General features: G+C 42.7%; 3 protein-coding genes across 9 annotated transcripts; 1 reads left to right on the forward strand and 2 right to left on the reverse strand.

Annotated features, from left to right (window-relative positions):
• The first annotated feature begins 2,143 nt into the window (after positions 1-2,143).
• Positions 2,144-9,945, forward strand: hsd17b8 (hydroxysteroid (17-beta) dehydrogenase 8). The gene is made up of 9 exons (XM_074613693.1): positions 2,144-2,456; positions 3,771-3,973; positions 4,107-4,223; positions 6,522-6,617; positions 7,713-7,798; positions 7,899-7,983; positions 9,190-9,232; positions 9,582-9,656; positions 9,735-9,945. Exons 1-9 carry the CDS (start codon positions 2,411-2,413, stop codon positions 9,752-9,754), a joined length of 771 nt encoding a protein of 256 aa, XP_074469794.1. The 5' UTR covers positions 2,144-2,410; the 3' UTR covers positions 9,755-9,945.
• Positions 9,946-16,031: 6,086 nt separating this feature from the next.
• On the reverse strand, positions 16,032-76,731 carry col11a2 (collagen, type XI, alpha 2). 3 transcript variants are annotated; one of them, XM_074613400.1, is made up of 65 exons: positions 76,238-76,731; positions 60,330-60,491; positions 57,570-57,780; positions 57,201-57,363; positions 56,706-56,828; positions 50,215-51,444; positions 48,842-48,955; positions 46,564-46,779; positions 44,850-44,903; positions 43,895-43,936; positions 43,518-43,580; positions 43,286-43,360; positions 41,408-41,494; positions 41,067-41,123; positions 40,735-40,788; positions 40,527-40,580; positions 40,338-40,391; positions 39,817-39,870; positions 37,707-37,760; positions 37,541-37,585; positions 37,384-37,437; positions 36,102-36,146; positions 35,883-35,936; positions 35,675-35,719; positions 34,341-34,394; positions 34,180-34,224; positions 33,943-33,996; positions 32,463-32,507; positions 32,287-32,340; positions 31,984-32,091; positions 31,159-31,212; positions 30,984-31,037; positions 30,388-30,432; positions 29,406-29,459; positions 28,991-29,035; positions 28,817-28,870; positions 28,603-28,656; positions 28,254-28,307; positions 27,899-28,096; positions 27,016-27,069; positions 26,716-26,823; positions 26,495-26,602; positions 26,349-26,402; positions 26,173-26,226; positions 25,831-25,938; positions 25,372-25,425; positions 25,229-25,282; positions 25,042-25,095; positions 24,862-24,915; positions 24,656-24,763; positions 24,453-24,506; positions 24,096-24,149; positions 23,953-24,006; positions 23,045-23,098; positions 20,680-20,787; positions 20,513-20,566; positions 20,210-20,371; positions 20,034-20,087; positions 19,853-19,888; positions 19,706-19,759; positions 19,349-19,628; positions 18,407-18,519; positions 17,707-17,775; positions 17,299-17,535; positions 16,032-16,312 (listed from the first exon to the last, which is right to left on the reverse strand). In XM_074613400.1, exons 1-65 carry the CDS (start codon positions 76,353-76,355, stop codon positions 16,166-16,168), a joined length of 6,540 nt encoding a protein of 2,179 aa, XP_074469501.1. In that variant the 5' UTR covers positions 76,356-76,731; the 3' UTR covers positions 16,032-16,165. The 3 variants fall into 3 exon arrangements, with proteins under 3 accessions (XP_074469501.1, XP_074469502.1, XP_074469503.1); XM_074613401.1 differs by lacking the exon at positions 48,842-48,955; XM_074613402.1 differs by lacking the exon at positions 50,215-51,444 and having other exon boundaries at positions 76,238-76,730.
• Positions 76,732-100,979: 24,248 nt separating this feature from the next.
• Positions 100,980-134,084, reverse strand: rxrba (retinoid x receptor, beta a). 5 transcript variants are annotated; one of them, XM_074614379.1, is made up of 14 exons: positions 134,067-134,083; positions 133,873-133,968; positions 130,908-131,056; positions 128,530-128,765; positions 126,065-126,218; positions 125,711-125,890; positions 123,299-123,319; positions 119,713-119,873; positions 119,371-119,500; positions 118,129-118,261; positions 112,647-112,682; positions 109,797-109,888; positions 108,755-108,860; positions 100,980-107,285 (listed from the first exon to the last, which is right to left on the reverse strand). In XM_074614379.1, the coding sequence occupies exons 3-14, from the start codon at positions 130,921-130,923 to the stop codon at positions 107,138-107,140; spliced, it is 1,413 nt and encodes a 470-aa protein (XP_074470480.1). In that variant the 5' UTR covers positions 130,924-131,056; positions 133,873-133,968; positions 134,067-134,083; the 3' UTR covers positions 100,980-107,137. The 5 variants fall into 5 exon arrangements, with proteins under 5 accessions (XP_074470480.1, XP_074470481.1, XP_074470482.1 ...); XM_074614380.1 differs by lacking the exon at positions 123,299-123,319; XM_074614381.1 differs by lacking the exon at positions 112,647-112,682.
• Positions 134,085-144,179: the final 10,095 nt, after the last annotated feature.

Raw genomic sequence — 144,179 nt, forward strand, 5'->3', positions numbered from 1 at the left:
TATATATATATATATATATATATATTTATATATAGGGTACAACTAAAAAAAAAAATACTTTACCCTAAAATATATATATATATATATATATATATCTCCATTTATTCACAATATATATATGTATATTGTGAATAAATGGAGATATATATATATATATATATATATATATATAGGGTACAACTAAAAAAATAAATACTTTACCCTATATATATATATATATATATATATATATATTTATATATCCATTTATTCACAATATATATATATATATATACATATATATATATAGATTTGAGAACCAGAAATATTATATTTATATATTATACTTTTTGGTAGCCTTCTTCCTATCCAGGGAATTTGTACCTTGGTTGCAGGGTAAGAAAGTAATCAGTTGATAAGTATGCTCTACACAACTGCTGTCTAGTTGAAAGCTCTTATCTTGAAAGTGTTTACCGGAAGTGATCGTATCTGTCTTTAAACTACTTCCGGTGTGCACTGTAAAAATAAAAGCAGAGACGGATGTAGTTACGGACTGTGTCCACCGGAGGGCGGTGTTTACCTGTGATTGTATTATACAGGATTATAAACGCTGTTTTTAACTATAAACTCTGATAAAGCCTCTAAATCAAACACAAGACTTCTGGTAAACACATTCATTATGGAGATTAAAAATGAAAAAAACTCTATCTAACAAAAGGATAAAAAAAAAATATGTTTATGAATGAATGATTTTATTTCGAACATAAAAAGAAATAAAAACAGATACAAAATAATAACAAACAAAACAAGAGTAATAGTGTCCGAAAAGGAGTAGGTAGAAATAAAACTTATTAACTATATTTCCCTATACCCCTTTTTCACTTCTCCTCTAATGACTCATATATCATAGAATGATAATATAATATAATATATTATAATATAATGTAATATGATATAATATAATATAATATGATATCATATAATATAATATAATATAATATAATATATAATATAATATAATATATAATATAATATGATATAATATAATATGATATAATATGATATAATATAATATAATATAATATAATATAATATATAAACTATCCCAGATTTATTTACATCTCAAATTAAATATATGAACAGCACCCCAAGTTTATTTACAACCCACATATCCATCTGGAGTTAAAAAGTAGATATAAACCAACCCTTAACGCAGTCCTTATCACAACTCTTCCTCAACCATATTCCTCCCAAAAATATCTTTGTTGCATAGCTTTTTAAAGTGATTTCTATTTGTGCTCCGCTTCAACCCATCACCTAACCCTTTCCACACATCCACCCCACAGACTGAAATACACACACATATATATATATATATATAATACTCTTCTTTCTTGTACGAACACAATGCTTTTGAAAATGAAATGATATCATGTATTTTTGTTTATAGCTTATATTGTATATTGGTAGAATTTTTTTTTTTTTAATTCTTATTTTATTCTAACGTTTTTATCTATTCTTTTGTTACTAACCTGCTTATTTGCATCAACAAAACCAAAGCAGATTCCTAGTGTATACCTCTTACACCTGGCAATAAACACCATTCTGATTCTGATTCTGAATCTGAATAGTAGTAAAATAATAATAGTTAGGATAAATCGTTAGTCCTGTGCGCCCTCTTGTGGCCACAACGAGTAACAGCAACAGCCCTCTACTGCACTGTTATACGGTGACCAGGGGGATGAGCACAACACAACTGTCTTTAACAAAATATGTATTCATATGTTTGTCAATCAATACGCCGGTTTTCTCTGTTTCACATCCATTTAGTTATTAATAAAGCATTATTAAACAGAGACAGGGAAAGAGAAGCAATGGGAGGAAGAGAGGAAAGGACGGTGGTTTCACAGAGTTCAGAGGAAAGTGGAAGAACAGGAGAGATGAGATGCAATATTTTACAAAAGAAACTAAATGAGTGTTATAAAACATTATTTCAGTATCTTAGACAAACTAGTATGATTGGAAAAATATGAAGTTGTTTGTTTTCTTTTTCTTTTCTTTATTTTTGGGGATATAGTGATAATGATCCCCACTCCAGACCACTTGGTGGCGGTAATGCACCAAATCGTTGTTTGCCAACCGTCAATAAACCTCAAAGAAGAAGAAGCAGAGCTGTGACCCTTGTTTCTGATTGTCTGTCACACAGCTGTTTATGGTTTCATGTTACATCATGTTTTAATGCGTCTAAATAGATAAATACGTCACAGACATTATACCGGAGGCTGTTTGTAATCAATATCATGTTTTACTTTTGGAGAAGTGTTAGTTAGTCAGCTCACCTTCAGGTGAGACTAGCTCAGTTTGTTTGCACACCTCACAAACAAAGTGAGGTTAATCCAGAGCTCACATTACCTAAAGGTTACAACCCAGCATGGCTGCTTCCACAAGGCTCATATCAAGGTTGGCTCTGGTCACTGGTACGTTTCTATCTCACCATGCATCAGTCAGCAGGTTTCTCTCTGCAGGATGTTTTTAACCTTTTATCAGTTCAGTCTGTTTAAACCAACTAATGCTGACGTCATCTGAGCACAGCTGCTTCCTAAATGTCCTCTTGAGTGACCTTGTGGAAGTTGTGGTTCAGAACTATGTTTTATTTATGACTTGTAACTAGTTAGGGAGCTTTTTGGGTTTAGCTTTGGCAAGTTGAACCCCTTTGTGTCACGTTTGTGCAATGTAAATACTGTAAATCTACTGTTATGGATATGTGCAATAACATATGCTGATCACCCTGTGCAATAATTATATAATTATCTGACGGACACTTTGTGCAATAATCTGTCAAAACTGTCATCTCATCAATATACATATTGTATTTTTATATTTTATATTGTATTATCTTTTCATTAGCACCTATGGGATTGTCACAATCTAATTTTGCACACTAATCCACACCAAAACAACCAAGATAAAAGCTCATTGAATTAGAAACAAATAAAAGATAAATAAAATACAAGGAAATAAAAATAAAAATAAATAAAAATTAGTAAAAAGTAAAATAAACACTATAATGATGATGATAAATAAAATAAGTATTACAAATAAAAAACATAAAATTATAAAACACTTCATAAAACCCAAACTTAATAGATAGGTTTTTAGTTTGTTTAAAAAAATCTATATTTTCATCTCCTCTCAGCTCCTCTGGAAGGTTGTTCCAGCGGCCGGGAGCGTAATGGTTGAAAAATGATCCATTCAGTTATCAGAATCTAACAGACATGTACAGTATATTCCATAAATATCTATGACATGGTGTTATGTACTGTGTGGAGTTACAGTTTGTTGTTTTTAATTGAACTACCACAGGGTTTTTCATTGTTGCAGGTTTTCTTTTTTTAATATTGGCATGAATGTCATTTTCTGGCAAACATTCTGCTCACTGTTTATGACTAAACATGAAAGATCAAAGGTTTCTGTTTATACTATAATACATGCAACACATTGCTACATAAATACATTTACTGTAAACACAAATGTGCATATCCTTTTTCTGTGGTTAATTGTGAATGAAGGTCTGAACCTCTGGGTTAATCAAATGGAGGTCAAAAATGACCTTGATTGACCTTCTTCCTATCAAATATATCCAGAGAGGAGCTCCTGGTGCACACAGTCTTCCCTCACAAACAATGAATCCCTCATAACGTCATGAAACAAGCTGCAGAGTTTTGTTCGGTGCATGCTGTCCGTCACACAGGCATCACTCTGACTTCATGCTGCTCTCTCTTCCCTCTCAGGAGGAGGCAGTGGAATCGGGCGGGCGGTGTGTCAGCGCCTCGCCTCCGAGGGCGCCTCCGTGGTGGTCGCCGACCTCAACGAGGAGTCGGCCAACGAGACCCTCGGGAGCCTCCCGAGTGGCCTGAGAGGACAGGGACACATGGCGGCGGTGGTGGATGTGTCGTCAAAAGAGAGCGTGAAGAAGCTGGTCACGAGTGTACAGGTGTGTGGTGCAGACAGGACATTAAAGTCATGACCCGCAACCTCGTCTGAGAAATGCATTCTTGTTAGAATGCTGCAGGGACTGTTGCACGTTTTCTTTTCTGCTAACAGTTGATGTCCTCTTCCTTCTGCAGACCCAGTACTTTCAGCCTCCCTCAGTGTGCGTGAACGCAGCAGGCATCACCCAGGACGACTTCCTGCTCAACATGTCGGAGGATCAGTTTGACAAAGTCATCCAGGTCAACCTGAAGGTATGCAGCCGTGACACCCCGGGGCCTGCACCGCCAAGCTGAGCTGACAGCTTATCCGGCTGTCTTTGGGCTCAACTCTGGTTTTTCCAGTTTCACAAAGTTAGCTTGCTTTTAACAGGGGTAACCTACGCTGCAGGGCAACTTCAACAGCCCGACTACTGACCTACAGGACTACCTACGCTGCAGGGCAACTTCAACAGCCCGACTACTGACCTACAGGACTGCCTACGCTGCAGGGCAACTTCAACAGCCCGACTACTGACCTACAGGACTACCTACGCTGCAGGGCAACTTCAACAGCCCGACTACTGACCTACAGGACTACCTACGCTGCAGGGCAACTTCAACAGCCCGACTACTGACCTACAGGACTGCCTACGCTGCAGGGCAACTTCAACAGCCCGACTACTGACCTACAGGACTACCTACGCTGCAGGGCAACTTCAACAGCCCGACTACTGACCTACAGGACTGCCTACGCTGCAGGGCAACTTCAACAGCCCGACTACTGACCTACAGGACTACCTACGCTGCAGGGCAACTTCAACAGCCCGACTACTGACCTACAGGACTACCTACGCTGCAGGGCAACTTCAACAGCCCGACTACTGACCTACAGGACTACCTACGCTGCAGGGCAACTTCAACAGCCCGACTACTGACCTACAGGACTGCCTATGCTGCAGGGCAACTTCAACAGCCCGACTACTGACCTACAGGACTGCCTATGCTGCAGGGCAACTTCAACAGCCTGACTACTGACCTACAGGACTACCTACGCTGCAGGGCAACTTCAACAGCCTGACTACTGACCTACAGGACTGCCTATGCTGCAGGGCAACTTCAACAGCCCGACTACTGACCTACAGGACTACCTATGCTGCAGGGCAACTTCAACAGCCTGACTACTGACCTACAGGACTACCTATGCTGCAGGGCAACTTCAACAGCCCAACTACTGACCTACAGGACTACCTATGCTGCAGGGCAACTTCAACAGCCTGACTACTGACCTACAGGACTACCTACGCTGCAGGGCAACTTCAACAGCCCGACTACTGACCTACAGGATCCAGACAGGAACTAAAGGCCTGCATTAAAAATAAAGGGACCATTAATAAAGAGCAACAGATATGGGTGTAGGTCAGTAGAATCAGCTGTTCCAGAGAGCTTTTATTGAGAAACACAGGCATCGTTTATGACACTAAATATAATGATGACGATTTAAGTTGCTGATTTTACGTTTCCTCCTGTCAGCCTTAATGCTTTTACTCTCTCATTCAATCACTGCAGCTCAGAAAAACTTTGTGATAAGAACTGGTAATGAATAGTATATTCTGTTGTCTTTTATTAGAAAAAAATCTGTTAATTATCTCCCATAATTATTAATGCAACATTTCAATCAGGCATGAGCTGCCTCTCCTCTCTGCTTTGGCAGCAGAAACAGGGTTACATTATTATTAGGGCTGTCAATCAATTAAAATAGTTAATCACGATTAATCCCACATTTTGTATCTGTTCTAAATGAACCTTAAAGGGAGATTAGTTAAGTATTTAATCCTCTTATCAACATGGGAGTGGGAAAATATGCTGCTTTATGCAAATGTCTGTACATATTTATTATTGTAAATCAATTAACAACACAAAACAATGACAGATATTGATCCAGAAACCCTCACAGGTACTGCATTTAGCATAAAACAATATGCTCCAATCATAACATGGCAAACTGCAGCCCAACAGGCAACAACAGCTGTCAGTGTGTCAGTGTGCTGACTTGACTATGACTTGCCCCAAACTGCATGTGATTATCATAAAGTGGGCATGTCTGTAAAGGGGAGACTCGTGGGTACCCATAGAACCCATTTACATTCACACATCTGGAGGTCAGAGGTCAAGGGACCCCTTTGAAAATGGACATGACAGTTTTTCCTCGCCAAAATTTAGCGTAAGTTTGGTTATTTAGCCTCCTTCCCGATAAGGCAGTACCACATGGTTGGTACCGATGGATTCATCAGGTTTTATAGTTTCATATGATGCCAGTATCTTCAATCTTGCTTCAAAACTGAACCCGCTACCACCTAAAAATCCCAAGTTGCGTTAAAAAAATTTGCGTTAACGCGTTATTATAGCGTTAACTTTCACAGCCCGAATTACTTTTAAACTTTTTTATGTGCATCATATTCATCATAATTTGTTCATCATCAGACAGCCCTTCATCTCTGTCTTTCTGTTACCAGAGAACAGAACAGAGTGAAGTGATTTATTCAGTCTTCTTTCCTCCTGCGTCTTTCCCAGGGTTCATTCTTGGTCATCCAGGCTGTCTCTCAGGCTCTAGTAGCTTGTGGAGCACCCAAAGGATCCATCGTTACTGTGGGCAGCATTGTGGGAAAGGTGAGATACCAGCAGGCTGTAATATTAATATTATATAACATTATATATATTAATAATATACAGTATATAATAAAGCTGAAGCTTCCCAGTTTCTATCCAGAAAGGCATTCCAATAAGTGTGATAGTGGGATTGTCCCGAAGTGTTAAATGTTAAAGTGAGCAGTACTTTCAGTCTGGACCTGTCTTTTATGGGACGTGTCCACAGGGAAGTTTTTTATCCTGAGGGATCACCTCGCTTCCCAGCGTTGGACGCTTGATGGGCTGCCACTAGACACTGGCTGCTGCTTCTAGCTTTTAAACCGGAAACTTTCTTCTCTTATGTCACGAACATAGTTCACCGAAATGTGCTTATGAAAACATTTTATGCGAGAAATAACGGTTAGTTTAAAAGTTTCTCGGGATGTTTCAGAGGCAGCGAGTCGTACCGCAAATCTTATGCACATCAGGGGCCAAAAATGAGCCTAGACCTCAACGTGATGCAAATGAGGAGCGGCCAACGTGACGCCCCCGTCTACCGAATTGTGCCGCCACGCCACCAAAAAGCACGACTGCTTACAAATGCCAAGTTCATAGTACATGACAAACTGCATGTGATTATCATAAAGTGGGCATGTCTGTAAAGGGGAGACTCGTGGGTACCCATAGAACCCATTTTCATTCACACATCTGGAGGTCAGAGGTCAAGGGATCCCTGTGAAAACGGCCATTCCAGTTTTTCCTCGCCAAAATGTAAGTTTGGAGCGTTATGTAAGCCTCCTTCCCGATAATCCAGTCTGACATGCTAGCTTTAAAACTGAGCCCAATACAACCTAAACATCTCAAGATGCGTTAAAGAAGTTAGTGGCGTTAAAATGAATTTGCGTTAACATGTTATGGCGTTAGCTTTGACCGCCCTCAAACTAAAACTCTAAAACACAATATGAATGCGTAGTTGGTTTGAAAGCAAACACATTCCAGGAGCTGGTCAATGAGCTGTTCAGTCGTCTGTGAAAGTGTCTGCTGGGAGATTTGAACTTTGGCTGTTGCATGAAAAACCTCCAGTGACACGTTACCTAACGCATTGTTTCCTCGTGTCCGTGTGGTTAATGTTTGTAGGTGGGAAACATCGGACAGGCAAATTACGCCGCCTCTAAAGCAGGAGTGGAGGGTTTAACCAGGTCCGCCGCCAAAGAGCTCAGCAGGTGAGACGAGTGTGATGCAACTCTATCACATCAGGACACGCAGAGCTGACTACATTTAAAGAAGAATCCTCAGTCATTTGCTTTTCTTCTTTTCCTCCAGGTTTGGGATTCGGTGTAATTGTGTGCTGCCGGGTTTCATATCGACTCCGATGACAGATAAAGTTCCAGAGAAGGTTATTAGCAAGGTACAGCACACACACGGGTACACACACATTTAGTAACGCTTCATCTATCAGGAGGGAAATCACCACTCAGGTCTAAACTGCCGTAGTAATATTCTTGTAATGTAAATTGCATTTTGTGCATTTCCAATAAGAGAAGCCATTTAAAGTTTAAAGTTCAAGACGTACCAAACAAGTTGGACATTGCTGGCTGTGAATTAACGTCATAATAAAATGTAAACTTCCCTTTAATACAGTAAACAGCTCTCGGCGATCTTTAAACCACAGCAAATAAAACTAAAACCTTCTGCATGACTAAATATTACCAGAGGCCTGTACTACCAAGCCAGATCAACATCCCCAGGGTATCTTCTCCTTAACTGGCTTCACTAGCCCTAACAAACGAGATCACGCTAAGCGGACATGGACGAGTCTACTCTCAGCAGAGCGGCACATTTTACAAACCAAGAGACACTTTAATATTAGACAAATACGAAGAAGTTAAACACATAATCAGACTAATAATAACACCGTTGAACAAATTGCAGATGTGTGAATGCGTAAATTAACAGACTTATTAATTTAATGCCCTTTAGCAACTATGAGGCGTGTATGAGTATTTCAGCCTTCTTTCAGCTGCATCCACAACTTCGGCGGTGTGAAACGGACTTGAGAGCAAGTAAAAAAACATAATTCAAAGTGGTAAGCACCCACTTTTTCTCTCTTACTTCACCACTCACTTCCCACTTCCCGACCTCGGGCTTCACCAGATATAACTTTGTTTTTTTTTTGGTGCTTCCGTGGAGTTTGTGTTGGAGTCTGATTTGTGGTGGGGGGCTGGTCGTTTGTTGGCGTTAGTGGACTCCATGAACGTTAGCTATGGTTGCACACTCTTAGCCGTGAAGCGTGCATGATGTCACACCTGTTAGATTTTTCCCAGAAAAACGGGTCCGGGTTCTTCACACTAAAAGTAGACTACAGGCTGGTAGAGGAAACCCAGAAAGTCGCTTAAGGTCTCATATTTTAAATTAGGTTACAACCTGTTGACACATTGGCAATAAAAAAACGATTAAAACACATTTATACATGTAACGATGTACATACAGTCCCTTTAATTATAATCTCCAATCAAATGAAACCACGGCAGACGGTCCTGACTCTCTGCTCTGCTCATCAGTAACAGTACCGTCCTCCGTCACTCTGTCCTGTGTCATGTGTTTTTGTGTTCAGATGACGTCCTTGGTGCCTCTGGGAAGAATGGGAGAGCCTGCAGGTCAGTGAAGCCTCGTGTTGATTTATCACTTTTGTACATATTTATAACGGAGAGGATGTGTGCTTTTCTAAACTCCCAACAACACCGGAGTCTGAACTTCTGAAACATTTCTCATGTGTGTCTCAGATTACTTATTGCTGCTGCTGCTACAGCGAAAACAGATTTTACTGGTGGACACAAAACACTTTGAATTGTTATTTAAAATCTCCCCACACCTGTGATCCTGTCATCTCCCTTTGGTTTTCTTCCTGTGCAGTGAAATTAAAGGACAGGGATATGGATTGTATCTAGTCTTCCATCCAAGACCCCATCACACTGTTGACTTGTCCTTCTGTCTGTCCCCCTCCAGAGGTCGCTGATGTCTGTGCCTTTCTAGCTTCAGATGACTCTCGATACATCACAGGAGCCAGCGTGGAAGTGACAGGTAAAGCATGATAAAACACACTTTTAATAATTACATGTCTTTCCATCGTGCTCTGAACTGTGTGTCCGTCTCTGTCAGGTGGACTTTTCATTGGATAAATGGGTTGTCCGTCACACTGTTGAAGACCAATGGGAGGCCAGTTCCTTCGTAGGTATTATTAAATGATTCTACTTGAGTCCGCTCTTCAGTCCTGATTACTGTAGATTATGTTTTATACATCTGGTTGTGAACATGTACTATACAGTGTAATGACACTTGTGTGCCAATAAACACCTGTTTGTAATATTTCTGTACAGAATGATGTATTTTAATTTGGAAGCTTAGAATTAAAACTGTTTTACTATTTTACTAAAGCCTTCAGGTGTCTGTGAAGCCCTACACCTCACGAGCACGCCATCTACAAACATTTTTATTTTTTAGATTTACGCTGACTCTCTGAACGCTGTCCCTCCACCACAGCCTCTTTATATGTTCCATATTCTCTGAGAGCCTTTATGAACTTTACGAGAAAAAAAAATCATATTACGAGAATAAAGTCATAACTTTACGAGAATAAAGTAATTTGCATCTGCCGGAGCCGCAGGTTGCTGACCCCTGGTCTAGGAGACAATAATTGTGCATTGTAAGAGAAGCGTGACATTTCTAACATAGTTACTGAATACCATACGGTTTATTTTCAGATGTGGAGGGAGGTCAGATGTGACCTCCGAGGACCGTGAGAGGTCATATCCACGATGGCCACCAGTCCACCGGGTCTAATGTTCAAACACATTTAATGTTGGAACCAAACAGTGAAGAAAAACATTTCCATTGAAGGTGTCATACAGATGCATTATCTGTAGACTTCTATGTTTTGTTGAGACCTACCAGTAAATAAATCCTGGATATGAACATGAAGCTGATGGTTCTGCCTTATCGATGATATAAACCAATCATCTGCTAAGAAAAATGATGTCATCGTAACACATCCTGAAACCCAACAAGCACACTGCAGTCCAACCACCAGGCGTCACATTCATAATGTTGGTCATCATTTTGGATTCAGATGAAAAGGTAGATATTTGTTTTATATAATGATGGTATGGTCGGACGTCTTCTCCTAACCACTTCTCCTTTGACCTCGATGGAAACGGCATGAGGTCGAGGAAGGATATGAAGGAGGATTCAGAAGGAGTTAGGAAAAGACAACAGCAGTGTTCAGATAATCTGACTGCTCTTTCACTAGGCTCTGTCATTATGATGCAACGGCGGCGGATGTTAGTGACGTCAGTCTGCCGTGGTGAAACTACAATGTCCTGAAGATGGACTACAAAAGGCGCTGCTCCCCTCTTGCGTTCTGCAACTGCTCTTTCAATGACACGCTGCTTCACCTGCGGTGTGTGAAAGAGAGACACCACAGGTCCTCCTGCTGCTGGAACACTATCAACATATACAAAAGGATTATTTTACCCTAAACTTAGACAACCGGTGAAACATATCACTTCATTACCAAGGATGGAACTGAAATAAACAAAGGAATATATGATAAATAATGAGTTAATTGTTGGAGTTATGGAGAAGGTGTAGGACCAGATACTTCTTCCAACTTCTTTTACGACAAAATCATAAAATAGTATGTCGAAAAATTTAGTGAAAAAAAGTCATAGTATAGTATGTCGAAGAATTTTATGAAAAAAGTCATAAAATAGTATGTCGAAATATTTAGTGAAAAAAAATCATAGTATAGTATGTCGAAGAATTTTATGAAAAAAGTCATAAAATAGTATGTCGAAATATTTAGTGAAAAAAAATCATAGTATAGTATGTCGAAGAATTTTATGAAAAAAGTCATAAAATAGTATGTCGAAAAATTTAATGAAAAAAAATCATACTACGGTATGTCGAAATATTTCATGAAAAAAAGTCATAAAATAGTATGTCGAAATATTTAGTGAAAAAAAGTCATAGTATAGAATGTCGAAAAAGTTTAGGAAAAAAAGTCATGGTATAGTATGTTAAAATATTTAGAGAAAAATAATCAGAAAATAGTATGTCAACAAATTTCATGAAAAAAAGTCATAAAATAGTATGTCGAAATATTGTATGAAAAAAAGTCAAACTATGGTATGTCAACAAATTTCACGAAAAAAAGTCTGTCGAAATATTTAGAGAAAAAAAGTCATAGCATAGAATGACGAAATATTTCATGAAAAAAGTCATAAAATAGTATGTCGAAATAATTAGAAAAAAAGTCATAGTATAGTATGTTAAAATATTTAGAGAAAAAAAGGCATAGTATAGTATGTTGAAAAATTTTATGAAAAAAAGTCATGGTATAGTATGTTAAAATATTTAGAGAAAAAAAATCATAAAATAGTATGTCGACAAATTTCATGAAAAAATTATATAATATATAACCCTAACCCTAACCTATATAAAATATAACCTTAACCCTAACCCTATATAATATATAACCCTAACCCAAACGCTATATAATATATAACCCTGACCCTATATAATATATAAACCTACCCCTGACCCTATATAATATATAACCCTAACCCTAACGCTATATAATATATAACCCTGACCCTATATAATATATAAACCTACCCCTAACCCTATATAATATATAACCCTAACCCTAACTCTATATAATATATAACCCTAACCCTACCCCTAACCCTATATAATATATAACCCTAACCCTAACTCTATATAATATATAAACCTAACCCTAACCCTGACCCTATATAATATATAACCCTAACCCTAACGCTATATAATATATAACCCTGACCCTAACGCTATATAATATATAACCCTAACCCTGACCCTATATAATATATAACCCTACCCCTAACCCTATATAATATATAACCCTAACCCTAACGCTATATAATATATAACCCTGACCCTATATAATATATAACCCTACCCCTAACCCTATATAATATATAACCCTAACCCTAACGCTATATAATATATAACCCTAACCCTATATAATATATAACCCTGACCCTATATAATATATAACCCTAACCCTAACGCTATATAATATATAACCCTACCCCTAACCCTATATAATATATAACCCTAACCCTGTATAACATATAACCGGAACCTATATAATATATAAACCTAACCCTAACTTATATAATATATAACCCTAACCCTAACAATATATAATATAGGGTTAGGGAATATATATAACCCTAACTCTATATAATATATAACCACAACCCTAATGGAAAACACAAAGTAAAATTGACTACACTTCCTGTTTTCCTGTTGCATAACCCCCCAGTGTTATCTGGTAAACCCTGGGAGGAGACACTGGTCTCACTCCACTGTCGGGCACCGGGCATCGATGGAACCCCGCTCTGCCGCAGCCAGAACCGGGAACTTAGCAACCAAGCCACCAATGCCACACTGAGGACTGTTCTCTTGGTATATTTGACTTGGTCATTAGGAGTTAGACCTGAAAACAGACTGTGTCACATAAGGCTCAAACCCACAACCTCCAGTATTCAAACGAGATATCTACACACTGAGCTATCTGACCAGATACACTCATGACTGTTCTCTTCGTATATTTGGCTTCGTCATTAGGAGTTAGACCTGAAAACAGACTGTGTCACATAAGGATCAAACTCACAACCTCCAGTGTTCCAACCAGGTATCGACCACACTGAGCTATTTCACAAGTCATAATACAGCGTGTTAAAAAAAGAATCCAAAAAAGTCAAAGAATAAAATGTTGAAAAAAAAGTCATACTATATATAGTATGTCGAAAAAAAATCATTGTATAGTATGTCCAAAAAAACAATTAAAAGTCACAGTATAATGTGTCAAAAAAATAAAACAAGTCATAGTATGTAGAAAAAATGTATGAAAAAAAATAATATTACGAGAATAAAGTCGTAGGTTTACGTGAAAAAAAACAAGAGTCAAGCAGCTCTTTTTAAAAGATTATATATTACAGAAACAATAATTTTTAAAAAATGTACTTACACACATTATAAAATAATACTTTTTTCTCTTTTCAGCACCATATGTTTTTTATGTTGAAACATTTGTCTTCAACACAATAAAAACAAAAATATTTGAGGTCATTCTCTCTGGAGAATCTCAAGGTCAGATTTTGAAGTATGTTTTGGCCATCCTGCCCCGTTTCCCTGCTATAGTAAATACAAAAAGAAAAAGACAAACAAACAGATAAAACCAGACCCCTAGTATGATATCACCCATAGCCACGTTATACTTATAAAACAATAATCATATTTTAGTCCCATGGTGGCTGACAGAGCTGTCTCCTCCCTCTCACAACCTTTCTCCTCCCCGCTGTGGTCTCACGACAGAAAATGAAAAGATCAGAGGATCAATATTATTTAGCACCTCAGAGTAGATCAAAGCTGATTCAGTATTCCCATGATGCATCACAAAGCCCAGCGAAGCCTGAAACCAACACACGCCAAGTCAAACAGCAGCAACGACAAAGAGATGTGACAGAACTGGAGAGTCACCATTTAATCATTACAGAGGAAGCAAAATTTAACAGCACAAGTACAGTTGTTTGAAAAACACTAAAAAAAAAAGAAAAAAAAAAGGGATATTACAATAAAATATGGCCACAGATTCTTTGGTTCTACAAAAAGGAGTTTGGACAGGGGCGGGAACAGAAGCACCATAACTCAGGCTGGCTAGTTTGAGTTTAACATGTGAGTCACTCGCGTTCACTTGACGTTTTTCAAGTGTCAGCTGCAGGAAATAAATACAAAATATACCACATTTGACTGGAATATTTGGTGGTCCGTGTATTTTTAATCTCAAAGCACCCTGTTTGTTTTAAATAAATACATTAGAATATCACTATTTCTGTACAAATGGAATGTAATGCACATTTTCCCCAGTAAAAAGCTTCATGAAATTGTAAAAGAGACTAAAGAAAATGGAAGGACACAAAGTGAATACTAAAACGTTTATGCTTTTGGTATAATTAGCACCTTGCCACACACAGTTTCTTTTCAGTAAAGCATGCATTTTTTATTCACTGCTGTATGAAAAAAAAAGGAGGGAACTTTGAATCTCATATACATATTTAAAACCTGATGTTTCGTGCTTGGATGCAAAATCAGAATGGATGGAAAAATCAAAGTACTCTAGAAAGTGACTCAGCAATACTGGACTGGTGTGTGTGTGTGTGTGGTATAGCGACCCTGGTAGCCTGATCCGTGATCTAAAGGAGAAGAATCAGCCCTTTTAAATAAAAAGGCACCAGTAACATGCAAGTATAATAGCGTCAAGTTCAGCACACTTTACAAAAAAAACAAATGGCTTTTAAATTCACTGATCTAGGATCTTTGAATCTCGCATGCATGCAGGAGGTTGGGTTAACAAATGAACAATTCAAAGAGAGTGTCTGCTGAGGGAAGACAATAAATCCTGCGTCACACTGGACTCCAATAACCTCGCTGCATGACACCAGACAGATTGTTTGAGCACATTTTCAGACTCTTTTAATAAAGGTGGTCATGAAGAGAATGTTACAAAAAGTAGAGATTCACTTGGCGGCAGCCTAAACATGACAAACAAAAGGACCCAGCTGAGAGCTCTGTGCTGAGAGCTCTGTGTTTTCAATGTGAGCAACATGACTGACGAGTCGCTGGACTTTCATTAAGTTCTTACAGAACTAGACGACCAGGAGAGTTAGCCCCCCTTTTGTCATCATTTTCCGGCCAGTTCGGTGTCGTTGGATTTGATTTTGAGTAGAAGATCTTCAAGTACAAAACAGATACAAATCTGAATCTGAATGACTAAAGGATCGTTCAAACCATCATAGATGCAGACGGCTACACAGGAGCCTCTCGCACCTCTTGTCGGTCAGAAAAGGGGCGACTGTCAACCACGTTGCTCGCAGTGTGAAATTAAAGAAAAGGAAATGTCCAAGTGTGACCCTTTTTGGGGGGAGGGTGAAGGGGGAGGTAGAGCAGGTGAGATGAGTGGAAAAAGAGAGAGAGTGAGACAGCAGGGAGGAGAGAAGAGTGAGAGGGGGATCAGGCTTGACCTCTTCACCAGGCCGGCCTCTTTCGCTGCTGGTAAAGAAAACACCGTTTGATTCCGAAGAACACTCTCTCCTGTGGTTTCGTTTTTCTTCTTCCTTTCTCTCGCGGTCGTAGCGCCCAAACGATGGTCTCCTCTCCGCAAGTTTTTTTTTTTTCTTTTAATTTCTCTCCTCTTTACTTTTTGTTTGACGTCCATTAATTGTCGGGAGGATGTTGCGTTCCCCAGGCACGTACTTGAGCGTGAGTGTTTGTCTCACAACAGCATCTGCGTATGTAAATGTGTGTGTGTGTGTGTGTGTGTGTGTGTGTGTTTCATATCATTTACAAGTTAATTTACAAATTACTGGGCGTGTATGTTGGCGTGTATATTATATATAAGTGTGTCTCTAAGTGCATGTGTGTGTGTGTGTTGAGTATTTGTTGTTCTTTGCATGATGATTTGTGGAAGTGTGTGTGTGTGTGTTTTAGCCTTGGAAACAGACAGGTCCCACATCAAAGCCAAACTGCTGGTTGCTCTCCCCAAAGTCTGACACCTTGATATCCAGCAGAGGAAGATGCTCCACCTGCGGCGTGTTGATCTCCAGGACTGTCCTGTCGAAGCCCTTACGATACTGCAGAGAGACGGACACACGTGTCATATTTACAGGTGGCATGATGAAATAACATCATTTTAATTATGTTCATATTTAAGACAGTTCACAACTGATGAGATGAGGTGGCCCGGTGCTTGAAGATCACAACGGATTATTATTTATCTTTCCCATTCAAAACAAGTGAAAACATATCTTCCTACATAAAAATAATACAAAAATAAAATAATAAAATACTGATATTTTCAAACGTAAACTAAAAAGCCATCTCTTTAGTCTGGCATTATGTAGTGTTTTATAATTTTATGGTTTTTATTTTTAATACTTATTTTATTTATCATCATCATTATAGTGTTTATTTTACTCTAATGTATTTAATCAACATTTTAATGCTGATCATTATGATCTCTTTTATTCTAATTTATTTTATTACAATTTTATTATTTTAATATAATCTGCTTATTTTGTGTAGTTTCATAATTTTGATTGTTATTTTATTTATCTTCTATTATCTTAAACACCCATCTCTTATTGCTTTCTTATTCAATTAACTTATCTTGGTTGTTTTGGTGCATTAGTCTCCAAATCAATTTTTAACACTCTGTATTTTTGTCGATTGTCTGTCCAGCACTTTGAATTGCATTTGACTTGTTTGAAAGGTGCTATATAAATATAGTTTGATTGATTGATTTGATTCTATTTGTATTTCAATACATAATATCCAATAGACAGTAGATCAAAAGAGTCTTAAGTTAAGCTGAATGCTTCATTACATCCTGTAAATGTCGACAACAACACTGGTAGAAATTGAAAAGGTAGTTTTCAGTCACGACAGCACAAAGTGCAGTGGTGTGGTTTCTCCTGTGAGTTCCAGCTTATTATTATTATTATTATTATTATTATTATTATTATTATTATTATTATTATTATTATCATCATCATTATAGTGCAGCATTATCAAAGATATACTGTTTTCCACAAAGACTCAATAAGGTGTGTAAACTCACAGAGCAGCCGTCGACCAAGGCCTTGATGTAAGGGTTGGTCTCGTAGCTCAGCATCTCGTCGTTGGCGCCCTGGAGGTGCAGCGCCCTGTCGTAGTTGTTCTTGGCGCTCTTGTCGGCCCAGGCCACCGAGCGGTGGCAGTGGTAAGTGAGGGTCTGGCGGGCCTGGACGCTCAGGAGACGCAGGAAGCCCAGCTGGACCACGCCAACGGGCTCACCGGTAGAGTCCACGTAGGAGAACTGGGAGGAGGAGGAGGAGGAGGAGAGGAGGCAGTAGGGAAGAAAAGGTGGAAGAGCAAAAGGAGTAGAAGGGATGATGAAAATGAGTCAGGAAGAGAACATAGATAGTAATTAAGTAACTAAGAACAAAAGTTTGCCCGCCAGTCTTCATGTCACTGAAGGGTTACTAACCTTACTCCCGGTGGCAAATTGACTGTACCAGGATCCTGGAGTCTCTTTGTTCCAGGAGCTCATCGCCACCTGCCACAAGAATCATCCACATCAAGTATTAGTTTGATATGTTTATTTTTGCACAAATAAATCAAATAACTAAGACCATTTTATTTATTTCTGAGAAAACAATATGCAGATGCAATTGGGAAATTAGTTTCTAGACAGCGGGCCTTCAGACACTGCAAACCTCCACCAACACTGACTAGTACTACCACTCTTTTACACCCAAATACATCATCCATTCTCTGTAACCGCTTATCCCATTCAGGGTCGCGGGAGGACTGGAGCCGATCCCAGCTGACATTGGGGTACACCCAAGGTACACAAAGGGTACACCCTGAACAGGTCGCCAGACTATCACAGGACTGACACATGGAGACTGACAGCTTGCATGACTGTGGGAGGAAGCCGGAGAACCTGGAGAAAACCCACACTAACACGTGGAGAACATGCAAACTCCACGCAGAAGGGCCTCAAGCCGGGTTTGAACCTGCAACCCTCTGTGAGGCAACAGTGCTAACCACCGTGGAAATGCATCATTCTTAAGCCCTTTCTTCTTAACTTCACAGTCAGACATCTAGGAGTTAGTGTTGGGGGGGATTTATGTTCAGAAGGATTTTAAGGAGAACTGACAGCGTTGCTGATTGAGTGGACTGACCGTGTTGATGCTCTTGCTGGGGTACAGGCACGTTTCAACTCCGCTGGTGAAGTTACAGAAGACCTTGAAGGAGTCTCTGGAGCAGCCCTGGTTGGGGTCAATCCAGTACTCTCCTGCAGAGGGCGACAGAGAGGCGAAGCAAGGTGGAAAACAAACGTTAAAACTTGTTGTGAATTATTCAATGAAAAAAAGAGTTGCTGTTGAGCATCATCCAGATGTTGAAACGACAATGATCACCACATCAACAACAGGACAGAGGGACCGGTCCTCTGAGCCGGCGGCAACTACATTTTTTGGTTAATTCTAAGGCTGTAAATCGATTAATCGAAAATTAATGACACATTTTGTATCTGTTCTAAATGAACCTTAAAGGGAGATTTGTCAAGTATTTAATACTCTTATCAACATGGGAGTGGGCAAATATACTGCTTTATGCAAACGCATGTTTATATTTATTATTGTAAATCAATTAACAACACAAAACAATAACAGATATTGATCCAGAAACCCTCACAGGTACTGCATTTAGCATAAAACAATATGCTCCAATCATAACATGGCAAACTGCAGCCCAACAGGCAACAACAGCTGTCAGTGTGTCAGTGTGCTGACTTGACTATGACTTGCCCCAAACTGCATGTGATGATCATAAAGTGGGCATGTCTGTAAAGGGGAGACTCGTGGGTACCCATAGAACCCATTTACATTCACTGATCTAGAGGTCAGAGGTCAAGGGACCCCTTTGAAAATGGCCATGACAGTTTTTCCTCGCAAAAAGCTTGGAGCGTTATTTAACCTCCTTCACGACAAGCTAGTCTGACATAGTTGGTACCGATGGATTCATCAGGTTTTGTAGTTTCATAGGATAGAAAGATTGATTGCGTTAAAGAAATTAGTGGCGTTAAAACGATAACTTTGGCAGCCCTGGTTAATTCCCCTTACCGTCTTTGAGCTCCGGCTGGCTGAGGTGCAGGTCTTGGCAGGTGCGGGCGGGGCTGTCCTGGGTGCCGAGAGGGAAACGCATGGTCTCGATCTCCTGTCGCAGTGAGTTGAGGGAGCCGAAGATCTCCTCCATGCCCTCGCTGCCCATCAGGAACTCAGTGCCGGCGGCATCAGACGCAGGCCTGTCGGTCTCGGGGAGCATCTGGCTGGCGTCGATGGAACGCTTGGACTTGGGACTCCTCTGGATGGGCAGGGGCTGAATGACCTCGCCTGGCGGGCCCTGGGAGAGCAAGTTTATTATGTTAATCAATCAACAGTGAGGTGCAACGACGTGAGTAATGCTAGTGAAGTACTTACTGGAGGTCCAGCAGGTCCTTGAACACCTTTTTCTCCCTTTGGACCAGAACCTCCCTAAATACACAGCATGGACAGGTTACTGCATCGGATCCAAGTTGATGCATTTCATTCATTGTTTTGGTTCCAAACACATTAAAGTATACTCACAGAAGAGCCTTTAGCGCCTTTGACACCTTGAGGACCCTGTAAAAGATAAGAGGCTTTAGTTTCATGATGAGTTTTACTGCTCTCTCTAATCCCTATAGTACTAGTACTTCATAACATCTTCAGAACTGAGGCGAGAGGAAGAGGAAAGGCAGATCGTGGGATAAACAGTTCAGGCACTCACAGGCAGACCAGGAGGACCAGCAGGGCCGAGGGGTCCGGTACCTCCGGACATTCCCTGTTAATGAAACACGACACACGTCCAATGTGAGAATAGTTTACATTATTATCAACATGAATGTGAATAATGGCGGTTGAGTTGTCCCTCTCTCAAGCAGATGTGAAGGAGGTCACACTTACATTCTCTCCTTTTGATCCAGTGGATCCATGAGGCCCGGACAGACCTCGGTCTCCCTTCTCTCCCTGCTCTCCTGGGGGTCCGATGAGACCGATAAGACCTGGGTGTCCCTTCTCTCCCTTGGAACCGGGGTCTCCACGCAGACCGAGCAAACCAGGAGGTCCCTGCAGGAGGAGGAGAAGAAGAAGAAGACAGTGAGGAGATGAAGAGAGAGAGGATGGGAGAGATGGAAGAGGAGAGTTGGAGGGTTGAATGAGAAGGAAGTCGGAAGAAAAGACTGCAGTTTGATGAAGTTGTGATCTTACAAGAGGTCCTGGTGGTCCTTTCTGTCCAGCAAGTCCTGGAGATCCTTGCTCACCCTGAAACACAGATAGAAAACACATTCAGTAGGTGTCCATCCAACATGCAAATATCATCCTGTCTATCAGTCGCATTAACAAATACATAAATAAATCTAAGTCTCTATACTGACCACTGATCCGGGGAGTCCTCTGAGGCCTTCTGTTCCTGGTTTTCCTGGTTGACCCTGGGGCCCGACGGGGCCGGTTTTTCCTGGGGGGCCGACAGCACCTGAGTCTCCCTGTAAATGATGACGACGAGAAACATGATTAAAAAATGTTTTTAAAAGTTATTCCACGCGTTACGTATCAGTATAAGGCAGGGGTCAGCAACCTGCGTCTCTTCAGCTCCTCTCCAGAGGCTCCAGGAGGAGTTTTAAACATGGAAATGAATAACTGTTTTTTGTTTACATTTTCATTCTTATTTATCATTGTTTTAGGTCTATGGTACGACGGTACGACAGAGTATTAGGGCCACATTGAGGAATATTTATTCTCGTAATATTCCGACTTTTTTTTGTCGTACATTTATGACTTTATTATCGTAATATTCCGACTTTTTTTTGTCGTACATTTATGACTTTATTTTCGTAATATTCCGACTTTTTTTCTCGTAAATGTATGAATTTATTTTGTAATATTACGACTTTTTTCTCGTAAAGTTATGACTTTATTGTCGAAATATTACGACTTTTTTTGTCGTAAAGTTATGACTTTATTATCGTAATATTCCGACTTTTTTTTGTCGTACATTTATGACTTTATTCTCGAAATATTACGACTTTTTTCTCGTAATATCATGAATATATTCTCATAAAGTTATGACTTTATTCTCGTTATATTATGACTTTTTTCTTGTAATATTACAACTTTTATTCTCGTAATATTCTGACTTTATTGTGTAAATCTCAGATGTGTTTTTCCCTCAATGTGGCCCTCATACTCCGTAGTACATTGTCTCTTTGGCCCTCACTGCATTAGACTTATATACTATATACTTAGACTCAGTGGCGGCTGGTGGATTTTTTTTTGGGTAGGGCCAATCAATTTCAACAAACATCCTAGTACGATTCAATGCAAAAAAAGGTATCAAAAACGCATTACTACTTTGCAGTTACATTTTTATCATTTATTTTTGAGTCTTGCAAGAGTAGCGCTACTAGTGCTTGGCTGTTCCATTGTCATGCCGTTAAAATGGGCTGTGAGAGAAGAGAAGTGGAGAGAAGCGAGAGACGAGAAGACAAGATCACGCGAGAACTGACATGAGCCCTGACGAGAACAGAGAGAGACACACGTGAACGTGCGCGCGCACACCATGGGCCAAATCAGTTTGGCCCTCCCGGAAGTCTTTTTTACGGCGCTGATTGGATGAATTGTATGTCATTCATGCTTGTAATCATATATCTTTAATCAGTGATTGGCTGTACTGCTTATGAGACCCGCCTTCCTTGGGCCAAATCCATTTGGCCCCAGAAAGTGCACGTGCAGCAGAGCAGCTGAGAGGTGCACTAGCAGAGAGTTCAAGGAGGAAAGCAGATATTTGGCGCAGTTATCCTATTTTACAAATATTACGGGTATATTCCATAGGTCAAAAACACACATATTGACAATTTTTAGAATTTTTAGAATTTTTATGATTAATAATTTTATAATTTTTTTTTTTTTTTTTTTTTTTTTTTTTTGGTGGCTCAAGGTGGGTGGGGCCAGGCCCCGTGGCCCTCTATTGGCCGGCCGCCACTGCTTAGACTATAAACTGTGTTACCTTCATCACAATGATCAAATGTTTTGCGGCTCCAGATTTTTTTTTTTTTTTTTGCCTAAAATGTCTCTTTTGATATTAAAGGTTGCTGACCCCTGGTATCAGATATGTATCACAATTGCCCAACGAGAAACATGAAAAGAGAAGTTACCTGCTAAAACTTCGGTTGCGTAAATAACAAAGAAGAAGAGAAATACATTCTCAGGTGGCTAATGTTCAGATTCAGACTTTATTGATCCCAAGAAGGGCAATTCAATTCACAGCTTACCCCATCACAAACACACACAGACAGCATCCAGACAAACGTCCGAAATGTTATAGAATAAAAGCAGAGTTAGTGATTCATTCTGGGTTCGGGGTCTGAAATGAAGCTTTTTCCTCACCTGCCACTCACTGAACATTTCTACCGGCCACTTCTGAAATCTATGTAGAACGCTGAGTCAGTGGTGACCTGGACTTTTACCTGCCATAGCCAACATTTACCATGTACTGTGTTTGGCAGGTGGCAGGTGCTAATTTCATTCCTGGCGTGTGTTCATTAATGGCCTATTGAAGGAGGCTGGTACGCGGGCGGACACGGGTCTTGGTGTATGATATGACGCATGACCCAGCCTCTTTCAATAGGCCTCCATTTAATGGAAATTCACCAGGAAGTGAGACAATGATCTGCTGTCTGTTTTCCATGAATTTAGACTTTAACAAGGAGCTGAAAAAAAGTAAAGAAAAGGCTCTGGACTCACCTTAGTTCCCTTCTCTCCCTGACGTCCCTCTGGTCCTCTTGTTCCAGCAGGGCCCTGGCAAATAAAACATATAATAGTGCATATCATTATATTCTCTAATCAAATGTCACAATGTCATCAAATCTACAACAAGAAAGACGTCATAGACTAGATTATTTGATGTCATTGAGCTGTATGTCAAATATATCACAACATCACTGTCTGCACTTATTATTGGATACCGACTGCAAACCTGCAGAACTACCAAGTACTTGTAGGTAAAAGAAAGAAGGTCCAAAGCACTCTTCTGGCAAGTTGTTAAAAAGCCTGTAATCAGATGGCTCTTTCATGGTGAAATTCTAAAAACATATACGTACTTGTAGGGAATCAGGGACTTGACTGACGTCAGTTGAGTGTGTGTTTGAGGCTTCAAGAGCTTGAAATGGTATAAATATGAATGGGAACAGCACTTTATGGTGACATAATCACGTTACCATGACGACGCCAAATGTTGGTTTTTATTTTACTGCCTTACGAGACGGTCAAAGAAATCTATTTACTTGTTGAGGGGCAGGAAAAACCTCCCTAAGAAGAGGGTGACTTTTGACGAGTGTATTGTCCTTTTTTTTATGGAATTTGCTAGAGAGCTTTATCCTGTGATGAAGTAACTGCTCTCGTTGATGGAGTTCAGATCTAGACGTAGACGGGGCAGTTTATGTCACTTGTAGGTAAAATATTTCTTCTCCTTTTAACTCTCAAAGCAAACAACAACAACTTGGTGAAACGCTACGTCACAATAAAACACACAAACATGTAACCAGTGACTCTGGAGGAAAGAAGCAGAACGGATGCATGATGGAGGAATGTGTTCTTATGTAAACCCTCCCTGGTAGGAACAGGTGCCTGTCAGCTGAGGATGGTGACCTTACCCTCTTTCCTAGGGGTCCAGGAGATCCGTTCTCACCAGGTGGTCCAGGGGAGCCCTGCGATATAGGAGGCAGAGAGGAGCAGATTGAGAACACCGAGGCGCTTCACAACACACAACTCACATATCTGCATTGATGCGACTTACAGATTCTCCCGCTTCACCGTCTTCTCCTCGCTCTCCCTTGGCGCCATCTTGACCCTGAAGTAAAGCAGATCAGGATTAGTGTTTTCAGTGTGCAGTGTGTAGGATTTAGCCGGATCTATCAGCAGACATTGAATATCTATGTTTTCTTTAATGTAAAATCACCTGAAACTAAGAATGGTTGTGTTTTTGTTAGCTTAGAATGAGCCCTTCATATCTACATAGGGACGGACAAGCTGAAGTGAAGTGAACTGCTGGCAGCTGTGTAGCCTCATACAACACAGCTTTAACAGAATCTATTATTGATATGGTGGGTAAATAAGATGCTGACATGTATTCTCCAACAAAAGGGGTACTCACTCTGGGTCCAAGCTCACCAGGGGGACCAGGATCACCAGGGAAACCAACTGGACCCTGAAGTTAGAGACAAACAAAACTCAGAGGTCAAACAGTACAGGTCGAAACGTCGTCTGAATTTATGCCAATAAAAAGTCTAAAGAAAAGAGTAATTGATCTGTGTGTCAGTGTCTTTGTGTGTGTGCATTTCATCGTGGGTGTCATACGGGGTTTCCTTTCGGTCCGTCATCTCCAGGTCCTCCCCGTCCTCCAGCAGGTCCAGCAGTTCCAGGTTGTCCGGATTCTCCCTTCTCTCCGCGCTCTCCACGAGGCCCCTGACAACCACGACAGCACACAGCTCTTTGTTAACTCACGGATGCTATTAACCAGTCGGTAAAAAGGCCTGATATCTCAACCCGCCTCAACTCTTTACCTTCTTTCCTGGCTCTCCTAGGATTCCAGGAGGTCCGCTCTCACCGGGCTCTCCCTGTGGAGCAAACAGAGTTTCGTTTAGTTCTCAGGACGAGTTATAAATGAACTCACTTTGTATTTCTTTGGACATCATTAAACTTATAGTGCTTCAATGTTAGGAAAAACATATTAATCTCTGCACCTTCTCTCCGAGAGCTCCAGGATTACCCAAACCACCAGGAGGACCTTGAGGACCCTGAAGAACACACACAATAACGATTAATTTGCTGTTTCAGTGTTTCAATAGAACAGTAACAGCTCGTTGCAGTGTAACCTCATGCACATTACATATTGCTGTCATCTTATAAATACGAGCTGTGAACACTCACATCGGCACCGTTGGGTCCAGCGGGGCCACGGGGTCCTGGGGGACCTGGAGGACCCTGGAAACATAAAGAGGCTCACACTTATTATCATCATTTATGATTTTATTGTGATAAAATAAGTCACTGAAGCAGTAATTATGACTCACCAGAGGTCCAACATCTCCCGTCTCTCCCTTCTCACCTGGTGGTCCTGGCAGTCCCTGGAGGACAGAGGGGAAAGTCACACAAAGAATTAGTTAAACTTAGCAGCTTAGCAGAAGAGTGTAGCGGAAAACTTCATCTACATATCCAACTAAAAGCAAAGAATCTCTGTCTGTGTGTCTGTGTGTCCTTCGCATATCTCCAAACCGTTCATCCGATCTACTTCACACCTGCTGGGTGTATTGCTGGGTACTCGAGGATGTGCAGTGTAGAAGTTGGTGCAATATTAATAAACTGTGAATAAAGAAGCGATAGCGCTCTGTGCAGCAGCGGAGGCGGGGCTCCGGGGCTCTGCAGACTCCATCGTGTTGTTCCCCCGACAACGCTGCAAACAGCAAAACCGGGAGCCGTGCAATGGACACTGATTTTAGTGACTCTCCATATGAAGTGAGTATTCATTATACCTGCAGTCCGATGGGTCCAGGGGCTCCTGGGAAACCTCTGGTTCCTTCGTCACCTTTAGATCCAAATGGCCCCTGCTGGCCCCTCGGTCCAAGCTCTCCATCAGCACCCTGCACCACAGAAGAAGAAAAACAGGAATAAAGACATAAGAGATAAAGAGATAACAATAAGTTAACTGGAAGCACTGTCTTCATCTAGAACATGATAGTAACTGAATGTTCAGTAATGTTCCACGTAGCGTTCGTATCGTTTTTTTTCTTCCATTTTTTGCTAAACAAGTATACAAGCAACTGGCTCTGCAGTCTGTCTAATTCAGTCTTCAAAGTGTTAAAGCTTGTACTTACAGCAGGACCAGGCTGACCGACAGGACCCATTGGCCCGGGTGGACCAGGAGGACCCTATATACCAACAAACAAAAAAACAAGCATTCAAACGATGAGCAAAACAGCGGCGATGCGATAAACAGAGGAAATGGCATTCATTTTCTTTCACACTTGATGGCTTGATGCACGTCACTCACATGCTCTCCTTTTCCTCCCTTGGCGCCCTTCTGACCGTGCTCTCCAACCTCACCCTGCATGCGACAAAGAAACATCACGTTACAGCAAAGACGATGAAACTTTTTTTTTTTAAAAAAAGGACGCATTGGTATGAAGAGTTACTGGCCTTGTCTCCGTCCTCTCCGGCAATTCCAGGTGATCCGGCAGGGCCAGGCAGACCCACGGCGCCCTGCACTCCATCGCGACCGGCCGGGCCGATCGGGCCTTTCTCACCCTTTACAGGCGCAAAAAGAACAAAAAGGAGAATTAATAGTTGAATCTTATTCCACATGTCGAGTCAAAATGCACTACTGCACGGTGGATAAAAACAAATCCCAGAATACTCACAGGAACTCCCTTCTCTCCAGCGGGTCCAGGAGGCCCCTGAGGGCCTGGTCGGCCAGGAGGTCCGACAGGGCCAGCGGTACCAGATTGCCCCCTCTCACCAGGAGACCCCTAGAAAGGTACAATATCATAAAGACAGCACCAATTACAGCAGGTACTTATTAAGTGAATACTTCATTCCTAAATTGGATGGACTGAGATATACTATATATTATTACCGACTGACACAATTTTATAAAAACGTTCCCTAAGTAGGCTTAGGATATTACGAAAATGTATATCTTTTTATGGTTTTAAACGTACGGCGGGTCCAGGAGGTCCAGCAGGTCCTTCACTTCCCTTCAGTCCTCCACCTCCCTGGAAGAAAAGACAAAAGAAAGGATTAATCACCTTCACCTCACTGCTGGACACATTTATCCAAAAGTCACTTTACTGCTATCAAATTGATCAATATAAGCCTGATGATCTCCATTCATTCATTCACTCATCTTCAACCTCTTATCTGGGGTCGGGTCGCCGGGGGCAACAGCTCCAGCAGGAGACCCCAAACTTCTCTTTCCCGGGCCACATTAACCAGCTCTGACTGGGGGATCCCGAGGCGTTCCCAGGCCAGTGTGGAGATATAATCTCTCCACCTAGTCCTGGGTCTTCCCCGTGGTCTCCTCCCAGCTGGTCGTGCCTGGAACACCTCCCTATGGAGGCGCCCAGGGGGCATCCGTGCTAGATGCCCAAACCATCTCAACTGGTTCCTTTCAATGCAAAAGAGTAGCGGCTCTACTCCGAGTCCCTCACGGATGACTGAGTTTCTGACCCTATCTCTAAGGGAGACGCCAGCCACCCTCCTGAGGAAACCCATTTCGGCCGCTTGTACCCGCAATCTCGTTCTTTCAGTCATGACCCAACACTCATGACCATAGGTGAGAGTAGGAACGAGGATTGACCGGTAGATCGAGAGCTTTGCCTTCCAGCTCAGCTCTCTTTTCGTCACAACGGTGCGGTAAAGCGAATGCAATACCGCCCCCCCGCTGCTCCGATTCTCCGATTCAATCTCACGTTCCATCATCCCCTCACTCACCAACAAGACCCCGAGGTACTTAAACTCCTTCACTTGGGGTAAGGACTCATTCCCTACCCGGAGTAGGCCGTAGTAGTTCCTGCTGACAATATTTCTCTTGGTCATACTCACAGGGGTTCCAGGCAGTCCTCTCTCTCCAGGGAAGCCTCTCAGTCCCGGGGGTCCGTCTTTACCGGGGCCTCCGGAGGGTCCGGGGTCTCCCTTGGTGCCCTCCTTCCCTGATGGACCAGAAAGTCCCTGCTCTCCAGGTGGACCTGGGGGTCCTGGGTGGCCGCGCTCGCCCCCTGGGCCGGTCTCTCCTGATGTACCCTGGGAGGAGGGAGGATGGAGATGGAGATGGAGAGGGCATCGAGGGGAAGAAGATGTTGGGAGAAAAGAAAAAGAAAAGGAAAGTTGTGTTGTCATGGAAACTGATTTTCTGTATCAGTGATGAGAAAACTCTGCTCCGTGATCGGGGAAAACTCACCTGAGGCCCAACGACTCCAGGAGGCCCAGGTGGACCCAGTTTACCTTGGAAACCCTGATGGAGAGAAATTCAGTTAACAAAGAAAACTAGAAACTCTAAAGAAAGCGTAAATAGGTACATCATTGAGATCGAACAAACTATACTTCTCTTTGAATCCATCCCACCTCTACACTTCGACATTATAAGAAACTATCTGCAACAGACATTTGAGACATCCTGCACGCTGTCTCACTGACTTTTCTGTCTGTTCGACCTTCATCAGGACCACGACTGGAATCAGTGTAAAAGTCTTATATGAATAAACAGGTGAATCATCTTTAAGAGTAGTAAATACATAAATACAACTTACAACTTCTCCTCTCTGTCCAGGGTGTCCGGGCAGCCCGTCTTTTCCTGGTGGTCCCTGTAAGGATCAATCATACAATCAATTCAATCTCCACCTTACGGGAGCATCAAACCCAAGACCACGTTGGAACAATGTCCTACAAGTCTCTGGAGTGATGCCACTTTGACGGTATCTACAATCGCTCTCTGAGAAACTGGTATCAAGATATTTTTCTTACAGGAGGTCCCTTTGGTCCGGGGAAACCGTTGGCTCCCTGAGGTCCGGGCAATCCCTGGTGAGAGAACAACATACGATATAATAAGAACATATAAGAATACCCAACAGAGAGGCACAGGTGTGAATGTAAAGCTCTGACAAAGTGTTACGCATGCAGGTGAAATGAAGCGCTCACCCTCTCTCCAGAAGGACCGTGAGGACCGTCGCTCCCCGACGTTCCCTAACAAAACAAAAGCACAGTAAATGAAGATTTGGATCACAAACTATTGTTCTTTAATCTCTTTTTGCTTCTTGAGACGGACTTCACTCCAGTTTAGAGACAGGTTATTTTTGAGGTAAAGATCTAAAGAAATACGTGAATGTATAGATAAAAACAGAAAACAGATGGCAGCCAGTGTTTCAGGCAAGACAGCAATGAATATATCACAATACTGGGTCTATAGTGAAGCTCTGGGTGTCAAATTCAAATTGTGAGATTATTGTTAACTATTAAATAAAAAAACAATAATAAACAATAATAATAATCATCATCATAGTGGCGTCTGCAAAGCAGCCTAAGTGGACACAGTTTCTCAGTTCAATCGACAAACCTTTGCTCCTGGTTTGCCGGTGGAGCCCCTCGGTCCTCTCTGTCCTCTGGGGCCCTGATGGACACAAACAAGAACAATTAGTGAGAAACAATGCAAAAGTGATGCTATCTGTGATTTACCTTGATGTTCCACGAGTTTTAAATTCATCCAGCCAACGCTTAAAGAGATGATTCTCAAAGTGGTGGACGCCCTGGGCTGCAAAATAACTTGCTATAAATGATCAAATGGTGCTGTATCATTAAAAAGGGCAGATGGGGACCATTTGTGCCAATAAAGCACAGTGAGTCCATTACTTAATAAGCTGTGGGCCAGTATAACTCTGATATGATTGTGACACACAGCGATAAGATAAGCACTTACTGAAAGTCAGCTTTCTGGATTTATTAGGACTATGCCAGTTCATGCTACTGTTCATTGTCTGAAAGCTTTTGAGATCAATTACTTGACTATAAATGTTGTCAAGTTCAAATGCAATTTGAATAAAATCACTTTCTGTTTAAAAGTATATACTGTAAGTGGTTAGTGTCAGAAATATTGACGTATCGACACGTATCGATACTGAATATTTGAAACTGTTTCAATACTAATTTTCCAAAGTATGGATACACGGGTACCAGCTGGGCGTTCTGCTCTCTCTTCTCTCAGCACGTTCACACACACTGCTATTTATCTTTTAATAAAAATAAAAAAATGTGCGCCCTTAAAAGTACTATATGTAACATTTTACATACATTATTCACTTTATATATCAACTGAGACATTCCTCCACTTTCTCAGTTGCCTATCACAGCCCGTGGACTGATTTCTACGTAACGGACTCGGGACTCTTTTGCAGAGAAAATCCAAAGAAGCCGTTGGTTGCTTCGTAACGTTGCAAACTACAAGCTAGTTAGTATCATCACCAAATAAAATATAGGATCATTACAGAACATTCTCTAAGGGATAATGCTGAAAGAATGAATGAATAAATGTGAAATGGTACCGTTGGTCCTCTTTGTCCTCTTGGTCCTGATTTGCCACCGAGACCCTGAAAAAAACAAACACAACAAAACAATAATTGCAGATTCAGTCAGACAGAAGTGAACCGTAAACTACTGACTGTATGACTTAATCTACAGGATTGATCAGTATAGATCAGGGGTCAGCAACCTTTACTATCAAAAGAGCCATTTTAGGCAAAAAAACAAAATCTGTCTGGAGCCGCAAAACATGTGATCATTGTGATGAAGGTAACACAGTTTATAGTCTATCAGTCTAATGCAGTGAGGGCCAAAGAGACAATGTACTACGGAGTATTAGGGCCACATTGAGGGAAAACACATCTGAGATTTACACAATAAAGTCAGAATATTATGAGAATAAAGTCATAACTTAACGAGAAAAAAAGAAAATAACACATAGAATTACTACTTTATAATATTATGACTTTATTCTCGAAATCTCAGATTTTTTTTTTTCCCTGAAAGTGGCCCTAATACTCCGTCGTACCGTCGTACCATAGACCTACAACGATGATAAATAAAATGATCACTAATAATTAAAAGCCTTAAAAAGCTGAATAGTCTGTCATCGGCTTACCCTCGTTCCCTTCTCGCCGTTTGAGCCGGGGAATCCTGGGAATCCAAGAGATCCCTAAAACAAAAAATCAACATCTCAACATCAGCACTGTTCCTCGCCGTACGTAGGCCCGCCAGTCACCAGGATGAACGAGTATGAAGACGACAGATCGCTGTATATGTGTGTTTTCTCTTACCTTGGGTCCCTGTCTTCCGGGATATCCAGGAAGTCCAGGCACACCGAGTTTACCCTGAAATCACACGATGACATCATTAATCATGATCCTTTAACTTGAATGGGTCACAACCATCGGTAACTTGTGTTTAAATATATTTGCAATATTATAAAATACTGTAAATTCCAAGTGTAAATGTCATGTTTCACTCAAGTGCACCTATGTTTACAACCACAAGAGGGCAGCACAGTGATATTTCCTGCCTGATGTATTGTCAAAGAGGAGGCCTTACACTGATTTTAAGAAAAATAGGAATATCTTGGTAAATTTGTGGGCATTTTGACAATGATATATCATCCGAGATTAAGGAAACATGCTGGGTTTTGATCAGTCTGATCCCGTCCGCGGCCCATTTCCAACATCCCGTTACCACATATGAAACAAACTGGTACGCAAACAGCCTTCTGCAGCCGTGGAAGCGAGCAAACCAACTGGATCGACAGAGTTAACGTTAACGCTAGATTCTACCCGACCTGAAAAGCCTCGCCACATCTCTCTGCGGTCTGCGTGCAGCTGGTTATCAAGTTCAGCGAGTATTTGAGACACACAGCCGGTGAAGTGATTCCGACTGCTGCTGACCAGAGGCTATAACGTCGTGTTTTGAAGGTAAACCTCAAATTGCTGATTGAATTTGGACTGCTGTTACCCGTTTTAAACGCTCGCTGTCGGTGCTACATGTTGTTCCTTTAAGTGAATAATACATAAAGCAGGAAATATCAGTAACCCATCTCGCCTGACTAAGAGCCGATCATGTAATCGTGTCCTGATTGATTGAACTGGTTGTACCTTCTCTCCAACTAGTCCAAGTGGTCCGAGCTCCCCGGGGGGTCCGACGCGACCCTTTGGCCCCTCTGGACCGTCCTCTCCTCTCGGCCCTGATACTCCGAGCTCACCCTGTCGGCAGGAGACAAAGCAAAACATCAGAATAACGCTAACACAATATATATATATATATATATATATACCCAGTTTCATATGTGGATATAAATAGATAGAGATAGACAGAAAAATGAGAACGAATAAGTCGATCAATCCTTCATTCATTCATCCATCAATCATTCTATTAATGATCTGATTAATGTATCTTACCCTCTCTCCCTTGACACCGAAATCTCCCTTAATTCCAGGGAAACCATCTTCTCCCTAGAAACACAAGCAAAACACATCCAGCACATATTCAGCAAAATACTATATCAACCTTTTTAACATATTAATGTACACTATGCCACTGTGTGGGTGAGTGGAAGTATCAGTGCATCACTTACCTTCTCTCCCTTGTGGCCCTTCAGTCCACGGATTCCTTGACCTCCCTGCAATTAAAGCATTGCATAATCAATACGCTGAGGAATTAGGGCTGTCAATCGATTAAATTATTTAATCTCGATTAATCGCATGACTGTCCAGAATTAATCGTGATTAATTGCAAACTAATTGCACATTTTTTATCTGTTCAAACTGTACGATGTATTATTTAATACTCTTATCAACATGGGAGTGGTCTTGCTTTATGCAAATGTGTAAGTATTATATGTATATTTATTATTGGAAATCAAATCAATCAAAGATTGCACGGTGGTGCAGTGGTTAGCACTGGCGCCTCACAGCTGGAGGGTTGCAGGTTCAAATCTGGCTTGGGGCACTTCTGTGTGGAGTTTGCATGTTCTCCCCGTGTTAGCGTGGGTTTTCTCCGGGTACTCCGGTTTCCTCCCACAGTCCAAAGACATGCAGGTTAGGTTAATTGTGGACTCTAAAATTGCCCGTAGGTGTGAATGTGAGCGTGAATGGTTGTCTGTCTCTATGTGTCAGCCCTGCGATGGACTGGCGACCTGTCCAGGGTGTACCCTGCCTTCGCCCAATGTCGGCTGGGATCGGCTCCAGCCCCCCCGCGACCCCTAACGGGATAAGCGGTTGCAGATGGATGGATGGATGGCAAATCAATCAAAGAGATTTCTAAATGTTGACCATAATTGCACTAATATCAAAAAATTACAGCGACTGTATTCTTAATTTATTTTAATGATTATCATTCATTTTTATTTATATTGTTAATCAAAGTCCTATTTAACTTTAGTTTTATTTAGTATTATTATTTATATAGGCTGTCAATCAATTATAATATATTTATTAATATATAGTTAATTGCATGATTGTCCATAATTAATCGCACATTTTTTATCTGTTCAAAATGAACCTTAAAGGGAGATTTGTCAAGTATTTAATACTCTTATCAACATGGGAGAGGGCAAATATGCTGCTTTATGCAAATGTATGTATATATTTATTATTGGAAATCAATTAACAACACAAAACAATGTGATGTGATGATCATAAAGTGGGCATGTCTGTAAAGGGGAGACTCGTGGGTACCCATAGAACCCATTTACATTCACACATCTGGAGGTCAGAGGTCAAGGGACCCCTTTGAAAATGGCCATGACAGTTTTTCCTCACCAAAATGTAGCTTAAGTTCGGAGCGTTATTTAACCTCCTTCATGACCAGCTAGTATGACCTGGTTGGTACCGATGGATTCATCAGGTTTTTTTTGTTTCTCGACGTAAACATTGCAAGTTGCATTAAAACTTGTACTTGTTAATACACTAAGAAGTTAATGCCGTTAAAACTAATTTGCGTTAACTCGTTATTACATGCAATACCAAATCCTAAAAACAGTAAACTGTGCAAAAGGATCTCACAATCAAAAAACCTGTTTGCATAAAACTAACTGAAATAATAACTGGACTCACCTTGATGCCACGAGGGCCAGGATAGCCGATGCCTCCCTGGGGACCGTTGGGACCCTGGAGAAGAACAAAGGATGAGTTAAGTTACGAAAGTAAATATGTTGGGTGTCATTTTTTACATGCACAACTACACAAAGACTGTACTGTAAATGTTTTTTATTTTATTCAAGCTCTTGGTGAACGGAGTTTGTTAGATGGAAGGCGCGTGGTGTGATGGGAATGTGTGTGATCGACACCCACCTGGTTTCCTTTGGTGCCAGAAGGCCCCTCCTTTCCTGGGTGACCCTGAGAAGGGAAAACAGACAGAGAGCTCAAGCCTCAGGAAGGACATCCAGTGGTGGTGGATTATTCTACTTAGTTCAGTTTTAATGATATAAAGACAAAGGAAGAGACAAACGTACAGGAGGGCCGTCGGCTCCGGGCATTCCTGGCAGACCTGGTTTTCCTGTTGGACCCTGGAGGAGGAGACAAGGTGGTCATGAGTGAGAGTCCAGAGAGTGGTAGTGTGGTACTGCACCTGAAACTGTGTAGCTACCAAGCTGACAAGTATTCACCCACTAACACCAACAAATGACTCACATAGATGAGGTAGCTAGAGACGGTTCTGATTCTCCCTCAACCGTACAAATCACTAAACGGTTGCACTGATCAGGGATCAGGGGGGCAGCGTTAATTAGTGAGCTTTAGAGGTGCAGGATCAGTATCAATCTTCTCACCTAACTATCTACAAGAAAGCAAATAAACACACTTCACAAAATGAATATTGCTTTAAAAGTCTACGAGAGAGACAGACAGCTATAAAGAGTAATCATCAAGCAACCCTCCTCGTCCTTTAATCAGGAGTGAAAGTAGGTCCGGTACTCCGTACCACTAAAAGATTCAGTGCCGTATACGCAGTACCGGGAAGGAGGGCTTCAACAACACTAAAGATGCACAAAGCTCGGAGTGGGAGGAGAACAATGTGAAGGGATGAAGGGATGAAGGTCGGGGTAGTAGAAGTAGTACCGGAAAGAACTTCAATCTACTTTCATACATATCATTTCATGCATATGTTACATCTAATCTAAAATTTTGAGTAAATCTGCATCTGTTCATAATTTCCAGACCATTTGAATAAAAAGATCATCATATAATTTATACTAAAAATATTACAAAAATACTTTAAATATACTTTTAAAATATATCACTTTTACTTTCTGGAGAAATATGACGTTGGATTATGGGCTATGAAATATGTGACTTTCTTATGTACCAGGAAGTAATAATAATAATATAACTTATTATATTATATATAGCGCCTTTCAGGAAACCCAAAGACGCTTAACATAGACATAAATAGACCGACAAACGGAACATAACAAGGAAGTGTAAATAAATATTCACAGCTGAAAAATACGTCTCTCCAAAACTGATATCCTACTGGTTTTAGTTTTTGTGATCTCTTTTACTGCATTATTTGTCACTCTAATATCATGTTATTCAATACAAGAAATACAACAAACTCAGAGTGCAGAATGCAACCGCTGCGATATTGGACATCCGAAACACCTCAAAGGGTTAAATCTGCTTGGACAGATTTTGTGGACATCCTGCTTTTCCTATTTCATGTTACTCCAGTGAGTCAAATCAACGAGTCCGTCCCGGTCATTCTGTTGTATAACTGTTGCTTGTTGAATATATTTCCCTGAACAAGTCCCCTTCCTGTATGTTGTAGTACATATTTTTGGTTTCTTACTTTCTCTCCCGGGGGTCCGAGGGCTCCCTGCGGTCCGGCCAATCCCTGCAAAGAAAAAAAATAGGAATAGATGAAAACACACTCTGAACATTACTTCTTCCATTTATTTTATGAGCATGTGCATGCACGCATTTGATCTTTAGCACACTTAGTGAAAGAAGTTAATATCACAAGTATGTGATGGTGGTGCAGCTGTCCTCTGTCTCACCTGAGTTCCTGGGGTTCCCTGCTGACCTGGAGGTCCTGGCTCTCCTTGGGGACCCTGAGAGATGGAGAGAAGATGAAGTGATGACAGATGAGAAAAATCATATTTTAGAATTACTCATAATAAAAAGTTTAGTGATACTGTTAACAGGTACTGATATGAATTGATTAAAAAGGGTAAGGTTACATGGTCACATGGTAGATAACAGATAATGACACTGACCAGGTTTCCTTTGGGACCGTGGGGCCCGTCATTCCCTCGCACACCCTGAGAAGAAAAGAGCATGATAATCTGAATGAAATCTACAGTATGTCAACAGTTCAAACACACTTACTAATAATAATAATAACTGGCTCATTAAGGTGAAGGCTTTTATCCAACGCACATTTGCAGTGGGAATTATCCTTAATCATAGATTTTGTGTGTCTTTAGATTTGTGGGAATGAACAGGCACTCAAACCCTGCTGCTTAAATTAAACCCATAAATGTCTGTTTACAGGTCTTGTGAAAAAAGTTGTATAAAAGGGGAGACACCCCAGGTGAACGTTAAAAACGTTAAACTTCCCCAGTTGATGGCTGAGCTGAAGGAGGCGAGATTGGAGCAAATGTGATTAAAAAAAGTTATTTTTATAAAACGGTCGGTATATCGTAACAGTAGTACATGAAACAGTTGCTCCTAACGGCATCTGCAAGATTTCACATACCGGAAGAAAACAAGCAGTCAGAGCTGATCTGAGGTCTGCTGTCCAGCTGCCAATCACTCTGAACTTCGACCAAACGGTCAAACTAGGCAGCACTGATCAAAAAACTTAGTTTTTAAAGTTATAATAGTAATATAGTATATATAGTAATCAGGACTATTAGAGTGTTCATACTGGGAAGCTGAGTTGCAGACGTCTCTTTCCCAATGTAAATCTATGGGAAAAAGTATTTTTGGGTCCAATGCACGGAAGTTGCAGTACCGCCGTTTGACCACTACGAAAGTCCGTATCGACGCTTTTCCTGGGGGCTTGAGCTACATTAGTGTTACTAGCATAACACTGTCAGCGGTCGAGTTGCATTGTGGGGAATGTAGGCACCAAGGAAGTAGAATATGTAGAATAAAAAAAGATGATGTCTCTGATTCTGCTGCATCGATTTTCATCCTTTTTAAGCTGTGATTCAGACAATGTTATCGGAGAACTGTACCGAGTCCTCTTAAGGGCAGACTTCAACCGCTGTAGCCAAACAACTCTAGTATACATAGAAATACATGAGTGTCAAATGGATACGTGGGACTTGAATCCTAAATCCTGGGTGATACCGGGCGTCTTGGTGTTGTTTTGAGGTAAGTGTGGGACCATTACATGTTCATTTTTAGGTTACTGGATATCCCCCTGCTCATATCAGATCACAGGGTTGTTGTTTCAGGAGGGCTGTGGGTGTTAACGGTGGCCACAGAGGGACAAAACAATGCAGCTAAAATGACAGCAACGAGATGCGGTTTAAAATAGTTTTTACTCACAGGAGGTCCGGAGATTCCAGGAGGACCTTTGGGTCCGAGCAAACCACGAGGTCCCTAAAAACACACACACACAAACACACACACACAAGCCTAGATCAGTCAGTCATCAAAATCACATAAATGACAGATTCAATCAGGATTCTAGAGGGGCACTCACTGGTTCACCTGGGAGACCCCTGGGTCCGATGTCTCCGTCGTCTCCCTGGAAACACACAGAAAGGACATGCGATGAGGACGGGAAGGTGGTGATTATTAACAGTTAACAGGAGTGACACAATGACAGATGTTACTGAGTAGTGCCTGGAATCATTTCATCTTCATACCCTCTCTCCGTCCTCTCCTTGAGGTCCTAAGGGTCCCATTACTCCTGAGTCACCCTGGGGGAATGAAACAAATCGAGGAGTGAGGAATCAGAAAAAGATTACACAAAGATTATAAAGATATTCAAGTATTTAACTTCTTATACATATTAAAGAACAATCAATAATGTTTTACTACAACTACCACTATTACTACTACCACTATTACTACTACTACCACTATTACCACTACCACTATTACTACTACCACTATTACTACTACTACCACTATTACTACCACTACCACTATTACTACTACCACTATTACTACCACTACCACTATTACTACTACCACTATTACTACTACTACCACTATTACTACCACTACCACTATTACTACTACCACTATTACTACTACTACCACTATTACTACTACTACCACTATTACTACTACTACCACTATTACTACTACTACCACTATTACTACTACTACCACTATTACTACTACCACTATTACTACCACTACCACTATTACTACTACCACTATTACTACTACTACCACTATTACTACCACTACCACTATTACTACTACCACTATTACTACTACTACCACTATTACTACTACCACTATTACTACTACTACCACTATTACTACTACTACCACTATTACTACTACTACCACTATTACTACTACTACCACTATTACTACTACTACCACTATTACTACTACCACTATTACTACTACTACCACTATTACTACTACTACCACTATTACTACTACTACCACTATTACTACTACTACCACTATTACTACTACTACCACTATTACTACTACTACCACTATTACTACTACTACTGCTATTACTACAACTACCACTATTACTACTACTACCACTATTACTACCACTACCACTATTACTACTACCACTATTACTACCACTACCACTATTACTACCACTACCACTATTACTACTACCACTATTACTACCACTACCACTATTACTACTACTGCTATTACTACAACTACCACTATTACTACCACTACCACTATTACTACTACTACCACTATTACTACTACTACCAACAGGCGACGGAGAAAACTATAGATCTAAGACGAAACTGACAGAAGGCAGGACTCTGAGAAAAAGTCTGTCTGCTACTTCAGCACCACGGACAGCGCCGTGGAGTTATCAATACACAGTTAGGCTGCTGATATTTCAGTCACGGTCAGGGCCATAGATTCTAACTTGCACAGAAGTCAAAGATCAATGAGTCAGGAAGACTAAATGGTAAATGGACTGTGTTTATATTGCGTCTTTCTACCCTACCGGACAGAGTGCTGTATAATCTGCCTCTCATTCACCCATTCACACACATTGACACGCAGATGGCGGCAGAGCTGCCGTGCAAGGCATGGGCGCAACTTGAGGTTCAGATGGATAGATCGTAACTTTATTGATCCTGAGGGAAATTCAAGTTTACAGCATCACCGTTCCATAGTGCAAAACATGTTAGTAAAAAGGCACAAGTAAGTAGCACAAAGTATAAAAGATATACCAGATATAAAAATACCAGGAGATGAAGAAAACTGTAAAGAAATTAATAAACTGAGATACAGGACTATTATTCACTAAATGTGAATATAGTGCAAAAAGTGATATAGTGCTGGATAATAAAATATAGGAGATGTAGAGTCCAGAGGATTAAGAGATGTCAAATATGGAATATAATAATAAGGAGCTGAGGTAGAGTTTTTTAAAAATAGATTAAAGTGCAGAATAAAGCTGTACATTGTTTGTAGAATACAGTAAAACAAGTCTAAAAGTCTGTAGTGTCTCACTCAACACTTCTACATGCAGACAGGAGGAGCCAGGGATCGAAACTTGTGATTAAAGGATGACCCTCTCTACCTCCTGAGCCAAAGCCGTCCCTACCTAGACTAAACTAACATATTCCACGACACAACCCCTCTGCCCCTCCACTCTCGCTGCTACTAGGGGATGGAGAGGCAGGTTAACAAGGAGCATGCATTGGGGTCATTGCATCCCCCTTCATCCCCTACACAAACTGCCTACTGACTGCTACTAGTAATAAGTGATTGTGGTATTTTGATCATAATTAGTTTTAGACTCACCCTGTGTCCTTTGTCCCCAGGCAAACCAGGAAGACCATCAAAACCGCGGTCACCCTGAGAGAGACAAACACACACACGTCAGATATTAATGCTGCATTGCAATAGATGTAAGAATGCATCATAAGTGGAGTTGAATTAATAGTGAGTTTGAACGTTTTGCACAAACAGTAGCTGTGGTTTCGGGACGCCAGAGACAGTATTGGATGTTAAAGTGCACTTTATTGTCCCAGCGAGACCAAGTACAAGCTGGCTTAATCATATTCCCGTGTAGCCTACCAGGTTATACATTTATCGTTTCATCACAAAATAAATTGAACTACAAGCACCTAAAGACTCTGGAGGGATAAAGGTTTAATCTTGAGGTAGCATCACAGTTACTGCCTGTATGAATCGGCACTTAAATGATCTATTCCAGGACTTTCAAAATGTCAAAGTCAGCTAGAAACAAAGAGAGATAATCACAAGCCAACAGAGTTCATGTTGACGATGTCTATAAAGGAATGACACCAGAGAGAGGTTACCTTAGATCCAAGCTCGCCTGGCATCCCGCGGGCACCATCAGCACCGGCACGGCCCTGTTAGGAGACAAGCAGAGGAACAACGTGTTATATGAGACACGGTTGAACCACTTTGACAACTCTAACCATGTTTTGTTTTTGACAGGGCATGCTCGGCATAGACAAGGCAAGCCGGACGTTTCTCATACTCACTCTTCTTCCTGATTTGCCGGGTTGTCCCATCATGCCCTGGGGTCCCCTGGAGCCCTGGAAAATGAATAAGATATCACATTTTTTGTCATAGATCTGAGCTGAGTATAAGTACAGTAATAAACACGATACTTTACTGTAAAAGGAAGAGGACATGCAAACTTATAAAATGATTTGATTTTGATGTTTGGTCAGAGTTCAGTGTTTTTACCTGAGGACCGGGGTCTCCACCTTCTCCCTTCAGACCATTACTACCTGGATTTCCCTGAAATGGACACAATCACAATCATCATCATCATCATCATCATCATCATCATCATCACCAAAACTATCATATTCTCCCCTTAATAATAAAAAAGAAAAATGCAATTACGAGACGAAAACAAACAAAAGAATATCTGATATACGAGAGATCCATTATGAGATTAAAATCCTTGCATACTGTAGGTTTTGTATTGTGTAGAATCAACAAGATTGTTTTGCAATGACAGCAACAAACTCTTGATATGAACAGGTGATGGTCCAAATGAGCGCAGTACATACCAGGGGTCCGTGGCGTCCGGTGAATCCCATTGGTCCAGGAGGTCCTTTCAGAGCCATCTGGAGAAAACAACATCTCCAAAATCAACGATCAAGGAGGCACATGGCTGCTTGTAATGTTGGTGATGTGTGAAGAAAGTTACTTTCACACATTATAAATCTCCCTGGATGAAAACATCAGCTAAATGTCTAAAATCACTTCAATAAGGGAAGGGTCTTTTTTTTTTTTTTTAATCAATAGAAAAGAAAGGCTAACGTCTACCAAATCATATGTGCATATAATCCTCCACTGATATGATGCTGGAGGCAAACAGTGGACATGTGAAGTGAAAGTGATGACTGACCCTGGCCTGAGACAGGATAGCCGCTGCCTGAGCTTCCTGTGCAGAAACGGACGGACCCTTATCTCCTCCACTCTGACCGAAACGGAACTGCAGAAAGAAGAGAAAATACATCTGTTAGTGCTTCATGAACGGTCGGGGGAAACTGTTGGACGCTGCAGAACAATTACTTGAACTAATAAACAAACAAATCAAAATACGACGGTGAGTTTATGGATTGTGGCTGTCGAGGTTCCTCGCTGATCACCGCGACAGTTATTTGGTCTTTGAGTGGCCAAAATATTTAAAGAAAAGCCAGCATCAAACCATTATAACAGGTATTTATACTGAACATACAGAACATGGGCTAATGTTAAAAACCTTCAAGGAGAGGTAAACATGCACATTCTCAAAATTGTTTGTGGTGCTGGGATTAGATCCCTCCAATATGTACGTCTTCAAATAAAAAATGACACACTTTTCTCTGCTTTATTAGTCAACGTCTCGGTCAACAAGGACCTTCATCGGGACATTCAGTCATCATCATCTTCATCAGTCATTTTTTATTTGAAGACGTACATATTGGAGGGGATCTACTCCCAGCGACACAAAACAATTTGAGAATGTGCATGTTTACCTCTCCTTGAAGGTTTTACCTGGGATCCTCAACCCTGCAACGTAGCACACAAATCCCCATGTTGGAGCAAACACATAGACTATATAAAACATGGACGTAGTCTCTGTGACGTCACCCATAGGTTTCTGAAGGGTGGTTACTAATATCATTTAAACGGTTGAGTTCTATAAAAACTCACCCCCGTATCGTGAACTGTTTTTGTACCAGGCTGTAAACATGTTTATAGCATTTTAACATTGCCGACAGCAAAGCCTAACTTTACCTTTAATGTCATCAGACAAAGAGAAAAGCTCTCCCCTCATTAAGAAATGCTCCTAAATCAATACCAGAGTACTTCCTTGTTTTTTGAATGAGGCGGTTCAGTTGAAGTCGTGTGTGTTTGACCAAACAGCGAGAGACATCCCCGCAAACTCCACCCGAAAGTTGCGGTACTTTCAAAAGGGACTACCAACCTGACCAGGGCCTTTATGAAGGGTAAAAAGGTCCCAGGAACTTAATTTAGACCCTGGTCTCTGCAGTCAAACATAAAGAGTTCCAGGGGGAAAGTGTGGTCGAGACGGGGTCTATGGGGATTGACTCACTATTGGAAGCCAGCCTCAAGTGGCCATTCAAAGAACTGAAGTTTTTGGCACTTCATTTCTAATGGTACGTGTCCACAGCCTCCGTGCTTTCCACGCCTTCCATTCATTGTCTAAGTAAGCAGCCGCGCAATGCATTCTGGTAGCGTGGCGTCGCGATTCGAGAGACTAGGCGTCACGACGCCCGCTCCTCATTTGCATAAAGTTGCTCGTCTACTTTATGCAAATCACGGGCGTCCGACGCGACTCGCCGCCTCTCAAAACTCCCGAGGATCTTTTAAAATAAACGTTGTTGATCCAAATTAAAGACCGATTCATCAACTGCATGGATTATTTCTCGCCTCAAATGTTTTCAGAAACACATTTCAGTGAACTATTTACGTGAAATAAGAGAAGAAAGTTTCCAAACGAGCCTCCAGACTGGTTCCGGTTTGAAAGCTGGGAGCAGCAGCCAACGGCCGGAAAGCGTTCGTCCAATCAGGTGGGGACAGCCGAGTCTAGCGACACGCCCACCAAGCGTCCGATGTTGGGTAGCGTCGCGTCCACTCGCGATAAAAAACGCCCCTGTGGACACGTACTGTAAGCACTACGCGGAGGTCGACGCTTGAGCCAAACATCACTCACATTTATGGTCCATCCAGACGGCATCCATTTCTAATAAAGGATCAGAAGTTAAGGGTGACTCACAGGCAGCATGACGGAGGTTCCAGGAGGTCCAGGGATACCGTCAGCTCCAGGAAGACCAGCCTTACCGGGAACGCCCTGCGGGATGGAGAGAGTGAGGGAGGGGTGAGCTGGCAGGTTCCAGGAGAGAGTGGAAGTGAAATATGCTTCTTGTGCAAGGACCAATAATGTCTCAGATTCAGCGCTGATGTCTCAAACGAACCTGCACTTCTTCAGATAAAGTGAAAAAACTCACCCTCTCGCCGGAGTCACCGACGGAGCCGGGAGGTCCAGAGGAGCCGGGGGGGCCGGTAGGACCCTGAAAGAGGCGGGAAAGGCTGCTTAAGTGTTCTGATTACAGACTCAATAAGGTGCAGTTTGATTACGGTGTTGCGTAGGAATATCCTTAACATAAAATAATGTTAATTGTCACAACCTTACAATAGAGAAGTGAACTGGCTAAGGTGCTACCTAAGACTGGCAATAAGCTAATTACACCACTACCAAAAAGAATCCATAGCTAAGAGAATACTAATGTAGAAGAGCAAAGTACAGGATCATTAATGTAACATTTAGAGGTCAGTAACTCGTCTTTCGGACAGAAAACAAAGGGAAGAACCATCATTTACTTACAGATGGTCCCTCGGGTCCTGGAGGTCCTTCAATCAGCATACCCTGCAGGAGTCAAAATAAAGTTAAACGTGTTACGCAGGAGGAAAGAAACCTGACTAAAGGAACCAACATTGCAAATACCTGTCATCACTCCATTAATCATACTGGGATTCATGTTGTTTGTTTGTAATACACCTTAACTAGTACAACCCGTTACTGGAGAGATCTGTATGTTATTTCATCATTTTGGGACTGAAATGGATGAATGGAAACATGTAAAGCCTTTTATACGAGGACAGAAGCTTATCATTTAGTCTTTGGATGGTTGCTGCCATTTGAACTACAAGCTATCTGAAGCTATAGGGAGTTTATTAAGTACCCCACATTGGAAATGAACAGCTGATCAGCTAATGGATCAACTGAAACAAAGATGGACCAATGTAGGTATAACCAGCTGCAGATGATGTCCTGTGACTTAATAGAATAGAAACAGAATTAAGATTGTTAATCATCTGAACACAAACGGACTTAAAGCAAAGGATGCTGTCAGAAATCTTGGTGTTTTAATCGACAGAGATCTCAGCTTCAATAACCATGTGAACGCGATAAACCAAATCAGCTTTTTACCACCTTAAAAACATAGAGAAACTAAGAGGTCTTATGTTAAAGCATGACCTGGAAAAAACATATCCATGCCTTTATCTCGAGCAGAGTGGATTACTGCAATGATCTATTCACGGGCCTGCTACCTAAACAGACCATCAAACAGCTTCAGATGCAAAATGCAGCTGCTAGAGCTCTTCTGATCGCATCACTGCAGTACTGAAGTCCCTACGCTGGCTTCGTACGCTTTGAGATCTAAAAGCAAGATTGTGACTGGAAGGTTGCTGGTGCAAACCCCTGGAGCTTGTGGGAGAAGTGACGGGTTAAATACACCTGCTCAGGTAAAGCTGCTTAAAGACAGTTAGTAACTCACAGGCTCCAGGACAGCGGGGTCTCCTTTCTCTCCTTTCTCTCCTCTGATGGCAGCCTGAGGAAAACACACATGTAGCCAACAACACAGCGTAGTCAGTACAGAGGTGCTCTCTCTCTCACACCATCATAGAGTGCTGATCTGGCTGCATGCGTTTAGACAACAGCTGTACACAAAGACACATTATATGAAACACTATTACGCTATAAGAAACAGAATGATGAAATGAAAACCTGCTTTGCTTGTGATAAAAGCTTTCGTCCAAAAATACCGATGATTCAACGGTTCTCCAAACTGCTGGTCCGTTACTTGTAGAATCATCTGGGCTCAAGCAGCTCTAAATGAAGCCATACACTGCGATAAATGACACTTCCAAATGTCTCTTTATGCGGTGTATGTGATAGTTCAGGTATAATTAGGATCCCCCAATAGCTTCTACCGTGGTGATAGCTATTCTTCCCGGGGTCCTGAGTTTCTCACTATACGCTGTATAGAATAAAAACCCATTTCAACCACTGATGTGGGGACTACGTCTTGGTCTATTTGAAATGCATTCAAATACGGGTGTCTCTGTGATTGATTGAGCTTGCCTGAATAGATGTTAACTTGGTGGCCAATTTAGAATTTTCTTACGCCACACTTTAGGTGGGAAACTGAAAGGTACGGAGCCCCCTAGACCCCTAGGAGAACATCTTTATTAAGTCGTGCCCTCAAGTTAGTATCTCGAGCTGCTTCATAGAGCACTTCATAGACAGTTCACGCATTGCTGACGTACGGAGCCCCCTAGATGATGTACTTCTGTAAAGTGTGAAAGATATTGACAGATTCAAACTTCCTGGATCAATAACTCAGAACAGAAACGTTGTTAAAACACCAACGAGGGCTCTTTCTAACCGTAGTGAGGTAGACAACGAGCTACAACCTCATTTTAATCACAACGAGCCTTTAATCCTCCGAGCTGGACACATTACATTATATATGTTTATATATATATTAATAACATGTGCAGCCGGCTGTGAGGCGTTCCCAGGCCAGTGTGGAGATATAATCTCTCCACCTAGTCCTGGGTCTTCCCCGTGGTCTCCTCCCAGCTGGTCGTGCCTGGAACACCACCTCCCAAGGCGTCCAGGAGGCATCCGTACTAGATGCCCGAACCACCTCAACTGGCTCCTTTTGACGCAAAGGAGCAGCGGCTCTACTCCGAGTCCCTCACGGATGACTGAGCTTCTCACCCTATCTCTAAGGGAGACGCCAGCCACCCTCCTGAGGAAACCCATTTCGACCGCTTGTACCCGCGATCCCGTTCTTTGGGTCATGACCCAACATAATAACAAACAAAATATTAGGGATAATATAGGGAACGAGTTCATACATTTTTTTTCCTAGGAGGTCTGGGGGGGTTCACAACCAATATCTCAAAATGAATACAGAGTGAAGGTTAATTTTCATGGTCCAAATAGGGAACTATGTAGCCGGGCCTAAAGTCAGTGAAGGTAATTATGGCTCTATCCCAGTCTTTCAGCACCGTGTTCAAATTAACCACCGTGGGCAAGAAGGTCCCAACGTGGTTAAAAAACAGGACACATAATTAAAAGATAATGGCCTTTGAGAGACGGCAAACTCAAACAAGTCATTGGAGAGGACACTGAAGACTATAGGATTCAGAAATGGTTGAAACTGATTTAGTTTTTTTGCCTCTGAAGCAAAAACGACTTACGCCTCCCTCGTCTGTCACAGCGGACAGGGCGGGGCCCATGTTGGCATCGACCTCTCTGTTCTCCGGCATCGGCTCACTGTAGTCCCTGTAGGAATAGTCGTATTCCTTGAGGCCCACGTCCCCAGTCACATACTCCTCGGTGAAGGCCTCCTCGCCTACACCGCCTGCCTTGGCGGCGTCTACCTCCTCTCCCACCAACGTCGTCTCCACCTGGGGCTGGGTTGGATTTATCAGAGCCGCGACGGGATAGATGGAGGGGAGATAGGCGAGAGGATGAATCAAGCAAAGATGAAGAAGGAAGGAAGGAAGAGGGAGAGGTTTGAATGATGGGGAAATGTTAAGAAACAGAGGGGGAGTGGAAGAGGGGGGGCATATATAGAAAGAAGTGAGTCTTACCTTTTGCACAATGACATAGGGACAGAAAACAACAAGACATCGGGCAGACTGCGGTATCAGTCCTTCATGCTGTAACGTCAGTCTTGATTTGTTCAGGTGAATTTACAGATTAGCAGGTTTATTATCCTGCCACTTTAAACCTCCTGTTAATCATCTATTGTTGAGCTTTTAATAGGAAGTGTTTCCACCAAAGCATATCCTCATCAGCTTGTGTGTGATGACCTGAAATCTCCAGATTTACCTAAATCTATTATCTGACATTGTAAAGGTCATGCTCGTCTATAGTCCCTAAACACACAGAACTGATCAAAGCACTTTGTGAAAACAAGCTGCTGCTGCTATGCAAAGCAAAAACTATGTTATTTTCTATTTCACTTACCATGGGTGTTTTAAAAACAAATACGAATCCAGTGGAGTTATGCTGTACAGTGAATACATCAGAAGCACGATCACAGCTAATAGTGAATAACATCGGTATAGGTAAATAAGTACATTTGTTCCTAGAATATATCATATATAGAGGTAACATTTGCAAAACATTCTTCGCATCAAAACTGAAAAACAAAACAAAGTCATCGGCTAATATAGATAAAACGGTGATGATGACAATATGGATTATTGCCAAAATAAGTGAACTGTGAGAAACAGATCAGAAGTGTGAGAGACTCATTCTCACATTCTGATAGTTTAGGGCTGTAAAGTAACCCACGGCAACGACTGTATTCTTTAGTTCAGTTAGATTTAGTTTTTTTTCTCAAACCAGAATGCATTATATTCATCTCCCTTTGGTCGCTGTGGTTAAAAACTGCATATCAAATATTCCTATGCGGATCCCCCTTTTCCACAAGATTTTTGTTCTTGCGTCAAGATCTGATCGCAACCTGATGGACGAAGGACCTCGAGATGAGAACAGGAATCTTGTTGTTAGGGAGAGGGGAAAAAAAGGGGAGCCACGTAAAAATGTTTGATGATACGAGCAGATGAATGTGGTGCATTCTCTTTGAAGAAAGCTGTCTTGTCACGTGGCGTCGGTGCCAACAAAACATTGATGTGTGGTTAGAAAGAGAGACACAGAGCTACGTGGTTAAACTACAAAGACTGGGCTCACCACCACACAGGTATTACACTGTCTTCTTCCTTTGGTGATGGAGGTGTCTGGTATTGAGGCGATGATTTATTACCTCCGCCAAGGCCGAACGCCTAGGAAGGAGGTTATGTTTTCACCGGTGTTGGTTTGTTTGTTTGTCTGTTAGCAGGATTACTCCAAAAGTTTGCGATGGATTTGAAAGATATTTTTTGGAGGGGTGGGGTGTGGCACAATGAACAACCCATTAGATTTTGGTGGTGATCCGAATTCAGGAACATTTTGAAGGATTCCGATCAGCCTGAGCATTAAGACCACAGGGTATAACACATGCGCAGTGTAGCTGATGACGCGCTGATGACGCGTTGATGACGTGTGACCCCGCCTCCTTCGGAGAGCAGAGTGTGGATGTGTGTACGGGAGCTGCTGTCCGTCCGCGGTGAGAAAGAACAAAGCGGTAGATGACGGGATGAGAGACAACGTAGTGTAACGTTATACAGACATAACAAGGCTGCTGGATGAGAGACATCCGCCGATACGTTACACGGAAACACTCCGTGTTAATAACAAGCCTACCACCTCATGGTACCGCCAGCTGTGAGCTGGGATCTGTTTTTAAAGTCACACACGTCGGCGGAGGTCTGCGCTCTCCGAGTGCAATCCTAGTTCTTGTTTTTGCCACAGTGCAAATTAAGCAAATCTATCTGGAGATTCTTTATATATTATATTATATTACATTGTATATCTATTCTTGATCTGTGTCACTGACCAGTGTGTAATTATTTTTTTTTTTTTTACCTGTGCAGGGATCTCTTCTTGTCCAATCACCTCACCCTCTGGCACCGTCTCCTCATAGTAATAATCAGTCTCTGTAGCGGTGTGGCCAGCCTCGGAATATTCAGTGTCTACATCCTTGATTGGTCAAGTTGACAGGAATTGGGGGAGCAGGGAAGGAAGTAAGCAGATTTTAATGGAAGAGCGCGGTTAGTTCAAAGTCTGCAAAGTCTGTAAGTGATGAGTTAAAAAGTGGAGAAAAAAAAATGGATCACATCATAAAATTGTGGTTGCCAGAGAGGCAAGGACATTTTTAAAGTTGTAAAGATCCATTTTACAAAAGAAATTTCAGGTAGTTTCAGAATCTCAATGACTATAAACTTTGCCTTGTGCAAAAAGATTTAGGGAGTCATTGAGACTACGTTGCTGAGATTTCTTTTTTTTATTGTATCGTTTTTGCTTTTTAAAGCCAATATTCATGAAAGGGGGGTGAAGTCTGCTCTTACTGGAAGTAGGACTGAGAGCCTCTATCCATCCCTTCAGATGAAAACATCAGAACTTGATGCTTTGGGATGTCTAGTTTCACCCAAGACCAGAAAACAAGAGAGACAACCCCAATCAACAGCCTCACAGAACATAATCCAGCTATGAATTTTCCATAACCCACTAAAGACCCTCACAATGCCACTCTACCTTGGAGCATGTCAGCTTCAAAGTAGGCTTCACATTGAAGGGAATTGAACTTCTACTAACACTTAAAGCCCGCTCTTTAGTTTCTGTGAGGCTGCTTTATTCATATTTAATACAAAGACAGGGAGACAGGTGTCAGAGAGAAAACACAGGTACTTCAAAAAAAAAATAATAGAGAGAGAGAGAGAGAATGACAGAGTGACAGAGGAGGTCTGTTGTGTTGCTTGTGTATACAATATGATAGTATTTGTGTTTTCTCAGGTTTAGAAATCCATGCTCATTCATCATTTCACCGGTACGTTAATGGTAAGAGACGGAGTGCTGGAGTGTATTCAGGGTTCTGAGATCCAGTTTCAGCGTGAAGGTAGGAGTATGAAGTGAAGTAAACAATGAAACAATTAGCCATGCTTCAATGTGCACCGCTGTATCATATCATATGGAGAAGTTGGGGGTGATTGTGATCATATGATATATAAACGGAGGAGAAGGGAACCCAGTTTGGTATGAACCAGCTTCCCCTTCTGAAGACCAGATTTGTCCACCATCAAGGATTTACCTCAAAATGTGCACCATCTATTGACAGATCAACATTACAAAATGTTTTGTTGCAGACCCTGGATGGTGGAAAGATCTTCGCAACCAGATGGGAACAGATGGTACATACGACTCTGGACGTTCTGACCCAAACATGGGCCGTCTTGTTGTACCTGTTGATAACCGTTGGTCATTTTCTTCGCCGGGACCGTCGTTCCACTCAGCGCAGTCTTGCCGAAGGGTGGGAATGGTTTGTGCTGGGATTTGACGTTGATGTCCAAGACCACCTTGGATTTCGTGGGTCTGGGTGGAGTGGGCTGGACGGGGGCAGACGTCGGAGCAACCTTCTTCGGGATGGAAACCTTCTCGACCGTGTTCTTCACAACTTTGCTCACCGTCGATTTGACTAGAGGGACTTTGGTGACCACAGTTTTAACTTTGGTGACCTCTTTGACTTCTGTTTTTACTTGCGTTTTCACCGCCGAAGCTTTGGTGACCGCGGCCTTCACCGTTTTTGTAGGTTCAGGTTTTGATGCTTTTGTGGGTTTCGGCGCCTTAGCTTCTACTTTGGCAGCTGATTTAGCTGCAACGACCACAGTCTTTTCTATCTTTTCTACTTTAACAACTTTCTCAGTTTTTGCTTTTGTAGTGGTTTCAACTTTTGAATTTGCAGCGCCAGTACTCACAACGGCTTTCTTTTCTACCACAGTAATAACTTTGCCATTGCCATTAGCCTTGGCCTCGCCATTGACTTTATTCTCAGCTTTGCCGTTAACTTTGACTTTAACCTCTTTAACCTCGATGGTGGTTTTGCCATTTCCATTGGCTTTCTTCTCTGCTGTAGCTTTGCCATTGCCGTTTCCATTAGTCTTAGACACAACAGTGGTTTTTGACACAACGGTGGATTTTGACACAACAGTTGCTTTTCCATTCCCATTGGCTTTCTTTTCTGCCGAGGTTTTTCCATTTCCATTACCATTGACTTTCTTCTCAACTACAACCTTGCCATTGCCATTCACCTTGGCCTGAGCTGTAGGCTTGGCATCAGCTGCAGCTTTGCCATTGCCGTTCGTTTTTGTTACAGCTGCTTTTCCATTGCCATTGCCGTTGGCCGCACCATTTGCTTTCTTCTCGGCAGCCGGTTTACCATTACCGTTCTTAGCCGGGGCAGCTGTGGGCTTAGATTTAGCTGCCGCTGTTGGTTTGATCTTAGACAAGAGGATCTCTATTGCGGTGGGCTTCGCTTTGGACGGCTTGGCTGCAGAAGACTTGGGAGCCTTTGTGGGCATGGGCGACTTGACTACTAGTTTGGATGATCCAGTCTTGGCCGGCTTAGGAGTGGCTTTGGGTTTGACAGGGGTGGATTTAGTGGGGGCTGCTTTTCCATTTCCATTTCCATTCTTCTAATAATCCGTGATTATTGTTTGGTTGAGATGGTGTTTAGTATGTAAAAAGTGCATATTGACAAAAAAAGAGAATGGAGGAAGATACATGGAAGGGTTGGGAGGGGGGGTGGAAAGCACAAACAAGGGTTGGACAGAAGGAGAGAGAAAGACAAGAGTGGCTGTTTTGAGAAACAATGACATAAAGATGGCCAAGGCTTGGATGATTTACTGAGACTGTACAGGCATTACTGGATACAGCAGAGGATTAATACAACGTTTTTAAACAGTAAGCAAAAATACAACAAGTACTTAAACAAATTAAATATCCACATTTTGAGAAATTTTGATTGAAGTTATTGAAGTTCAGAGCTGATCTCTCCAGTAATGCCATTCCCATGATTACATGACAAAGCAGCATGTTTGCGCTAATATGAACTGGAGCCTGTGGTTCGGCAGAGGCACTGAGGGTGGGACTGGTCAGGTGAAGCTGGTGTTTAACACGCACACGCACACGCACACGCACACACACGCACACACAGTATATAATGCACTGAGCAATCAGACTACAGAGAAGGTTACTGCTGTTTAGCCACACAAAAGAAGGAGAATGGATGCCAGGCGAGCATGCAAATGCATGTTAGTCACATAAAACCACAAAATGAAAACAACAAACAGTACATGATTTCCTCTTACTTACTTCTCATGCTGACATCATTTAATTACATGCAAATTAACGAATAAAAAAAATGAAAGTAACTTGGTGGGAAGGATAAAAAACAGGCCATCACCGTGGATATAAACTCCTCAGATATGCAATACAGAACACAAACAGACTTAAAGGAGACAGACGGTGGCATACATGTGTGTCATGTATTGCCCATACAATGGTCAGATGTACAACCATGAATGCATTTACCAAGACAAAAACATGTGCATTGATTATCCCCAATGTTGGCTGGAAAGTCTGTATGGAAACTGATGACCTAGAAGGACAGTACAGGCAACATGCGGTGACATCTTCCAAGACAATTAAGAAATCATGCAAGTAACAAGACGATACAGACACATGCTTTGGTCAAATAGTATTGCAAATCTAGCTGTGTTATGATCAGTCAGGAGTTTATCATAAAAGACATTAGCCGTGTTTCCTCAACTGTGAAGCGAATTTAAAATTTAAAATTTTTGAAATGTCCCAAAAAATAAATTCGATATTAAACGCATTTCCATCAACTGGTTTGGAGCAGATAAACAAGGCTGCATAGTTTGGTCAGAACGTTGGCAGTATAGGTTTTACGCAATGGCTGTAATCCGCCAGTAAACAGAGTAGAAGAAGAAGTAGAGGCTGCAAACTGTCAACAGAGTCGCCTTGGCTGAAAGTGGAGAAAGGTCTGAGAAGTTTTAATTTTTCATGCTGTCCTGAGACGAAGATATATAAATGTATGTCCGGTAAAACGGCGACAGCAGAAACAGCTGATCAGTCATGTGAGTTAAATGTTCGCTGCATCACAATTTATTGGGCAAAGACGTTCCCATATCTTTATTTAGGGCATCAACTCTTTTTCTTTCGAGGGTTGGCTTAAAACCACCGGAAGCGAGCGTAAAACCTTTTTTTTTTGCAACGTTTCCATACAGCTTTTCTGATGCGATATACCAAAATGCAAATAGAAATATGTAAATGGAAACACGGCTAATGAGGAAATCACAGGAAAGAATTTGATCGTCAATTGAGTGACTTAAAACCGCATCTATCTTCTACTAAATAAAAACTCATTTACAAAGACTATTTGACCAAGATCAGTTTAAGAAAAGACTACTCTGGCACATTCTTATGTGTTTCCTATCTAGCTAACTTGTGCTCAGTTTGTCATCATAGACAAAACACCCAATCATCACATAATCCACTAGTTTGATGTGGTAATGTCAGCAGATCCACAAATTCAATTTATAACAGACATGATTTTAGGTAACCTTTCTAAACAGTCTCAAAAAGAATTCAAATTATATGATAATGAAAAATTTACCATATGCTTTTCCCCCCTATTTGTGTCAGTTTGCTTTGTGATTCATCTTTTCCCTTGTAGAGTCCACTATGTGTGCTGAGAAACCTTTGTGACGCCCCTCTCTAGATGTGAACGTGCTCTCCTTAAACAGGATATATGAAGAAGGAGTGAAGAACTGAGTGGAGGAGGAATGTGTGTATGTAAAACAACACAGCTGAACCGACACCACTCCAGTGCCCCCGCTTGGCCACATCTCAACACACATACATACATACATATATATATATATGACAACATGTAAATGAGGACATGAGGACAAAAAGGAGCAAAGGTAATCCTGTGTGACGGAGACGGTGGAAACGAGGTGGACGTGTGAGAGGTCGATGTGGATTAAAGAAAAGGTGAAATAATAAAACAAAGGAGGTATGGAGTGATGAGGGATGAGAGAGGCATGTGGAATACCTCTCTCTCTCATTCTCCTTCCCTTCCACAAACCCCACTCGTAAGGTTTCCCTCTCTCTCGTGCTCCCTCTTTACCTGTTGATCGGGGGCCCCGGGCGGGGGAGAGGGGGACGCAGAGGAGGAGGAGGAGGACGAGGGAACGCCTGTTGTCTCCTCATAATAATAATAATAGGGGTATTCATGGTCATCCTGCTCCTCATCAAAGTACTGAGAGAGATGGGGAAGGATGGAGGAAGGGATGGGTTGGCAGAGGGGACATGAAAGCAAGAGGAATGCATGAAGAGGGGGGGAGCGTGGATATCCCAAAGGGGGAGGTGAAGGAGGGTTTGCAGAGGGATAAATAGTGATACAGAAGAGAAGGGGTAAAGCAGAAAGATAAAATAAAACATGGTGATAGACAGCGAGAGACAGCAGAAGAGAGCTTTTCCATTCATCAGAAGGAGTCTGTGCTGCTGGTTAAAAGGTGTTGATATTAAAAAATACACAGACGACCTCGATGAATGAGAAACGTAAGCCAATGAATAAAACCACACTGATTTATATTCATTCAGAAAGCAGTCAGTTCAACAGCATCAACATGACAGGGGTTGGGGCGCGGAAGTGTCGGAGCTCTGTACAGTGACTGACTGCAGGATTATAAAACAAAGATCATGTACTTTGGATGCAGATGAAAATCGCTTGCTACTTTAGCTCTGGTGTCAGGGGAACTGTCAGCTCCCTAATATCAGAGAGAAACAGGGAGGCAAAGCTTGTATGCAATGTGCACAACCAGTCTCAGTAAGCAAAGAGGCTCCACCTCAAGCCATCTTCATGCCAAATGCTTCGATGTGTCTCAATTTAACCAGAAAACCAATCAGAATTTAACTTCATATGCATCTTTTTTATGTACTGAACAAGTTCTCTCTCTCTTTCAATCCATGGGAAAGAAACCGGGGGGAAGACACGTTGGCTTGTATCATCCTCTTTCCTTTATACCTTTCTGTGTTCCATCGCAGTGGAGCAGAAAGAAAAACAACTAATCCACCGCTGTGACAATTCAAATGTGTGTTTCTCCAACGCAAAGCGTGTGAAATGATGGTAAATGTGTTGATATGGAAAGACATGATTTGACAATGCCTCCGCCTCGGGGACACACAGATGGCGAGGAGGTGGGGGAGGGGGAGAAGAAATGGATGTATACAACATGTTGCTGATGACGGGGATGCGTGAGGAAGACAGAGAGGGAGAGCAGCACTTTGATGACATTCTCATATGACCCTCAAACTGAACCTGAGGACTTTTCTTTTGTTTTCAGACGACTGCTGTGGCCTTTGTTTTTTTTTTTACTATTAGATCATATTTTCCATGTAGTGCAACTTTCTTAACACAACTCTCTCAATTTTACATTTCTTTCTTTGTCTATGGAAAGATAAGATAAAACGTTATTTATCCCGAGAGAAACTGCTGTATATTGATGAATCATTCACGATTAAATGAGTTGATTTTATAACTCCCTTGTGAGAGGATACCGGGTATATCGGGAGGAACTTGAAGCAAACATGGGAAGAACATGCAGCAGGAATTTAAAGCACCTTTTTCCTGAAAGGTTGACAGTGCTGAGTTAACCGCTGAGTTAACCGCTGAGTTAACCGCTGAGTGAACCGCTGGGCCGTAGTGCCAGTTCACAAGATGAGAGAGTATTTTTCATTTAGGAAAGATTCCTAACTGACCCAGAAGTATCTATTAAAGCTTCAGTAGGCAGAACGTTTTTGGCATCAATGGGCAAAAACTAAACAGTACACTACAAGATGTTTCTGAAAACATCTGAGGAGAGAAATAGGCATTACAGTAACAGAATATTGATTTATATTTGATCAGCGCTGCCTAGTTTGACCGTTTGATCGGAGTTTGTGAGTGATTGACAGCTGCTCAGAGACGGCGAGGCTCTGATTGGTTGTTTTCCTCCGGTCTGTGAAATCTTATCTATATATCTATCTATCTTATCTAATCTAATAAACCTCAAGAGCACCTACCTTTGTTTGCATTTGATTTATTACATCTACTTCACCTGTTTTATTCCTGTTTTATTTGTTTTATAGCTATGTGTGTTTTACCTGTTATATGTTTTATCTGCCTCGTTTAGTCTTGTCAAGTATTTGTTTTAAAGCACTGACCAGGAGGGGCAACTGTGAATCTCGTTGTATTTAATACGATGACGATAAAGCTTTCTATTCTATTCTTGCAGATGCCGTTAGGAGCACCGGAGGACACAGAGGCACAGGATGTTTTTCAGATTACCTGTTTCATGCACTACTGTCAGGATATAGTGACTGTTTTATAAAAAATAACTTTTTTTAAAATCATATTTGTTCCATTTCTACCCACTGCAGCTTTAAGAGTCAGGCATGATAAAAGCTGGATGAATCTCTCAATTCTCTCCATGTAAAAAGGTGCTTCAGTCCGTTTCCAATCTCCTTTACCGTAGGATATACATGACCATCAGAAAAGGAAAACAAAAGTCCACAGGTTGTTGTTTGCTTTATCGGAGCTACAGATGAGCCGACGGTGTTATGAATGAGTGGTGTTAGCGTACAGTCTGAGGTTACCCGCTCTGTAATAGATGCCACTACAGTAGTCTCGGGAGTGCTACGGGGTTTTATAAGAGGTGGAAGAGTGTGATATAAAGAAATATAAAGGCTGGATACTGTACCCATAGTTGGGATGTTTTCAAGATAATGATTCACTATAAAAGGTTAATTGTTTGATACAAGTTTCATAAATGTGGTGGAGGACCAACTGTGTCTGTGGATGAACTGGTGCTGTGGCGGTGTTACTCACGTATGTGTTGGGGTCCTGAGACTGGGTCTTGGGCAGTGGGGAGTCACAGTCGGGGCTGTAGTGTTCACAGAAGTCGTAGGCAGCCTGGGGGTTGGAGGCGATCAGCAGCTGCTGGATGTCTCCCTAAAGGAACAAAAAAACAACAGATTAACAAAAACCTGCACAGCTGCATGCAGAGATGTAAACGGTAAATAGACTTGGATTTATATAGCGCCTTTCTAGTCTTCCAACCAGATGCCAACCTGCCCATCAGGATCTGATCTAAATACTCATTAACACCTCGATGGCTCAGCCTTCGATGGCAAATTGGGGTTAAGTATCTTGCCCCTCGACATGGTGGTCGACCTGCTCGACCTCTGAGCCACAGATGTAGACTCGCTTCACTGTTTTGATGATTTGCAACTCGACTTGACAGAAAATAAATGACTTGAAACTGGACTTGGAAGATAAAGACTTGTGAAACAGCATAGTTTGTCACTCGCAGGTTATCCTCACCTGGAAAACCTCCTCATCGAGCAGACGGGCTCCGAACACCGTGATGCCGTTGGTGTCGACCTCTGCGTTGTTGCCGCGGGGCAGCGGGCGGGTCATCTTCTTCTTGCAGTCCAGCAGCAGGGTCACATTTTTCTTTGAAACAGAGATAGCGATGCGATGCCACCTAGAGAGACGAGGAGGAGCAACCGAAGGCGAATAAATGTGTACTGTGACTACAGGCCTGATTAAAAAAGGTGTCAAATCAACCCCACGAGTCACAGATATATATATATTCCAACCACACATACGACTCCCAACCACTCACACCCACATGACCCCCAAAATGTGTCATCTCAACCAGTCACAAAGTGGTTGTTTCCGGTTACTGACTTGCCATCAGCCAGGTTGACGCCTCTGAACAGCGGGTAGTCCTCGGGGGCCGGCTTGCCGTTTTGGTCCTCGTACAGGAAAACAGGCGAGCGTCCCATTTCAACGCCGAGCTGCTGGATGCCCTGCTCGCTGTAGACGGAGAGGAGGAAGGCCTGGAGACCAGCCTGGGCCTTAACCAGAGCCATGATGGAGAAGTTCTCCGGGAACCGACCTATTGATGAGGGAAGGGAGGGATGGGAGGAGAGAAAGGGAATGAAAGATGGAAAGAGTTAGATCATAAATGTGGGTCATCGTTAGACTGGCATGTGGGTAGTTTAGGACAAGAAACAAATGAGGAGAAGGAGGCTAAAGGACAAAGCTGTACTGTAAGTGGACTGACCTGGACTTTGCACCAGAACATTTATGTATCACAGAAAAGAAGGAGAGGCAGGAGGAGGAGGTGAAGAAAGAGAAGGTTTCAAGTAGGACAAATGAAAAAGTAGTATACTTCAAGTTATTATTATGAAGTAAACTTAAGCAAAGTTCAAGCATATTTCACAAGTATACTTTATGTAATAAGTGTACTAATATCAATGTACTAGTAGTATACTTGTAACTGTACTACTTCAATACTTCTTGGGACTAAATTGGCCCGTTTTTTAGTTTATAAAAGTATACTTTTAAGTATCTTTAAGTGCACAACTAGTTTACATCTAAGTTGTATTTTGTAAAGCATGCTATACTATGAAATGAACTATACTACAAGTGAACTTATAGGTATACTGTTAGTTTACTAGTTATATACGTGTAGCCCACGTTTTAGTTTATGAAAGTACACTTTAGTATAGAGTATACTCTCAGTTTAATAGTTTTTACCATAAGTATACTTGTAAGTTTTCTTTAACTTCTTATAGTACTTGATTGATGATTTATGTGTTACATAGAGACACTTTTGCTCCATTTGACTTGATGTTTTGTGGTGAAAATTAGTTTTTCTTGCATGCCTCCAACGGAGAAACGGAGAATGTAAAAACAATTGAAGTAAATTCATATCAAAACAGACATTAACAAACTCTCACACACTCTAATAGGCTACTCTATCAAAAGGTAAGGATAAGCCAATATACTTTTCTGTATACTTGTCAGCATCAGCCAAGTATACTTAAGGATAATTTTGTTAAGTATATGTCTGATAAGTACATCAAAAGTAAACTGAAAGCATGCTCTCTTATTTTAAGTTTAAATATACTAATAGCACACTTGAATAAACTTGTCTTTGCTAAGGGGAAGTAGTGCAGGAGGACAGAGGATAGAAAAGACACTAGTGGTGACATTAAGGTATTTAAAGTAATCTGAGTCAAGATCAACTGATTGCACAATATCAGAGTTCGTCCCACGTGAAGCTGATGGCGTAGACGAGGACACGTAATAACAGGTGGGCAGAGCTGGTGAAGGAAGGCAGCTATAAACCTCAGAGCAAAGTGACTTTTGAGGGATTTCTTCACAACCACATAAGTGCTACTTTCTCTTTTCCGCTCCTCACTCCAGGGTGTCAGACAGTCTTCTTATACGTTCATTTGTTATGGCTCTCCCACACAGTTTAACTGTAACACATAATTATACTTTATACACCCACGAGCAATCTAGCAACGGGGCACCACAGCCTCACTAAACTTTAAATACATCCAAACATAAACAGCAACCTGTACGTCTAATGATAGGTTCCTGCGCTCTGGAATTCACAGTAAATATGTTAAATATTAAGCCCGTCCTAAAGTGTACTGTGGTGCTAGTGTAATGTACGACACAAGAACATTAACAAGTGTGAAAATACGTACATGCTCAATGTTTTCACACACTTTCAGAACTTCTATATTTACTTTGGGAAAATTGACATTGCTATGGAAGAATCAGCGTATTGATCACAGCATGAGGGAAAACCAGTTACTAACTTTCAATAGCCTGTTTTTATTACCTCCGCCAAGGCCGAAGGCCTAGGAAGGAGGTCATGTTTTTACCGGCGTTGGTTTGTTTGTTTGTTGGTTTGTCCGTTAGCAGGATTACTCCAAAAGTCCACGATGGATTTTAATGAAATGTTTTGGAGGGGTGGGGTGTGGCACGATGAACAATCCATTAGATTTTGGTGGCGATCCGGATTCAGGAATATTTTGAAGGATTCCAATCAGCCTGAGCATTAAGACCACAGGGTATAACACATGCGCTGTGTAACTGATGACGCGTTGATGACGCGTTGATGACGCATTGATGACGCGTTGATGACGCGTGACCCCGCCTCCTTCTGAGAGCAGAGATACGTGTGTGGATGTGTGGCGAGACATCGAGGTGCGGCGGGAGTTGCTGGCCGTCCGCGGTGAGAAAGAACAAAGCGGTAGATGACGAGATGAGAGACAACGTAGTGTAACGTTTTACAGACATAACAAGGCTGCTGAATGAGAGAAGCGAGTGTGAGTGGTGAAGCAAGAGAGAGAGAGAGCGGCGGCAGCGCCGGGAGCGAGTAACGTTATCGACTCCGGCCCTAGCAGGAAAAGTGTTTGGTTTGTAGAATCATGGCCGACTCCGTGAAGAGGGCCCGCTCCGTATTTGAATTTGAAGATGAAAAATAATAAACAATCAGCTTTTCAATCAGATGCTTTACTGCAAAACAATTCTGTAAACCAGGTCAGTTTCTTCATCATGAGGAGAACTACTCAGCCAGTTAATGAAGGTATAATGTCCTCTGTGTCTCTGCTGTCCCGTCCAGGTGAGTGAAGCCTACTGTACCTGAGAAGAGCTGCTTGGTGGGGGCAGAGATCTGGGCCTTCTTGGTGATGCGGTAAGCGTGGTCGGGAGTGCCGGAGCGACGGGATGAGCAGAAGCCCGGGACTTTCTTCACGCCCTCGGGGAGAGAGGGAACCTGCAGAGCCCGCAACACGTCCACTGGGTCTGAGGGAAGAGAGGAAAGAGAAGAAAACTGTCTTTACATTTGTTGGGATTTAGAGGTTTACGGCTATACTGTATCTGCGATGCCTACAGTGATGGAAATAAATCCCTCCTGCAGATCTACTTTTATGAGTTAAACAGATAAGACCAGTGTTTAAAAAGACAGATTAAAAAGACAATTTATTAATTACACTACAGCAGGCTTAAAGGGGACATCCCACCCACAAACTGTGAAATAAGACGACCCAGTCAGTTTTTGTGATTGAACAAGACATTCAGATGTGGCTCCCCTTCCTATGTCACATACATATATATATTGTTATTCTCATTAGAATACACCGCCCACAAAGGTGTACCATATTTTTCTCACAAGCCAGTCAGAGCAGACTGGGCTTTTTTAAAGAGGGGGTCTTAAAGAAACAGGTGCTATAACGGAGCGTTTCAGACAGAGGGTGAATACAGATATATTCAGACACACAGGATGAGAAAAAGAATGTGTTTTTTGAACATTAAAGCATGCAAACATGTTCTAGTAGAAACACAAAATACAAATATGAACCTTACAAATGAGCATGATATATCCCCTTTAAATTTTCAGAAGGCTCATCATCCTCCAGGCTGTGTAGAAATCACTGTAAAAGGTCAAGACCTTTTTAAACTTTACTGCTGAAACCAAAACAGAGGACGGGTTTTATCTTTCACTGCAGCTGTTCTTTGCAGCTGCAGAGACATAACTTTGCCCAAAAAGTTAATCTGGCAAGTCATCTTAAATGTTCTTGCAGCACTAATGTGATGCAGGAGCATGTTCACAATGGCTACCACTGTACATTTAGGTATAATGTAAGAAAGAAAGCACTGTGTCAGTGAGTCCAAAGCCACATATGTGAACCACTGCGGGGCAGGTAGAATAAAGCTCAGTTTAAATCAGTTCCCTCTATTTCTAGTCTTCCGACCACTCAAAGCACTTTACACTACATGTCAGCATTCACCCATTCACACCCATTCATTCACTGATGTGCAGAGGCTGCCATGCAAGGTGCCAACTTTGCCCATCAGGATCTGACGGCACAGCCTTTAGGGAGCAATCTGGGGTTAATCTTGCTCAAGGTGACTTCGACATGTGACCAGTGGAGCCGAGGATCGAACCGCCGACCTTCCAATTGGTGGAAGACCTGCTCTACCTCTGAGCCACAGCCAAGCAGCTGAAACAAGTGGCTGTTGATGTGATACTGCTGCTGAGTCAAATGAGTGTTTGTTTGAGGGCACACAAGCATTTCACAGTTTCACATGACACACACACACACACACACACACACACACACACACACACACACACACACACACACACACACACACACACACACACACATACATACACACACACACACACACACACACACACACACACACACACACACACACACACACACACACACACACACACACACTGCCTGTACCACCAGTCTCATATCCAGTCTCCACTTTCACACGCTGAGGTCAACCAGGTCTGTTTCTCCACCCTCAGTCTGCACTGTGGTTTGGCTGTTTCTCACATTGCTCAAAGGCACTGCGTCAGTCTGGGTATTTCAGTATGTCAGGGTTTGATTCTCTTTATGACAACGCATGCTAGAATAAATACCGTACTGTAGGATAAGTTGGATAAAAGCAACCACGTTTCTTACGTTGTAATGAGTTTCCCTACATGAGCAGATGGAAATCAAAAGGAGCAATTAAGCCTGTCAGTCAATTCAAATATTTAATCGCATGATTGTCCGTGATTAATCGCACATTTTTTATCTGTTCAAAATGTACCTTAAAGGGAGATTTGTCCAGTATTTAATCCTCTTATCAACATGGGAGTGGACAAATATGCTGCTTTATGCAAATGTATGTATATATTTATTATTGCAAATCAATTAACAACACAAATCAATGACAGATATTGTCCAGAAACCCTCACAGGTACTGCATTTAGCATAAAACAATATGCTCCAATCATAACATGGCAAACTGCAGCCCAACAGACAACAACAGCTGTCAGTGTGTCAGAGTGCTGACTTGACTATGACTTGCCCCAAACTGCATGTGATTATCATAAAGTGGGCATGTCTGTAAAGGGGAGACTCGTGGGTACCCATAGAACCCATTTATATTCACACATCTGGAGGTCAGAGGTCAAGGGACCCCTTTGAAAATCCGCCATGACAGGTTTTTCCTCGCCAAAATGTAGCGTAAGTTTGGAGCGTTATTTAGCCTCCTTCACGACAAGCTAGTACGACATGGTTGGAAAGTGAAAATGCTCTATGTTAGATATCTGTGAATAATGTTCTCTTTCTTAAAATATTATCAAAAAATATATATAAACACGTCATTTACAGGCACTTTAAAAGGTGTCCGATGTAATCATGCACTCCTCAGCGTGTTTTAAAAGCACAACAGAGCATATAACAACATGGCATTAACTCAACGAGGGAGCCCATCACTACTTCTACTACTACCGAATGATGCAGCGTCCTTATTCAACACCTGAGTGTCAGCAACACACCAGGAGGCTCAGCTGTCCATCAGGAACTAAATGAAAGCCGAAGCATGTACATCAACATGAATCTGTGGACCGTTGTCACACGTATAGCGCCGCAGTCAAAGACTCTGTAACAAAAACTGTAACACTGCGTTACAGTAAATCCAGCAGCCGCTTGCGATGCTTTATACGGGGCTCTAATGTGAGGTTTCCTCGTGTTTGTCCTCACAGGATCAGTGGCACTGCAGTGTTTAGGTGACACCCAGCGTCTCGGAGCTAACGGTTAGTCAGACAGGCCCACAGATGGTAATATTTATTCAGACAGAGCAAATGGTGTGTTAATATTGCCTCGGGGTGTCTAGACCACAGCACCATTAACGTCACTCTATACGCCAGAGAGAGAAAGAGGAAGTGGAGGGGGAGGAAGAGGAAGAGATGGACGTATAGAAGCAATATGTGAGAAGGAGGGGAAAACAGGAGGTAGACTGAGTGGTATTGTGATGCTACATTAACCATCCAAACTTCCCTAAAAACAGCTGCTTGACGGCAGAAATGAACAGAGGTTAGGTAGTGAAAGTGGAAAAGTGAGGCAGGTGAATGAGACACATATGAAGATGGGATAAAAAGAGATAGATAGAGAGAGAGAGAGAGCAATGAACATTGAGAGGGATGAAAACAGAAATGCTTTGTTCCTCAAATGTCATGCTTTTCCAGACTTTGTGTGTCGTTTTCCAAACTTTTTGAGACTTTAGAGAGCTGACGGACATTGAATTTTTTCCCAAGACTTTTGCCGGTCTGCACAGGAACGCTGGGAATGAGAAAGAGGTTGAGGGAGGGAGTGTGTGTGTGTGTGTGTGTGTGTGTGTGTGTGTGTGTGTGTGTGTGTGTGTGTGTGTGTGTGTGTGTGTGTGTGTGTGTGTGTGTGTGTGTGTGTGTGTGTTTTGGGGGGTCAGGCAGTGACAGTAGACAGCGTGGTTCTGTGATGGCAGGATACTGGATCAGATTGCAGCCCGAGCTCCCCCCCAGTACGCCCAGTACAATGTGCCGCTCTGTTCCCCCCCGCTGCCCGCCCAGCTCACATCTGCAGCCAGGGGGCCCTTCCTGCCTGGAGGACCACAATCACGACAAAAACACACCCACAAAAATAACAGGCGGGGGCCACAGACGCCCCGTGAGGCCGGGACAACCGCACCAACACACCTCACCAGACGAGAGGAGGCAAATATGAAACTAGACAAGGTAGAAAAACAGAAACGCCAAAGAGGGGAACAAACTCTCTCTCTCTTTACTTTCCTTCTTCTCCCTCTTCCCACTCCATCGGCCTTTCCTACCGTAAGCGCTCGCAGATGGTCGCAGCCTTTTGATGTATAAACGTGGGCCAATTACACTGCTGTCATTAAGACAGGAAACAGGGCGCCCTGGCACGCGAGGGCAGTTACAACCAGCACTAAAGATTACAGTAGCAGCCTGCAGTTCTCCCCGCTGACAGCTGCACTGGCTGCCTTAACGACTAAAACTCATCCGCCTGATGCTACTAATTAGACTTAATTGAACTTCGTTCTAATATCAGTGAGAATCTTGTATAAGTCATTTGTAGTTAGGTTTAGGCAACAAAACCACTTAGTTAGGTTCAGGAAAAACGTCATGGTTGGACTTAAAATAAGTACGTAAACTAAGTTCAGTAAACACGTCACTAACCTGTAAAACAAAACAAACCACAGGTTTCCTGGTTTAAAGTCCTGTGTTTATTACATTTTTAGGGCCGTCCTCGACCAAAGACATTCTTTTTCGACAATCAAATGATTTTCAATTAACTACTCAATTAGTTGATTTAATCGACAGATCCGTAAAACTGAGATTCTCCACAAAGAATCACACAAAAGCACTTTAAATCTGGTGTTTAGCAGAGATGTGCTCATAAGTTTCTTGAAAATTAGATTAAAACGCATTAAAAAATGACTAACTGACCAAAACTAAAAGAATAAAACAACCGATAATTTGACTAATCGACAGGGGGTCGCACTAGAAGCTTTTGTTTGTTTCATATGTGGGGCGACTGTAAATCAGCGGGTAGAGCGGGTCGACCTTTAAGCACAAGGTTGGCGGTTCAATATATAATATAATATAAGATAAGATGAGATGAGATGAACCTTTATTAATCCCTGGAGGGAAATTCAGGTGTCAAAGCAGCAACATCAGCAAACAGAGTGAAACACAGGAGAGGTGAAGGTATACAAACATTATAAAAACAATAATAGAGATATAAAAGATACAGAGTGAATGGGTGAACATAGTGTGTGCAGTCCGTCAATAAATAAATGTAGTATGTGCAATAAATAAATGCAATATGTACATATGTGCAGTCTATAAAGTGGTATATAGGATGTATAGTGTAAAGTGAGTGTAAAGTGCGCCAGTGGTTAGAGTCCAAGATGGTTGCAGATAGTGCATGTTTAAAGTTCTAATAATTATAACATTAATTAAATAATAACTCTAATATTTACAGCAGCTCACTGCTCCTATACGCTTAGGATGGGTTAAATGCAGGGGTCAAATTTCCTGTATGTACCTGTATGATGATGATGATGTTTGACCACTGAACACGGGGATAGTGAGATTAGGTGTGCAGGCATGTCGAAGTTTGAAATTGTGTCAGTATACTTTGAACACATTAAAAAGTCTCTGTAGTGCTTAAAAGCTGAATAATGTTACAACATATCAGATATTTAGAAAATACAGACTTGATTTTTCTGAACCCCCCGCACTCATTTCTTAGGTAATATATTCTAATTCAAGTATTCAACCTGATAAAACACCTGTGATACCCAGGTTGGTATTCACACTGTAAAAATGAGGCGTGCTGCTTCAACAGTTTGTGTTCCTGTAGTCCTCCTCAGTCGCCACTAGATGGAGCTGACACAGATTTAATTCAGTTGGTGTCAGGCTTCAATGTGAACAGATAAGAGTGAATACAGTCTGTTGAAGGGCTGCAAACAGACACGATCACAGGAGTGACAGATCAACAATGCTGATGCTTACTGAACGAATCACTATAAAACAGAGTCTGTACATCCTGTCAGCCAACTTGACTGAGAGAGCACACACACACACACACACACACACACACACACACACACACACACACACACACACACACACACCTCTACTATCAGTGTGGACATGAAGCAGCAGGACACACAGATTAGACCCTGTACGCACACGACACCTCAGAATGAGATTCACTGGTCCAGAGAGTTTGCACAGTAAAAGCATTCAGCCTGTTGGGTTTCTCATGAAGCCAACATGAAACATTAAACAATCCCATATCATTAAAGCTGCAGTAGTCAGTATACTTTTTGGCATCATTGGGCAAACATCCCATAATAACCTTTCAGCATATTGTAATAGAAGTGTTCTGAGAGAAAACTAGACTTCTGCTCCTCCTCATGGCTCTGTTTTCATGCTTTAGAACATCTAGCTCCTGACGGGAGACTTTGACCAATCACAGGTCATTACAGAGAGAGAGAGCGTTCCTATTGGCTGTGCTCCGGTCATGTGACCAGAACTTGGCGTTACTTCACCAGATTTCAATATGGCGGCGGCGTCACAAACTTTCTCATGTTCCAGCTAAACCGTGCACTACAAGATGATTCTGAGAACATCTGAGGACAGAAATAGGCATTAACGTAACAGAATATTGATTCATATCTGATCAGCGCTGCCTAGTTTGACCGTTTGGTCGGAGTTCAGAGTGATTGACAGCCGGCTCTCATAGCAGTAGATGGACAGCAGACCTCAGATCATCTCTTACTGCTTGTTTTCCTCTTTCTTGATTAGTTTACTTTGGTAACCTACGTCACTGCTTTTTGCAGCTGAGTGGGAAAACAACGCAGATGGACCCGCCCTTTAAATGATAGGAATAAGGAGTATCATATTCCATATATATATATTCCATCCATCCATTATCTAGCCCTACTTACTTTGTGGGCTGGAGCCTATCCCAGCATGCATTGAGTCAGAGGCAAGGGACACCATAGAGTGTATATTGCTAAGAGGTGAAAGTCAAGTGGTCGTTCCATCGCAACATCAGCGCCCAGCAGCAGAGCTACGCCTCCGCCATTCTGGACTTTTACAACTGTTAAGTGTTCCTACTGGGAAGTTTATTTATTATTATAGTTTTTTTTTTTAAATATCCTCTGATTTACAGACGTCTCTTGGTGTTTTCAGTCCAAAATGGCCACAGCGCCATCTAGCGGCTGTTGTCAAAAAAGCCCCAGAGTTTCATCTCTTTGCGTCTCTACTCTTCGGAGGACAACGCGGTCAACTCTAGCTCAAAACATTGAATTAAAAGACCATCCTGGGTGATTTAACTATTATGCATATGCTTCTATGTTGAGTATATTGCATGGACACACACACACACACACACACACACACAGTCAGCTCTCTGAACTCTGGGTCATACTATATGTGTGTGTGTGTGTGTGTGTGTGTGTGTGTGTGTGTGTGTGTGCACGTGTGCACGTGTGCCCTTTCCTCTTTTGGTACAGCTGTGCCAAATACCAGACACACACTCCAGCTGACACGTTGACCCCTCCCCTCTCACCTTTACACAACGACCACATTGTCAGACACACAGAGCGAGAGGGACGTGCAATATTGACCGCAGATTAACGCACACACACAATCACACACACAGAGACCCAAAAAGTTCATCTGTACACCAGTTTTGTGTCTTGAGTCTCCCGGCAATTTCCAAGAATAAAGAAAGATTTTGCGGGAGCCTCCAAAAAGCACCGTACATGACAACACGTTAAATATAACACTAAAGAGCATAAAGTATATGCCGGTTTGTTCCTCATCCACCAGCTGTGTCATCATCCACCCAGCTGACCACGACGGCGAGCCGGACGAGCTGCTGCACGTTATAATTTTCAATGTGGTGCTCTGTAGTTAAGATTTATTTATAATGCCTTATGTACACAGACAGAAAATCCATTATAAGTACCATGCTGTAAAAAAAGAGGGTTTACATTATTTATATGGTATAAAGTAAGGGTTCGGTTTGTCAGAGTGTTAATTATCATGTAGATGTCACGTCATGTTGACTCGCTGCTCTGAGAGGGAAAATATCAATACACAACGCTCATGGCGGATTTGCAAAGGGGTCCGTTGACTTCTGACCTCCAGATCAGTGAATGTAAATGGGTTCTATGTGTACCCACGAGTCTCCCCTTTACAGACATGCCCACTTTATGATAATCACATGGAGTTTGGGGCAAGTCATAGTCAAGTCAGCACACTGACACACTGACAGCTGTTGTTGCCTGTTGGGCTGCAGTTTGCCATGTTATGATTGGAGCATATTGTTTTATGCTAAATGCAGTACCTGTGAGGGTTTCTGGATCAATATCTGTCATTGTTTTGTGTTGTTAATTGATTCCGAATAATAAATATATACATACATTTGCATAAAGCAGCATATTTGTCCACTCCCATGTTGATAAGAGGATTAAATACTTGACAAATCTCCCTTTAAGGTTGTAAAAGTGGTGTTCATTTGTGAAGATTATCTTGCTAAACAAAACATGTAATCACAAACGTTTGTTTGCCTCAGAGCTTATTTTCTGCAATAATCCAAAATCCAATGGATATATCTCATTGTCTGCCTCTATACAATGTCTGCCTTGACAAAAAAGGTCTTACAAACTGAGTCAAATAACCGAAGTAAAGCACAATATGCAGACAGCAGTGCTTTTGTGGCCTTTGCTTGCAACGTGCTTATACACAATTCAGAAATGATGGCAAGTTTGATGCCCATTTTTTTATGAATTGTCCCAACATGAATGTCTATGACTTGTTTTTATTAGATTGGGGAAGAATCCAGAGTTATTTCCTTTCCTCCGTTCATGTGAATGAGACCCAGACCGAGGCTGGAGCGCCAAGTGACGTTGGGACCGTGTGACCGAGTCATGTGACTGAGCGGACGCTACTGCGCATGTTCCAAGTGCTCGAGATCCGGGTACTTTTCCAGACGGAAGTCGAGCCATTTAGGCTTCATGCTCCACTGAGCAACTCTCATAGGAATGAACGGGGCCCCGCCTCCAACGCTGGATCCAGTTCTCTTCATACATCCATGGACGTTATTCATCTCACTGTGAAGCTAAACGTCATTAATGCACCTTGTTTAAGAACACCAAAGAGGAACCCAGAGGTCAAGCAACACTGATTAATAGATAACCAGAATCGATTTGCATTTCAGGTACAAACCTTCATCAATTCATCTCGATGACAAGAACACAGCTTCTATCTTTGTACACCTGCCTCCATCAGCACTAATGAATCCCACAGTCCGTGTGGTTCATCCGTCACTACAGCTCAGTGTTCACTGTGTTGCAGCCTAATGTGGTTTCTTCATTCCCTCCATTGAGGAGCTGCTGCCAGCATTATGTCCAAGAAGTCCTCTACTGTCCTCCCCTGTGTACCATTATGTGGTCTGTGCCAGTCTGACGCGGCTGCCAACGTGTATCGTGCTGGAGTCTCGTGTGGTTTCGGGGCCGGAGGCCACAGTCTTAGTTTGGAACTGAGGGTGGATACTGACACCACAGGGCCTACATGGGACCACAGGGCCTACATGGGACCACAGGGCCTACAGGGGACCACAGGGCCTACATGGGACCACAGGGCCTACAGGGGACCACAGGGCCTACATGGGACCACAGGGCCTACAGGGGACCACAGGGCCTACATGGGACCGCAGGGCCCTGACCAGTGTGTGGGTCCCTGTACCATACCATCACATATGCCAGACAGTCAGTGAGGGCACAAATTAGAAGCGCCACAGGTCTTTTGGACTGACAGTTGCATGGGGCAAACTAAAAAGTCAAAGTACACAGCAAATATATTTTTCCCAAAGATGGTTTCTGTGATTTTAGGTAGATCTTATCACGCTGATGTTTGTTCAAGTGTTCCATCATGATTGACAGCTGCTCTGAATGAAGTAGTCGCTCAGGAATATGTACGAGAGAGGAGACGTAACTTTAACTTTCCATAACCGTCACGAGTGTGTGTAATAGAACATGCGTCAGTTTGATCATAAATGAGATATTACGGTTAGTTGTTTAGTGTGTTTCTAGCTGACAGCTATCATGGTGCTATCATGGTGCTAGCAAGCTGCGGCCGTGCTCGGCTCCTGAATGGTGAGATTTTGGCTTCACTCTTATACAGTGGGAGGAAGAGGAGACATGTCGTCCATCTATATAAATGATATATATACAGTCTATGGGTTCAACTGATATTCAATTTCACTGTTGACAGTATGATTGATTTGAAGCTGACAATAGTAAGATCATTTTTTACGGCAAAACAAGAAATCAAATTATAATCTGCCCTCAGATATTACACATCATTTATAAATAATAACCTAAAACGTGCTAAAAAACACACATCTCTATCTCAGAACCAACAATCTATTGGTCTGATCCTAACAGTCAAACAAACTTAAATGTGAAACAGTGTGATGTGCAGCCAACATGTTTAGATGAAATGAAAATACATTTAATAACAGTGACTAGTGGTATATCTGAATACCTACATTTATCTCAGAGTCTAGCCAGACTTAGAATAATATACAAGTGTAACAGCCGTGGATCAACAGCATCACATAATCATAATAATCATCATCACTGTCTGTATAGCGACACCTTTTCAGTGTGGGAATCCCCACGTCAGAGATCTTTATAGATGTAATTCAGCTGAGTGAGGAGATGGAGATGGTTGGATAGAGGGAGATGGGAGACAATGTGAAAACTACTCTGAAGAACACATGTAATGAATACTAGAAATCCTGCTGTCCTACATCAGCTGTTGTTCCTGCACTAATGCCGCCATCACTAATTCATTTATGTTCATGGCATCACATGGTTAATAGTAGAATACACTGTGCACAGTCAGGGTGGCAGGATGCAATGATTGGGTTACTTTTGCTGGCAAATTTTCATTTTCTCATCAATGCATGCTGGGATAGGCTCCAGCCCACTTCATTGGGGATTATTGCATTAGGCCACTTCACACATTCCCAGATAGGAGAGGTACTTCCCTGTGATCAAGTACTTTTTGTACTTTAAACCCTCCTCTGTCTACTAATACATGATGGACTAACCCTCTCCGCTCATCCCAGTCCAACAACTATCCTAAAGCAACATTTTTAAAACTATTTTCAGATGGACAGACCGTACTGACGTCTGGAAAAGAGATAGTACATTAACATTATACATGCAAAAAGCACACAGCTGGTCTCCGCACCCTCCTACACCGACTTCCTAGAAGCAGCGAAATAATAGTGACTAGGAATAGTGTCCTATACGGGCAGCCTGTCATTATAAAGTCGGCTGGCACGCTCTCCTGTCCCGTCCTCTTGTACATCGTACATTGTACATGAATGCCTCGGAGGAACGATGCTCAACTACCCACATACACAAACCACCAAATCATCACCTATGAAACCAAGAAGGAAGAAGGAAGGACTATATCTTGTGCTCCCTTAAGGCTGTAGTGTGACTGTGGTTTTGTCTGAGAAAGGATTTTTTTATGAGTTCTCAGCTGGAGGGGACGTCATGAAGTGTTAATGTGTATCTCAGCTTTTCACTTCTTTTACAACCACAGTCTGGGTCTTATCTGTTCATGCAAATGATGCCATTTATTTGTGGTTGAGGCCACTGAGAGACTGAGAGTGATGGTGAGGGTGGCCATAGCATTTAGTCTATAGTTTTCTGGCCAAAAAGAGACCTGCCCTGAACTCAGTGTCCCAGACAGCCTGTCCTCCCAGGTTGTGTTCCACCACCAACGTAGCAACCTTACATTACTCCTGGTTAAGTTTAGGGTGGAGCTGTGGCTGCGTGGGGTTTGTCAATCTTGGCAAAGGAGGCAGTATTAAAGGCAGAAGAATGAGAGTATGTTTTTTTCCCGGAGGCTTCGCTCAGGGCAAAAAAAAAGTCTAGTAAGTGTCCAACACAGTCGCACGGCAGCTCAGGGAATAGTCGCGAAATTTAATGTATTTGATTCACGTACATAGGCAGGAATTTTTCGTGACGCTCGGTACGACTTTCAACAACGTATTGTCCAGCAATACGTGACGTATATGTCAATTTATGCTCCAGGCTTTTCAAAATAAAACTACTTAGTTAGGTTTATGAAAAAAATCAACTTAGTTAGGGTCAGGCAACAAACTACCTAGTTAGGTTTAGGAACAGACTGAAGTTTGGGTTAAAATAACTCCGGAAGTGGTGTAACTTAGGAAGTTAAGTGACAAATAATTCAACTTTGACTTGTGGTTTCACACGGGACACGAACAGCGGTCTCCTGGGCAGAAGTCCTGTGTTTTATTTGATTCATGTACATAGACATGAATTTCCCTTTTTTTCGTGACGCTTAGCACGACTTTCAACAACGTATTTTGTTGTGCGTTTTCCTGACAAATGTCCAGCAACTCGTGGCGCACGTGGCAATTTGCGCTTTAAAATAGCTCTGGAAGTGCCGTAACTTAAGAAGGGAAGTTACAAATAAATCAACTTTGACTTCTGGTTTCACACGGGACACAAACAACAAGTCATGTTTTTTGACCCGCCCGTCCACCCGACCTCATCCCTCTTCATACTTCCCGGTATTCATTCGTGTCTATGTACACAAATCAATACATTAAATTTTGTGACCATTTCACGAACTGCTGTGCGACTGGGCTGCTGTGTCAGTTTGTTGATATACGAGGTCTTTATGCAACAACTAAATCTCATTTTGCAGAAGAAATGTGAGTTACAAAGTCAACTGCCAATTCTGTAACATCTTATTGTGACGGCTCGTAGCTCTTCATCTCAGCGTTATGATGATGACTGCTGAGAAATATGTGCAACGCTGACATCTGATGGGGATAAGGCATCTGACTATAGCCGAGGCCAACCAGTGCAAAAATGATCAAAGTGGACTCATTATAGGGTAACAGGTGGAGGAGGTATGGATGTGGATCGCCAGAGCCACAAGGGCTCATGGGAAAATGATGACAAGGACAAGGTTAGAGCTGCCAGGCGGGCTGGGTCACATGCGACCAACAGAAGCCTGAAATACCACACACTTCCATACAGTCACAGGAATGAGCTGTCAAAAGGCTGCTGCTCCGCCACATATAGTAGCTCTATTCACCAGCAGAGAGAGAGAGAGAGAGAGAGAGAGAGAGAGAGAGAGAGAGCGAGAGAGAGAGAGAGAGAGAGAGAGAGAGAGAGAGCAGGGTTAAGTTATGTTTAGCCAAACTGAGACAGACTGCCCTTTGAGGAGCGCTCTGCTTTGAAATGAGGTTGAGGAACATCCATGTCAAGAAAATATTGCCCTCTGATTTTCTCTCCTCCTTTGAACAGAACGGGGCTTTCATGCCTCTCTCGGCCTCTCCCGGTGCCTCCTCCTCCTTTTTTTCTAGTCTTCATTCTCCCATGGAAAAGAGAGAATAAATATGAGAGATTGTGACCACTCTCTTCTCTAAATCGGTCTTTCACTGCTTGGGTGGGGCGCTGTTATATAGTTTACACTAAACATCTGCACTGCTGCACCACCACCACCACTCGAGCTCTGCAGCGCGCACTCCCTGTGCCTCTATAAGCATCCTTTAAAGGTCCCATATCGTGCTCATTTTCAGGTTCATACTTGTATTTTGTGTTTCTACTAGAACATGTTTACATGCTGTAATGTTAAAAAAAAACTTTATTTTCCTCATAATGTCTGCTTGAATATACCTGTATTTACCCTCTGTCTGAAACGCTCCGTTTTAGTGCACTTCAACGGAATTGCGTTGCTAGGCAACAGTTTGGGTCCATGTTTACTTCCTGTCAGCTGATGTCACTAACATACACTGCAACAGGAAACAAACTGGGACACATTTAGAATGTTTAAAACCGTGTTAATGGTCTAAATATTGTATATTTGTGACATCACAAATGGACAGAAATCCTAACGGCTTGTTTCAAAAGCACAATTTCTGAATACGGGCTGTGTGTATTTCTCCGTATATTGAGCGTTTTGATAGTTTAACAGTATTTATAAAGCACTTAAACCTGCTTTATAATATAAAAGACATGAAAATCTCACTTTTTACAATATGGGACCTTTAAGATGCAACCTGCTGCACGAGGTGTCGCACACAGAGGCACATTCACACAGATGTGGCATACATTTCCACACCCTGAAATAGGGGAAGAAAAAAAACATCCATAGCTTACAGACGCATATATACAAACAGAAGTGTACAAAGCGCACATAGACACGGAGACACACTGAACGCTTTCACTCCCGAACTCCTGTGACCGAGGTGCTCCGCCGCATAATAACCTATTCATAAAAAGCAAAAAAATGTCTCAGTCTTCCTCCTCCAAAATACACACGGGAGACGACGGGAAGGTGCAATCGCCTCTCGCAATCTGAAATTGGAAACGGGGCCAAAGAATACACCAGTGGAGGAGGGCAACTTCTGTTACAAATAAAGAGCCATTGATCGTCTGTCAACTGGAACTTCTAAGGTACATTTATTTCCCCACAAAAAAAAACCTGTGCGTAAATCTGCATGATGTGACTCAGCCAAAATCTTAATATTATAAAACAATAGGTAAAAACAAACAGCTTCAGATCCACTGTAGTCGAACTAAAATCACAAATTCATCATTTAAAAAAGGTGAATTATACACCTCATAACAGATCACAATTTCAAGTCGTGTTGTTGCACTCTGAAATAAAAAAACATGAATGCATTCATTTGATGTGTTTCCATGGCGTGCCATTCTGCATCAAAAGTCTGATCTGAACTGAACTGAACTGAACTGGACTGATCTGGATTCAGGTGAATCAATAGATTCTCTGTGTTAAAAATAACTCGACACAACTAGCAGCCAGTTGGGGAACTGCAGCACATACCAATCATTCCAATAATAATAATTGATAATTCCTTTTTAGTCCAACTAATCGATAACTGTGAGAGAGTGAGGGGAAAGCAAAAGAACATAAAAGTAAAATATTACTGATCAAAATGTTCTCCATCAATGTCTAAACCATTCTTCTTAATATGAATGTAGAACTATATTATCTTTGGTATAAAAACGAATACAAATGTTGTTCTACAAGCTGGAAAAATCAACTTTCCATGAGCTTATTGTCACATCCTGATGCAGAAATCCCTCCTCCCTGGACCAGCAGAGGCAGTGATGGTCGGACTGGTGCACAGGCTGAACTGGTAAACTCTGAGCCCAGTTTACTTACAGACCAACGTTCAGTTGAAATACTGAAAATACTATACAAAACCTGCCCAAAAGCGACTGAAGCAGCTCTTTGCACCGTCCTATACACCATGCCCCCCTGTGGATTTTATGCACAGAAGTGCAGTAAAATGAGCCACATCCTGTCAAAACTGAACGGGATTCTTAGTAGTGAAATCAAGATTAAGATAAACAGGAAAAGTCAACATCAGATACATTTTTTTCCAAATGACAAAAAAAAGCACCTGGATGTCTGAAATATTTGCAGACTAAATGACACCTGTCAGCCGGCTGCATGGACACAGCCGAGGGAGGGAATGATGTCCAAATTGAGCGACAACTAAACTTTTATTCAAAACATAACATTTGTTCTGTTTTCCTCCAGAAACAAACAATAAATAGGCTTTTTTATAACGTCTCTACACTGTGGTCATACTGACCGTGCGTAACATCCATTATCGGACAGGGTATGTTAAAGGCTGGCGAGATTTCAGCTTCCCGATAAGAAAAAAAATACTTTTTTCAATAAATAACAAACAGAAAAAGACTGCAATTATTGTAATTTTTTTTATTCGTGTGTTTTTAAGGGATGGACCTAAAATCCCATAGGTCCATTATCGGACACTTGGATTTCCCTCGCATCACTTATTCCTATTTCCCAGCTGTCTTCTGTCAGTTGTCGAATAGCAAATATGCAGGAAAAACAACAGCTCCAAAAAAGATGAACTCATTTGGATAGTGTTGCTCGCAACCACATTTCTAAGGGGAAATGAAACGTCAGGTGCGCAAGTGTCCGATAATGGATGCTGTGCGTACGGATTTTACGCACGGGTAAATCCAGGTGAGACAGTGAAGAATGAAGAAAAAAAAAAGGTGCAAATAAACAGACTCGTTCAAAACATCACAACTATTATTATTAATAATAAGAGAAACCGTCTTACCTGCCCGAGCCACGGTCGTTTGGCACAAGACGAGCATCACGGTTACCAAGGCGAAGGATGAGAGCTCCATGCGCCATGGTCTCCGTTTCTTCCTGAAGGGACAATCTCCAGTATCCATAGTGTCGCAGGAGTTTGAGCTGTGGATGAGGGATCTGGTGGAAGTTATCCTCTCACAGAAAGCCAGCCGACGAGAGGAAACCGACTGAACCTTCTGGAGGCGACAGACACAGAAAGGAACCGCCTCTGGAGACTGTGCTGGATGAGTTAACCTAAATGTCTGTCTGTCGTAATGCACTAAACCTAAACACTAAAAAGGGCTTTTTGGGGGGTGAATAAATATATTTTATTTTAGCGTGTTTTAACCCCTTAGTGCTAAAGCCCCATTGAGTCAGACTGCTGGGTACCCAAAGTGGAGAGAGCAGCAGAGAGAGACCTGGAATCACTCTCTCTCTCTCTCCTCTTCTCTCTTCCCTTCTTTACTTACACACTTCTTACTCCCACGAAGAGTGAGAGCGTGTGTGTGTGTGTGTGTGGTGGAGAGAGAGAGAGAGAGAGAGAGAGAGAGAGAGAGAGAGAGAGAGAGAGAGGGCGTGCGTAATTGCACACTGTTAAGAATGTCCCAGTAAAATAACAGTAAAGAACTGGCAGCAGGGTTGCCTTTATGTTACTGTCAAATTAACATTATTATACTGTCGCTGAAATGTACAGCTTTGTACTGTTAATGAAAAATACAGTTTGAACTTTATTCATTTCACAGTATTTTACAGTTCATTTACTGTTTAAAGATACATTATATAGCTGTTTTCACCTTTCTTTTACATTATCTTACTGATTTGTTTTAATGCACTATTTATTTTTTACATACATTTTAATAAACATTATCTTTTGCCTAGATGAATAGACTTAGCAGGTTACAGACATAGGAATAGTCACACTAAATACAATTAAAGGCACTTGTTAGGAAAAAGGCTATAATAGACTTGTTGTGTGTCTCTAGCTGGCTACAAGCACAGAATGAAACCAGAACAACATGTGAGTGAAGAACAATAAAGCTAATATGAGCGTCCTATGAGCGTAATTTAACAGGTTTTCTTTTGTATTAACAGTAAAGCACTGTTTTTAGCAATAACAGGTTAATACTGTTGAAATCCTGCTGGAAATTAACAGAGATTGTTTACAGTGTACGTATATCTGTGCGTACTGAGGAGAGTCTGAGAGTGTAAACTGAACGTTTTTAATGATAGACCTCACCTCACATACAACAACAGTTGGGTCTTTCTTTTCATCTGTGAGTTGGTGGTTTAATGTCGCTCATCATCACAGGACACACCTGAATACCTGTTTCTGTCTGTCTGTCTCTGATTCTCTCCAAACAATCTGAGACAATTCTCTTTACCTTTTTCAACTTCCTACTTTCTTGTCTTTCTTGTCTTTCTTGTCTTTGTATATTACAGGTGCAGCTCAAAAAATTTGAATATCGTGAAAAAGTTGAATATTCTCCATCAGTTATTTAAGAAAGTGAAAGTGTTATATATTTTAAACAAAAAGGTTTCACGCATTTTTTTTTCATTTTAATTTTGATAATTACAGCCAACAGCTCTAAAAAGAAAGAAAAAGGACTTAGCACCTGACCACAGTGCCAAAACTACTACTAACTGGTTTACCATGATATTACTCTGCTTGATTGGTCAGCCAATTCGCCTGACCTGAACCCCCCATAGAGAATCTACGGGGTATTGTCAAGAGGAAGATGAGGAACACCCGACCCAACAATACAGATGAGCTGAAGACCGCTATCAAAGCAACCTGGGCTTCAATAACACCTCAGCAGTGCTACAGGCTGATCGCCCTCATGCAAATATTCACTCAGTACCAGGTATTAAGGGTTCGGACATTTTTTTTAGATCTTTTTTTCAGACTTTTTTTTCAGACTTTTTTTTCAGACTTTTTTTTCAGACTTTTTTTTCAGACTTTTTTTGTCCGACATTTTTCAGATCTTTTTTTTCAGACTTTTTTCAGATCTTTTTTTTCGGACATTTTTTTAGATAATTTTTTTCGGACATTTCATCAGATCTTTTTTTTCAGACTTTTTTTCGGACATTTTTCCGATCTTTTTTTTCGGACATTTTTTTCTGACATTTTTCAGATCTTTTTTTTCAGACATTTCTCGGATCTTTTTATTCAGACTTTTTTTGTACGACATTTTTTCAGACTTTTTTTTCAGACTTTTTTCAGATCTTTTTTTCAGACTTTTTTTTCAGACTTTTTTCAGATCTTTTTTTCAGACTTTTTTTTCAGACTTTTTTTTCAGACATTTTTCAGATAATTTTTTTCAGACTTTTTTTCGGACATTTTTTCAGACTTTTTTTTCGGACTTTTTTTCAGACTTTTTTTCAGACTTTTTTTTCAGACATTTTTCAGATAATTTTTTTCAAACTTTTTTTTCAGACATTTTTCAGATCTTTTTTTCAGATTTTTTTTTAGATCTTTTTTTCAGATCTTTTTTTTTCAGACATTTTTCAGATCTTTTTTTTCAGACTTTTTTCAGATCTTTTTTTTCAGACATTTTTTTAGATCTTTTTTTTCGGACATTTTTTCAGATCTTTTTTTCAGACATTTTTCAGATCTTTTTTTTCAGACATTTCTCGGATCTTTTTATTCAGACTTTTTTTGTACGACATTTTTTCAGACTTTTTTTTCAGACTTTTTTCAGATCTTTTTTTCAGACTTTTTTTTCAGACTTTTTTCAGATCTTTTTTTCAGACTTTTTTTTCAGACTTTTTTTTCAGACATTTTTCAGATAATTTTTTTCAGACTTTTTTTCGGACATTTTTTCAGACTTTTTTTTCGGACTTTTTTTCAGACTTTTTTTCAGACTTTTTTTTCAGACATTTTTCAGATAATTTTTTTCAAACTTTTTTTTCAGACATTTTTCAGATCTTTTTGTCAGATTTTTTTTTAGATCTTTTTTTCAGATCTTTTTTTTTCAGACATTTTTCAGATCTTTTTTTTCAGACTTTTTTCAGATCTTTTTTTTCAGACATTTTTTTAGATCTTTTTTTTCGGACATTTTTTCAGATCTTTTTTTCAGACATTTTTCAGATCTTTTTTTTCAGACATTTCTCGGATCTTTTTATTCAGACTTTTTTTGTACGACATTTTTTCAGACTTTTTTTTCAGACTTTTTTCAGATCTTTTTTTCAGACTTTTTTTTCAGACATTTTTCAGATAATTTTTTTCAAACTTTTTTTTCAGACATTTTTCAGATCTTTTTTTTCAGATTTTTTTTTAGATCTTTTTTTCCAGACATTTTTCAGACTTTTTTTTCAGACTTTTTTTTCAGACTTTTTTTCAGACTTTTTTCAGATCTTTTTTTTCGGACATTTTTTTAGATCTTTTTTTTCGGACATTTTTTCAGATCTTTTTTTCAGACATTTTTCAGATCTTTTTTTTTGGACATTTTTCAGATCTTTTTTTTCGGACATTTTTTCAGACTTTTTTTGTCTGACAGTTTTCAGATCTTTTTTTTTAGACATTTTTCAGATCTTTTTTTTCAGACTATTTTTTCAGACATTTTTCAGATCTTTTTTTTCAGACTTATTTTTCAGACATTTTTCAGATCTTTTTTTTCGGACATTTTTCAGACTTTTTTTTCAGATCTTTTTTTTCCAGACTTTTTTTTCCGACATTTTTTTAGATCTTTTTTTTCGGACATTTTTTCAGACATTTTTCAGATCTTTTTTTTCGGACATTTTTTCAGACTTTTTTTGTCCGACAGTTTTCAGATCTTTTTTTTAAGACATTTTTCAGATCTTTTTTTTCCAGACTTTTTTTTCAGACATTTTTCAGATCTTTTTTTTCAGACTATTTTTTCAGACATTTTTCAGATCTTTTTTTTCAGACTTATTTTTCAGACATTTTTCAGATCTTTTTTTTCGGACATTTTTCAGACTTTTTTTCCCGACATTTTTCAGATCTTTTTTTCCGGACATTTTTCAGACTTTTTTTTCCAGACTTTTTTTTCAGACATTTTTCTGATCTTTTTTTCCGGACATTTTTTTAGATCTTTTTTTTCAGATCTTTTTTTTCAGAAATTTTTCAGATCTTTTTTTTCGGACATTTTTTATTATTAATTAAAGGCACTTGTTAGGAAAAAGGCTATAATAGACTTGTTGTGTGTCTCTAGCTGGCTACAAGCACAGAATGAAACCAGAACAACATGTGAGTGAAGAACAATAAAGCTAATATGAGCGTCCTATGAGCGTAATTTAACAGGTTTTCTTTTGTATTAAAGCATATAATATAAAGCACTGTTTTTAGCAATAACAGGTTAATACTGTTGAAATCCTGCTGGAAATTAACAGAGATTGTTTACAGTGTACGTATATCTGTGCTTACTGAGGAGAGTCTGACATTTTTCAGATCTTTTTTTCAGAAATTTTTCGGACATTTTTCAGATCTTTTTTTTTAGACTTTTTTTCAGACCTTTTGTTTCGGACACTTTTTCAGACTTTTTTTGTCCGACATTTTTCAGATCTTTTTTTTCAGTCTTTTTTTTCCAGACTTTTTTTTCAGACATTTTTCAGAAGTTGGACATTTCTGTATTGTAAATCCTTTTTTGATTGATCTTATGCAATATTCTAATATTTTGAGATACCTTATTCTATCTTTTTTGAGCTGTTTGCTGTAATTATTGAAATTAAAATGAAAAAATGCTTGAACCATTTTACTTTATGTGTAATGAGTCTAGATTTTTCACTTTCTTAAATAACTGACGAAGAATATTGAATTTTTTCACAATATTCTAATTTGTTGAGCTGCACCTGTATATGCTGTGTGGCATAAGAAAGACTGGCTTTCTGAACCATGAAGAACCGTTCAGGTAAAGGTGAAGATGAGACAGCAGAGCAGGACCACTCACCAAGCTGCCAGCAGAGAAGAGAAGAGAAGAGAAGAGAAGAGGAGAGAAGAGGAGAGTGAGAGCTCGGACAGCCAATCAGGGTTTTGTCCGCGCTGTTCACCGACGCCCCTCTGAGCTCTCCTCTCGCTCTGATTGGTCAGTCCCACGTGGCCCTTGTTCTGCAGCATCAGCTCAGGTGCGCTTGAAGAGAGAGAGAGAGAGAGAGAGCGAGAGAGAGAGAGAGAGAGAGAGAGAGAGAGAGCGAGAGAGAGAGAGAGAGAGAGAGAACATTTTATTTCTTATTTCTCTACAAAAAAAACCCACATTTATTTAGCCTATCATTCTTTTACATAACATCTATAAAAAAAATTCTCTCTATAACTATATTATCTTATTCTTCTTCCTCCTAAAAAACCCTGAAACAGTTAAAGTTATGACTTTATTCCCGTAATATTACGACTTTTTTCTCGTAATATTACGACTTTATTCTGTAAATCTCAGATGTTTTTCCCTCAATGTGGTCCTAATACTCCGTAGTACATTATCTCTTTGGCCCTCACTGCATTAGACTTATATACTATATACTTAGACTATAAACTGTGTTACCTTCATTACAATGATCACATGTTTTACGGCTCCAGACAGATTTTCTATATTTTTTTTTTGCCTAAAATGTCTCTTTTGATAGTAAAGGTTGCTGACCCCTGGACTAACAAAACGGACATTCATTAAGAACAGTGTGTGTGTGAAAGAGAGCGAGAGAGATGTTTAAGTTAAAAGCAGATAGAAACATGACACCTATGATTTATGATGGTCAAATAGTGTCTGTGGCACTCAACCCCCTATAGCACATTTGTTCCGACTGAAGACATACATTTTTAAAAACGGCTCACAGATATCATCATATATTTTTGGATTTGTTGAAAAAAAAAAAAAATTCACACAACAGCTGAGCACCGTAGTTTTTAGCAAACGCTCCTCAAACAGGAGTAATTGGGGAGTTGTGGTTCGACACTCATTTAGTTCGCTTGTGAGTATTTAGGGCAGCAGGACGGTGCATGTGGGACAGACTCAAAACAAACTATGATGGCCATGGTTTTCATATTTAAGGTGCAACAGTGCGGCTCACACTGGAGCTCTATATGACACAGAGGAATTAGACATATGGGGCTTTGGATATAAGGGCAGTACATGTTAGTCGGATCAGTTCATTGCTGGTGTTGCTCTTAAAATCAGCAGACGTCCTTTATAGTTAAAAAAAAATGATGCCTAACAAGATCATGAACTAAATTCCAACCACACCACAAACTCCTATCTCCAAAAAAAAAGACCAAAGTCAACAACAACAACTGAACATTATGATCTTCACAAAAGTAGTGTTTACTGTAAGGATATAAAGATGTGTGTCTCACTTTTGAAGAGAATACCTGAAAGTCCAAAGTAATAAGAACACCACATTAAGTTTTCAAAGCCACTGATTTCATTGGCTACTGAGAAGATATCAAAGCAGTGGGACATAAACTTTAAACTAGAAGTAATCTCACAGAGACATTACTTTCATCATTTCAAAGTTGCCTACATATCTCCACCTGTCATAAACACTCAATAGCATCTCCTATACTTCAAAGCTGTGTGCCCCCAGCCGTCTGCCTTGTAAATGTTTCCAAGCCCACGGTTAGTCACTTTCTTTGAATGCAGACTACACATCCAGAAAGCAGCAATTAACCATAATTATCCCTTGATGCTCTATAGCACTCACTCTTTCTAACCCCCCGCCCTATTTCTGTCTGATTCCCTGAGGTGGAAGGAGGGGGATGTGTTTGCATTCTGTGGTAAGACCATCGTAACTCCCCTTTTACTATCGTTCTTTCTAAGGGCTTAGTAGCAATAGAGAATTAGAATTAGCACCTAGCCGTTGTACGCCTCCGCCGAACAGTCAAGGTGCAGTTTACATCTTTGTCTGTCCAAAACGTCATCACTTCATTTGATCCTGTTAGACATTTGTGGGAGATTGTTATAATTAGCGTATGAATTTTTGAGTTATGTCCAAAAACCTGTTTTATGAGGTCACAGTGACCTTGACTTTCGACCACCAAATTCTACTCAGTTCATCCTCGAGTCCAAGTAGATGTTTGTTGACGATGTTCTCCAGTCTCCACTATTTGTTCTATTGGTTGAAATGGTGTTTACACCCCGAAAGGCGATCCATTACTGATGAGTTCTGACAAAGGAGCGGAAAAGAGCCGTCATCTGTAGCTGCTGTAATCCTGTAAAAATGTCTACCAATCACTGCCTCGCGGTCCGCTTGGAAAGAACCAATCAGAGGCCTCCCTGCCTCCCTGCTCGTACTCTACCCTTAGTGTCGCAGCCGCACGTTTCCTGGAGAATGGAAGAGAGAACTCAGCCCTGCAGTAGCACTGCTGCAGTTACTGGTCATGAGGTAGCGTTGTTGAGTTGAGGTCCTCTCTCTGCTCCGTGGCGGTGAAGTAGTTACGATGCGGCGGTGGTCGTGTTCAGACGGAGCTCCTGAAGCGATGCTACTTTCAAATGATGCTAGCTTTCCAACATCGTCAACCCTGTCTTTCCTGTCGTTCCTGAGATATCGCGTTCACGAGAACGGGACGGACGTGAGGTCACAGTGACCTTGACCTTTGACCACCAGAATCTAATCAGCTCATCCTTACTTAGACTAAATAAATGGACTGGTCTAAGAACACACAGAGTCTGTACAAGAAGGGTCAGAGCCGCCTGTTTTTGTCAGGAGACTCAGATCCTTCGACGTCTGCAGAACCACGCTGCAGATGTTCTATCACTCGGTGGCGGCCAGCGCCATCTTCTACGCCGTAGTGTGCCGGGGCGGCAGGGTGAAGGCAGCCGACGCTAACAGACTCAACAAGCTCATTAGGAAAGCAGGTTCTGTCCCGGGAGTTGAGCTGGAGTCTGTGGTGGAGGTGGAGTTTGTGGTGGAGGTGGAGGTGGAGTTTGTGGTGGAGGTGGAGGTGGAGGTGTCGGAGTGGAGGATGCTGAGGAAACTACTCAGTATTAGGGACAACGCCTCTCATCCTCTGCACGCCACACTGGAGTCATACCAGAGCTCCTTCGGCTGTACACTGAGACCACCGAGGTGCACCACAGAACGCCACAGGACGTCTTTCCTACCAGCGGCCATCAGACTTTATAACTCCTCCCCCTTCTGCAGGAAGGACAGCTGAAAACACCGGACACTGACAACAACAATAATCTCAATATCATGTGCAATACTACTTCCTGTTCTGTTTTTTTTTTAGCTTACTTTACCTTTTTCATTTTACTTATCTTATTTACTCATTTTACTAAATGTATCTTACTTTATTGTTATTCTATTAGGCACTGGTGCTAGAAATAGTACTTTAGGATTAATAAAGTTCTATCTTATCTTATCCTTGGGACCAAGTGGACGTTTGTGCCAAATCTGATACGTTACGCTCATTAGATGCCTGCATACAGCATCTCTGTCCTCAGAGGACATGTCTACTGGATACTAAATACCATACAAAGAAAAAAAAAAAGGGACACGCTTAAAGTACGACGGCCACCGTGTTCTATCTCTGTTCAGCGGTAACATGCTGTCTAGGAGTTTTTGCATGCAAGGCTGCCAAAAGAAGAAAATTGTAGAGCCTTCTCATCAGAAACTATAGGGTGAGCTCTGATGTACGTGAAATGAGAAGGAGCGGCCGTTGTGTGATCGCTCTCGCAAACCATCAAATAGGCGGCTGCATCTAGCAATTATCCATCAGGAATCAGAGGGAAGATAGGTCTTGGGCAGTTTATATATATATATATATGTATATATATATACATATATATATATATATATATACAAATATATATATATGAAAACCAGAAGGGGAATATAGAATTTCATGTTCTCAGACGCAGAAGAAAAAACAAGATTTCTTTGATGCAATACAAAAAGGAGAGAGGGAGTCAGAGAGTAACAAACCAAATCTTGGAGTATTTAATGCAATAAAACTGTGTATAAATAATATAAACCCAGAGTTTGTCGTTTACCTGAATGCCTAGTTGGGAGTTATGTTCTTTCTTTTGCACACACTGTACTGTAGCTTCACTGAGCGGTTATTTTCACTATTCGTGCTAAATCAGAGAGTCCAGGAAACGCTCCCTCGCTGTGGCAGCTCGGGGGTTTTATTTTGGCTTCCTGGACACGGCGGACTGAGTGGTTTTCTGGTTCTGGCCTCCTTGTGCTCTGAGAGTAGATGCCACATGTCGTAAAAAGAGACATCCCGAGAGACATCTGTGGTATGTGTTTGTGCTCCACTTTGCACGTGTCTGCATGTACAGTTTAGATTTGCTTTAAGTCGAGGATCGTTATTCAAGGATTGTAATCACCGATTGTGTTGCATCCGTGGTTTCATCAGGAGCCGGACAGGAAGTGGCCTAAATGTGTCTTGTCTGTTGTTTAATACAGAAAATCAATATTCAAAGCTGCAGCTTTTGTTTTCCAGTGATGTGGATGGAGTGTATGTGAATGCTCATATTGATGGGTAATGTAAATCTGTCCGCGCTTTACGGTGAAATCATTTTAACATTGCTTTCTCCTTCAGTGTTCTTGCCTAACAATTATTTTATCTTGTCTTATTCTTTCCATTTATTTCATTGTTTGTATCCTTGTTTTGTTTTTATAACATATTTCACGATTATTTGATTTTACAGTATGTAAAGCTCTTAGTGTTGCATTTTATGTGCTATAGAATAAAGTGTATTATCATTAAAGGAGGCCAGAGTTTCCCCTGTAAAGACCAAAGAGCAGGTTTGGTTTTAAATAGTTGTTGATGCTTTTAAAGAATTCCAGATGTGCGATCTTCTTTTTTTTTTATAAATGTTTTATTTGAGCTTTATTAACATATACCAGTACATTACAAGACAGCACAGTATTGAGGAGGTACATTATGGGCAATTTTGAGTTATTGTATTTGACCAAATCTGTGCGGTCAGCTCAGTCAGCTCTGAATGGACTGCAGGAAAGGAGACCAGCAGTGTGTTCCAATCCGCGTACTTCTGTACTTACACTTACTACTTTGAGTGCATAAGTGCGTTCACACTGGGAAGTACGGTAAAATGCAGTGCACTCAAAGTACCCGGATGTTGTACTCAAAACGGTCAAATCGTTGAGTGTGGAACGTTGGACACTTTCCACACTCAACTGTCGCCATCCTGGCTACGCAGCAGAAGGGGCGGAGCCACGACCACTATTCAAACATACGTAGATAACAGAATAAAACAATACGTAAACATACCGGTGCATTTCCAGCCAACAGGAGGACACATCGTAGGAGTAGGCGACGACGTTGGAAACGTAATTTCCACTCTGCTTTCATTTTTTTTTTAGAAGATATTTTGGCGGGTAGCGAGCCGCGGTCAAATGTTGCGATCGTCATTTGTGCGGCGCAGAGTATTCCATTTGAGACGACCCTACCCCGCTGAAATTTACGCACTACTCAAGTGAGTACAGAGTGCACAAAGTGCACTACATTGAAGTGTACTTCTGGAAGTACGTGGATTGGAACACACTCCAGGTGTTATGGAATGAGGTGAAATTGTCCTTTAGGGTTGATGTGGGTTGTTCTAAGTCAGAGTGGTCGGTTAGCAGATTGAGTCGATGGCTTACTGATCATTTGGTTCTGTCTTTCCAGTTGAGTAATATGGATTTCTTGGCCATGGTTAATGCAACTAGTATGAATGTTTTGGAGATGTTGTGGAATTGACAGTGCGGAGAGGTCGCCTAGCAGAGAGACGGAGGAGGAGAGGGGGATGCTGAGGTTGAGGATCTCGGATAGCTCTCTCATGACCTCCGACCAAAATGGTCTAACTGGGTCGCAGAGCCAGAATGCATGGCAGTGATTGTCTATTGCAGTTGCACAGTGAGTGCAGGTGTTGCTGTCTATAAAGCCCATATTATACATGTTGTGAGTGGTGATGTGTGTTCTGTGTCGTACCTTGTATTGAATTAGCAGAATTTTGGAGTTGGAAGACATGGCGAATGTATTGTTGCATATGGTTTTCCAATTAATATCTGATTGATGTCTATTCAGGTCTGATGTCCATTCGTCTGTTGGTATTGAAACTGTGAAAAGAGTTTGTATATCTGTGATAGCAGTTTTTTCGGTTGGTACTGGTAGTGACATTGGTGGGGTTGGTTGTATGTTTGTTTAAGAAGGTCATGAGCCACCACTGAAAAGGTGACCCAGGCTGGTTACTCCTCTATGTGTGATTTTCAATGGACAGTTTTAACTCTCATTAAGCCAACCATAACATCGTAACATCCAAACTAAGACTGTCTCTGTGTCTCTGTCTTCATCAGGTTCACAATAAGGTGCTTTAGCGGGTGCCTACTTGTTCTCAATGGGGTGTCTTTGGTGCGTCCCTGTGGGTGACGTGACTTGATGAAGATTCAGGCTGCTACTAGACGTTTGGAGTTTGGAGATCAAGCTGGAGAAAACATAAAAACACAGACAGCAGGAGCTTAAAAAGACGTTCAGTAATGACCTGTGATTGGTCAAAGTCTCCCGTCCCGGGCTAGATGTTCTAAAGCCTGTAAACAGAGCCATGAGGAGGAGCAGAAGTCTAGTTTTCTCTCAGAACACTTGAATAACTATATGCTGAAAGGTTATTATGGGAACAGTGTAGGCAAGCGAATGCATAGTCTTGGTGATTGGATGTGTTTTATTGTGATGCTATTTGTAGTTGTCTATATTTACGTTGTTCTATACAGACTGTTTTTTTCCAGTGAACCACCATTTTTGAACACAGTTGTGATACTAATTAGAAGGGCGCTCGGAGAGCACAGACCTTCACCAAGGCCGTTTCTATAACTGAAACATAATGCATGTATCCGAGCCCTGGATTCAGATCCGCTCCCACATCAAATGTGTTTTTCCTTCGCCCATGCTGCACCCTTCCACTACGTCTCACTAAAACATAACCTCTTTGCCCAATGATGCCAAAAGTATACTGCCTACTGCAGCTTTAATCCACTAAATCAACTATCAAAACGTACACGGTACCTCGTACCTTCAACGTGATTGACTCAGCCCTCGGGGGCAGCTCTACTTCTTCGTCCACTCATGTTGGACTCGGGACAGACTGAACGCTACGGTGACTCACTATCGCCTTCCGACGTACAAGCGGTATTACGAGACGGGCGGGTTGGGGCAGCATGGTTAGCATGCTAATTTCACTAGATATCTCTGCAACACACAATACATAGACGGCACATGGTGCAGTGGTTAGTACTGTCGCCTCACAGCAAGAGGGTTCTTCTGTTTTCGAACTCCGTGTGGAGTTTGCATGTTCTCCCCGTGTTAGCGTGGGTTTACTCCGGGTTCTCAGGTTTCCTTCCACAGTCCAAAGACATGCAGGTTAGGTTCACTGTTGACTCTAACTTGCCCGTATAGGTGTGAATGGTTGTCTGTCTCTATGTGTCAGACCTGTGATAGTCTGGTGACCTGTCCAGGGTGAACCCCGCCTTCGCCTTCGCCTTCACCTGAGCAGGATAAGCGGTTACAGGTAATGGATGGATGGACAATACATAGACGTCTTTGACATAACGTCAACACTGTAACCGTCCAGATGTTACACATTGCACCACTGAAGCATGTACTGTAAGATTTGGTTTTAAAATCTTGTCTGGGGCAGTTTTAGTATCCGACATGTTTCATCCCAAAGTGCCCACACCCTTAACCAAATGCAGCATAAAGCAACCCTGCCTTAGCAACAGTATAATATAATCCACACAATGTGCTGAGCATGCACATTATGGAGGTACCACAAATTCCAGAGGACAGGAATTGCATGTATGCCCCCACCAGCAGCATGACTTCACCATCCCCAAACAGACCGGTGACCACGTTACCGGGAGGTGAGGCTGCTGAAATGTTACGACGGGGTAAAATGTCCTGACATCAAAAAGGCAGGTGCTTCCACTTGTCTAGTCCAGAATCAAATCTGTATAAATGTGAACCCTTCAATTACGCCATTAACCCTAAATGTCAGCCATATTTGAATTAATAAAGCCTTATAATTTGCTGGGCGAGTAATTGAAGGGTCATAAGAACCCGGAGAACCACACGGTTTCCCTGCAGGGAAGCTCCATCAGACGTGGCCACCCACCAAACTGATTTCTCACACTCCATCCAGTCCGACGGCACTCAGCTGGCTGTAATGTCACAGGATGACTCGCATCACGCCGATAGAGCCGCCTGGTGTGGAAACATCTGTGCAAGAAAGGGAGACTTTATGGATGGATGAGGCCGAGACAGGGGCGTCTGCAGAAGGACAGCAAGAGATGACATTAGCTCTTGGAGACTCAGCGAGTGCCTGTGGGCAGCTCTCTCTCTCTCTCTGTGTGTGCGCTATTTCCAAAAGGAGAACCTTGTAATTACAATAAAACGGCCATATTATACTGCTGACTTCCTTGAAAAGTCTGTATTTTACTGGGCAGGGCTGCAAACGCACCCACACCCTGCTAGCCACAACACACCGAAATAGATCAGAGCAGAGCAGGGGCTCGCCTGGGAGGAAACGGAGAAAGGGAGTGGACCCATATACTCCGGGCACTAACAGTGCGGGTCAAAGACTGTGTGTGTGTGTATCCCCGTGTGTGATGAATACACACTCGGCTTGGCCTGGTGAAGCTGCTGGAGGTGTGCAAAGCCAGGTAAGAAAAAAAAAAAATGTAGAAGGACAATGGGTCAGTGATTTTGAATGTGGCCACCGAACACACCCAGCTAACCACATACCTCGAAATAGGCAGGAGAAGAGGAGGAGGAGGAGGACAAGGGGTGACTACGGGGCAGAGCGAGGGAGCAGGGGGGAAGGCACAGCAAGGGTACACCTAAGAGGGTGTGTTTCTGTGTGGGGTGAGCTCTGAAGGTTGCGTGTTATAACAGACTTCATGTATGAGCACGGTATATTTTGACTAAACTTCTAATATGTGAACAAAGTTAAAAAATGCAACGTGTGTGTTCCCTTCTCTCTTTCATTCTCAGCATTTTTCTCGTGCATGTGTTTCATTAGTGGCTTTCAACACTTAGCAATTCTGTTTTTGGGGGAGTTTGAACACAGCTTCTTTTCCCTTTTGACGATAAATATAGCAACAGGTGAACTCTGAGATTGGTCTTTATTTAGCACAATTACTCACTGTTAGAAGGTCATTTCCCCCCAAATGGTGCATAATGGCTGTACTAATAAAAGGCAATTAGAAGGACTGGCATAAGGTATGAACCAGAAAGAGGAGAACATGCTGTACTGAGCCACAGAGGCAAATTATTTCAGCATATATATATATATATATATATATATATATGAGGAGCAAGTTTCATACGTTAAAAACACAAATTCACCACACTAACAGCAGCAAGGATCCAAATCTAACCAACACTGAAACATCATGGATTGTAAGAAGTGTGCTGCCAGTTCATTTTGTTTCTTATAAATTGCTTAAGCCTGAAATAACCACATCTGGATCTGCATCTAAATACCAACATTCCCAAAATGAAGGAAATGAAATGGAGGAGGGAGAGAGAGATAGGACTCGAATGAAGGTTTGGAGGAGACGTTGGGGATGTGGAAAGGTACAGGCAGGAAAAATCACAGGAATGAATGAGAGAGAGAGAGAGAGAGAGAGAGAGAGAGAGAGAGAGAGAGGGGATGGGTGGGCAGAGAGCTGGTGGTGGGGGGGCACTCAGGCATGCAGAGGGTGAGAGGGAATGAATGAGGGCCATTGATAAAGAAGGATGGAGGTGAGGGGAGGGATGGAGAAAGAGAGAGAGAGAGAGAGAGAGAGAGAGAGAGAGAGAGAGAGAGAGAGAGAGAGAGAGAGAGAGAGAGAGAGAAGAGAGTGTGAGAGAGAGTGCAAAAGGGAGGGAGGGAGGGAGGGAGGGAGGGAGGGAGGAGGGATCAAACGGTATTTACACACGGAGAGTCCAGAAAGAAACGGAGGTGTGTAGGTAAAAGGTGGATGGATGGATGGATGGATGGATGGATGGATGGATGGATGGATGGATGGATGGATGGATGGATGGATGGATGGATGGATGGATGGATGGATGGATGGAGGGATGGATGGATGGAGGGATGGATGGATGGACAGAAGCATCACTAACTGACCTACTGACATATGGCACATGGTGGGACCTCGGCGTCTTTGACACAGCAACATATTTGTATCCTCAAAGTTCTCAAAGGTTTTTCCACAGATGCAGTGAGCTAAGCAGCTGTCAGCCGGCAGAACACAGGAGGCTACAGTCCTCTCCCGCAGAATGACTGTGCAAAGGTTACCTCAGTTTAAAGGTGCCACTGAAGTTCCCATGAAATGAAAAACTGTGTTGTTAGCTTGTATCCCTGGTTCTGTTGTTCAAATATAGGTTTTATATGGAATCACATTTTATGTCTTTTTCTCTTGCTTCTATGTATCAAAAAAATAAAATGTTGACGACACATCTGGAACTTGGATACAAATATTCCAACCCACAACGTGATCGTAAATGTTGGTGATCGAGATAATCCTTCAGGAGGAGTGGACTTTGTGGTCATCAGCTGACTCTACTGTGAACGGCTCAAAGATATAAGTCTTCATCTTTGTCCCCCTAAACCAGGGGACAGGGGTCAGCAACCTTTACTATAAACAGATCTGTCTGGAGCCGCAAAACATGTGATCATTGTGATGAAGGTAACACAGTTTATAGTCTAAGTATATAGTATATAAGTCTAATGCAGTGAGGGCCAAAGAGACAATGTACTACGGAGTATTAGGGCCACATTGAGGGAAAAAACATCTGAGATTTACACAATAAAGTCAGAATATTACGAGAATAAAGTCATAACTTTACAAGAAAAAAAGAAAACAACACGTAAAAATGACTACTTTATAATATTATGACTTTAATCTCGAAATCTCAGATGTATTTTTTCCCTCAATGTGGCCCTAATACTCCGTCGTACCGTCGTACCATAGACCTACAACAATGATAAATAAAAATGAAAATGTAAACAAAAGAACAGTTATTCATTTCCATGTTTTTAAATCCACAGGGAGCCTCTGGAGAGGAGCTGAAGAGACGCAGGTTGCTGACCTCTGATCTAGTGGAAGGACACTTTTAACAATCCTGATGCGCGATAATGCAACAACAACAACAATCATACAACAATCACAGATATCTGACTAGAAGTTGGACGGATATCTCTTATGAGGAGGTGAAACCACATGTTTCTCAGAGTCATTGGACCTGGGTGTTCTCTTCCCTTCAGCTCCATCACAGGGCCAATCCTAACCGAGAGGCATTTCTAGAACGGGATTCTGATTCTGATTCTGATTCTGACTGAGAACACGTCCGTCTCGTGGCTCATTGTGAGGGATGAAAGAAGAGAAGCAGCGAGTATGTGAAGCATTAAAGGTATTCAGTTGGTGTAACGGTGAAGGGACAGAGAGGGCAGTGAAGCCCGGCTGTAAAGCCAGACTAGTCAGCTGGACACTGTGAGGTCGAGGCGAGGTTGAGGCGAAGGTCGAGGCGAAGGTCAGGCGGGTCATTTTGCCGTTAGAGTCACATTTTGCTATCCCCGGCCCAGCTAAGCATTACAAAGAACTGTGGAGGAGCCGGAGCAGCAGCCTGGAGGCCTTTTTCACACCAGCTGCTCAACTGAGCTCTTCCAAGCTGAGATGACTCCTGAGGGATTAGTACTGCAGACACCTGTGTCTGAGTGGCTCACGAAAGGTTACATGAATATGGACATACATCTGATAACACAAAGTCACATTGTAAGCCAGTTTAAATGTCCATCCAATCAAACTCACAGACATTGCGCCCCCTTCTGACACAAAATGATTATTTGCCAATCGGCCGACAATTCAACAAGTTCACCTGCTTTCAAATTTCATGACATCAGCGACGCAGTAACATCAGGCGATGTTAGCAGACCAGTAAGCGTACACCAGATCTGACAACGACTGCAGAAAGTAGCCAGGCCAACAAAAAGCAAAACAATATTTACTATTTTAATGAGGAATGGGGGATGACAAGTGTGTGTGTCTCATTTGCGGTGCGAGTGTAATCAGTCGGTAAAAGATGTAACGTCGAGCGCCACTTCACCAAAGTCCACGGCAACTTTTCACGGGACTTTCCGGCTGGCAGCGGTCTACGAACGGAGAAGGTAAAGGAGCTGAAAACAACGCTTAAAAGACGACAGTCTCTGTTTACCAAACTGACGAAGAAGAAGGCCAACGCTGCAGCGGACGCTTCGTTTAAAGTGGCGCACATCCGAATGAAACAAAAAGCCCTTCACCTACAGCGGGATTGTAATAGAAGCGATGACTGCGGTGGCTGCAATGTTATTAAAGGAAAGTAAGACAGAAATGATGTCTGCTGTTGGCGATGTGTAGCTCTCGGCCACTTTCATTTTGTCAAATGAGCTCTCAGAGGACCAGACTCTAGACGGACTGATCCTGGACAGAAACCCTAAAGAACTGCTTTCACAGATCAGCTGAGGCTCCGCTCCGCTCTGACAGAGGGACTCCTCAGCCGGCCCGAGGTCAATAAGGTATGCACCAGGGGGAGAGGGAGGGAATGTACCACAGGGGTGTTGAGGAAGGGGGTGGGGTGGCAGCGGAGGAAACACAGAGGGGGGAAACAGAGGGGTCTTTTGTGAGACAGGAAGCTGCTGAGACCAGGGCCCTCTCTCTGGGTACAGTAGTAATGCAGCAGAGAGAAGCCCGGGATACCAGAAACTGAGGGGATGAAGACGAAGAGAGCTCAGCGAGCGAAGGGCATGAAGAAGAAGAAGAAGATACCTGGGAGGTGGTAGAAACAGGGCTGAGTGACGGAACCACAGGGTTCCGTCACTCAGCCCTGGTTTTATTGAGAGTAGAATTATTACCTCCACCAAAGAGGTCTTTGTTTGTTAGTCTGTCTGTTTGTCAGCAGGATTACGGAGAAAAAATACTACCTCAACTGTCATGAGGCGTAGAAGAAGGGTGCAGCATGGGCGAAGGAAAAACACATTCAATGTGGGAGCAGATCCGAATCCAGGGCTCGGATACATGCATTATGTTTCACTTATAGAAACGGCCTTGGTGAAGGTCTGTGCTCTCCGAGTGCCCGTCTAATTAGTATCGCAACTGTGTTCAAAAATGGTGGTTCACTGGAAAAAAACAGTCTGTATAGAACAACGTAAATATAGACAACTACAAATAGCATCACAAGAAAACACATCCAATCACCAAGCCTATGCATTCGCTTGCCTACACTGTTCCCATAATAACCTGTCAGCATATAGTTATTCAAGTGTTCTGAGAGACTTCTGCTCCTCCTCATGGTTCTGTTTTCAGGCTTTAGAACATCTAGCCCGGGACGGGAGACTTTGGCGAAGTGTCCTTGAGCAAGACACTGAACGCAAAGTTGCTCCCCGAGCGCTTTACAGCATCCCACTGCTCCTAAGGACGGGTTAAATGCAGAGGTCAAATGTCATGTATGTACCTGTATGTATATGACGAATCTAATCAAGTTTAAAGTCAGGGTTGACGATGTTCTCCAGTAGACACAATTTGTTCTATTGGTTGAAATGGTCTTTACATCCCGACAGCGATCCATTACCGTCATCTGTAGCTGCTGTAATCCTGTAAAAACGTCTACCAATCACTGCCTCGCGGTCCGCTTGGAAAGAACCAATCAGATGCCTCCCTGCTCGTACTCTACCCTTGGCGTGCAGCGGCCTGAACTCAAAGCGTGCCGCCGCCGCACGTTTCCTGGAGAATGGAAGAGAAAACTCAGCCCTGCAGTAGCACTGCCGCGGTTACTGGTCGTGAGGTAGCGTTGTTGAGTTGAGGTCCTCTCTCCGCTCTGTGGCGGTGAAGTAGTTATGATGCGGCGGCGCTTGTGCATGTGGGGAGGGGTGGGGGTTTAGACGGAGCTCCTGAGGCGATGCTACTTTCACATTATGCTAGCTTTCCAACATCGTCGACCCTACCTTTAAGTTATGTTCAAGTCTACGTCATCACACTCCCGGAGCACTTGCTCTGAGCGTCTAATATTGATGTGCATGTTAGTCTACATTGTAGTCACGTGAAAGGCCAGAACGTCTCCTACGGACGCCAAAGGGTGCCCTGTGCGTCGGTATCAGATGCCGAGGGGTCTGGCAAAGCGTTGGTATTTGACGCCGTGTGAATGAGACTGGGCCGGGGCAGCTTCCGTGTGTGAATGTGTCAACGGGAGGAGAGGAAAGTGGAAGGAGTAGGGTGAGGTTCGGCGTTCCCAGGCACGGAAGCACAAAAGATCAAGAACAGAAAAACTAATTATTGATTTCCAAAACAAGAGGCTGAGCATGCCGGCCTGCAGCATCTGTACACAGACACAGTTAATGAGGTCGGGGAGCAGTGAAAACAATCTGAGCTGTCCTCTGTCCTCTGATGAGACATCAAAGAGCTTTTCATCTCAGCTCGGTCCCATCCGGGCCATTACTGTACGAACAAAACATGCAAACGCCAAGACGGCAGGATAAAGAACTGTGATGCTGCAGAGTGAAAATACTACCCTCCCTCTTCCTTTTCCCCTCGCTGACACATCTCAGCCCTCTCACGTTCACGGCTGGCACACAGACGAGAGCTGGTTAACCCTCCCACACACGCGCACGCGCACGCGCACGCGCACGCGCGCACACACACACACACACACACACACACACACACACACACACACACACACACACACACACACACACACACACACACACACACACACACACACACACACACACACACACACACACACACACTGCCCGGTCTCTCCTGTCAATACAGTGACATTAAGAGGTTTGTGATCTTTCCAGTTCAAACATTTCACCCCTTCTATGCACACTGCTCGTGCACAAAACATATCATTACTGGAGATCCTGCATGTTTTACATGATTAAACTCAATAACTGTTGCTCCACAGACCCTTTCCTACCATACCCTGGAGGACAGGGAATCTTTAGTGGGAGATATCAGGTCAACGGTATATACTGTATGCCACATTAAGTTTTTCTAGAGATTTACAGAATAAAGTCATAACTTTAAGAGAAAAAAAGTTGTAAATAACCATAAAATGACTACTTTATAATATTATGACTTTATTCTCTAAATCTCAGATTAATTTTTCCCCTCAATATGGTCCTAATCCTCCGTCGTACCGTCGTACCGTCGTACCATAGACCTACAACAATGACAAATAAAAATGAAAATGTAAACAAACAGTTATTCATTTCCATTCTTTAAATCCACAGGGAGCCACTGGAGAGGAGCTGAAGAGACGCAGGTTGCTGACCCCTGACCTCTGACCCCTGCACTAGATCCTACACACTGCTCCTTTAAGTTATAAATCCCCCGGTTGTGAGTGACACCATGATGCCGTCTCTCTTTCAGCACATCTCTTCGTCTGACATATCTTCCATGTTCCCTTTGATTAGAAAGCAAAGAACAGCCGCCCTCAAATGTAAAAATGATATACTTTATGTGGGACCCGAGTCTCAGTCACCCAGATTTAGCTCTGCTCAGGAGGCGCTCGCAGTCATCTAAGTGTACCCTGGCTCACATTCGGTCTATGTATACCCAAAGGCTAGCATATGATTACAGCTGAAAGAACATGGGGACAGCGGCTGACCAGTAATTTGGCTTCTCTAAATGTTGTCACTAGTCATTCCAGAGTTTCTTCCCGTCCCCACAGTCTGGAGCTCACAGAGGCAGCACGCTGTATACGACGTCTTTAATGCCATGAAAAGATAAATGAACTGTAGAGACACAGCTGTATATGAAGTTTATAGAAACGTTTAGGTTGGAGTTTAAATGTTAGAATCAATTTACACAGTCAAGGACAATTATGCAATCCTGAAGTCCAGATGGGGGATTATAGTATTTATTTGACTGTGCAGGCCGACCTACCTGGAAGAGAAAATAACAGTGAGCAGCACCTGACATCTTTCCCTAAAGAGTACACCAGCTCAATATAGCTCTGTCTTCCTTCTTCACACCTTATAGGTGTGTGTTTGCGTGTGCATGAACGCGATGTGTGGGGTATTTCTACCGCACACGATCCACCAAAGCTTCGCTGGTGAGTGACTTCAAACAGGGCTCGTTCATTCACCTGGTGAAAACTGACTGAAGCAGAGATTAAGAGGAATTTGACCCCTCGGTATAAAAGGTGTCTTTCTGCAGCGCTCAGCCTCACATGCTGGAGGGGAGGGAGGGAGATGGGGATGGGGATGGGGGTGGGAAACAGGAGTGAGGGAGAGGAAGAGTTAGAGCCAGAAGGAGACTGGGGCGAGAGGAGGGCAGGAAAGACACTGAGAAAGGTTAACAGACAGGATGGAGGGAGTCGGAATGAGAGAGACAGTGAAGTGAAGGAGAAGAGAGGAGTACAAGAAGGTGAGACAGAATTGTAATGAGGAGGGAAAAGTGAGGCAGAGAAGGAAAGATGGGAAACAGTGGAGACGGCAAGCTGGTAAAGGGCCTGAGAAGGGTTAAGATGAAGTATAGGTCAAAGGGGGGACTCAAACAGACCTCTCATTGTCTTCATTTATCAACTATATTAAATGGTTTTATTTTAAATCACTAAATGTCAAAACCTTTTAGTGATTCTGTGCTCAGAATGTTTAAAAACTTTAAAGGTCCAGTGTGTAGGATCTAGCGGTATCAAGCGGTGAGGTGAGGAGATTGCAACCAACTGAAGCCTCTCCTGTGTGCCGAGCGTGTCGAAGGGCTACGGTGGCCGACGCGAAAACGTGAATGGCGATTAAGAAAGAGCAGAGTTCTTAAGGCTGGCCACCCCAAACTAAAAGATCTTTCAAATGGTAACAGATGTGTAAAACGTGAGAGCCCACACACAACCACATGTTACGTTAAACAGTTTTGTTCCTGTAGTGTGTGGAGAGCAACGACACTAACAGACTCCATTCATGGACAACAAGAGTCACGACTTAAAAACAAACTGAAATCTCGCGACATCTCTCGCGATCAAACGAGACTTTAGGGTAAACAAACATGGCAGACGACAGAGAGGAAGAATTAGCGATGTTAGGGCGTTGTCACACCTGTAGTTCGTTTGCTCTGGTCTGAATCAGAGACCAAACTGTCACCATATTGCCTCCAGTTTGGTTTGTGAAAACAATGTGTTGAAGCTCTGGAGTCGCCGAAGGTGCATATCAAGACGTACGGAGGCCGGAGGAGGAGGTGTGCATTAACCCTCCTGAACTGAGCGTATCAGCTCATCGGCAGAAAATATTTCCTTAGATCCATCAGGTCTGCCCCGTGGTCTTCAACACAGCCTGATGTTACACCTCTTTAGTACTGATGTGAATAGCGAGGACAAGCGTAGGCTCTTTTCTAGTAATGTTGTCTGCTGTCTGGTGTTGACGTGCACAGAGCAGAGCAGCTCGCTACCGGAGCCGGTTTAATCCAAAAAGGCGCAATGCTTTCGCCAGTTGGGCCGGATCGAGGTCGGATCATGTTCTCAACACAAACGAAGCGTACCGAACCGTACCGCAGTTGGTTTGGAAGCGAACCGAGACCCCCCCCCCCCTTCAAGGAGGTCTCGGTTCGCTTGTTTTGGTGCTGCACCCGAGTGCGACTGCTGTGTTCACAGCTGCCCAAACGAACCGCACCGAGAGGGTGAAACGCTCCGGGGTTCCATTCAGCCGAACTAAACAAGGCAGGTGTGAATACGCCCTCAGTCTTTACACTACTTCATACTTAAAATTCATGAAGGATGGATGGATGACGTCATGGAGACGTGTTGAATAAACACTTGTGTTGTTGCCACAAATCAACAAGTTGGTCCTCCATCTCTGAGCTCCGTCTCACTACCACTTTATGCTTGGCGTCTTGCATTAGCTCATGCATTAGCCGCGGCCACAGTGACGGCGGTGGTTGTCCTTCCTTCTTCAGTCAGCTTGGTTCACAACTGGCTGTCGTTCTTTCCCATGTCACCGTGTCATCGGCTGTCCTCGGGGTTCCCCACACACGGCAGGATATCCCATCGGAAACATTGAACATGTTTAATATTGAGGGTTTGAGATCAGTTGCAGTCAGGATGGACTTCAGAGCCGATCGGAGGATGTAAAAAATGCACGTGGGAAGTGAGCTGCAAGGCGAGAGAGAGAGAGAGAGCAGCGAGTAACGTTACCGACTCCGGCCCAAACAGGAAACGTTAACAGGTTTGTCCTCTCTGGGCTACTGTAGAAACATGACGGACTCCGTGAAGAGGACCCGCTCCCTATGTAGATATAAACAGCTAATGAAAACACAACCATTCTTATTATAAGCTGATTATACACTCATGAAAACACAGTTATGAATATTATATTCCCTTTCTTGTACCACACCGGTCCTATAAGCAGAATACAGTATTCAGCTGCTGGAAATCTGATTTTGGAACCCAACATTTATCACATTTAACCCATCATGTCTTCTCTAAATCTGATGCTGCTGACATGTCTGCAATGTGCTTCAGGGTCCTGAACAGAACACTCATTGTGTCTGCTCCCTCTGCTGGCAGCTGCTGTCTCTACAGGAGCTCCTCACACTCGGCTCAGTCATCTGGAACGTGGAAAGTGATGCTTAACGTCCGTCCGTTGTTAAACTTTATTTTTACGGCATATTTACCACTCCACTTCATTAGAGTGATGGAGCTAAGAACTATTCTAAACTTGGGCCTGCTCAGTGAAACACTAAAATAAAGAGGCCAAAGGACTCTGGGGGGGGGGGTGTACTGTATAACTAGGCCAACCACACATCAACCAAAGTGGAAATACATAATAATACTGCAAGTACTGCTCCGTCAATGTCTTCCAACGGTGGCTTCTACCATAAAACTGGAAGAAAATCATACAGGGGTATTTTAAAGGGTGAAATATTGAGGTATGAAAAGCTAAATTGCCAATGAACCGCTGCTTGATCTTTTTAAACACGACAATGTGGCATAAGGCGACAGCTTAATAAATGATACTGTACAAATATGAGCTGCCATTGGTGTGCATTTGTCATTACCGTACAGCATGCATGAACTAAAAACTGGCTTTAAAAATGACATAAAAATACGTTTGATAAAGTGATTCAAGTTCTTTTAGGGGCTTAAATTCTGTGCATCATCTCAGGCCTTGAATAGTGAGCTGAACTGTGCAGTGTAGCTCCTGTGGGGCAGGATGAAGAAGATACTCTGGACAGACTGAAGGAGGCAGCAGGAGAGAGGAGAGCCCCTAACTACACGGCCACACAGATACAAACTCATACCAGCATTCCTGTCTTTCTTTACATTTAAATATGTGTCTGAGGGGAATAGAGCCACCACCGGTGCAGGGGTGAAATTTACCTATAACATTTTTTTTTCTGCTGCTCCCTTATTGGCCAAGGTGCGTAAAGTAGTGGGGGGGGGGGGGGGGGGGGGCAGTGTGCAGGACAGTCTCTCCGCCCAGCAGCTCTAACTGAGGCGGAGCAGCGACAGGAGACACCACGGTTGCTGAAACTTAGACGAGGACAAGAGGTCAGTGCTCCCTCTAGAGTTTGAAAGACGGGAGTGCGGCGCAAGCGGTCAGCCGGGGCCCTGCGGTCCTGCTGGACTGAGGAGCTCGCCATCATTTCTCCAGGACACCAGTGGGAGCCAAGTTGTAATTCACGGACAGTGAGTGGGAGTTTTATGTGGAGCCTAAAGGAAATAAGTGCACTGTGTGTTTTAAGGCGTGTCTCACTACTGTAACTAAAAGTACTTTTCATTTACATGGTGCAAAGAGTTTTAAATAATAAATCAAAACACTTGACGTACAGTATTAAAACCTTTACTCGGACATGATACAACAAACAGAAACAAGATTCAGAATTAATGACTGAAAAAGGTATTCATATTTTTCATTTTCTTCTTCTTTCATTCCCCAAAGCACACAATAGTCAGCTCCATGTGTACGATGGAGCGGGATACAAACAGGACAAAGAACAGACACAAGAGAAAGAGAAAGAATAAGAGTGACAGGTTCCATTCTGATTCGACAGTTCTGGTATTTGTTTAATACTTTGTAATAAACAAAAGAAGAAGAGCATCGTTGGGAGAAGAGGGAGAAGAGGGAGACGGGAAACCAGACAAATAAAACAGTGTGATTTCTTTTGTTTTTTATGGTGAAGAGTAGACGATTAAGGAAGATTCTAGATCTACCGGAAAATAGTTTTTTTTTTCTTCTTGATCGACAAATCAACGCCCGATCTGAGTCCGTTACGTCCCTGCCCTTCTTCTCTTCCCTCCTTCTCTCTCTGACCTTCCCGCCACATTTCCTCCGACCTTAAACACGACAACAACCTCCTCCTCCTTCATATTCTGTTGATCCCTCCCATCAGGTTGATTCTGTGGAACCACATCCTGTCTACAATTAGAGTCACACGTTCTGAAGGTTTGGTTATTTTATTTCTGGTATTATCCAGCTACAGCCACACATGACTCTAACTCAGTAAACAGGCTGCACTAGACCTGAGGCCTGGACTACGAAGCAGGATTTGGGGTTAGCGAGGTGACCTCAGGGTTAACCCTCCAGGGTTTTCAGTCTCCATGGTAACTGATGCTGAACAGCTAACCTCCAGGTTCCAGATAAGAGATCAACTGGTATGAAAGCACCGCCTACTGACCGATCAGTAAATCAAGAAGTTTAAATCCTAATCCAGACTAAAAACAACACAGATCAAACTGAAATGCAGAAAGGACAGCTGGCTGTCGGCCTCAAGTCCGTTTCACACCGCCGGAGTCGGGGACGCAGCTGAGACGGCTGAAATACTCATACACGCCACATTTATGTCAAAGGTCGTAATGAAGTGTAGTCTATTCATCCATTATATTCTGAAAGCTTTTTATAATATCACAGCCCCGTCTAGACGACTAGATCTGACTTCTCAGGCCGTCAACTTAATAAATCTGTTACTTTACTTTACGCATTCACAAATCGCCATTTTTTTCTTTTGCCAGCTGTCCTTCCTGCTTCAACTGTAACTTTTAGTCTGGATTATGCTTTGAACTTCTTGGTATTTGTCTAATATTATAGTGTCTCTTGGTTTGTAAAATGTGCCGCTCTGCTGACAGCAGACTCGTCCGTGTTTCTGATTGGTCAGATGCTGCAAACACCGCTCCTTTCAAGTGAACGCGCTCACACCCAGACTGAGAAACCCTGGGTTGATTTACCGAGTTGATAACCAGCGTCGTAGGAGCGCTTAGCTGGATCTCGGTTGTTAGGGTTAGTGAAGCCAGATGACGAGAAGATACCCTGGGTATGTTGAACCAGCTTCGTAGTACAGGCCTCAACCAAACGAATGCATCTGAAGAAGAGCAGGACGAGGGCTATCCTTGTTTAATCATTCCTTATTTGCATTTCCCTGTATCTTGGAAACCAAAGCCGACGTTTTAAGGCCCAGGGGACCCTATATATAAAAAAAAAAAGCACCAATGCACAGCTAGAGCACCAAGAGGGGGTCTACTTCCCTCTCCAGTGACCAGTCCTCCCCTCTCCACACGAGCTGTCATTCCATTCCTATGAGGGCCCCTCTCTCTTTAGTATGCACTACACAGGGCCAAGGTTAGCGCACACTCTTTAGTGCGCTGCACAATAATACAACATACATGACAAACAAGCGCTGGGGACTGAGCGGCCCGGCATTTAAAAAACAGCCACATCCGCAAACAAGTTGGCAGTGATAAATAAACCAGTGAGGGTGTTGGGTTCAAGGCTGCATAGCACACACTGCCTCATTGATCAGAGTGGGATGGGCCTTGGCTCCAGGGGGGCCTGTGTCAATAGGTGAAAACCCCGCCCTGATATCTAGTCTATACACAATGATCAATTCTTCAGTCACAGCCTGCGATCCATTTAAAAAAAAAAAAAAAGCATATTTAATCAACGTTTCAATCAATGTTCAGAAAGAGAGTCATTTCAAAATGTAACAAAGATGGCGACAACAATACTGCTACACAGTCAAAAGGTCACAGCATGCGTCTGCCTTGAGTGCACACGGTTGCAATGACAAATGGGCGGTGCGGTGCGATCCGGCGGTCTCCCGATGGCGACCGCAGATCGCCGCTGCTCTGCCGTCAAGTAAAGTAAGCAAAGAGGGGACACGCGGCACGGATCCCTTCCTTACAGCTCTCCGGTGCTCCGATGTCCCCCGCCGAAAAGCTTCACATCCTTTTTCAAACAGTCCAAGAACCAGAGGATTATTTATATAGAAGTCCGTCCCGATGCAAAGCCCGGTCATCTTCAGCCCACGTGGGTGAGTGAATCAGCACTTTGTTAAGTTTAAAGTAAAGCAGTGGAGACGGGGCGAAGCGGAGGAAGGGGAGGAGGCCGTTGATAAAGCATCAGGTCAACACGCCACTTCATCGCCCCTCCGGCTCACGCTCCTTTTCCTCTGTGCATCCTTTGATTATTTTTCTCAACAAACCAATTTAACAGTGCTCAGCACATCACCGCCAAAGCTATAGAGTATCTGCCAGTCAAAAGGCGTAGCTGCAGACAGATTCGTTACACGTGTGCAGAAAAGCACATGTGGCCACACATAAAAAAATGAAACACTCAACCACCAGCTCTTTCTAAAACAGTCTGCTTGATCAGCACACAGAGCCTGCGCTGACTCTCTTAAACATGTGTATATCATCCTGTAAATGACCTACGCTCATAGCAAAATGTTAAGAAATATAGAAATGGCAAAACTTAAAAGGCATAGCTGATATATGGAGGGATGGGAAATCATTTCACTGCCAATTAATATGAACTGATGTAACAGACCGAGCTACAGTTTGCAGATGCCAGAAACACAATGCACATGACGACTGTTTACCACGATATACAAGTTGCATATTTTTGCTTTTTGATGAATCATCAACAAAGTTTGGCATTTCTTCAGTCCGCTGTGGATTTGACTTTGATTTTTTTTTACAACTAGTGGTTCCTCCAGCACTTGACTGATTGTGTAATCATCATTCCCATCTCCAGATATTAACACGACGCAGTAGCAGCAAGCTTAAACATTCAACAGAGGAATCCTGCAGAGACAGAGACAGAAGATGAGCACACATCCTGGAGTCAGCCTGATTCTCTGGGGGGTTGCACTCACAACCTTCATTCCACAGCCAAGGATAGCTATGCTCCAACCCAGATCACAATGTCCGGCGGCCACAAAATCCTTTTCGCTGCATCGTACTGCATCATATGCAGTACAAGAACTACACCTACAGTAAATGAGGCAGCACTGGTGCACGAGGGGGCTGACTTCTCTCTGCATGTAGGACATTAATGGACATCTGGAGATTACTTTGTGGGAGTTGGCCAAACACATGGAGAAAAACTGAAACAACACCAAACTCTAAAGGTCGGACCAACTTACTGACATGTTAAACAAAACCACCTGTCTTACAGGCCATCTAACTGTCAGCCTCCGAGTCCACATCAAATGGGATCCTCTGAGAAGTATTTGGACCGTCCGCAGGGCAGGAAGCTCATTGTTCACCAGCTCTACTTTCATTGCTACCACCGGCCTGACTGCTTTCTTCAATACAAAAGACACCGGCTGTCTGATAAACACGGATCAGACACAGCCCAATATGTACAAGCACTTAGCTGGTGTTTAGTTTCCTTAGTTGGGAGTCTGCAATGAAGTTCGGGGTCATAAAGTAACAATGAGTCTGTTTGCCTGTGTACTTGCATACTGTGTTTGCATTGATGTAAATGTGCAAGTCTTAAACTAAGAGACCATATTTAGCACCTGGTAGAGGACAGCTGTGCCTCGTCCCTGTAGAATGATACTGCAAGATGTACGTTTCTAATTGCTAACGTGGCGACTGATGAGGCAAAATAGACCTCAGGATGTCAACACTCTTTTTTAAATACTATCAAAAAAGGTAATAAATCTTTGTTTACCCCGGTGTTGCTCACCTTTGAGCGTGTGTAGAATTCATAGTTTACTGCATTTGACTTTTCACTGCAAAGCTCAGATTCGGTCGCCCAAAAATACTGCAATCGCAGTAAATGTCAAGCGCCGTCGTCGACGAAATTCAGCCAATCGATTACGGAGAACAACGGGGGAACGGAAGTTGGTGCAAAAGTAGCAGTGAGGTGTGGTTCGACCCTGGGCTCAATGTCATGGTGACGACCTTACACAGGAGGTTAAGTCTAATGTTGATTCAACAGCAAACAAAATAGAGATTTGAAAAGTGTTTTGTTGGAGCCACATAATTCACATTCACATGAGTGTGAACGGGCGTTTTGTTTCTGCACGAGGACTCCTGTGTTCTTCTCTTGTATTATTTACATCTACTGTACAAAAGTTGCAAGCACTGAGCCAATAAACACTGAATTTAAGTTTCCAAAGTTGCAGGTAGTAGGTGTAGGATTCCCATTATATAGCACTAACTCATTTCATTATTGCATTACAGTAACACGACACAGTAATTCAAACACCGGTGCATTGTTTACCAAATCATGTATTCATCTGTGAGCGGTGGGCTGCAAGAGTATCGCAGATGAGCCAGATTTGATATTGACTGATGACCGCGGGAAATGAAATGTTGCATTATTGCGACTGTCAAATCATTTCTCATCTCTGCTGCTGCTTTTTGTGTTGCACAAAAATCCAGCTTTTCGCACCTCGTTCTAACAGAGAGAACCGAGTGCAGCATCTTGAATACAAAGCAATGCCCCACATAACTCCAACAGAGGCTGACCAAACCTGGTTATCATCTGTACAGGAAGTAGCCAATTATTTAGCAAGTTCTATGACAAATCATCACGTCTGATTCGGCAATAATGAGAAAACCCTACACGTAGTACCTTCAAGGTCGTCTTAGGTGTCTGAGAATAGATGGTCACTTCTAGGAAACAGGAACATTTACACAGTTACAACTCACAAAAGTGCATAAATGACCACCAGCGACGGGAGAGAAAAGACAAAAACAACTACAATTTTTGTCTTGCACGAAGCTGTACTTCCTGTGAGACTCGAGCTGTTTAAAATAGAGAAAAAGGATGAAATCGAAACTAGAAAAAATAAAAGATTCAAGTCATTCTTCTTGTCTTACGAAGCCCCGCTGTGCGCATCAGGGTGGGAGGGACAAAGTCTGTCTGTTCAACAAAGTGCTCCCACTCCCCTTTCCTGGATTTCAATGCCTTGGAAAAAAAGCTCTCATTTCATGAGTACAGTACTTCAAAATAGAAACTCAAACAAGTTTCAGCATGAATATTCAAACAAAACAAAAAAGCATTTAATGTTTAAACATTTTTTTTACGAGATTGGATGAACTCACTGGCAGGGTGCGTCTGCCTGTCCATTATAGGACACCTCCTGACCAATAAGAAGTGAATTGGTTTGGTGATGGACAGTTGATTGAAATGCAACGCACCTGATTTGAAGCTAAAACCAAACATGAATAACTAACCGACTAGTGATGGATAGAATATAAAGAGGTGCCGCTAGCAGTGTAACTAACTAACTAACCCTAGTTCAAACAGGGGGAGTACACCAGTTACGCAGAAGCAAGAACCCACTGTGAGATGAAGATGTGAAACACGGAAGGCTAACTGTAAATTAAGACCTTTACTGTATATGTGTGATAAAAAAGGGGATATATTCTTTGAGTCGTAACCCCTCTGGTGGAAAACTGAGTATGGGAAAAGATGGTGTGTGTGAGTGTATTAGCATACTGTTCATTCAGAGCCGTGTTATCTGTGCATTAGTTATGTCAATTCATGTATGCAAGTTAAGATCTGCATGTGTAATGGAATATGTGTGTGTATGTTTGTGTGTGTATGTTTGTGTGTGTACAGGTGTGAGAGCCGGTGCATTAAAACCAGCAGGTGCTTAAGTGAGGCCCAACGAGAGGAGCTAACGACCCAACATGGGGTGATGTGTTGGTAATCCTGGTGTGCATCAGATCCTGACCGGACCCAACCTGGCTCCTCTAGGTGAGCTGGTGAGGCGCCTCTAGCATCTCCATCAGGAAGGTGTCGATGGGCGTGTCGCCGATCAGTTTAAAGAAGAACAGGTGCTCCAGGCACTTCAGACCGATGGAGCGCAGCGCTGGGAGCCGGAGGAGGAGCTTCGCAAACCTGGACGGCCGAGGGGAAGGATGAGAAGGAGAGTAGAGTGAGAACATTACCATCGATCCGTCACTCGTGTAAACTGAACATTCAGAACATGCATGAAGCATCTTTTTGGTAGATTTCTTTTGTCGAAGCTCTGGGAGGGAAACCACTGCATCATATCCAGCCTTCAACCAGCTGTTCTGTGCTACAGTGTGATGTTAAACCATTACCAAATCTCATGGTTAAAATGTTTCAACAGTGACACCTGCAGGGCGGAGGGGGGAGGGCAGCCTGTGTGTGAGAAGTGGTTGTGGGCATCATGGGGGGGTAGAGGAGGACAGCAGGTCCCCGTCCTCCCTTGAGGCGGGACCTTTTCCATCAATTCAATGCATTTCATTTTTTTCATGCTTGTCAGTGACTGGCCAGGATCCCGGTGTGGGCAACGGACTGCTGTACGGGCAGCAGTTTACAGACAGGCCTCTAGTGACACATTATAATACCTCCTGAGGCTGCAGTGATTCTTGTAAGTAGGGATGCACCGATACCGATACCAGTATCGGGTACCGGGTCCGATACGATACTGTGCTCATGTACTCGTACTCGCAAAACAGCTCCGATACCACTTTACGGCAGCGTGACGTTAACCTCTCGTCACCATCTTTCGGGTCCTATCACACGCGCTCACGCTCCACCTCCCCAACGGTGCGGGCGTTAGACTCCTTGGTCCGTGTTTCAGGACGGGTCGGGTAGGTTGCCGACATCGCCGCAGACCCCTGGCGCCTTTTACGTGGGCCAAGCCCCGCCCTGGTGGCACGACACGGTCGGTGCGCACTGAGGACAGTCCGCCCCGGTCGACAGACGCACCGGGACAAGGGGGGCCCTGTCCCTCCCCGGCAGGGAGAGAGGGCGCAGCGAGCACTTTGTCCCGGGAAGCACCTTCGCCCCGAGCCTTTCCAAGCCGACCTAGAGCCGCACCACCTCGTATGCGGGACTCCCCAGCCTTCCGTGTGTCGCTCACACCCTCCAGCTGGCTGTTAACGAGGGTCTTTTGGCACAGAGAAGTACTCGTATCGGTATATTGGCGAGTACCCAAATGTAAGGACGTGTACTCGGTCTGAAAAAAAGTGGCATCGGTGCATCCCTATATGTAAGCCGTTGTTTTACTGCTTCATTTTTCGTTTTACATAAGAAAGTAAAGATAAGTAACCTAGGCAACTAGTGTAGTAATAATAATAATAATAATCATCATTTACATAACTTAAGCGCTTTCCAGATTAAAAAATCTGAATAAAACATTCTGAAAATGTAATTAGGAATATGAGAGCACAGAGAGTATATCAAGCAGCTCTGAGCTCATACACACAATGGAGGTACAAAATAAGAGAAATAAAATAACATGACACTGTGGGTTGGTTTTCCTCATTTCTTTGAGTCACCAGCTGCCTCTGAACCTCACGTCTTACTTTTCAGTATGTCTGTGTGTTACAGCTCACCTGCCCTGCTGATCGGGGTATTTCTGTTTGCAGTAAGACTCCAGAGATGCGTACACCCGCTCCCTCAGGAGCTCCACCTCACTGGGGTTGGACAAACCCTTAGCATCTTCAGAGGAGAACAGAGAACATGTACATCATCTCTATATGGGAATGACACACATTTTTACAGGTTTCCCCCATTTCTAAATGACTTTCTAATTTTCCAGACTTGAATTTGTCCACATTCATCTGGTGTCCTTCGTGATATTGTCCTCGTGATTCTCAACCTCCCACCCGTCTATATCAGTGGCGGCCGGCCAATAGAGGGCCACGGGGCCTGGCCCCACCCACCTTGAGCCACCAAAAAAAAAAAAAATAAATTATAAAATTATTAATTCTAAAAATTCTAAAAATTCTAAAAATTGTCAATATGTGTGTTTTTGACCTATGGAATATACCCGTAATATTTGTAAAATAGGATAACTGCGCCAAATATCTGCTTTCCTCCTTGAACTCTCTGCTAGTGCACCTCTCAGCTGCTCTGCTGCACGTGCACTTTCTGGGGCCAAATGGATTTGGCCCAAGGAAGGCGGGTCTAATAAGCAGTACAGCCAATCACTGATTAAAGATATATGATTACAAGCATGAATGACATACAATTCATCCAATCAGCGCCGTAAAAAAGACTTCCGGGAGGGCCAAACTGATTTGGCCCATGGTGTGCGCGCGCACGTTCACGTGTGTCTCTCTCTGTTCTCGTCAGGGCTCATGTCAGTTCTCGCGTGATCTTGTCTTCTCGTCTCTCGCTTCTCTCCACTTCTCTTCTCTCACAGCCCATTTCCTTTATAAATGATCTGTCGTATGTTATATTAACATACTGAATTGTATGAATAAGATGTCCTTATGTCAGTGTTGGAATAAATGATAAAAATGTAACTGCAAAGTAGTAATGCGTTTTTGATACCTTTTTTTGCATTGAATCGTACTAGGATGTTTGTTGAAATTGATTGGCCCTACCCAAAAAAAAATCCACCAGCCGCCACTGGTCTATATATATATATACCTGGGTTGAAGAGGATAATGGCTCGAAGGCAGCCGAGCTCCGTCTTGTCCATTTGCATGTCTCTCATCTTGCTTACAAGCTCTGTCAAAACCCTGCAGAGATGAGATGAGAGGGGAGCAGAGTTGCAGGAGGGGGATATACCAGTTGGAGACAATGCCAGATTAAGGAAGAGAGAGGAGGGAAAGAACGAGAGAAGAAAAGATATGGAAAAGAGAGTGAAGAAGGCAATAAAAACAAGAGGAAAGGGAGAGAATGAGAGAGTAAGAACAACAGAGAGGGACCAGACTCCAGAATCACACTTATGTATGGTCACTTCTCAATGTCTAAGCTACTTACTACTACTACTACTACTGCTGCTTATGGCATGGCTGGACTGCTGGTTCTGCAGGGACTTTTTGGAAACATTTAATGCCTTGTTTAATATAATTCAAGGGATTCCAGACGTTTAGGGTGGGCCACAGGTTTGGTCAAAATCCTCAATATTAAAACTGCCGACTGTATCCACAAGCATCTCTGACGAGTCGTTTTCTACCTGAGATGTAAAGTGTTGATGCAAGAATGAAGAAAGAGCCAGAGCGAGGGAGAGATCAGGAATTTGGATGCTGTACTTTAAAATACTTTAAATGCCATTCAGTCATTCTTAAAATGCTTCACAACTTGAAACCTAAAAGTAAAGTAAGATAAGCCCTGTTATTCAAGATCAATGCATGCAACCGCTAGAAACAAACACTTTACCTGGCAAAAAATAGAATAAAACAAACGTATCCATACATTTTGAATCAAACGAGTTGTCATGCTTCATCCCGTATGTGTAACGTAATAATACATAGAATGTCAGTTTGGACTTAAAGAGGCTTGTTATAACTGCTGCTGCTCTTCTGCCTGCAATATGACTTGGATGAAAGAGGACAGAGACTGTGCAGACCAGCGAGTGAGGGGACAGAAGGGATGGCCATGAGAGACAGTTTATTTGCCACAATAGAGTGCATTGTGAAATCTAGGTTTATTCTACACACCCAGCACAATGAAGACATGTCATGAAGAGGGCCAATGCCACCTCCAAAAGGCTCAAAGGCAAGTCAGAGCATCTAAACACACTCTGACCCGACTGTGTAAAACAGCGTCCTGCACGGGAGTAATACAGTATTTTGTCCACCTATTAATGCCCTGGGAAAGCTAGCCCACACATTTTGATTTGCTCATTATGGTCTGGCAAGGCTCAACAATCATTTGTTTTTGGTAAGAACTGGAAGAGGCTTCGTCAAAGGGTATAAGATAGAAAGTATTCTGCAGGCGATTGGACGAGGCTACCGAATACGGTGCTGAATTCATATTCAAAATACAGAACTGCTCTTTGTCATCATCATCTAACCCTTAACACTAAAGTTCACTGAGAGATCTGTCAAACAATTCTCAGTGGATGTTGAAATATATATATATACACTGATCAGCCATAACATTCAGACCACCAACAGGTGAAGTGACTAACATGGATTATCTGGTTACCATGGCACCTAGCAGTGGGGGGGATATTAGACAGCAAGTGAACATTTTGAACTTAGAACTTCGTGTTGGAAGCAGAAGAAATGTGCCAGCGTGAGGATGTGAGCGACTTTGACAAGGGCCAGACCGGGTCAGAGCATCTCCAGAACTGCAGCTCTTCTGGGATGTTCCCGGTCTGCAGTGGTCAGGACTAGGGATGCTCGTTTTTTAAAATGTTCTTATCTGATAACCGACCCTCGTTAACCGATTATTAACCGTTAACCGACAAGACTTGCGCCTCGCATGCAGCGATTTGTGCCTCACTCCAGCTGCAGGAGCACAACAGATATTCTTTGACGGGAGTCTCCAGTTCACCGCCCGGGGGCGTTAACTTAGCAGCTACGGTGCTGCGTTCAACTCCTCCGCTCCGCTCGAGCGAGCTGGAGAGACCGGAGCCGACCTCCTGTATCCTGCAACTCCGGCTCCGCCTCTTAAGGTGGGCTGTTAAGGTGGACCAGCTTTTCTCCTTAAAGTGACGAGCCGCTCCAACATTTCTTTTAACCGTTTTAACCGATAGCGTTAATCGGTTAAAATGCTTAATGCCGGTTAACGGTTAAACAATTAATTATTAACATCACTAGTCAGGACCTACCAAAAGTGGTCTAAGGAAGGCTCATTGATGCACGTGGGGAGCGAAGGCTGGCCCGTGTTGTCCGATCCAATAGAAGAGCTACTGGAGTTCAAACTGCTGAAAGGGTAAATGCTGGTTCCGACAGAAAGGTGTCAGAACACACAGTGAGGAGCAGGTTGTTGCGTATGGGGCTGCGTAGCCGCAGACCGGTCAGGGTGCCCTGTGCAGACCAAAGCGCCTACAACAGACACGTGAACATCAGAACTGGACCACGGAGCGATGGAAGAAGGTGGCCCGGTCTGATGAATCACGTTTTCTTTTATATCTTGTGGATGGTGACGAGTTGGAGGTGTTGACTCGGCCTCCAAATTCTCCAGATCTCGATCCGATGGAGCATCTGTGGGATGTTCTGGACAAACGAGTCCGATCCACGGAGGCCCCACCTCACAACTTATACAGGACTTAAAGGATCTGCTGCTGATGGCTTGGTGCCAGATACCACAGCAGACCTTCAGAGGTCTAGTGGAGTCCATGCCTCCACGGGTCAGGGCTGTTTTGGCGGACCTACTCAATAATAGGCAGGGGGTCATAATGTTATGGCTGATCGGTGTAAATATTTTGTCTGACTTCTGCAAAGCTGCGGAAAAAGCCTAAAAGCATCAACTTTTAGCTTTGGTTTCTGTGTTTGTTTCAAGAGGAGGGGTTTAAGAAAAGTGTTTGTGTAGTGGCGTAATTACCTGTCAAATATGGCCCCAACCTCGGCATTGTGCGCCCTGTGTATTCAATCACAATGTGTTATTACAATGTCATTACACAGGTACATTGTTAAAGCCCTTCAGCTGTACAGATAGTCAGTGCTTACATACGATTTCATATGATCTGTAGCGGTACAAACTACTTTCTGATACTTTTGAAACTGTTTGTAAAATAGCATGCATGAGGATCGGTCACAGTTTTTCGTGTCTGGACTCAAAGTTTGATTTGTCTTGCACCTGCACCCAAACATTGATATTGCTAAATGTGAAACCTCTGATTAACATTTCATCAGTTTTATGACATCATAAGCTGTAGTCTTACACCAGCTATATTCACATGTATTAAAATAAGCAGAAAGGAGGTTATGATAAATCTTATGAGCCAGCAGAAAACCATTAGTACACATGAAACTGTTCGGAAGTGAAGAACGATGAACCTTTAATAGGTGTTCCTCACTAAAGTAATACATGATGAAAAGTAACTCAAAGTCCAGCTGGTTTGGATTCATCAAATTCCAGTTTTGTTTGCTACAGCCAGGGCAGCAATTTCACTGGCGGCCATCGTGGCCCCTCTGTCTGGCCTTAATGAATTATTATCGGGCAACATCAAGTGAAACGCTGCGCACATAACCAGTGGTGGGTTTGATTTAGAGTCTGGTATGAACTGCTGGAAAACCGGGCTACTTATGACGATAGTTGACACCATGCGCAGCCTCGGCCGCCGGAGCCGATCGGGGCCGTTGAAGTTTATCTCGGCCACTCTGGACAGCAGGGCTGGGACGATATTATCGCGATACTTGTGTGCCTAATCGATATGTATTGAGATTTTTAAGTATTGCGATTCTACAAGTATTGCAAAACAATATTACGATTTATTGCGATTTTTGTTAACTTCTTTTAAAACTAGACCACGGGGGAAAGCTGAATCATTCACTTCTAGGGACTTTAACTTCGGTGAATATAATCCAATCAATCTTATTTCCATAGATGTATTTTGTATATTCAGTTCCCTTTGTCAACACCTTATTTTGAAAACCGGACGTAGTCCCACGTGTCTACTTCCTCTAACTTCTCCAAGGTGGTCTCTAGCTCTCCCGTCAGCTCCGTTCTCTTTATCCATCCATGGTCAGCTCCATCGGGGCCGTTTCAATGCAGAGAACACAAATGTCAGTATCTGGGTGCTCTACAGTCGTAGCGTCGGCCCGTTTGACCACGGAGGCTCGACCCCAACGTTACCGCCATACGATAACGTTTCCTGTCCGTGACAGAGTTAGCATGCAGATCTATTTTTGACGGAGTTGCGCGATGCACCTTCTCCTTCTAAGATAGATATTAACCCTTAAGTTAAGTTAAGCCTTGCCGCCCTGGCCTTTGTGCCAACACCACACGTCGAGTGGCCTTGCCCCTATAATGATGAAATTCCAGGCCCGGCTACAGCAAACATATATATATAATATATATAACAGACTGTATCTGCCCTGTTAATCGTCCTGTGTTCTTCTTTAATAAAAACAAATTCAAATACTTTAATCAAGAACTAAAAGGGAGACATTTATATCTATTTGTTGGTTTCATAATGGCGCCTCCTAGTTGTGCATTAATTTGTCCGTTCCAGTATCCGTCTACGTACAGTGGATAGCGACCTTATTTCAATACAGTCAATCAAATCTTGCATGGAGCAGTAAAGTCAGAAATGATCAACAACCCACATTAGCTTTCCTGCTAAAGTCTCCTTCTTCTTCCTTTCAATTAGGGATGTCACGAAACCACAAATCTAGTAGTCGATACGAATTTCCACGATTCTCGTACCAAATTTGATACCACGGTAAAAAAAACATGTGTCTATATCTATCCTCAGATTGCAAGCAAGAGTTTAAATTCACTGACAAGGTGACATTTCACTGGGTAAAGGCTGCCAGAAGTGGCACCAAGTCATTGTTTTGCAAGTCACAAGTAAGACTCAAGTCTGTGACTCAAGTCCCAACTCAGGTCTTGAGTCCTGAACAGGCCATATGCGCTCTTCACCAAATATAACGTCATTTTAACAGCAGAGTAACTGGATCCAACTGGTGCTCAGTAGCGTAACATTAGTAAAGTTCTTCATGGTTTTCTCCTGAAACTTTATTGGATGCTGTTGGATTGGTTCAAACAAAGTGGATCTGGGTAGTCCCAATAACCCAATAACATTCACCGGAAATACAGAGTCCAGAGTTCAATATAAAAAACAAAACAGCACTTTTCAGAGATTTAGCAACAAAAGATAGAAGTGAATCATCTTCTCAAACAAATCAATAGAGGATCTCTGATCAGTTTGTTCAGTTCAGTTTTTCCCCCCACGAGTGAATCCTCTTCTCGAACATAGAGGATCTGTGCATCTCTGGATCTCGCTGCTGCACGGCGCTGTCGTGTGTGTGAGCAGAGGACAGAAGAAGCCGCATGTGGCGCTTGGCGGGTGTTCCTTTCGGACCCTGCAGGCATCGTACGGTACCGTCGGTACTGTAGGAAACGAGTACCGTCACGTTTTAAGAATTTTGGCATCGACTTGGTACCGAAGTATTGGTTCTCGTGACATCCCTACTTTCAATAATGAAAAACCATTAGTTCTGACTACAAAAAGGAAAACTAAATGACTGATCTCACTTGGTCTATAAGCAAGTTTCACTTAACTGAGGCTACTGTGTGAAACGGCTCAAAGTGCAAAATACAGCATTTAACAAAACAAATGAACACACAAACCAACAAAACAGAATCACAGAAATCAACAACGTTCAGAAGACACAAGAAAAGAAAAGAGAGGTGCATACCATCTTTGTCATTCTAATCGACTGCTACAACGCCACTCAAATAAAAAGAGACAAAAGGGCGAGGTGTGCTCGGCTTTTTCTGAGTGCATCTGTTGCACGTTGCCCCCCCCCGTCCCAGAATGACAAAGGTGACAGGTACCTACCCTTTCCATGTATGTTGAGTTTTCTGAAATTTTGTGTTCTCTTTTGTCAATTTATGATATGAATTTTTTCTTCTGTTGTGTGGTTGCGTTTTCTGCAAAAGCTGCTTTTTAAAAAATATGTTTGTTGTTTTGTTGCTGCACTTCAGGGCCTACCAAATAACACGTTTATCTCAAGTAATACACTACAAAGAAATGACATTCTGATATTATATTATTCACATCCTCTTTGATCAAATGATTCAGTAGCTTCAAACAGATGCCGATGCAAAGCTGAAACAAAAGGCTGCTGCTAGAAGAGAGCAGTGAGCTATGAGACAATTAATAAGTACCAGAAGAAAATCATTCAGCTGTTTTGCAATAAGCCCGCTTAGCTTTCTGTAAACATGAATGGATTTCTGGGCAATCCTTTATAACAATGCAATGACTGTGTAATTAACAGTGAATTGACAGGTTGTGATGTAGTTGGGGGTTTTACATGAAAGTCATCGTGATTTGGAGTGTGGCAGGTGATGACATAATGAACAGAAGAAGAATTCAAATTCATCTTTAACTTTGTTTATTGTGTGTTTTGTCTCTTTATTAGTCAAATTAATTACACTTAAAATACAAATGTAGGTAGATGGAGAGAAGCTGTAACCATTCTATATGTATGTGTGTATATACACTCACAGACCACTTTATTAGGCACACCTGTTCAATTGCTTGTTAACACAAATAGCTAATCAGCCAATCACATGGCAGCAACTCAATGCATTACGTCATCTAGACGTGGTGAAGACGACTTGCTGAAGTTCAAACCGAGCATCAGAATGGGGAAGAAAGGGGATTTAAGTGACTTTGAACGTGGCATGGTTGTTGGTGCCAGACGGGCTGGTCTGAGTATTAAACTGCTGATCTACTGGGATTTTCACGCACAACCATCTCTAGGGTTTACAGAGAATGGTCCCAACAAGAGAACATATCCAGTGAGCGGGGGTTGTGTGGACGGAAATGCCTTGTTGATGTCAGAGGTCAGAGGAGAATGGGCAGAGTGGTTGGAGATGATAGAAAGGCAACAGTAACTCAAATAACCACTCGTTACAACCAAGGTATGCAGAATACCATCTCTGAACGCACAACACGTCCAACCTTGAAGCAGATGAAGACCACCCGTACTAGAAAGGTGTACCTAATAAATGGTTCGGTGAGTGTATATACACAGTATATGAAGTTTACTGTCAGTGAGAGCAAGACACACGGCAGGTCTGAGCCACGAAGACGCCACTCCACACCCCCGTCTGCTCAGCTGCAGTGCGCCCTCTGCCAGTGCTGAGAGTATCGTAACCATAGCGACGGACTACATTTCCCATCATTCCTGCCTAGTCATGAGTGCTGGACTGAGTAGTTTGTTAAGTTTGCTGTTACTTTCTGTTTGTGTTTGTAATTGAATGTGTTTGTTCAGAACATGGGAGTTTATTTTTATGTTGGTAGCTGCTTAATAGAATATAATTAAATGGGCGGACTGATAACTCGGTTGGGCTCTATTTAAGAGGCGCAGTTTTATCGTCTATGCCGGTATACAAGAATAAAAGCGGTAACTTCCTTCTAACTCCGCACCGACTCAAATGAAGCAAATATATCGATTCAGGCGTTACATTTTTTTTTACAAAATCATAACAAATAAAATCCTGATACATAGATGAATTGATTTTTTCCCCCACCCCTAACATAAAGACCGGCAGTGAATGCCTTTTGCCTACTAATTACAGATGATGACCACGGTCAGTGAAGATGTAATTATTTTAACAAGTCTTTATGTCAATATGAGATCATAAAACAATTATTCCTTGGTCAGCAGAAAAGAAAATGTAACACCAAAATATATACCCACGGCCTCTACAACGTCCTGCACAATAATGTGATGTAATTATTATTAACATTAATGTATTTTAAGGGACGGTCTGATTATATATTCACGTGTTAGTATTGTACAGCCATTATCTGGTTATCATATAACAGGTGCTCTGCCACTGACTGACTGCGTGTGTGCGCGCATGCATGTCTCTGGGTAAGCATTAGTCACCAGCCTCCCTGGCATGCGCTGTCCCCCTATAGGCAGTACTACAGAAGCACAGTCTCTCAGCCAATCACAGCCAACGCAGAACACAGCAGCTGCAGCCAACCAAAGGTGAGGACACAGTATCCTAAACTCTTACCCCAGTCACTAATTCATGTAGATAAATAAAGTGTTCTTTCTTTCTACCTCTAGCTCTCTGGACTGATGTGGATTCACCAGGTGAATTCAAGAGGGCACTGTGGATTTGACCTGGCGTCTCAGGGTCCATCTATTTTAGGCTAAAAGTAGGCGGTCCTAATACTATGTAGGAGCGGATCTTTTCTAAGTGTAGTAGAAAGGAATGCTGGCATGTCCTCTCCAGTTGGGTCACCCACCTGAACTTCTGAATGCTGGGGGGAGTCACTGATGTGGTAAGTCTGTCAGAGTGATACTGTTTGTGCATGTATGTATCTGTGTATTACCTGTCAAAGATGGCTCCGACACCGGCACTGTGAGCGCTGTTCCTGTGGACATGCAGGCCGGTGGCCAATAGAATCCCGTCCTTCACGGAGATGGAGCGATGGGAGAACGATGCGATCAGGAGTTCATTCCAGCCTGTTGAAGAGTCAGTGTCTCAATATTTCTAGGAGGGATGCACTGATACAAGTACAAGTACTTACATTTGGGTACTCGCCGATACCTAGTACCGATACGAGTACTTCTCTGTGCCAAAAGACCCTCGTTAACAGCCAGCTGGAGGGTGTGAGCAACACACGGCAGGCTGGGGAGTCCCGCATACGAGGCGGTGCGCCGCGATCGGCTCTAGGTCGGCTTGGAAAGGCTCGGGGCGAAGGTGCTTCCCGGGGCCGTGGACAAAGTGTCACCGGGGCGGTACTTAGTCCTTAGTGTCCCCAACCGCGTCGTGCCCCCAGGGCGGGGCTCGGCCCATGTAAAAAGCGCCAGGGGTCTGTGGCGTTGTCGGCAACCCACTCGACCCGTCTTGAAACACAAACCAAGGAGTCTAACGCCAGCGCGCGAGTCAGAGGGTGCAATCAAAACCCCGTGGCATAATGAAAGGGAGGGCTGGCGCGCGCCGGCTGAGGTGAGATCCCAGCCCCGCGGGGTCGGACACACCGTCGGGGAGGTGGAGCGTGAGCACGTGCGATAGGACCCGAAAGATGCTGACGAGAGGTTAACGTCACGCTGCCGTAAAGTGGTATCGGAGCCGTTGTATCAGAGCCGTTTTGCGAGTACGAGTACATGAGCACAGTATCGGACCCGATACCTGATACTGGTATCGGGTATCAGTGCATCCCTAATTTCTAGTGAATTAAAAGTCCGTTGTGATGTTTTACATTTCCTAATACCTAATTCTTGATTCTTGAGGTGTTTAAAACTATACTTTGTGGTGTAAAAGAAATTGAATTTGCGTCTCATGTCTAGCAGTGTCTAATGTTTTGTGCACCAAAATGAACATACATAACAGAGACCAGATGCTGTATTGGGAGTTTTATGATGGTGTTACAGTAGAATATGATGGAGCAGCACTAAACCGTGATCCGATCACTGAGGACGCATGTTAATAGCAGGTCTGAACAGGGTCAAAGAAGGCCCAGGGTCGATATATGGGGACAAGGCAGTGGCCATAACTAAGAACTGTAGGAGACAACCTCTCAGCAGAATCACTACTATCATTCATTAAACCTTCTGGAGGTCACACTTACCTGCACGTAGTAGGATGACCTGGTCGTCCAGGGCCAGCTCAGAGAAGTGAGGGATCCTCTTAGCCCACTCCACCAGGGTGAAGAGCTGCTTGTCTGCTGCCTGACAGATGTTGGTGACTGGATCGTTGGGCTGAAGAAAGCAGATTTAGAGATTGGTAACTATTTCATCAAACAACTTAACAAAGAGACACCGTATTATTCAAACCAAATACACCTGCAGTCTTTGAACAAATAAAAGCATGATTATATACTTGAATAAAGTAAAAATAAACATCTATAAGCTGACAATCATCTCATGTAGCATGTTCCATAAGGGAACACAGTTTGTGGTTGACTACTCACAGAGCTGCCATCTGAACTCCCATCTGCATGAAGCTCTGTCTTCTGCTCCACGGCCACCTCCGCTTCTAAAATCTTCTCCACTGGCATCTCCTCGTTCACCGCACTGGTCGACTCCACCTCGCCCTCTCGTTCCTTGTTCCTCTGCCGTTCGTCTTGGACAGCTGCAGGACGGGGGGGATTGGGGTGGACAGAGAAGAGCACAGAAGAAAACAATGAAGGTCAAGAAAGGGGAGGATGAGAGAAAAGAGTATAGGAAGAGCAGAAAGGAGAAAATGTGTGTGGGAAGGATGGGTGAAAGGAGGTTCATATGAAACGGAGAAGCAGGAAAGGTGCAAGAGCAAAGGTAATGGACGAGGATAGAGAAGCAAAGGGCTTGGGCAGGCAGAACATAGGACATAATTAAAGACAAGGGCACAGCAAAAGAATGAGAGCGAAAGGTAGTGGAAGAGGGAATGACGAGTGGGAAGGATAAAGTGAGAGATTGGAGATTAACAGAAAATGTGTTGACAATGAAGAGGAGGAATGAGGGAGAAAGATTGATGCAGGAAGTGGTCGGAATACAAAAAGAACAGGGAAAAGTAAAAGAGCAAAATTAACAAAATGTGCAAAACAGGGGAAAAGAAAAGAGACAGATATGACGTACAATTCATGATAATCTCAAAAGTCTCTCATTCTGTCTTTCACACTTCTCTCAGGCCCTCTACCGAGGCAGACATGGACCATATAAGACATTATTATTATTAACTAATTGTTTCAAAGCAACAGCATTGAGAGAATTACAATGAATTGGAACATTGGTAATCTGAAAGTCGTCGTTTTGCCCAGATTCACTTTCAGGAAATGATTATTTTTTTTCTCAAAACAAATGAAGGTTTCTCCTAATAACCTTACCCCGATTAAGTAAACAAAGTTTCTTGTTTTCATGAAGTTCAAGAAATCAGGTTACTGCAGAAAAGGCAGCAGCTATCAGGTTGAAGTGAACGTCAATCCAATGAATACAACTCCCTTCCCCCCCTTCGTGAGGTTCTATAGAAGCTGTCCTGTAACCACATATGGATGGAGTGTTTGATCCTCCTCAGATGAACAGTAGGGGACCAAATATAACTGGACAAGTCATCATATTTAATATTTTGCAAGCAAACGCACACATCAGTAGACAGAGACTGAGGTTATGTGTTGGTGGGTGAAGAACATCCCACCGTTAGGTTGTTTTGGTTGTATGTTTAGGATCACGTCTCGCTCTACTGCTCTGAAAGTGGGATGTGAATAACAAAAATAATGCTAAGGCCCTGTTCAGACCTGGTATTAACATAGATCCTGATGGTACGTGTCCATCCGGGCGTTTTTTAACGCTGCTTCCCATCATTGGACGCTTGGTGGGCTGCCACTAGACACTAGGCTCCTGATTGGACGAACGCTTTCCCTCCGTGGGCTGCTGCTCCCAGCTTTCAAACCGGAACCAACGTGGCGGCTCGTTTGGAAACTGTCTTCTCTTCTATCACGAAAATAGTTCACCGAAATGTGTTTCTGAAAACATCTGAGCCGAGAAATAATCCACGCAGCTGAATCTGTCTTTATTTTGTTTCAACAACGTTTAGTTTAACAGATTCTCGGGAGTTTGGAGAGGCGGCGAGTCGTGTCGGACGCCCGTGGTTTGCACAAAGTAGACTAGACCTCAACTTTATGCAAATGAGGAACGGCCGTCGTGACGCTCCGTGTCTCGAATCGCGCCGCCACGCTACCAGAATGCATTGCACGGCTGCTTACATAGACAATGAATGGGAAGCGTGGAAAGGACGGAGCCTGTGGACACGTACCATCAGTGATCGGATCACAAGTGGACAGCTTTAAGTACAGGTGTGAACGCACATTGAGGACGCATTGAGAGCGGATCTTTCAGACCACATTCAGAGGTGGTCTGGGACACATTTTTATATCAGTGTGTACGCCAATGCGTCCTGGCCACATTAAGAACCGCCTACTCAACTGACGTCCTTCTGAGATCCGCGGGATCACCGCGCCCCTCAGGTGAATATACAGGCAGACGGGAGCGCTTGTCTGCCTCACGGCACGGAAACGGCTTCTGTGCTCTACTGTATTCTAAATATATCTTATCTATACTATCAGACGAGGCAAAGGAAGTGCATTATTATCATATTGTCGGACATGTGTTGGTGTTTTTCTTCCGATGCTTAGCACGAAGCTGACACCTGCCCGCCCTCATCCCCGTCTCTCTGAAGCTCTGTACTCTGCTGTTGTCTGGCAAAGGCAGCGGTGGCAGCGGTGCCGTCGGCACGGAGGTCAACAATCTTTTATTTTGATGTTAATACAATGTACTCAAATTCACAAATCTGTAGGATATTACTACTGACGTTCATGTTAATATCACGTCACAACGTCTGCTGTATCAGCCGTGTGTTTACTACGTGTGAAGTGAGATGGGATCACAAGTGGTCACTGGAGACGCGTTCTAATGCCAGGTGTGAACAGACATACTTAGAGCTGTCCACTTGTGATCGGATCACTCATGTTAATGCCAGGTCTGAACGGGGCCTGAAGAGTCCTACCCTGTTCACCAAATACAAATGTGAACACCTGAAGAGCTCCAAGCTGATTAGTTGTGAAATACAACAGAGAATGTTAATGTCAAAATACATATTATAAATGACCCTGTATTAACCAACAGTCTCATGAAATCCACATTTTATCAGAGAGGTTTGTAAATTAATTTGTTAGGTTTATTGTTTTGGTCATTTCTTGAATAGCAGCAATTTGAGCAGAAGCAGTAATTGTAAGTGATGTAAAGCATCGTTTCATTTATGATTCAAATACACTATTATCCTGGGTTGTGCTGCGGAAACCACACATCGATTGTTTAAAGCCTTTGTTAAGAAAAAAACAACCATATTTTGTATTTTTTGATGAATTAATTATGAATTATTAACGCGTCTGTCAACAGATTAAAGAAGTTGGTTTAAGTTTGAATCCTATTGTGCACTTAATGTCAAGCAAAGCATTTTAATCTACTTACTATCACCATCAATCTGCATCGGTCACTGTGTCTGTATTTAATACAGAAAAAGAAAAGGCGTGCCGGTGGCCACACATTTTGAGAGTTGGGTTTGTGAAGGAAAAGCTGCCGCATAGTGGAAGCCAAGATTGCTTAAAAAGCTCTGGGTGGGAAATTAAGTGAACATCTATCCTTCCTCTACAAGCATCAAAGTATAAATCCATGTTCCTGCTCTGTGGCTGACTGTAGGAACTGTGACCTTAGTGGGCAGCACCAGGTGGGAATAAGCAACCAGTAGCATCACATTAAAGTAGGATGATGGTTAAACGGAGTGTGCTGACTCAGCAAACTTTCCCTGGATCTATAAACGTTTAAAAAAAAAACATGGGGAAGTGCTTCAAGGCTGGCACCGGTCCACCTCTGAGCACTGGCAACCAACTATGGAACAAAAAAACATTCTAAACTAGCTCCTTCTCAGAGATATAGATATAGAGATGCAATGTCATATCTCTCTGTGCTTCTCGCTCACTCATACAGACACAGGCACACACACCCCTCCCTCCCTCTTCTCCTTACATCTGTCGTTCATCTTGGCCACTACAGAAGGAGGGAGGGGGGGGAGAGAGAGAACGAGAGGAAACAAAAAAGAGGAAGAGAGGGGGAAAGGGGGTTAGTGTTTACAAGGCTTACCCACCCCCATCTCCCTCTCTACCACTCTGTACTCGTTCTTTCTATCCCCTGTTGTACAGACATCACTGAAGCTCTCTTGGTTCAAATGCACAAGAAAAAAATATCAACATTGATACTTTAATTTAATGATGACTAGGATTCATAGATTAGGTTTACAGTAAGATCTCATTTAAGGTTATGGGTGAGGTTAAGAAGTTAGGCTCAGGATTTGCAGGTTGAGGCGGTGAAGTATCCGCCACAGGAAGCCTTGATCATCTGTGTTAACTTACACGCCTACAGTGATCATTATAACAACAGTGACCACACATCTCAGCAACGGATCAAACATGAACTGAGTTAGGACAAAACTGCAATAGAAGTAGCATCTTAATGTGTAGGGATGCACCGATACGGACTCAAATAGCTGGATCGTATATCGTTTGACACTGTGGCCGATCTAGTAAATTGAATTCTACGTTTATATACTATAAACATTACACTGCAATTTTTAATTCCTGTTTAAGTTTTGACCATTTGTTTTGCTGCATTAAAAAGATTTACAGATGAAATGTTATTCATGTTGATGATGAGTTGTTGGTGTACGATTTATTATTTTAAAAATATATAACAATTCACTAAATTTACATTATCTATGTATTTATTTGTTACATTTTGTTTTACAAAGTTAGGAAAGCGATGTTTAAGTCAAGCCTGATGTTGGCTTACACATACAAAAAATGATCCCAGTCACTTCCACACAGTGAAGCAAACATCTTATTAATTAAACACTCAGTACCGGATCGGTACTCGGTGTCAGCCGATACCCAAAGCCCAGGTATCACTATCGGTATCGAGACTGAAAAAGTCGGATCGGTGCATCCCTAGTACTGTGCTGGGGGATTCAGTCTTAATACGATTATCTAATATGAGAAAGCAGAGTACACGGTAGAGTTAGCTCAACCTAAAGATGCTCTCAGACTCACTGGCTTGAAATGGATCTAACATTATCTCAGTGTTAAGACGCTGCATATAAATCAGTTGCAGTTTATGAATGTGTCTGCTTCCTATTTAATATAAAGCACTTTGAGCATTACATGAATAAAAATGAGCTATATCAGTTCATCGGCACCATCACTGTCACCAATGTCAGAATGATATACTATGAAGTTTTGGACTGGTAAACTCAGGTTTCTCTAAACTCAGGCTTCATGGGATGTATTCACCGGTGACTGACGGCCACCTGAAGACAAACACCTGGTAAATATGGCATAGTTGCGTGATACTTCCAGGCCATTAGTTGAAAAGTACGGCCGAAACACAGCATTATTTTTAAAGTATTTTTTGGACTCCTCATGGTTTATGGTTTTACAACACTGAATCTGTCACCCTGCTCATCAGACCTGCCTGTCCCCTGCCTTCTCCAGCGCCCCTCATCCCTTCACCATTTATTACAATAATCCACCTGACTTTCAACCAACACCCAGCGGTGTCTGTGTCTGCTTCTGGGATTCAAAAAAACAACAGCCTTAACAGAATCACTGTGGATATAAGGAAGAGTTTTGATACCCGATCAACAGCAAAAAAACTCTAAAACGTCATAGTGAAAGCATGAAAAAAGAACGCAAAGGGGCAGAGAATACCATTTAGGGTCTATAAAAGTGACTGACGTTCAAATGGATTACAGAACACTGAGGGCTGCAAAGGATGCACCTGTTGTGTCCCCCAGTTTTTGGGGCAAAAGAAAACTGCCACTTCTCAAACACATCTGGAAGGGCCTTTGGAAAAGGAGACCCTTAGTGATATGTTCAGCATTGAAATGTTGAGTTTGAACGAGGCAGCCCACGAGCCGGGAAACAGTCGGTATGTTTGTTGGAGCTTGTCAGCCCCAAAGTGAAGCTTTTATTTTCCCACAGTCCCACTGACCACATACTGTATGCTATCATTAAAGGAAACTAATTTGTTCCAGCTCCAGAGACCCGATCAATCAACATCATCACTGCAGCATCATCATCCCCAACTACTGTTGGAGACTCTTGAACCAGATTTGGAGTGGACAACTCATAACATGATCAAGTATATCTCTAACAAACACACCACAGCAGAGCTTTCTATCAGCTGAATAGTCATCCTTAAATCATTTATCAACCTCTTAAAACCAAAATGAAATCATCATTCATGTAGAAAATGCCCCACTTTGTGCATTTAGACCTAAATGGTGTGTGCTAGGAGGTGAAATGGCCTCATTTGTAGGGGTCATGAGCAGAAGGGGCTGAGAAGCAGCCATCTACAGGGTGTGCTGAAGTGCCCCTGCTTGCTCACCTTCTCTCTTCATGCCCATGGCCAGGCACTTCTGGTAGCGGCAGTACTGGCAGCGGTTCCTCTGTCTCTTATCCACCAAACAGTCTTTACTGTCCCGACAGGTGTAGGTCAAGTCTTTGCGCACAGTGCGCTTGAAGAAGCCTTTACAGCCCTCACAGCTGTAGACGCCGTAGTGCTTACCTGGAGGGCGTGGGAAGGAGGGAGGAAAAGAGCCAAAGAAGTAAGACAAGAGAGATGACAATTTGTTTCTAGACTGAACTATTAGAGGATCTCAGGGCCTCTAAATGGTTTTACACTGTTCGGCCCCAACAAAGCACAGAAAATAAGAGTTGTATTTAAGGTGTCTATAGTCACCCGAGGATCTGTCTCCGCAGATGGCACAAAGGCGTTTCTGGGAAAGCATCGGCCCTGGGCTGTGGGGCGACATCTGCTTCAAGCCCAACGGAGGTTTCACATCATCGGAGCTGCTCACTGCATGGAGCCCCGACATGGACACCGTTGAGTTGATCTGAGAGAACGACAGAAGAGAAGGTGAACACAGTGACGACTAGGAGGTTTGCTTTTAGAGGAATTTCATAATTCTCCCTCTACTTCAGTAGGAACGTAAAGGTCATGTTTAAAGCTGCAGTGGGGAGAAATGGAGCAAATACGATTTAAAAAGTTATTTTTATAAAACGGTCGCTATATCCTGACAGGCATGAGATAGGTAATCTGAAAAAAAAGCATGTGTCTCTGTGTCTTCTGGTGCTCCTAATGGCATCTGCAAGGTTTCATAGACCGGAGGAAAACAAGCAGTCAGAGCTGATCTGGAGTCTGCTGTCCAACTGGACGAAAACTGCTTTGGGCAATCAACCCTCAGTCATCGGGGCTTTAGCGAAGGCAACAACAACATTTAAACGGGACAGTCAACGGTGGCGAGACTGTACGAGGGCAGTCAGCAGGTACGTTGTAAAAGAAATGGTTTCTATCCATACAGTTGAAAAAGCCAGTTTCAAGGAAATGGTGAATACATTAGATCACCAATATGACTTAACAAGCTGCAGATATTTCAGCAGACAGCAAGATTTCCGTCAGTGTAAGTTGTAGTTGCAAGCCTGGTGGCCCGCCGGGACTGTAAGTTGACTCCCCGCCGGGCTTAGTCATCGGGGATTTATGTTCTTTTAAGGAATACGTCAGTGCGTGGGTTGTGTGCTTAACATTAGCGAGTGTTATCTATACATATTGGGACGACAAACGCTACAAACTGAAAGTGAAAGTGTCAAGATGATGGCTGATTTGGCAATATTTTGGATTTAAACCCAATGCTGTACGGGAACCCTAACACTAATGAGGCAATCGCCGTTTGGAGGACGGAGCGGTCCCAGCCAGTGTATGTGGCGCAGTGGCGCCAAGGTGAAACTCGCGGTACCGCAGCGAACAGTCGACCGGAGGGGCCAGACACAGCCATCCAACGTTAAAGATCAAACTAAGTACTCTACAGATATTAAGCATCATCTTTTCTAGTAAAATGTCCGGTGTAATCAGTAACACTGGTGTTATCACACGTTTATTAACTGGTGGGACCGTGACATCCCCAGACCACACAAAAACACATCACAGTGAGAGGCAAGCACGGAGAACTTATTTTTTCTATTTTTCTCAAAGCCCTGCCTCAACGCTTACATCTGACAAACTGTAAGAGCAGAGAGGATAAGACAAGGTCTTAAGAACAAAGCTCATGACATCTACCATGTAAACATCAAGGCAAACAGACAGAGTGGGGGCAAAGCCAAAGATCTCTAGCAAAATTGTTATGGCCCCATGGCAAAAAAAGACATCAACATCAACATACACTCACCGGCCACTTTATTAGGCACACCTGTTCAATTGCTTGTTAACACAAATAGCTAATCAGCCAATCACATGGCAGCAACTCAATGCATTACGTCATCTAGACGTGGTGAAGACGACTTGCTGAAGTTCAAACCGAGCATCAGAACGGGGAAGAAAGGGGATTTAAGTGACTTTGAACGTGGCATGGTTGTTGGTGCCAGACGGGCTGGTCTGAGTATTAAACTGCTGATCTACTGGGATTTTCACGCACAACCATCTCTAGGGTTTACAGAGAATGGTCCCAACAAGAGAACATATCCAGTGAGCGGGGGTTGTGTGGGCGGAAATGCCTTGTTGATGTCAGGGGTCAGAGGAGAATGGGCAGAGTGGTTGGAGATGATAGAAAGGTAACAGTAACTCAAATAACCACTCGTTACAACCAAGGTATGCAGAATACCATCTCTGAACGCACAACACGTCCAACCTTGAAGCAGATGAAGACCACCCGGTACTAGCAAGGTGTACCTAATAAAGTGGCCGGTGAGTGTACATCAACAACTCTGTGATGAAAAACAAAGTGTGATTTATTTGATATTTTATTGTATAAAGCAGGACTTGAATTAACTGTCACTTTGGTTGTAGCGAGCAACAATCAAGACAATCTTAGATATTGTCAAAAACCCAACTTAAATATGTCATGACTTTGTATTAGCCTGATATATTTCAAGGTGTTCATTTCTACTTTCCACTGCAACTGAAATGATGTTTTAAACATTGGCCTGTACGAGTGCTAATGCACATTTATAGATGTTCTTTGGCCTAAAATTATTTAAAAATAAGCAAACTCTTATTCACACTGTAAATCCTCCACAGAGGCTGAATCTTGAAACTGGACTAAAACACTGAAAACAAAGGAAAATCTGAGCTGTGATAGAACATGAAGACAACTACATGGACAGGAATGTATGTTCAAATGATATCCCTAAAGTAAAACAGTCCTCCCTTACCTGCGGGCTGCTGATGGGGCCGTAGCCCACCGACGGCGTGCCAGGCAGGCAGGGCGAGCCCAGTGAAGAGCTGATGACGGAGAAGGGGGAGCCGATGCTACTGATGGGGCTGTTGACCCCGCTGGTGGTGATGGGAGGCAGGGAGGTCATGGAAGCTGCAGCTGAGGGAACCAGCGGAGGCGAGCGCTGGCCCGATGGAGGGGAGGACACAGACGAACTGTCTGGGCTGCGGGAATCTGATGAGACACAGCAAGAGATAGAAAAGCAAATAGTTAATGTAATCATAAATAAAAAATAACCTGGTGCAAAATAGACTAAGCTTATTAATAGAGGTGATACAGGGATCATTTTAATATATTCTCAAACTAAAACACAAATATGGCAGTTCAGTTCCAGTAAAAATGTGCTTTGCTTTTAACATCTCAGAGTCTATAGTGCCTAATGACACTGGACAACTAAGGAAAGGGCAAGATGTGGTTGGTTTGGAGGAGTTCTTCTCTACAGCTCTCAGGATTTATCATCAGTTTTCTCACAGCACCTGAGATGAGAGGCCTACGGGTACTACGAAGCAGGATTTGGGGTTAGCGAGGTAACTTCAGGGTTTTCAGTCCTACGAAGGTGGATCACTTCTTACCGGGGTAGATCGCCATGGTTACTGATGCTGAACAGCTAACCTGCTCCGGAGCAGGTTATGTTCCAGATAACAGATCAACTTGTATAAAAGCGACGCCTACTGACCAATCAGAGCTCGGTGTGCAGATCGTATGATAATATTACACAAAGACGAAGAACTAAAGGCAACACAGTTTAAATGGACAAATAGAGGAAGGACAGCTGGCTGTATGCAGCTGGCTGTATGCTGTGGGTGCTTATCACTTTGAGCTATGTTTTTATATTTATTTTTTACTTGCATTTACGCATTCACACATCGACAACTTTTTCTTTCCGCCAGCTGTCCTTCCTGCATTTGGCAGCTTCAACGGTGTTACTATTAGTCTGGATTATGTGTTTAACTTCTTCCTATTTGTCTAATATTATCTTGGTTTGTAAAATGTGGCGCTCTGCAGTCAGTAGACTCGTCCATGTTTGTGATTGGTCAGATGCTGCAAACCCCGCCCCGTTCATGTGAACGCGCTCATACCCAGACTGAGGTACCCTGGGTTGATTTACCGAGTTGATAACCACCGTCGTATGAGCGCTCAGCGGGATCTCGTTTGTTAGGGTTAGTGAAGCCAGATAACGAGAAGATACCCTGGGTATGTTGGACTCGCTTCGTAGTACAGGTCTGAGGTGTACCTGAGATGTGTGTTTACTCTATCTGACTGGTCTGCAATCAAGAGGAAGAAATTCATTTCAGCTTCTAGAAGCCTTTCTTTGGCTCTGTGATCTGAATCCAGTGGAATTTTGGTGTGCTTTTATGATGCCAATTGTTTTATTTATTTATTTAGTTTATGCTGTGGTTTGTATTTGTGTTGGCTTTCTCCTGCAGCTGGCTGTGTGCTGCATTCTCACCGCTTCGGGCGCCGTACTTGGTTGTCGTCTGATCTAATCTATGTTTCTTGCCTCAAACACACCGGAAAGAAATCAACCAATCGTATGCTCACATAAATCACAGTGCTTGCACTACCACGTGAATACTTATCAAGTCAACAATCACTAGGAATTATGTTTTTAAATACTGAGGACATCTTTTTTTGCTCATTTTTAATTTGAGGTATTTTCCCTCACAAGTCTCCATTAATGTCCGACACTGTTACAACTCCAACTCTGTCACATATTTCACCAAGCACTCTGAATGAGCACTTATGTCATGGTGCATAGTAAGATGTGTGGCTAATCTAGTTGAGTACAGCACCAACTGGTGTAGAAATAGAGGTTCACAACCTCCTGGCATTGCACTGATATATTGCTCTCATGTTACTGTGAGGTGTTTTAGATAAAGGTGAATAAACACCGGGCCTAACATTAAACTCTACACGTCCTTTAGACTAAAGCACATCAACCTTTTGGTAACAAACGTCATAGTAACACGGTATTAAAACACACTTTGCTTTATGGTGGGATGGTAATGTGGATGACTGACCCTGACTGACTCTGATGAAATGACTGTACACAGGAAGACATGGGGGTATATGTAGGTCAGCTGTGCAAGCTTTAATATGTAATCATGCAAACAAGTGTTGGGTAGATAAATCTTTGTTTCACCATAACCCATATTTCATAAACCTGCATTAACAGCATGCATGATAACAAAGTGTTCTATCATTTGTACAGTTGCAGATAATACCAACATTAGTTTACAGATGCAATTTGTTTTGCTCGACATTTATGTTATTTCATTGCTGATAACAAAAATCAGTGCAAGTTCTTTTGCTCACCTCTGCTGTCGCCCATGATGGTGGCTGGGCTACAGGGACCGGCTGGCGGTGACACGCCGACGTGGGTCCGTCTCAAACGGCCCGCTATCAAACTCTAGACCGCGGACTGAGGCCCGGGCCGGAGTTGTTTTGGGAAACCAAAAACGGGTCTGAGATTCCAACATGAGAGAGAGAGAGAGAGAGAGACAGAGAGAGAGAGACAGAGAGAGAGAGAGAGAGAGAGAGAGAGAGAGAGAGACAGAGAGATAGAGAGAGAGAGAGAGAGAGAGAGAGAGAGAGAGAGAGACAGAGAGAGAGAGAGAGAGAGAGAGACAGAGAGACAGAGAGAGAGAGAGACAGAGAGAGAGAGAGAGAGAGAGCTCCGCATCAGATCATGATGTGGCACAGTCACAGAATGCGCGTTTAATAAACAACTGTAAACACAAATAACGGAATATCCCTCAGTCTGCTGCAGGTTACCAGCTGTATGCATGCTCAGAACAGCAAAGCAAGAGATAGAAAAGCAAATAAAAAAAAATTATGTGGTGCAAAATAGACTAAGCTTATTAATAGAGGTGATACAGGGATCATTTTAATATATTCTCATACTAAAACACAAATATGGCAGTTCAGTTATCAACCAAATACCTGCTAATAATAATAATAATAATAATAATAATGGGCTGGCATTAAAGCTGATATCCAACCAATTACAAATATATTGATCTATCCCTAGTTAAACAACGATTTCAACAAATACTAAGCAGCCTTGCAGTTTGCAACTGTACGTTTTATTTTGTATCAAGAGATCCAAGCATTCCAGTAAAATGTGCTTTGCTTTTAACATCTCAGTCTATAGTGCCTGATGACACTGGACAACTAAGGAAAGGGCAAGATTGGGTTGCTTTATGAGCTGTCTGTTGCAGAGTTAGGAGCTGTCTGCATGCTTATCAATAGATAAGTCTATTGCAGGGTTATGAGCAGTCTGCATGCTTATCAATAGATAGAAGATATATGTCTGCATGCTTATCAATAGATATATGTCTGCATGCTTATCAATAGATATATGTCTGCATGCTTATCAATAGATATATGTCTGCATGCTTATCAATAGATATATGTCTGCATGCTTATCAATAGATATAAAACGCTATTTGATGCATTTTTTTTGCATTTGATTTTCAAGGGGTTTGCAAAGTATTCAGCTGCTAAACTGATGCCTGACCAAATACACAGGGTTATGAAATAAATAAGAATATATTAATACCAAACACTGACTACGTTAGGATCAATGCAGTGAAGAAAACATCCCATTATTCCAGCATCTAGATGGAGCCCAGACAACAAACCAGCGCTCCTAGCAGGCTAAACTCGTCAACCAAGGCCTGTGGAAGGAGGCTGGGACACGTCTTTGGGTGATGGGGATACAACGCATGCGCAGTGTAACTCAAGCTGCAGGGCTGCGTTCGAAAAGTAAAATAACTACGTCCTAACGTCTTTTCCTAACCACTTCTCCTTGACCTCAATGGAAAAAGTCATGAGGTCAAAGGAAAGGTGAGAAGGAAAATTCAGAAGGATTTAAGAAAAGACAACCTTTGTGTTCAGAAAATCCGACTGCTCTTTCACTAGACTGCAGCTGAAATATACAAAGGAATATATGATATATATTGAGTTAATTGTTGGAGATATGTTGAAGGTGTAGGATCATATACTTCTTCCAACTTCTTTTTCGGACATGTAATATGTATTTATGTTGATTATTTGTTAATTGATTGTTTACTGTTCATTGTATTTGTTATTCTTGTTTTGTTTGTTACTTGTTACAGTTTTAAATAGTTAAAAATAAAATGAAACTAAATGGTTGTCACTGTCCACTCATGTTAAACATGAATCCCAATTAGTATATGACTGCTGTATGATAATAATATGCAAGATAAGCATATCGTTTGTTATTATGAACGGCCGAATGGTGCGTCGCTTTAAAGGGACTGTTTGTAACTTTTTACACGTATAAATCTACCGGGTCGGTTTCCAATGCGCGCTCGCATGTGCACGCTCGCGTGTGGCTACGCTGTTCAGACCGCTCCTCTGCCTGCTTGTCTTCACTCACACAACGCGCTCGTTCTCGCTCCGCTCTCACGTGCATGCTGCTCACTCCACACTGCAGAAGAGTTAGTAGCTCTGAGAATATCTAGTGAATGTACAGTAGACGTTTGTGCAGAAATAACTGCTGCAGCTCCTCCAGACCAACAGAGGTTTCCCGTGTCTTGTGAAGTGACGGGGCTCCGCAGAGAGAAACGTTATCGTCTCCGACCAAAACTCCGGTGTCTCCCCCGTTCCCTCCGGCCGCGGTCGGGAGGCTGAGGCAGGAAAAGCCAACACTAGGATCAGCATTGATTCATGGAGAGACCTTGGTCTGGTCAGCTAACATTACTGCCAAGCAGCTGAAATATAGAGTGATATTGTGCTTTTAGCTGACGTGTGTCTCCTCACTGTGTTGAGCGATGCTCTATTCAAACGCAGCCCAGGTCAGATTCTACTGCGCATGTGCAAAACCCCCCGGTGACATGACGCGTTGATGACGCGTGTCCCTGCCTCCTTTCCAGAGGCCTTGTCGTCACTAGCTAGCTAACGGCTAAATGTCCGTTGAGCTAACAGGCTAGTGTTAGCTTCCCTCCTGCAAACACATCAAACTGTCATTAATACCTCAGCATGGTGTTTAACACGATCATGATGATGAACGTTACGTTACGGTGAAATGAGGCTCCGGCTGGTGTTAGATGGCAAAACAAGCTAGCTGACCTAGCTTCATGCTAACCTAGCATCATGCTAACCTAGCATCATGCTAACGCATCGCAGCAGAGCAGACAGCGATAACAGAGCAGCTCTAGAGCTGGTTGTTCCTCCTGAACCTCGTTCCTCTACTCATATCCTACCTACATGTTATAAAACACACTCTGAGTGTAAATAAAGACGGATTACTGACTGTTTAACGGCTCAGCTTCTTCACATGAAACGATGTGTTGACCAGGTCTAAACGAGGGTCTGCTTCTCCCTCCGCTCTGCCTCACAGGCAATCCTCCTAAACCCTCCGCTCTGCCTCGCAGGCAATCCTCCTAAACCCTCCACTCTGCCTCACAGACAACCCTCCTTCTCCCTCCGCTCTACCTCGCAGGCAACCCTCCTTCTCCCTCCGCTCTGCCTCACAGGCAACCGTCCCTCTTTCTCCCTCCGCTCTGCCTCACAGGCAACCCTCATTCTCCCTCCACTCTGCCTCACAGGCAACCCTCCTAAACCCTCCGCGCTGCCTCACAGGCAACCCTCATTCTCCCTCCGCGCTGCCTCACAGGCAACCCTCATTCTCCCTCCGCTCTGCCTCACAGGCAACCCTCCTTCTCCCTCCGCTCTGCCTCACAGGCAACCCTCCTTCTCCCTCCGCTCTGCCTCGCAGGCAACCCTCCTTCTCCCTCCGCTCTGCCTCGCAGGCAACCCTCCTTCTCCCTCCGCTCTGCCTCGCAGGCAACCCTCCTTCTCCCTCCGCTCTGCCTCGCAGGCAACCCTCCTTCTCCCTCCGCTCTGCCTCGCAGGCAACCCTCCTTCTCCCTCCGCTCTGCCTCGCAGGCAACCCCCCTTCTCCCTCCGCTCTGCCTCGCAGGCAACCCTCCTTCTCCCTCCGCTCTGCCTCGCAGGCAACCCCCCTTCTCCCTCCGCTCTGCCTCGCAGGCAACCCTCCTTCTCCCTCCGCTCTGCCTCGCAGGCAACCCTCCTTCTCCCTCCGCTCTGCCTCGCAGGCAACCCTCCTTCTCCCTCCGCTCTGCCTCGCAGGCAACCCTCCTTCTCCCTCCGCTCTGCCTCGCAGGCAACCCTCCTTCTCCCTCCGCTCTGCCTCGCAGGCAACCCCCCTTCTCCCTCTGCTCTGCCTCGCAGGCAACCCTCCTTCTCCCTCCGCTCTGCCTCGCAGGCAACCCCCCTTCTCCCTCCGCTCTGCCTCGCAGGCAACCCTCTTTCTCCCTCCGCTCTGTCTCGCAGGCAACCCTCCTTCTCCCTCCGCTCTGCCTCACAGGCAACTATCTTTATCCCTCCGCTCTGCCTCACAGGCAACCCTCCCTCTTTCTCCCTCCGCTCTGCCTCACAGGCAACCCTCCCTCCTTCTCCCTCCGCTCCGCCTCGCAGGCAACCCACCCTCCCTCTGTAAGGATGAACACATGATGATGATGGTGGTGGAGGATTTCACTTTTTACAATATGGGACCTTTAAATAAAGGTTAAATAAAGTAAAAAAAAAATATTATTCTCTTCTTTTCTATTTGCACATTAATTGCACAAACATTTTTTCAATGCGTACTGATGTCTGGAAGAAGCGTGATCCTTTATAACTGCAAAGGCCACATACAGGATAGACATCAGATTTGCAATACAATGACAATAACCGAATGGGTCTGTCTCTCCCCACGCTTTGCCTCGCAGGCAACCCTCCCTCCCCCTGTAAGGATGAACACATGATCATGGTGGAGGATTTGGCTTAGTGCTCTCGTAGTTGAACATTTGCCGTAGAATCCACTGAAAAAACAACTGCAGCCCGGCTTTCTTAAGACAGGAGAAAGGGGTTGTGTGGTCATGTTGCATCTCACATGTCAGTGAGGAGGATGGAGACGCATCCAGGGCAAGAGGTCAAGAGGTCAAGACAAGTTCAGCTATTCATTTGCTGGAAAGGTTATTGGAGGTCACTGGTGGACCTGCTGCAATGGAAAACAAACCAGTGCTGCAATCCTGTATAAGTTATGATCTCTTCATCTTCTACTTGCACATTAATTACACAAACATGTTTCAATGCTTGCAGGAGCAGCAGACATGTACAGATGTCTGGAAGAAGCGTGATCCTTTAGAACTGCAAAGGCCACATATAGGTATATATAAGTCCAAGTCCATATAGGAAAGACATCAGATTTGCAATACAATGACATAATGGGTTTATGTTGACCTCAACTGACAGATCTCCATCGAAAAATACATTTTAATCTCAAAGGACTTCCTGGTTAATTAATAAAGGTCCCATATCGTGCTCATATTCAGGTTCATACTTGTATTTAGTGTTTCAACTAGAACATGTTTACATGCTGTAATATTTAAAAAAAAAAAACATTATTTTCCTCTTACTGTCTGCCTGAATATACCTGTATTCACCCTCTGTCTGAAACGCTCCGTTTTAGCTCATTTCAACTGAATTGCAATGGAATTACGTTGCTAGGCAACAGCTTGGTCCATGTTTACTTCCTGTCAGCTGATGTTATTCACATACACTGCAACAGGAAATAATCTGGGACACATTTAACATATTTGTTTACGTTTAAAACTTTGAAATGGTCTAAATATTGTATATTTGTGACATCACAAATGGACTTTAACCTGCTCTATAATATATAAAACATGAAAATCTCACTTTTTACAAGATGGGACCTTTAAATAAAGGTTAAATAAAGTAAAAAATAAATAAATCTACATTTTATTCACTGTTAATATAGATGTACAGTGGTTTGGTCTCATATCCAGTAGAAATCAACCAAAACATTATTAATTAATTATAATATAATTATTATAATTATTATATTAATTTATATCCTCAGCATCTGCATTACAACTATTTTGGCAACATATATATATATATATATACATTCAATCTGATAATTTCCATTAGCTAAATGGGCAGAGTTGTTTTTTTCTGTCAAGCTGACAGCAGATTATTTTCGGTTTACTGTATTTATAATGCTGCTTGAAATCAACTTGAAAGGTATCTCTATATTTTACAAAAAAAACAAAATACAAAAATGTATTAGCATAGTTGAACTGAGATGTATTCATTTAAGGATGCTGGCAGTGTAGCAACAAATATTCAGCTGTGTGCATTTTTCTGTGATCAGAAATGGTACGGTGTGGCCTAAACCATGTTAGACTATAAGAGTTATGATACATAATGCACCAGTTGCTGTGAGAGAAGTAGTAAAATAAAAGCTTCCCCTGCAGAGACATGGAAGAAAACAAAAGAAAAGCCATTGTTGAGTGTTTTTATCAAAGAATCAAGAGTCATTCTTGCTATCACGTGTCCTGTGAGGGTTTTATATAACTCTGTGTCGTTGATCTAAATATTAGATATTATTGTTGTCATTATTTTGCTACAGCAGGCCTACTTTATATGAATCTTGGTTTTGTTGCATCCCTTATAATTGAACAGGAAGGTTAGACAGAGAGTGTTTAGGTGTTGTTGTCACAATTGTAATTTTTGCATCACTATAATGAGGATTAAAATAATAATTAAAAACACAAGAAGTCTGTTTTGCATCACCCCAGCTGGACACCCAGCTTTATCTTTTGTCTGTATATGCAATGAGGTATGAATTTCTGTTTTTTTTTGTGTTCACAGTTTACCTGCTTTGTGTCAAAAATGACAAAAAAAGAGAGAAAAGAGATAGTTTGACATTAAAGCTTTCCATGATTTGGGAGGCTGCAGACAGTATTCTTGCCACCTCTTGCATGTGGTTGAAAGCTCCAGCAGGTTTTTGATGCTTTATCACCCTCAAGGGGGCTAAAATGGCATTACACAAAACGTGTACATGGTGTAATGCACAATTTGATCTAAATATCCATGCAGATGTTTAACTTTACATTCTATCAACTACTGTCCAGATTAAACTTTTGTAAACACTTTTTTTTCCAGGCAGACATGAGTCAAATAAAACTAGCAGCGAAAGATAAGTCATTTCCACTTTTATTTTTTATTATGTCAGCGTTACATTATTTTTAAAAATTGATTGATTGATTAAGATTAAAAAATGGTTTTATTCTTTTACATTATAATATTGATACAGACAGGCAAAGTAATCAATCAGTGGTCACTAAACAGAAACTATTCTAACTATTATAAGTCTTTTTTAAGTCGCATAAATTAATCTGTATCCTTGTTACACTTTATAAGTGGTGTTTGTAATTCATGAAGCATTTTAGTCCTCAGAACTTTTCAAGAGTATAAACATTATTTTTTTCAGAAACTGATAAAAAAAAAAAAAAGTTCAGATGCACCAATTAGCTCCAGAGGAAGAAACAGACCACAACATCAGAACTGGCTTTGAAGGTTTATTTTTTTTATTACTATGCATTTTCCTCTTTGCATCATTTTTACATATAATATGACAGCAATATTAATTATTACAGACATTACATAACATGATGAGAGACACATAAAAGCAACAGTTGGGAGCCACTAGTGTGCATTAGTGTGTTGTGGATTTCATGTTGATTTCCCCCTGCATGTCTTCTCCCTCAAGTGTCTCCGCATTTGGACAGTGACAAATTTTTTTTTTTATTATTATTTTGTCTCTGTACTCCTGCACACTGGATTTGAAATAAATCATGATGCATTGTGCATCCAAACAAACTTATTCCCTTTTCCCTCAAACTGATATAATTGAAAATGTTACATGAACTTAAGTTAATTGAATTATGCAATTAATATTGCAGTTGCAAATCCTTTGCAGTCAGTTTGTCTGAATTCTGTCTGAATTTTCGTATTCTATCTATCTGGTCTTCAGCGAGTGACACGTGCACAGTTTGATTGTGGTGACACTCAACCACTTGACCCTTAAAATTATTTGTTTGAGATCATTATCCTGCAATAGTGTCATAAAATTTGTAAATAAAAAGGGATATAATTCCCAATAAGGACATAAACACCGTCACATTAAACCTGAAAGTCAGCCCTTTAAACTCAAACTCAGTGATTCATTTCAAATCCAATGAGCCGGAGTACAGAGACAAAGCAACACAAAATGTGTCACTGTCCAAATATTTTAACCTGCACTGTATGTGTGTGTGTGTGTGTGTGTGTGTGTGTGTGTGTGTGTGTGTGCGTGTGTGCGTGTGTGTGTGTGTGTGTGTGTGTGTGTGTGTGTGTGTGTGTGTGTGTGTGTGTGTGTGTGTGTGTGTCTGTGCGTGTGTGCGTGTGTGTGTGTGTAAGAGAGAGAGTGCTGCGTGAGGGATTAGCCTCAGTGTGTGTCCACCAGTGATTAGCCTGGTCAGTGGGCCTGTTGTGCATTCACTCAGGCCATTAGCATATTAATGCAGCCTCGCTCTTGATCTCCCTCCCACCCCTCTCTCGCTCTCGCTCTCTCCCGCTCTCTCTCTCTCTTTTCTCTCTTTCTCTTTCTCTATACATATTTCCCAGAATGAGTTGTCGCTTCCTGCAGCTTCAATCTATAAATATCACCAAATTCATGCCACTCGTGCTGTGAAGCGCCGGACTATTTTGCCACACAGATTTCAGGGTGCCTGCATGGTCTTCTTTTCCCTCCAAAAAAAATGTCCTCTTGTCCTCCGCTCCGTCCCCTCTCTCTCTCTCTCTCTCTCGCTCTCTCTCTCTCTCTCTGTCAGATCTATGCCTTCTTTTTCATCCATTCTCACCGTCCTCTCTCCCTCCCTCCCCTCTCACCACCTCATTCAAATCCTTTACTTTCTCTCATTTTCCCTTTTCTCTCTCCAAGTCTGGCCCCCTGAACTTTGTCAAATACAGGGAAAAAAAACACACAGAGGCAAACACATAGAGGGTAAGTACACACACACACACACACACACACACACACACACACATCCCTCCCCTCATTCACTCTCCTTTTTCTGTCACTCTCACCCCTTCCACTGGAAATTTAGCAAGACCCTCTCTAGACGCCGGTGCTGAAGTGTGAACCGGACACATTCAACTGTACTTAACACGGTGAGAGCAGCCCCCTTTCTGCTCCGCCAACACACTCTAACCCCCTCTCCTGATCTGCAGAGCCAGGCCTGTATGAGCGTATGAGCAGGTATATAAATGCTATTGGCAGTTGGGTTATTTGTTCCTTTCTCTGAAGTTAACTTGGATGTTTAAGCATCAAGTCAATCTCAACCCTCAGCCTGTTAAACTCTGCTGAAACTCACATCAGTGTGAAAGAGAAAGTTTACCATATCTTTTGCATTTTGGAAAAAAAAAACTTTCCAATTTTGCCGTGAAATATGTGTAGGGTTCTGTTTCAGAATTTGGCATAGACAAATTTGTGTTGCGTGATTTGCCAAATAAATTAATTGACTTCCTCTTCGCTTCCCATTTGGCTGCCGTCCACCTGCCGTCTCTGTTCTCTGCCATTACTTTTCAAACCGATGATGACATTAATTATTCACCGGCCTGTCTTGTAAATCAGCTCTCTGAAGCTTTTCACTACACACCTGACTTGACCTGAAGAGCAGAAATGACTGTTCATTTTACATCTTGTTCGGTTTTAAGGTAAAAGCTTTAAAGTGAAATATTTTACATGCCCAACTTGAAACCATTCTGGTCTGGTTTGGAAAAAAAGTTGTGCTGACCTCCAAAAAATGTCAAGAGACGCTCTTACAGGCTTTCCATTTGCATAAACACACACTCTCCCTAATTCAATATCTCCCTTGCTCTCTCCCTCTCTCTGTTTGTCTTTCAGTGTCTCTCGCTCATCCACCCACAAAGCTGCAGAGTTCTATCCCGTCCTCGGTGGTCTGGCCCTCGCTGATTGTCAGAGGTCAGGGGCGTGATGTCCATCCACAACTCCTGGTTTCACAAAGGCAGACGCAAGAATTGCGTTTGGACAATCAGCTCCGGACCTCCGTCCTCCTCTCGGTAATGGGCATGTTCACATATACTCACGCGCACTTGGATGGGTCGGGGGGGATTGCCTGGTTCGTTGGTTTGCAATTTAAGGTCGCTGAAGTCAGTTCAGCTTCAATCCAGAGTGAATGGTGCGATTCCATCCAAATATCACGTCCTCCATCTGTTGAAGTTCAGCGTTTGACCTCCAGCTCGCCTCAGGTCAGCGCCTTTAGGATGGACAAGAAGGAAAGGATGGTCAGACTAGAACACAGGAATGAGCGGGAAGGCGGGGAGAAAGAAAGGAAGAGAAAAGGGAGAGGGAGAAAGCTCTAACTCATGCTTGTCCTCTGTGTGGGTGACACCATGATGAACGAAGGGGTCACCACCCGGGGGCAGGCCCGTCCAAAAGGAGCCGGCGATGTGACCCTGTACAAAAGAAGAAGTGGGTCCCCCAACGGTCACACGGATCAAAGAAGACAAAAGCCTGAGATGATAACTCAGCACAGCAGTAGAGCGCATTATTATCAGACACATGAGCTGCAGCGGTAGTAAATTTTACTGAGTCGGAGGCAGGAGGGTGGGGGGGCGGGGGGGAAAACTGAAAACTAAAAAAGTTAAAGCTCTGACTCCCCCTAATCTGATTTGCCGTACGCAACATTTTCTCTTTATCTGATTCGCTCCGTGAGGTGTTTTCTCTTTCTGTGGGAGCCCCGTCTTTATCCAAATGATGTGGTCTTTGGTGAGGCCTGGCCTATTCATGGGAACCCCATGTGCTGTGTGCCCACCATTGAGGTGCAGAGCAGCATGGCCACAAAGGATGGCAGCGTTTCAGAGAGTCCTTTCCCTTACAGTTAAAGTCTCTGTTCAGAACAAAGTTTACACTCAAAATCACAGAGCCAGAAAATCCACCAAATAGTTAAAAAAAAAAGAGGAAAAAAAGGTCCTAAAATGTGATCTGAATGCTGAAATACAAGAATGTGTTTATATTCTAATAGCTAGTAAACTGGAAAACATTGTCTCTTCTTCATGTCGTCTATATGCAACATGGAAGTGAAGCATTTCTGTCATGAATGCCAATAAGAAACTTTTCCAGAAATATATAAAACTTTGCAAAAAAGTTTGCTAGGTGTTGAATACCTATATTAAAAGCATCTATATTATCTATTTGGATTAAAAATAGTGTGCTCCGTTTTGCTCTGTAACAGGCTGTGGTCTTAAAAGAGGCCTCGAGGCCTAAACTCATCTGGTTCCCACTCCTCTGTAGGTCCTGCTCCCACACAGGCTCCTGCACCCCGTTTCAAAAAGACTTGTTCTGTTCAAAAGTGGGAAAAAAGGTGTAAATTTGCATCAGTTAATTATCAACTCAAAGCAGAAAAGAAGACTAAAGTGCAGTAGTGGTTCCCGGTGTTTGGACCCCTTGGGCCCTAAAATCTGGATCACGAATTTCTGCAAAAAAAGCCTGTGATAAAGTCCCTCTCATCCACAGAGGGTTCATCCTTACATTTGCGACAGACATCCTCGCCTCTCGTTCTTCCTCCTCCCTCAGTTCTGGGTCGAGGTTTTTTAGTTGTATCGCTGTCGACGTCTGACCGCACTTGTCCTACTTCTCCATCTTTCACTCTCCCCGCCTCTGCCTCCTTCTGATCCTGCGTCCTTCTCCCTCTTCTTCTTCAACCCTTTCTGTCCGGCCCTCCCCTCCGCCTTTACATTTCCTTCGCCCTCTCTCTCTCTCAATTTCCCCGCCCTCTCTCTCTCTCTCTCCCTCCCTCTTTCTCTCATTCCCTGTCTCTCGCTCTCTTCCTCTCCTCATTTCATGCAGCGCTGGGGTTACCTAAGAGACTGGGCCTCAATGGAGAAAATCTCCTTTGGTACAATGAACTGGGTGAGAGGCAGAGGGGAGGGGAGGGGAGGGAGAAAAGAGGGGGGGACCGGGTAGGATGAGGGGGTGTTGGACACAGGAGGGGAGGGACGGGTGAGGGAGGGAGGGAGGGAAACGAGAGGGAAAGATAGTGGGATGCAGATGCATGTAAGGATGGCATACCAAATCCTAAAAATGTAATAAGTGTCTTTGTTTGTGTGACTTTGCGGTTGCCGGTGATATACACACACACACACACACACACACACACACACACGCACACACACACACACACACACACACACACACACCTGCTCCCCAGTTTAAATAAAAAAACGCACATTTCAAGTCAACATCTTCACGGAACCTCAATAAATTGACGTCAAGACGACGCAGCCTTTTCATAAAAGGAAAAAGTTCCACGTCTCTTTCTTTTTGTTCTAAGACAAAGCTGAAGAGCGTCCTGATAAACCTTCTAGAGGGGAGACCTCTATTGTGTCAGCGGTCGCCATTTTGTTTGTTTACTTGTTTGTTTTTCTCTCTGCGAGCGAGTTCAAGATGAGACCCGGCGGATCAGAGCTCTCTCTTTACAAAGACAAGTGTGTTTCAACAGTGTCAACCCTCTTCTTCCTTCTGCACGGACCTCATTCAGCACCGGTAATTACTACACTATCCCCCCCTTTAATGTATTCACAGTGTCCGTCCCGGAGTTGTTTCCCCCAAAAGAAGAAGGAGACAAAGCGCACGCACAACCTTGTTTAGAGGTTAGTTACTGATTAGCACCAAAACTGTTGCAGTTCATTTTCCTGCTGCACCTTATTGAGCTACTCAGCGATGCTATTCACTTCGTCGTTTGTCTCAGAGTTTAGCAAACAGATCCCCCGCTGCTCAGCTCTGTGTCTTTACAACTCCCCCCCCCCGACCCAGCCTCTCTTCTCATCGGAGGATGTGAGAAAACAATAGAGCTAATAAAAGAAGCAGAGAGATAATTACAGCACGGTGATGAAGTTAGTGCTCCTACGCCCTGGACCATAAATAACCAGCGCTGTGAAACGGGATATGTGGGTGACTTCGGGGTGTCTCTTTTTAATGCTTCTCTGTGCCAACGTATTCTTATTCCCATGTATGTGCCGTGTTCATGCCAGGGTGGATCTGGGATCTCCGTGTTAATGACTCTATCAGGCCCCGATACCCAGAGGCCCCCGCTGAGGGAACGCATCCAAAGGGGGATTGGGGTGTTAGAATGTGGCACAGGAGGTGTCAAAGTTGGGTTGGGGGGTGCTGTGTGTGTGTCCAAGTATGTGTGTGAGACGGGGGTGGGGGGGGCTTAGGGCAGATTGTCCATGGTGCTCACCCCTCCGGGCGGGGCTGAATGAAGTTATTTCCAGGCCCCTGTCCATCTGTTACCGTGGCAGCAGCAGTGACCAAGGTGTTGCCATGGCGAAGGTGGACACAAAAAGGCGTGGCGTGGGAACGGGTCCAGGGGTCAGGAGTGAGGGTCAGTGGGGGTCAAAGGGTCACAGCCAGCTGGACAGCACACAAGAGGAGGCCAGGGTGAGAAAAGAAGGAGGGAAGGTTTGGTTTTCTTTCTCTTGTTTTTCACCCTTTCTTCTCAGGGTTTTTTTTTTTACTCAGGAGGGAGACGTCCGAAGAGTGGACACCAACACTGGACATTAACATTGAACTGGGGCGGTGAGATGAAAAGGGGAGGAGGGGGTTGAAGGGGAGTGAGAGGGGCCACGGGGTTCACAGAGTGGGGCCCCCACAACATCCAGGCTTTGGGAGGCTCGCCT

Source organism: Sebastes fasciatus, chromosome 17 (assembly GCF_043250625.1).
Source record: "Sebastes fasciatus isolate fSebFas1 chromosome 17, fSebFas1.pri, whole genome shotgun sequence".
In the NCBI taxonomy this organism is placed as follows: Eukaryota; Metazoa; Chordata; class Actinopteri; order Perciformes; family Sebastidae; genus Sebastes; species Sebastes fasciatus.

Coding starts and splice junctions, on each gene's coding strand:
- hsd17b8 (XM_074613693.1), top strand. CDS start 2,411: ATGGCTGCTTCCACAAGGCTCATATCAAGGTTGGCTCTGGTCACTG. Junction 2,457..3,770: donor AAGGTTGGCTCTGGTCACTG/GTACGTTTCTAT, acceptor CTTCCCTCTCAG/GAGGAGGCAGTGGAATCGGG. Junction 9,657..9,734: donor AGCCAGCGTGGAAGTGACAG/GTAAAGCATGAT, acceptor CGTCTCTGTCAG/GTGGACTTTTCATTGGATAA.
- col11a2 (XM_074613400.1), bottom strand. CDS start 76,355: ATGGATACTGGAGATTGTCCCTTCAGGAAGAAACGGAGACCATGGCGC. Junction 41,124..41,407: donor CTATCCTGTCTCAGGCCAGG/GTCAGTCATCAC, acceptor TGTTTTCTCCAG/ATGGCTCTGAAAGGACCTCC. Junction 25,096..25,228: donor CTGGACCCAACGGTGCCGAT/GTGAGTGTTCAC, acceptor TGTGTTCTTCAG/GGTCCTCAAGGTCCTCCTGG.
- rxrba (XM_074614379.1), bottom strand. Junction 125,891..126,064: donor CTGCGGAGACAGATCCTCGG/GTGACTATAGAC, acceptor CACGCCCTCCAG/GTAAGCACTACGGCGTCTAC. Junction 108,861..109,796: donor CATTATCCTCTTCAACCCAG/GTATATATATAT, acceptor TCTCCTCTGAAG/ATGCTAAGGGTTTGTCCAAC.